At 42.4% G+C, this 101,192-nt stretch overlaps 1 protein-coding gene across 2 annotated transcripts; it reads right to left on the bottom strand.

Annotated features, from left to right (window-relative positions):
* Nucleotides 1–3,671: 3,671 nt before the first annotated feature.
* On the bottom strand, nucleotides 3,672–76,620 carry zgc:162698 (Transmembrane protein 87A-like). 2 transcript variants are annotated; one of them, XM_063059868.1, is made up of 21 exons: nucleotides 76,474–76,620; nucleotides 71,933–71,999; nucleotides 69,724–69,815; nucleotides 66,897–67,016; nucleotides 65,390–65,440; nucleotides 62,452–62,517; nucleotides 61,214–61,282; nucleotides 54,279–54,390; nucleotides 52,405–52,466; nucleotides 49,925–50,108; nucleotides 48,931–49,030; nucleotides 43,523–43,616; nucleotides 39,196–39,266; nucleotides 30,377–30,483; nucleotides 27,122–27,180; nucleotides 23,942–24,045; nucleotides 17,072–17,145; nucleotides 14,325–14,386; nucleotides 10,970–11,022; nucleotides 7,479–7,509; nucleotides 3,672–5,704 (listed from the first exon to the last, which is right to left on the bottom strand). In XM_063059868.1, the coding sequence occupies exons 1-21, from the start codon at nucleotides 76,600–76,602 to the stop codon at nucleotides 5,663–5,665; spliced, it is 1,749 nt and encodes a 582-aa protein (XP_062915938.1). In that variant the 5' UTR covers nucleotides 76,603–76,620; the 3' UTR covers nucleotides 3,672–5,662. The 2 variants fall into 2 exon arrangements, with proteins under 2 accessions (XP_062915938.1, XP_062915937.1); XM_063059867.1 differs by lacking the exon at nucleotides 39,196–39,266 and adding an exon at nucleotides 42,802–42,875.
* Between the last annotated feature and the right edge of the window lie 24,572 nt (nucleotides 76,621–101,192).

Below are 101,192 nucleotides of genomic sequence, written 5' to 3' on the forward strand. Positions count from 1 at the left end.
GCCCTTTATTAGGACCCGAAATGTCGACTTGTTTATTCATTTCCACAGATGCTTCCTGACCTGCTGAGTTCCTCCAGTATTTGGGAAGTGTCACTCTGGATTTCCAGTATCTACAGAATCTCATGTTTGTGGAAACCAGGCTCCCTTCCCAGGAAAAACAAATATTCTTCTCCCAAATGTAGTACAGCAAATAAACACACACACATTCCCTGTTGATAAAAAATAAAGCATGCCTGCACTGGAACGTGACACATGTCCAGATTTCACCAAAATGTTCGATTCCACTCCTGTTCCATCTCTAACTATGCAGCACAGAAACAGGCCCTTCTTGGTCATCTGTGTTGACCAAGTTGCCTGAGCTGGTCCTGTACCTCTCAAAACACCCCGAAGTTCCTCTAAAGCTTAGCATCACACTTCTCTGTACTGCATTTTTACTAGTAATACACTAACTTACTGTTAGTGACAACCCCAAATCATCAATCTGCATTGTCAATTCAATGGAGCTGATTGAGGTGGACAAGAAGACAACAGAATACTGACAGGTAACATTTAGTGCAATTAACTAACCAAAGACAAATTTTGAATATAAAAGAACCACAGGAGTTTAAAATACACAGGGGAGAGAACAACAATTTTTAAAAATGTTTTTGTATTTAGAGATACAGCACAGTAGTAGGCCCTTCCTGCCCAGCGAACGTGTGCTGCTCAGTTACACCCATGTGGCTAATTAACCTATGAACCTGCCTATCTGTGGACTGTGGGAGGAACGCCACGTGGTCATCGGGAGAAAGTACAAACTCTTTACAGACAGTGGTGGGAAATGAACTTGGGTCACTGATGCTGTAAAGTGTTACCCTAACCACCATGGTACCACGCCACCCAATAAATAATGTAAATTAATGCTTCCTGCAAACTTCACAGTGCTTGTTACAAATGATCTAACAGCTCTCTGTTCTGGCACGATAGATAAGAGCCCTAACTATCTAGATTTATTTAAATATTCCCCCAGCTCTGGCTCAACGCAAACAAAACGAGTTTAAGATCAAGCCTCATACCCCGCAGACAAACCTAAGCAGTGTAGGATGCAGTGGTATTAAAAACGAGCTAGGCTTAAAGGAGTTCATTTTGTAATAAAACAAAATCTGCAGTAATAGTTTAAAATATTTAAAGTCAGATACTCAAATGGAACCATTGAGGTTTTAAGGTCTGTATGTTGTAAATATCGGCAATGAAAATAATTTCCCTTACCTGAAGGAAGGAATCAAAATCAACACACTATCAAATCCCAAAACTGCCTTTGCAGAATGTACAGTGCTGACCTATTCATTATTTCTGCTCTCAATCAAGTCCGAGAAACCAACAACATGGAGACAGGCCATTCAGCCTACTGGACCTGTGCTGGCACCCTATTTACAGTAATTCTACATTAATCCCGTTCTTATTCTTCCCACACTCATAAAAACCATCTAACACCTACACAACAGGAGTAGTTTATAGCAGTTAATTAATCTACCACCACAAGATATAGGAGCAGAATTAGTCATCAAGTATGCTCCATCATTCCAGGCTGATTTATTTTCCCTCTCAGCCTCATTCTCCTCCCTTCTATCGTAACCTTTGACAACCTGATAATCAAGAACCTACCAACCCCTACCTTTAAATATACTCAATGACTTGGCCTCCAAAAATGCCTGTGGCAATGAATTCCACAGATTCGCCACCATTCCTCCTCTATTCTAAAGGGACATCCTTCTATTCCTAGACTCTCCAAATACTTGAAACATTCTCTCCACGTTCACTCTATCCATGCCTTTCAATATTTGATAGACTTCAATGAGTCTTCCCCACCCCCCCACCAATTCTTCTAAATGTCAGCGAGTTCAGGCCCAGAGTGTTGAAATGCTCCTCATATATTAACTCCTCCATTCCTGGGATCATTCTCGTAGACCTCCTCTGGACCCTCTCCAATGCCAGCACATCACCCTTTGACTATTCATAACCGGCATACATTTGGGATGTGGAAGGAGATGAAAGAACCCCAAGGACACCGTGACATTACAAGGCGAATGCGCAAACTTTATACAGAGAGCATCCCTGGACAACGATTACACCCAGGTTGCTGGTGGTTGCTCAACTAGCTGTACCGTTGAAAATCCTATAGTTCAAACTGGTTTAACGGAGCAGGGATCTGTCGTGATATTGTTTAGCAAATAAGCATAGTGTAGTACGAATCAAAAGGGACATCTAAAGGTGCTCAAGCATTTCACCCAGCAGTTCAGATAGTAACACTCACCTTGCTGAATTATTTTACACTGGACAGCAAGTAGGTCAGCTGCTTGGTTACAGTCCCTACCTAGAGTGACACTGGGTGAAGAGAAACCAGAGGGGCATACAAAAAATATCATGAAACTGAAGCTGTTATTATTCACAAACCTGAACAGCACACACAGATAATGAGATGAAGATAAAATCTTTATACAGATGACTGCATGTAACAGAAATAATTAAACTATCAACGGTAAGCAATTTGCTCCCATATAACAATTACAGCACGGAAACAGGCCATCTCGGCCCTTCTAGCCAGTGCCGAACTCTTACTCTCACCTAGTCCCACCGACCTGCACTCGGTCCATAACCCTCCATTTCTTTCCTGTCCATATATCTATCCAATTTAACTTTAAACGACAACATCAAACCTGCCTCAACCACTTCTGCTGGAAGCTCGTTCCACACAGCTACCACTCTCTGAGTAAAGAAGTTCCCCCTCATGTTACCCCTAAACTTTTACCCTTTAACTCTCAACTCATGTCCTCTTGTTTGAATCTCCCCCACTCTCAATGGAAAAAGCCTATCCACGTCAACTCTATCTATCCCCCTCATAATTTTAAATACCTCTATCAAGTCCCTCCTCAACCTTCTACGCTCCAAAGAATAAAGACCCAACTTGTTCAACCTTCTTCTGTAACTTAGGAGATGAAACCCAGGCATCCCAACTCCTATACTCAATGCTCTGATTAATAAAGGCCAGCATACCAAAAGCTTTCTTCACCACCCTATCCACATGAGATTCCACCTTCAGGGAACTATGCACCATTATTCCTAGATCCCTCTGTTCTACAGCATTCTTCAATGCCCTACCATTTACCAAGTATGCCCTATTTTGATTAGTCCTACCAAAATGTAGCACCTCACATTTTTCAGCATTAAACTCTGTCTGCCATCTTTCAGCCCACTCTTCTAACTGGCCTAAATCTCTCTGTAAGCTTTGAAAACCTACTTCATTATCCACAACGCCACCTGTCTTAGTATCATCTGCATACTTACTAATCCAATTTACCACACAATCATCCAGATCATTAATATATATGACAAACAACATTGGACCCAGTACAGATCCCTGAGGCACACCGCTACACACCGTCCTCCAATCTGACACACAGTTATCCACCACCACTCTCTGGCATCTCCCATCCAGCCACTGCTGAATCCATTTTACTACTTCAATATTAGTGCTTAATGATTGAACCTTCCTAACTAACCTTCCGTGTGGAACCCTGTCAAAGGCCTTATTGAAGTCCACATAGACAACATCCATCGCTTTACCCTCATCAACTTTCCTAGTAACCTCTTCAAAAAATTCAATAAGGTTTGTCAAACATATCAATGCCAAATATTTGCAGATTCTTTAATTTTTTTTTTAACAAATATGATTTATTGATATTCACAGATGCAGTTCATATATGCTTATAATACCGTAACAAAGAAGAATCAAAGCTATTTAAGAATGTACCACAAATCTTAATGTAAACATTTGGGAATCTGTATATACAAAGAGTTATAAAGTTAGGATCATGGTAATAACTGGAGAACCACGTCAACTTTCATAATGGTTGCACCAATCTCAGTCCAATCTTGACAAAGATCAGGCTTTAGAACTCAAAAATTCAAGCAGAATAAACCTTCAGGTTGGTACAAATAGATATGTGAGAGTTGTACCATCACTCTATTGACAAGTGCCCACAGCATCTAGCTAAACAACAAGCATCTTGACAAATCTTATTAGGGACAAACTACACAGGCTGTTTGGAAGGAACCAGATTAAACTACATCAATTAACCAAGCTAAACTACAGATCCCTATAAGGGACACGTTTACAAGTCAAAGTTCAAAGCATCAGAATTTGAACCAATCCCAATCAGAACTGCTTATTGACAACTATACAGTTCCTCAAACTCTTGAGTAATATAAAAAGCCTTCTAAGATAATTTAAAGTCTGTTTTAAACAAAGCAGTGAATAACTTTGGCAAGGTTATCATGACCTTTGTTGTAGGGAACCTCAATTTAAAAACTAAAAGAGAAATAGAATGATTCAAATGGAATATTTGAGGCTTATCTTAACGTCCTAAACTTAAGAGTGTGTGGCCAGCTATTCAACCAGAAATCCATGGTCAATGCAGCAAGCATGTTCCTGGATTTGACAACAGAAATCTGTGGTCAGAATCCCTGTGAGTTGTCACCCTTCTCACTCAGAGCTGGGTTGGAAAATCAAAGCACCACAGCAACCCACACTCAGATTTCTAGAGCAGGCTAGGAAAAAACTTCACATCTATAATGGTTTCCCTTAAATGTCCAGGAGTGCTTGTAGTAAGGCGAGCAAATAAAATACAAGCTGCACTGTGCTGTTAAAACCAACAGCACGATCTTAAATATTACATGTGGTGCCTGCTGCATATGTATTGGCTGTCCACCGCAAACCCGCTTGGGGAAAACTTCAACATGTGAAGGATTGAATTACGGGTAGTTTGAGGCACTACAGACCTTCAATGTGGTCTGAGGATGAGCAATAACTACCTTGCAATCTATTGTACATGTCATCATCTGCTCCACCCTTGTTCACAGTAAACCTGATGACGGGCTATTTTACAAGGATGGCATAAACCTTGAAGCCAAAGGTGCAGCAGGGCTGTATTAAAGTCACAAAGTATAACCTAAATTGAGGAAAAAACTTGTCAATTAATCTCAGCTTTTGGTTTGGACAAGATATTAACTGAAAGTGCACATATTTAAAATTACATTAGGAATACGCAACAATTCCTAATTGAGTCTGCTTTTTTATGTGGGGTTAAATCAGAAGAAAGATACCTCTTGGAAGCTTGCAGATGAAAATGGCTGCCTTTCTTCTTATTAATATATACTTTAAATTGTTTAAGTTATTTTCATATAGGCAGACATGTGAGTATCATGTTACAAATATTCAGCCTAACAACCCTTCTTTGTAAGTGCGGTTGATTTTGTATCACCAAAATGGTGCTGAAATGTCAACATGACTGATTTGCTTGGTTTGATTTTGAATTTTGTCCATTCCCAACAAAAATAAACCCCTCCTCCTTTCCACTCTGCTTGTGGCACCTCATAGAATTCAGACCACCTTACAACTGGAGGGGGAAAAGGTAGGTTAAAAAAAAAATCATTCAATAGTGCGACTGGGTGAAGCATTTGAAATTTTAAAAAAAGTTGCAAAAGGTCACCTCACAGAGAATGTTTTGCACATTCTTTCCTTTTTATCTGCATTTTATGAAAAAAATGTCCGAATTGTTTATCCACTCCATCAGTGTTTTCGTATTGCTAAGTAACAGTTTGCCTGTAAGTGTGCTTCATGCAGTTATTCCATTTTGGAGATTTCAAACTTGGTCGTCATTATTTCCTGAAACAAGACAGAAAAAGAATAACTTTTAAATTAGGTACAAATAAAACTGTAAATGCTGTGAAATCCAAACAAAAACTGCACACTCAGCAGGCCAGGCAGCACTCATTGAAAATTCTGTGAGATAAATCCATTTTAAGCCATATTAACCAAATTGCTTTGAATTACCTGATAATTTAAATCCAAGGAACATTTGGCAGAAAAATTACAGAAAACTTTTAAAATATCGCACTGATGACAGCAAATTCTGAAACTGGTAAAGGAACATAGAAAAACATGAACAGTTCAAGATCAAATTTGTGACTTTGCTAAATGAGGGAACAGTATTGGTGTCTTCTACATTTCAAACTTTTTCTTTTGTTTTGTGAAACTTCAACCACCCACTGCACCCAAAGGATTAATTAAAGCAGTGCTCAAATCTTCCACTGCAGAGTCATTTCCCACACAAAAGAAAGATTTGACTGCTTTAGTAGCGTACTTAACTGCAAATCCAAGTACACAATAAATTGAACAGAAATTCAGCGGGAACCCCAAATTTGCCCCGCTATTAATATGATAATGACTGAGCGCTATAATCCAACATTAATCCTATTACGAGAGGTCTGGGCCCTGTATCCACAAGTGCTTCACAGATACTTTGTAAAAGCAGGAAATGGGAGTGATGTTGATGCTTTGTTAAGACAATAGATTGAATTGAATTGATAGACAAAAAAGAGAATATTATGCAAACAGCATACACAAAATGCTGGAGGAACTCAGCAGGCCAGGCAGCATCTAGGAAAAGAGTAGTTGATGTTTTGGGAGTCCTTCTGAAGGGTTTTGGCACGAAACGTTGACTGTACTCTTTTCCTAGATGCTGCCTGGCCTGCTGAGTTCCTCCAGTATTTTGTGTGTGTTACTCGAATTTTCAGCATCTACAGATTTTCTCGTTTGATAGTTATGCAGATGTACTTATGGCATATTGTAAATAAAGGTTTCAGTGCAAATAAATTCAATGACTGTAGATACCATAGTGGAGTTTAAGGAACACTTACATAGGCATATGACTGTGCAGAGAAGGGAGACACACAGTCCGTGTGCGTATGATTGTGCAGAGGAGGAGGAAACACAGACCGCGTGTGTATGATTGTGCAGAGAAAGGAGGGACATGGACCGCCTGCATATGACTGTGCAGAGAAGGGAGACGCACAGTCCGCGTGCGTATGACTGTGCAGAGAAGGGAGACACACAGACCGCGTGTGTATGATTGTGCAGAGGAGGGAGGGACATGGATCGTGTGCATATGATTGTGCAGAGAATGGAGAGACACAGACCGCCTGCGTATGATTGTGCAGAGAATGGAGAGACACAGACCGCCTGCATATGACTGTGCAGAGAAGGGAGAGACACGGACCGCGTGCATAAGAATTCACAGAGAAGGGAGAGACATGGACTGTGTGTAGAGTACAGAGGGATGTGGACCATGTGCTAATGTGCTTTAGTTTAACATTGTGAAATGAAGGGCCTATTCCCATGCTGTTGTAGTGTTCTATGTTCGAAGTATCCCCTCACTATCCAGTGTGTGCCATTTTGTCATCACTCGGACTTGGTTAAGGTCACTAATTTAGAACACAGTAAAGAGCAAGCTTTAGCCCTTTCTGCTTGCAGGACTGACTAGACGCGTGGTGCCTTTTTCAAACATATTCAATCTGGCACAAAGTCATTGGGCAAAACTCAACTGGGGACAGATACTCTAACAGCCTACAAGACCAGCTATAAAGTGTAATTATATTACCTCATCTGAATCCAATAGGGTTGGTAGTGTACTGGAAAATAAAATGAATTTGTAAATGAAGATTAATCTCTTGCATATCAAACAAGGAAAAGCTGTTTGGTTAAAGACTACATTATTGTAAAGCACTGTACAATCATTTCCAAAAACACTGCAGTAAACTTTTACAACTTTCAGCTTCTTCTGAAGACACACACACACACACACACCCACCCACCCACCCACACACACACACAGTGCAATCTCAGAGTCAGGTTTAATATCACTGTCATGAAATTTGTTGTTTTATGCCAGTAGTATAATGCAATACATAAAAACTATAAATTACAATGAGAAATAATGTTTAAAAAAGTAAATAAGTGAAAAAAAAATAAGGTAGTGTTCATGGGTTGGTTCATTATTCAGAAATCTTGACAGCAGAGGGAAGAAGCTGTTCCTAGAATATTGTGTGACTTCAGGCTCCTGTACCACCTCCTCGATAGAAGAGAGCATGTACTGGGTGGTGTGGGTCCGTAATGATGGACACTGCCTTTTGAAGATAAGTGTTGAGGGGCCAGTGCCCATGGTGGAGCTGCCTGAGCTTGCAACCTCCTGCAGCTTTTTCCAGCCTTGTGCAGTGGCCCCTCCGTACCTGACGGTGATGCAACCTGTTAGAACGCTCTCCTCAGTATATCTGTAGAAATTTATAGCACATAGAACATAGAATAGTACAGTACAGGCTCTTCGGCCCACAATGTTGTGCCAACCCTCAAACTCTGCCTCCCATATAACCCCCAACTTAAATTCTCCATATACCTGTCCAGTAGTCTTTTAAACTTCACTAGTGTATCTGCCTCCACCACTGACTCAGGCAGTGCATTCCACGCACCAACCACTCTCTGAGTAAAAAACCTTCCTCTAATATCCCCCTTGAACTTCCCACCCCTTACCTTGAAGCCATGTCCCCTTGCATTGGGCAGTGGTGCCCTGGGGAAGAGGCGCTGGCTATCCACTCTATCTATTCCTTATTAGTTTGTACACCTCTATCATGTCTCCTCTCATCCTCCTTCTCTCCAAAGAGTAAAGCCCTAGCTCCCTTAATCTCTGATCATAATCCATACCCTCTAAACCAGGCAGCATCCTGGTAAATCTCCTCTGTATCCTTTCCAGTGCTTCTACATCCTTCCTATAGTGAGGCGACCAGAACTGGACACAGCACTCCAAGTGTGGCCTAACCAGAGTTTTATAGAGCTGCATCATTACCTCGCGACTCTTAAACTCTATCCCTCTACTTATGAAAGCTAACACCCCATAAGCTTTCTTAACTACCCGATCTACCTGTGAGGCAACTTTCAGGGATCTGTGGACATGTACCCCCAGATCCCTCTGCTCCTCCACACTACCAAGTATCCTGCCATTTACTTTATACTTTATTATCGCCAAACATTTGATACTAGAATGTACAATCATCACAGCGATATTTGATTCTGCGCTTCCTGCTCCCTGGATTACAAATATTAAATATTAGAAATAGTAAAAATTAGTAAATACTAAACATTTAAATTATAAATCATAAATAGAAAATAGAAAAATGGAAAGTAAGGTAGTGCAAAAAAACCGAGAGGCAGGTCCGGATATTTGGAGGGTATGGCCCAGATCTGGGTCAGGATCCGTTCAGCAGTCTTATCACAGCTGGAAAGAAGCTGTTACCAAATCTGGCCGTATGAGTCTTCAAGCTCCTGAGCCTTCTCCCGGAGGGAAGAGGGACGAAAAGTGTATTTGTACTTTTCCTTGGAGTTTGTCCTTCCAAAGTGTACCACCTCACACTTCTCTGGGTTGAACTCCATCTGCCACTTCTCAGCCCACTTCTGAATCCCATCAATATCTCTCTGCAATCTTTGACAACCCTCTACACTATCTACAACACCACCAATGTTTGTGTCGTCTGCAAACTTGCCAACTCACCCTTCTACCCCCACATCCAGGTCGTTAATAAAAATCACGAAAAGTAGAGGTCCTAGAACCGATCCTTGTGGGACACCACTAGTCACAACCCTCCAATCCGAACGTACTCCATCTAGAATGACCCTCTGTCTTCCGCAGGCAAGCCGATTCTGAATCCATCTGTCCAAACTTCCCTAGATCCCATGCCTTCTGACTTTCTGAATAAGCCTACCGTATGGAACCTTGTCAAATGACTTACTAAAATCCATGTAGGTCACATCTACTACACTACCTTCATCTATATGACTGGTACCTCTTCAAAGAACTCTATCAGGCTTGTTAGACACGATCTACCCTTCACAAAGCCATGCTGACTGTCCCTGATCAGACCATAATTCTCTAAATGCCCACAGATCCTATCTCTAAGAATCTTTTCCAACAGCTTTCCCACCACTGACGTAAGGCTCACTGGTCTATAATTACCCGGACTATCCCTACTACCTTTTTTGAACAAGGGGACAACATTCGCCTCCCTCCAATCCTCCGGTACCATTCCCATGGACAATGAGGACCTAAAGATCCTAGCCAGAGGCTCAGCATTCTCTAGTCTTTCGTGACATACTAAATTTCCTCAAATTCTTAATGAAATAGAGCCTCTGTCGTGCCTTCGTTGCAATTGCATCAATATGATGGGCCCAGGACAGATCTTCAGAGATGTTGATGTCCAGGAACTTGAAACTGCTCACCTTTTTCACTGCTGATCCCTTAAAAACTAGTGTGTGTGCTCCCTCAACTTCCCCTTCCTGAACTTACTTACTGTCCATTACACCACTGGTGTTTAGGGCAGCAATGAAGTTCCTCCATCTCGGACGTGCTCAGGGTTTCCTTCATCATGCCAGGAGCTTCCTCTTGGTTTTCACTACCTTTGTGTTGGGGGGGGGGGGGTGGAGACTCAGGAATACCATTGCTCTCAGATGTAGAAAGATTCTTCATTGCTATTTCTATAACAGTTTTTGGTTTACTAGTCAGGGTTGTTAGCTTAATACAACATTCTGCATTGCTACTGATTTTTGATATTGATAGAGGAATTTTCGACTGAACTGCATTAGTGAAATTCTTTAGCTTTATACCATTTTACACTGTAACTCTACACATTGAGTTCTATTGTTAGTTACCTGGCTTAAAAACACTTATGTATAAAGTTATTGTGACATTCCACAGGGTCTTATAATCAGTCTATAGTGACGCAGGAAGTGTGCAATAAATTCCCTCTTGCTATCACATAAGTAGTTGGTTAGATTGTGCCGCAGATGTTGCTACATGGTTAAATATCTACCTCAACTCCTTTGTTCTCAGTTCTATCGTACACCAGTCCTCTTAACAGTACAATGTTACTGCACTGGCACATCAGCCCCGACAAGCTGAGGTTATCTGAAGTGGATTTTGAAGTTACCATCTGCCCCAGAATTGAGAGTTCAGACACCTGCAAGTCATAACCCCTCAAATTATGATTATTAAAATGGGAAATGCTCCAAAGGAGGATGCTGATACTTGAACTATGAACAACTTACACATCAGTTAGTGAGGATGGGATATTTTCTTCAACCCATTTGAGGTCTTCATCCTGTAGAACAGGAAGCATTTATATTACAGCACATTTCAGTAATCAATAGTCAACAATTATAACTTCATTTGAATTAAAAGTAAAATAGGCTTCAATTATGCAGATAATTTCTTAACTGTAAATTTTATCCATGTTAAGGGAAGGCAGTAAATCTCTGTGAGAAATCACTACCAGTATTGAGTGTACAAGAAGTCTGGTCTCGTGTGATTAGTTTTGCCTTTTAAGACGATATCATCGAGAAAAAAATGACAGTTCAGTTTTACTGTGGCTTGAGATCTTTCCTTTAATTTTGGATTACTGTTGTGCTATGGTTTTACAGTTATTCAAAATCAGCCAAAACATTCCATTTTTCCACCAACACATTCGGTTTCATTGTACTTTTTTTACTAGCTGGAGCAATTGTGAACTTGTCGTTAGAAAATGGCCAGGCTTGTTACGATACAAATTGTCTCATCAAATCAATACATTGTGAAAACATTTACACTGGAAATCCATCGCAGAGCTTTGTAGACACACTGAATGAACTCCTGGCCCAAACAAATGTGACACTTTTGACTTTGCCAAAACCAGCTTTAAGACAGTCTACAAGCTTGTGAAGAACAGGAGGATGACTGGAATGATGGTAGAACTGCTCAGGGATAAACTAATGCTTGCTTCCATATCCATTGGCAGAATAAGTGAACCTATATCAGTATCACTACAATGTCAACACCCTTAAGTTTGACGCATCCCAGTCTATCACAGGCATGGCCCTCCTCAACTCTGTAGACAGCATTTACAGAAGGTGTAGCCTCAAGAAGGCAGCAAGTCATCAAGGATTTACACTATCCAGGACATGTCCTCATCTCACTGCTACTGTCAGAAGCCTGAAGTTTCACACCACCAGGATCAGAAACAAGTTTCTTAAATCCAATAGATTATTGAACCAACCTGCATAACCCTAACGGTATACCTCAGCAATGGAAAACAATAGATGTGTCTCTGACCATGTCTTCTATTTTTACTGATGTCTCGTTTACCCCCAGTCTTTCCCACTATCTCTTCATTGTAGTGAGTAGTTTGTATCTGTGTTGTCTGTACTTGCATGCGTGTGATGCTGCTGAAAGTTTTTCATTGTACTTGTACCTAACCATACTTGTGAATGTGGCAATATATAAATACACTTAAACAACAGGAATTCTGCAGATGCTGGAAATTCAAGCAACATACATCAAAGTTGCTGGTGAACGCAGCAGGCCAAGCAGCATCTATAGGAAGAGGCGCAGTCGACGTTTCCTGACGAAGGGTCTCGGCCTGAAACGTCGACTGCGCCTCTTCCTATAGATGCTGCTTGGCCTGCTGCGTTCACCAGCAACTTTGATATAAATACACTTAGTTGGCTCCAACAGGCTCCAACGTTCTTTGCATATCTGACACAAGACCTTTGGAACAGATGTAATATTTTGACCTGAACAAAGGCAAGGGGTTTCCAGGACAGGAAGCAATTTAATGGTAATTAATAGAACACTATAGGAGTAGTCAAGAACCTCAAGTTCATTTGTTGGGGGTGCACAGAAATCTATCCTCCCACACCACCCCGCTACCCTACCCAATTACCTCCTGCCACACCTGTGGCAGAGCAGACGAGTCCTACACTGACCATCTCAGAAACGGAATAGCAGCAAATCATCCTTAACCACGATGACTGTCTAAATTGACAAAAACTTGACAGTCTGAACCAAGGAGGTTGAAATACATTTCTGCGCATTATGAAAACATCAACAGGTACCTTGAAGTGATTACTTTGTGACGGAACATTGCAAAGGTGGGAAGATTTTTTTCAGAAGCTTACAATGAATCAGAAATATCAGCCTGTTAGCTGCTAAAAGATGTGCAATCTCTAATGTAACAGAAAATACTTTCTTCCTAAACTGCCCATGTAGAACACAAGGTCTACTCATTTAATTATAAACTGAGGTTGTTCAACATCATTTTGTCTAGTCTAATTAAAACACTGAGTGCCCTTGTGATACTGAGCGTTTGTTTATCTAATATACTGTAGAACTCTCCAATTCATTCCAATCCATTGATAACAAATGAATTAAACAGGGGACTGCTTGTATTAAATGGGAAAAGAGTGCCTTCTTCCCAAGATACAAGTCAAACAGCATTTAGAGCCAAAGTTAATTTTATCAGTCATTCTACTGAAAACCGGCAGAAGGCAATGGCAAACCACCGCTGTAACTTGCCTCGTACGCGGTTCCCCACTACGTCAGAGAGGCGTGGAGGGAAATCGTCTGCTAACCGGAGAAACTCCGGATGCGACTTACCTTTCCCTACTGAAAACACTTGGTTAGCACCCAGATAAAAAAGAATACTAAACAAAGTAATCAGGCATGTGCCAAGTTGCATCTCCAACTGGTAAGGAAGCCGCTGAGCATCAGACCAGAAGTCCATACAAGGGACAGTGAGAACAGCTGAGATATCATAGGGGTCATCCATCCAGCAACGTTTATCAGAAGCGCTGGGTATGCAGGATCCTTAGTATTATTAAGGATCCCACTCATCCATCCAGCATCCTCCGACTTTCTACCATCAGGCAGCAGACTCCAATGCATAAAAGCAAGAACTGTCAGGATGGGAAACAGCTTTCCCCCGCCCCAGGGCCATTAGGCTTCTGAACTCCCTGTCACATTGCACTCGAAGTGTCACTGGTTAATCTGTTCCATACCTTATAATATTTAATTTACGCACTTTAGTTTGTTATTTATGTGTGATCCATCTGTAGATTTTATCCTTACCTTCATAAGTTATTGTGTATTATATGCGTTATGTGTACTACTGTGTTTTACACCCTGGTTTGTAGAAACATTGTCTCATTTCTATATACTGTACATTATATGGTTATATACGTTATGTACATGTACATATTTAAATGACAAACTTGACTTGACCTGAATTCAGGACTTTAGTCGTGCGAGTTGAACACAGGTTTGCATTTACTGGATGTTATTGCTATTTATATAATTAGACATTTTTAAATTTACTTTTTGTAAAGTTGTTATGCAGTATTATAACTTTACATTTGCCAGTGATGCAGAGGTTTAAGGGAAGTACAGGAAATGGGACTGGTTAGTTAAATCAGGGAAGCTTGGGAACTGGGATCCCAGAATGGGAATGTGGCAACATCACCTGAAGAGCCAGATGCTAAACGACAGGGGTTCCTGAATAACTGGCAAGTGAACTTCGGAATTTTACTGCGAATAGCGGTAACAACATGCATGATAATCATTAAAACTAAAGATGAACAGGTGCTCACTCACCATTCTGTTGGATTTGACTGTACCATTAGACTCTGATTTCACTGTTCTTATCTTTATTCCCTCTGCAGAAGACAGTGATTAACATCAATGCTTAAAAGACAATTCGAGACATATACTCAGTGGCCACTTTATTAGGTACACCTGCTCATTAATGCAAATACTTAATCAGCCAATCACTTGGTAGTAATGCATGAAAGCATGCAGGCATGGTCAAGACATTTAGTTGTTGTTCAGAACAAACATCAGAAGGGGAAAAACTGATCTAAGTGACTTGGACTGTGGAATGACTGTTGGCTTGAATATCTCAGAAACTGCTGATCTTTTGGGATTTTCATGCACAACAGTCTCTAGAGCTAACAGAGAATGGTGTGAAAAACAAAAAAAAAACATTCGGTGAGGGGCAGCTTTGTGGGCAAAATGCCTTATTGATGAGAGAGGTCAGAAGAATGGCCAGACTGGTTCAAGCTGACAGGAAGATGACAGTAACTCTGATAACCATGCATTAAATCAGTGGTGTGCAGAACAGCAGCTCTGAACACACATGTCGAACCTTGAAGTGGATGGACTACAGTAGTAGACAACTGCACTGGGTTCCACTCCTGTACCTAATAATGTGGCCACTAAGTGTACTGCACATGTACTATCCATGTAATTTAATTCTCTCAGCAGTGATTGACAATTTTTTTTTAAAAAGCTTCCTGGTTCGAATAGTCCTCCAGTAATAATTGTCTAACAATTCCAAGTATATAACGCAATACTATTAGTTAACAATGCTAACGGCAAGGCCATTTTTAGCACAGTAATTGTTCCATGGAAATAACATTCTTGATCTTCCACTTTCACAAAAGCAGGACTTCTACTACTACTACATCGACTCAGGCCTAGGGGGCCGGCATCGGGCAAAAAGCATAAGGCACGAGGACTTCAGAAATGTAATATCATTGCAATATTAAAAAATACCTGGCAGCCAGTTAGCAGTGAGAAGGTATAAAAGACAGCAAGCTGAATGAAGTACCAGGTAACTATGGTTGAGGAATAAATACCAGCTCTGGTAACCACTAGTTATTATTCCTTTCTAATAATGCGACCAGTGTTAATACAGTAACCATGACAACTCAGCAGTATCAAGTGATCTTGCAGGGCCAGAAATACAAACCGCTTAGAACAGTTACTTAACATAGGCTGCACAAGAGAGTCAACAATGAAGTAACAGTAATGGTAACCAAACTTCAAATAAAGATACTGTCAGGAAAATCAGATTCCTCGCCTTTAGGTTCAGTAATAAACAACAATTTTAGACTATTATTAAGAGAGCAGGGAGAGGCATTACAAGCACAGAGAGCCTGACGAGAAGAGACAGAGAGGCATAGCGTTATACAGACATGCAGGGCTGTAGTTAAACTTTAAAAGAAATGAAGAAGTCCTTTTATATAAGAAACGGGTTATAGTGAGAAGAGAAATAAAATAATACAAAAGGTGGCTTGCAAAGGATTACAAAGATAACAGAATATCCCAGTACAGTGCTTTCAGTCTGAACAAACCACACACAAGGGTAATTAACGATCCGTAAAGTTATCTGAAATGATAACAACCTAACTGTAAAAGTAATCTCCAGAATTGACCGATTAATCACAGAATTATGAATTAGGAACAATTTGAGAAGCCACTGGAGTCAATTAAATCATGCAGGACAGACTAAAACTCGAGCTTCATGAGATAAAAAAGAAAGATGAGAAGTAACATTCTCTGAGTCTCGGTATTTTCATTTGGACACGCAGGACTGAAACCTTTGACCTAATAAATTGGAAATAAGACAGCAGTTATCTAATTGTTTGGAGAGGAAATACATCTTCCTTGGCATCCAAGGCCTCAACTGGACTGAAGACTAGATGTTACTATGGTGGTAAGAGGTAACTAGAAACAGTTTAAAGTCATGAAGCGTCTATAGAAAGATTTGGCCAAGAGATCTATGTCATAACAATCAATTGCACACTCCTCTATATCTGATTGACTCATTGAGGTTCACCCAGACCCAACAATTTGAATGGTAGGTGCAAAACCACCGAGTACACTGGCAGAGACTACCGCAGGAGAAGGATTGAACTTGGGACACTTTGGAATGAGCCCAGACATTTGATCTTTGGTGGGTTATATCTGAGGTCAAGTCATGAGTTTTATTTAATAGCTAGGAAAATGAGTTAAGTGTAAAGCCACTGACAGTTACGCGAGTTAATGGAAGGCCTGTATACTTTAAGTAATCAAGAATTAATAAAGCTAGAGCGATAGTAAATTTTACTTTTTGAGTATTTTGGGGTGCTATGGTAGTGTAGCAGTGAGTGCAATACTTTACAGCACCCACTGATCAGGGTTCAATTCCTGCCGCTGTCTATAAGGAGTTTGTACATTCTTCCTCAAGACCAGGTGCGTTTCCTCCCACAGTCCCAAAGTAGTACAGGTTAGTAGGTTAATCGGTCACATGGGTGTAATTGGGAAGCTTGGACTTGTTGGGCCAGTAGGACCTGTTATTGTGTTGTATTTCTAAATAAGTCTCCCTCATCACTTAACCCTTTATATAAATGAGCAACACACCTTATTGCTGACTTTGGGACCTCTGACAGTGCTTTAACATAGTTAAAATTACTATATTTCAAAGTTATTGCATTTTCTGTGAAGTGCTTTGGGATTCTACAAGCTCACTAAATAAGCAAACAATTTTATGTATTGTTACATAGTTTAACCAAGCTCACCAAAAGCCTCACTGATCAATTGTTCTTCTTCCTCCTCCTCATCAACATCGTCTACCAAGGGAGAGTAAGCGTATCTGAAAAGTAAAGACAGGATAGTGATATTTGACACTGAGCAGCATTTAATAGTGTCAAGCATGTTCCCTGTAACACTCACTGAAAAACAAATGTAACAGTCAGAAAGCATAGAACAGGATCAATATAAATGATTGTGTCTGTTCCAGCTCATTAAAAACCTGCTCAGTTGTTTCTCAAGGAACTGTAAACTATTCTTTCTGAAGTGTTCAAATCCCTTTTGCAAGATTTTACTAAATTTAATTCCGCACATCTTCATAGAAAAGACGAGCACAGAAACAGGCCCTTCCGCCCATCTAGTCCATGTCGTAATCACTTATACTGCTTACTCCCATCGACCTGCACTGGGACCATAGCCTTCTATACCCTTACCATCCACGTAACTATCCAAACTTCTCTTAAATATTGAAATTGAACTCACATGGACCGCTTGTGCTGGCAGCTCATTCCACACTCGCACAATCCTCTGAGTGAAGAAATTTCACTTCATATTCTTTTTAAACTTGTCACTTTTCACCCATAAGCCTTGATCTCTGGTTGTAGTCCCACCCAACCTCAGCGGAAAAGCCTGCTTGCATTTACCCTACCTATACCCCTCAAAATTTTGTATACCTCTATCAAATCTCCTTTCAATCTTCTATGCTCTAAAGAACAAATGGACCGAGGCACGACTGCGCAGGCTTGTGGACATCAGTTAGACCGGCGGGAAGCATTTAAAAAGTAGACAGTTTCATACAGCGGGCATCAGAGGAGCGGGTGATGGGAGTAGAGGGAGACAGAGTAGGAGGGCTTTGGTGATAATGGGTCAAGGCGAGGTAAGTTACTTGTGGAGAATAGAAATAGAAAGTATGTCTGTGAGGCTGGTGTTCTGTACTGGATGTCAGATATGGGATGTCCTGGAGACTCCCAGCCCCCTGGATGGCCACATCTGTGGCAGGTATGTTCAGCTGCAGCTCCTTAGGGGCCAGGTTAGGGAACTGGAGATGCAGCTCGATGACCTTCGTCTGTTCAGGGAAAGTGAGGAGGTGATACAGAGGAGCAAGTAGTCACACCGGGGCCTCAGGAGACAGATAAGTGGGTAACAGTCAGGAGAGGGAAGGGCACCCCAATGGGTGTCCCCCTGAACAATAAGTAGTCCTGTTTGAGTACTTACCTGGGGGAAGCAACAGTGGCCGCGCCTCTGGCACAGAGTCTGGCACTGTGACTCAGAAGGGTAAGAAAAGGAAGAGGACGGCGGCAGTGACAGGGGACTCTTATAGTTACGTGGGCAAACAATTCTGTGGAGGCAGGAAAGAAACACGGATGGTAGTTTGCCTCCCAGGTTCCAGGGTCCGTGATGTTACTCACTGCGTCCAAGATATCCTGAAGTGGGAAGGTGAACACCCAGAGGTTGTGGTACATATTGGTACCAACGGCATAGGTAGGAAAAAGGAGGAGGACTACAGGGAGTTAGAAAAGAAGCTGAGAAGCAGGACCTCAAAAGTAGTAATCTCAGGATTATTGCCTGTGCCACATGACAGTGAGTACTGGAATAGAGTGAAGTGGGGATAAATGCGTGGCTGAGGGATTGGAGCATGGGGCAGGGATTCAAATTACTGGATCACTGAGACCTCTTTTAGGGCAGGTGTGACCTGTACAAGAAGGACAGGTTGCACTTGAATCCAAGGGAGACCAATATCCTGGCAGGAAGTTTTGCTAAGGCTATTGGGGAAGAGTTTAAATTAGAATTGTTGGGGGATGGGAACCGAACTGAAGAGAAGGAGGAAGGGGCAGTTGGCTCACAAATAGAGAAAGCTTGTAGGCAGTGTGAGAGGGAGGGTAGGCAGGTGATAGAAAAGGGATGCGGTCAGACTGATGGTTTGAGATACGTCTATTTTAATGCAAGGAGTATCATGAACAAAGTGGATGAGCCTAGAGCATGGATCAGGACTTGGAGCTATGATGTTGTGGCCATTACAGAAACTTGGATGGCTCAGGGGCAGGAATGGTTACTTCGAGTGTCAGGCATTAGAAATTTCAGAAAGGACAGAGGGGGAGGCAAAAGAGGCGAGGGCATGATACTGCTGATCAGAGATAGTGCCACGGCTGCAGAAAAGGAGGAAGTCATGGAGGGATTGTCTACTGAGTCTCTGTGGGTGGAAGTTAGGAACAGAAAGGGTTCAATAGTTCTACTGGGTGTTTTTTTTTTATATAGACCACCCAATAGTAACAGGGACATCGAGGAGCAGATAGAAAAACAGATTCTGGAACTGGCAGTAATAACAGGGTTATCGTGATGGGAGATTTTAATTTCCACAACATTGATTTGCATCTCCCTGGAGCAAGGGGTTTAGATGGGGTGGAGTTTGTTAGGTGTGTTCAGGAAGGTTTCTTGACACAATATGTAGATAAGCCTACAAGAGGAGAGGTTGTACTCTATCTGGTATTGGGAAATGAACCTGGTCAGGTGTCAGGTCTCTAAGTGGGAGAGCATTTTGGAGATAGTGACTACGATTCTATCTCCTTTACCATAGCATTGGAGAGGGATAGGAAGACAAATTAGGATAGCGTTTAATTGGAGTAAGGGGAAATATGAAGCCATCAGGCAGGAACTTGGAAACATAAATTGGGAACAGATGTTCTCAGGGAAATGTACAGCAGAAATGTGGCAAATGTTCAGGGAATATTTCCACAGCATTGGGCACAGGTACATTCCAATGAGACAGGGAAAGGATGGTAGGGTACAGGAACTGTGGTGTACAAAGGCAGTTGAAAATTTAGTCACGAAGAAAAGAAAAGCTTACAAAAGGTTCAAAAAACTAGATAATGATAGAGATCTAGAAGATTATAAGGCTAGCAGGAAGGAGCTTAAGAATGAAATTAGGAGAGCCAGAAGGGACTATGAGAAGGCCTTGGCGAGCAAGATTAAAGAAAACCCCAAGGTATTCAACAAGTATGTGAAGTGCAAGAGGATAAGGCGTGAGAGAATAGCACCAATCAAGTGTGACAGTGGAAAAGTGTGAATGGAACTGGAGGAGGTAGCGGAGGTACTTAATGAATGCTTTGCGTCAGTATTCACTACGGAAAAGGACCTTGGCGATTGTCGAGATGACTTACAGTGGATTGAAAAGCTTGAGCATATAGAGATTAAGAAACAGGATGTGCCAGAGCTTTTGGAAAGCATCAAATTGGATAACTCACTGGGACCGGATGAGATATACCCCAGGCTACTGTGGGAAGTGAGGGAGGAGATTGCTGAGCCTCTGGCAATGATCTTTGCATCATCAATGGGGACGGGAGAGGTTCCGACAGATTGGAGGGTTGCAGATGTTGTTCCCTTATTCAAGAAAGGGAGTAGAGATATCCGAGGAAATTATAGACCAGTGAGTCCTATTTCAGTGGTTGGTAAGCTAATGGAAAAGATCCTGAGAGGCAGGATTTATGAACATTTGGAGAGGCATAATATGATTAGCAACAGTCAGCATGGTTTTGTCAAAGGCAGGTTGTGCCTTATATTATATTCCGTCTAGGCAGCCTCCAACCTGATGGCATGAACATTGACTTCTTTAACTTCCGCTAATGCCCCATCTCCCCCTCATACCCCATCCGTTATTTATTTATATACACACATATTCTCTCTCTCCTTTTTCTCCCTCTGACCCTCTGACTATACCCCTTACCCATCCTCTGGGTTTTCCCCCCCTCCCCCTTTTCCTTCTCCCTGGGCCTCCTGTCCCATGATCCTCTCATATCCCTTTTGCCAATCACCTGTCCAGGTCTTGTCTCCATCCCTCCCCCTCCTGTCTTCTCCTATCATTTTGGATCTCCCCCTCCCACTTTCAAATCTCTTACTAGCTCTTCCTTCCGTTAGTCCTGACGAAGGGTCTCGGCCTGAAACGTCGACTGTACCTCTTCTTAGAGATGCTGCCTGGCCTGCTGTGTTCACCAGCAAATTTGATGTGTGTTGTGCCTTACGAGCCTGATTGAATTTTTTGAGGATGTGACTAAACACATTGATGAAGGTAGAGCAGTAGATGTAGCGTTTATGGATTTCAGCAAGGTATTTCATAACATACCCCATGCAAGGCTTATTGAGAAAGTAAGGAGGCATGGGATCCAAGGGGACCTTGCTTTGTGGATCCAGAACTGGGTTGCATACTGAAGGCAAAGAATGGTTGTAGATGGGTCATATTCTGCATGGAGTTTAGGAGGGATGACAGCACCTAACAGCGACTCCTCTGCTTGCATCTTCGGAAACAGCTCTACTTCTATCCTTAATATCTTTATTTTTCCCTTTCAGGGTTTTTTTGAAGACCCTGACCTGGAGTTACACGCAGGTTTCGGTTCTTTGCGGGAATGGGACCCGTTCTCGGGGTTCCATGACTGGCTGCTATTCGACATGCAAAGGGTTTGGTCTGAGAATCTCAATCATGTCTGTAAGCCTAAGATCTTGGGGCTCTGGAAACGGGCCGATCGAGGGTTGGTGTCACGGCAGGAGACTTGTGTATCTTTGGGAAGGGTGGAATATCTTTAACCGTGGGCCCAAAGACCTGAGGTCTTTGCAATCTTCACACACAGACTTCAAAAAAAGCGAAGAAACGGACTTTTAAGATCGTAAACCAGCGGGTTGTTGTTATGTCTCCCGCTCGCTGTGCAAATGGGGGGGACACTTCCCTCTCCCTCGTTAGGGAGAGAGAGAACCTGTGGTTTGTCGAATTTCGGATGAAATGCAAAACTTTTGGGGTAACTTTGGTCTGTGTCTTTGCTATTGCTAAGCACATGCTTCGTCTTGGTGATGGTACCAGTGCGCGGTTTTTTTCGGCTGGTGGGGGGAGGGGGGATTGTTGCTTGCTGCCGCTTATGTGTGGGAGGGAGGAGCTGGGGGGGGGACTTTGGAGTTCTCACATTTAACTGTCTGCACTTCTCAGTTTGCAGTGTGGATGTTTGCAAAGAAAAAGCATACATTGTATACATTTCTCTGACATTAAATTTGACCTTTGAACCTTTGAATTTGGTGACCAGTGGTGTGCCTCAGGAATCTGTTCTGGGACCCCTTCTCTTCATGATTTGAGGAAGTGGAGGGGTGGGTTAGTAAATTTGCTGATGACACAAAAGTTGGGGGTGTTGTGGATAGTGTGGAGGGCTGTCAAGAGATTACAGCAGGGCATTGATAGGATGCAAAACTGGGCTGAGAAGCGGCAGATGGAGTTCAACCCAGATAAGTGTGAGGTGGTTCATTTTGGTAGGTCAGATATGATGGCAGAATATAGTATTAACGGTAAGACTCTTGGTAGTGTGGAGGATCAGAGGGATCATGGGGTCTGAGTCCACAGGACACTCAAAGCTGCTGTGCACGTTGACCGTGTGGTTAAGAAGGCATACAGTGCATTGGCCTTCTTCAACTGTGGGATTGAGTTTAAAGAGCTGAGAGGTAAAGTTGTAGCTCTATAGGACCCTGGTCAGACCCCACTTGGAGTACTGTGCTCAGTTCTGGTCACCTCACTACAGGAAGGATGTGGAAACTATAAAAAGGGTGCAGAGGAGATTTACAAGGATGTTGCCTGGATTGGGGAGCATGCCTTATGAGAATAGGTTGAGTGAACTTGGCCTTTTCTCCTTGGAGCAACAGAGGATGAGAGGTGACCTGATACAGGTGTATAATATGATGAGATGCATTGACCGTGTGGATAGTCAGAGGCTTTTTCCCAGGGTTGATATGACTAACATGAGAGGACACAGTTTTAAGGTGCTTGGAATTAGGTACAGAGAAGATGTCGGGGCAAGTCTTTTTCAAACACAGAGTAGTGAGTGCGTGGAATGGGCTGCCGGCAACAATGGTAAATGTGGATACAATAGGGTCTTTTTCGAGACTCCTGGATATGAGCATGGAGCTTAGAAAAATAGAGGGCTATGGGTAACCTGAGGTAATTTCTAAAGTAAGTACATGTTCGGCACAGTATTGTGGGCTGAAAGGCCTGTATTGTGTTGTAGGCTTCTCTATGTTTCTAATAAAGTCCTAACCTATTCAATCTTTCCTTCTAACTCAGGTCCTCCAGTCCCGGCAGCATCCTTGTAAATTTTCTCTGTACTCTTTCAACCTCTGAACATTTTCATTGAGTACCTTCCTCAGGCTACCACTTCAAATCGTGATAGACGTTTTCAATAAGCATACATTTGAGCAGAGGCTCTATATCTCTGCAGAGTTATGTGGAACTTGGCTGTAGGACTGGTGAACCACTGGAAACAAATTTGAGGAAAGAACTTGAAGCCACACAGGATTCTGACTGCACAGTTAATTGTGCTGGAATGAGATCCTCAACCCCTCCAACACCCTACCATTAGTTCACTGATTGACAAGAAACCACAGAGTCAGAGAGTAGTGGATCCAGCTCAACACATCACAGGCACATTCCACCCCACTATCAAACGCATCTTCACGAGGTGCTGCCTCAAAAAGGCAAGATCTAAAGATCCCCACCAGCGAGGCTATGTTAACTTGGGGCAGGTGGTACAGAGTCCCATGTCATAACTATCTTCTGACCACTTGCTTCCTTAACTAACTGACACAACCCTAATCACTACCTCAGCATAGTAACACTATGACTACTGCACTACAATGGACTTTTAAGATTCTAATTGCATTCTTTCTTGTATAGTTTATGCAGAATTTATGTTTTCCTTGAGAATGTTGTGCCTCCAATGCCATGTGCTTTGCATCTGGACGTGTACTTTTGTATGTGACAATAAAATGAACTCTTTGACATTGGTACTCAATATGCCAATGTCAATACTAAACTGTACTAACACCACAAAACTTACCTCTGGTTATTTGCAGATGGTCTCCACAAGAACATTATTACAAGCAGCAAAACCGAGAAAAGAAAATGCCAAAATGCATCCTCTATCCACCGTTCCCGCCAATCCTGGGGCAAAAAAGAGACAGGCATTTATATAGCGAAAAGTCTTAAAACATTAGAAGCACTTAGCAAATGTAAGAGAACTACTCTGCACACAATAAGCACCATAGGTACCACAGAGATGAATAACCAGCTAGCTTATATCTTTGATGGTACTGCTTAAGAGGAATGACAGTCACAATGAAAGAACACCTTCTCTTCCAATGGCTCTGCTTTTTCTAACATCAGGCAGAGTTAATATCAGGAAGCATTTCTTCACATAAAGGCATCTGGAAAACACATCCCGAAGTGGGCAGAGAGACTAGCAGATTCAAAGTTCAAAGTAAATTTATTACCCAAGTACGTATATGTCTCCATTTTGAGATTCATTTTCTGGGGATTTACAGGAAAATAAATAAAATAGAAGTTATGAAAAACTATACATAAAAGGCTGACAAACAACCAATGTGAAAGACACATTGGACAAATAATGAAAAATAAACAAATAATATCAAGAGTACGAGTTTATATAAGCTATGGAATCAGTTCAGTGTTGAAGAGAGTGAAATTATCCACACTGGTTCAGGAAACTGATGGTCATAGGGTAGTAATGGTGGGAATAGCAGATAGAGAGATTTGAGGTGAGTGAAGATAGCCACACTGGTTCAGGAGCCTGATGGTTGTTGGGTAGTAATGGTGGGTATAGCAGATAGGGAGATTTGAGGTGAGTGAAGATAGCCACACTGGTTCAGGAGCCTGATGGCTGTTGGGTAGTATTGGTAAGAACAGCAGATGGTGAGAGGTTTGTTGATTAACTATAAACATTTAAGCTGAGATGGAAGAATTCTGAGGCAAGGCATTGAGGAATGTAGTTTCAGGTAACCCAAGATCTAAATGAAGAAACAGGCCGTGGAGCTACCTTGTTCCGAGGAATGCCACCTCAAAGGATGATGCCCTCTGTTTCACACTGCTCACGTTGGAAGCTAGCACTTTCCACACGGGACGTGAGACTTGAGCACAAAAACTCAGTCTGACACATGGAAGGAGTATAACACTACTGAAGATGCTGTCCCTGAAATGATTCGTTACAACTACTATCTTACTGCATCTCTTGGTTTACGTGAAATATCATGCTAAATTTGAATGGAAGCCATATCAGTGTTGTCTTGCCAATATTACTTCAACACTACTTGTTGAAATGTGCTGTGTGGACTGATAACCTCAGTGACTCATCATCATTATGTGCTCTGTCATATGATGTGGAAGATCATGGTCTATGACCATAATTGTTCTTGGCAATGTTTTCCACAGAAGTGGTTTGCCATTGCCTTCATCTGGGCAGTGTTTTTACAAGACAGGTGACTCCAGCCATTATCAATACTTTTCCGAGATTGTCTACCTGGCATTAGTGGTCACATAACCAGGACTTGTGATATGCACCAGCTGGTCATACAACCATCCATCACCTGTTCCCATGGCTTCATGTGACCCTATGTTTCAGAAATACACCACTGGTTGTAATGTTTTGGAAAGGATGTGTAAGGTGTTGTGTTCATGCCCTTTTTATGTACTCAGTTCCAAACTTGAGTTTGAACCCATACACCTCAGAAAACGTGATTTACTTGTATTTGGAAAAACATGGACTAAGGGGAAATCGGCATGGATGTGCACAGGAGGACATAGCTCACGAATATGATTGAGTTTTTTTTATATAAAGAAAGTGAAGATGTTAAGACAGTGGATGCTATTGCCATGGACTTCAGTAAGGCATTTGACATGGTAGGCTGGTCCAGAAGATTTATGTCACAGGGTTCCACAGTAACTGGAAACAACTGATTTAGTCATAGAAGATAGAGTGTAGTGGTGGAGGGGCATTTCTGATGGAGGTCTGTGACATATGGTGTTTCACAAGGAGCTATATATTAAAATAGTTTTGAACTAAAGCTCCTACATCATTCAGAATCAGGTTTATTATCACCAGCATGTGACGTGAAATTTGTTAATGTAGCAGCAGCAGTTCAATGCAATACATAATCTAGCAGAGAGAAAAAAAATAACGAGTAAATCAATTACACAAACACAAGGAATTTCAAGCAACACACATAAAAGTTGCTGGTGAACGCAGCAGGCCAGGCAGCATCTATAGGAAGAGGTACAGCTGACGTTTCAGGCCGAGGCCCTTCGTCAGGACTAACTGAAAGAAGAGTAGTAAGAGATTTTAAAGTGGGAAGGGGAGGGGGAGATCTGAAATGATAGGAGAAGACAGGAGGGGGAGGGATGGAGCCAAGAGCTGGACAGTTGATTGGCAAAAGGGATATGAGAGGATCATGGGACAGGAGGCCTAGGGAGTTTACAGAGATCAGTGATTGTGGTTCAATTCCTATCGCTGCCTGTAAGGAGTTTGTACCATCCCGTGACTGCGTATGTTTCCACCGTGTGCTCAGGTTTCCTCCCACATTCTAAAGACTGAGTTAGGGTTAGTGATATACTGGTGCCAGAGCTTGGTGACACTTGTGGCCTGTCCAGTATGATTTGATGTGATGCAAACAATGTATTTCATTATGTTTTTATTTTACGTGTGACAATTACCACCAATTTTTTAAATCTTTAGAAGCAGATGATGCAATGTTTAAGAAGCATTGAGAGTCACATGAACAGACAGGGAATAGAAAGATACCAACTCTGTGCAGGCTGATGGCGTTAGATTGGCATCATGGTGGGCTGAAGTACCTGTTCTTATAATGTACTGTTCTATTTTCTCTATTCCATAGCTTTATCAACTAAAGGGGACCAGCACATAAATAAGCTCTCTCAAGCTTGAAATTCTCCAGAGAATTAAGTTCAGTTATGTGTAAGGAGAGAGGTGGTGGGGCCAGGGACAGCGTGACTGAAAAACAGAAGTATTACATAACCAGTCATGGCTTATACAAGCCTTTCAGAAACAAATTCTTTTATGAAGTTGGGTGCAACAGTTTGAATTCCAGCTGTTTGGGCGTGTCACAACAGAAAAATTTACTTTGCATAAGTGATTTGGTGTTCCTTCCTCTGCCAAATAATTGGAAGCATTGGAGAAACAGAGTATCAGATTGCAATTTTCACTCACCGACTGACAGGCTGCAAGTCTGAATGTCATCGTCACCCAGATGACAAAAATCACTGAAGCTGAGGAAGAAACACAAACACTTTTGTCAAGAAAATTCATTCTGCAATAAGCAAGACATCAAAAACTGACACTGAAAACACTAAATCAACCTTGGAGTGAAAGTTAATATTAAAAGCAGATGCTCTGTCCCTTCACCTACCCCAATTCTGAACTTCACCTTTCAAAGCACTACCTTGATCACGTATCAAGTGGTCATACGGGCTACCCACAACCAACCTTCTAATAACTTATCTTGCCCTTCAGGACACTGGGATCTTGCAAGGGTCAAAGTCTAGTCTCTCTCTCAGAGGCAGTTAACAATCAGGATGTTAACACCAACAAAGGAGTGAGAAGTACATTTTAACCTCTGGCCAATCCAAGGATAATCCACAGAAGTGTGGCCTTTAGCACAACGCTATTACAGCTCGGGGCATTGGAGTTCAGAGTTCAATTCTGGTATCATCTGTAAGGAGTCCGTACGTCCTCCCCGTGGAATGCATTGGTTACTTGTGAGTGCTCTGGTTTCTTCCCACAGCCCAAAGCTCATTGTAAATCATTTTATTAGTAGGCTGGGGATAAATCTAGATGGTAGGGCTCAAAAGGCCGGAAGGGTCTATTCAGCATTGTATCTCAATAAATAAATAACTAGTTAGATCAGAATAATCATTTATTGTCAAGGCAGATCCAAACATTAACTAAGGGACTGGGTGACATGTCTGTGACTATCCTAAATAAGACCATAATGGATCTGTGAACCTGGCCACAAAGGGTATACTAATGCAAGAGCATGAGACAACACAGTATGACGGTGTGTTCATTGCTAGGAAAGTAACTACTCCCCTGCTCCCAACTAGGAGGGATTACTTGATGCTTGAAGTGCCTCTTCAACACGAGAAAAAACGAACAAACTGCACAATACCTAATTCATGAGATCTGATGCACGCAGTGGCCACTTTATTTGGCACAGGAGAGAAACCTGCTGTGGTCTTTTGCTGCTGCAGCCCAATATTTCAAGGTTCTATGTGTTGTGCGTTCAGAGATGCTCTTCTGAACACCCCTGTTGCAACGTGTGGCTGTTTGAGTTACTGTCGCCTTCCTGTCACTGCTTGACCCAGCCTGGCCATTCTCTTCTGACTTCTCTCATTAACAAGGCATTTTTACCTATGGAACTGCTGCTCACTAGATTTTTTTTTGTTTTTCAGACCACTCTCTGTAAACTCTAGAGACTGCTGTGCGTGAAAATCCCAATACTCAAACCACCCCACCTGGCACCAACAATTATTCCATGGTTAAAGTCACTTGGATCACATTTCTTCCCCATTCTGATGTTTGGTCTAAACAACAACTGAACCTCTTGACTATGTCTGCATGCTTTTATGCATTGAGTTGCTGGCCTGTGATTAGCTAATTAATATCTGCATTAACGAACATGTATACGTTACCGAATAAAGTGGCTACTGTATTAAGGACTCGTACCTTCGTTAAACAGAACCATTAGAAACATAGAAAACCTACAGCACAATACAGGCCCTTCCACCCACAAAGCTGTGCCAAACATGTCCTTACCTTAGAACTACCTAGGCTTACCCATAGCCCTCTATTTTTCTAAGCTCCATGTACCTATCCAGGAGTCCCTTAAAAGACCCTACCGTATCCACCACCACCACTGCCGCTGCCAGCCCATTCCACACGCTCACCACTCTGCGTAAAAAACTTACCCGACATCTCCTCTGTACCTGCTTCCAAGCACCTTTAAACTATGCCCTCTCGTGCTTGCCATTTCAGCCCTGGGAAAAAGCCTCTGACTATCCACATGATCAATGTCTCTCATTATTTTGTATACCTCTATCAGGTAACCTCTCATCCTTCGTCTCTCCAAGGAGAAAAGGCTGAGTTCACTCAACCTATTTTCACAAGGCATGCTCCCCAATCCAGGCAACATCCTTGTAAGTCTCCTCTGCACCCTTTCTATGGTTTCCACGTCCTTCCTGTAGTGAGGCGACCAGAATTAAGCACAGTACTCCAAGTGGGGTCTGATCAGTGTCCTATACAGCTGCAACATTACCTCTTGGCTCTTAAACTCAATCCCACGGTTGATGAAGGCCAATGCACTGTATACCTTCTTAACCACAGTCAACCTGCATCATATTTGATCTACCAAAATGAACCACTTCACACTTATCTGGGTTGAACTCCACCTGCCACTTCTAAGCCCAGTTTTGCATCCTATCAATATCCTGCTCTAACCTCTGACAACCCTCCACACTATCTGTAACATCCTCAACCTTTTGCTCATCAGCAAACTTACTAAACCATCCCTCCACTTCCTCAGCCAGGTCATTTATAAAAATCACAAAGAGTAGGGGTCCCAGAACAGATCCCTGAGGCACACCACTGGTCACCAACCTCCATGCAGAATATGACCTGTCTACAACTACTCTTTGCCTTCTGTGGCAAGCCAGTTCTGGATCCACAACGCAATGTCCCCTTGGATCCCATGCCTCCTTAAATTTCTCAATAAGCCTTGCATGGGGTACCTTATCAAATGCCTTGCTAAAATCCATACACACTACATCTACTGCTCTACCTCCATCAATGTGTTTAGCCAGTAAAAACCTAAATTGCTGATATTAAATGCTGTACCAACTAAAGTAGCATTGGTCAAGATTTCTAAATCTCTGGTGAAAAGAATGGTCACTTTTCCCAGTGCGAGGAAAGTTCCTTACGTAAAGTCTGAAGAAACCATTGCAAGAAGTCAGTGGCACCATTTGACAGGAAGGGGTTGATCTAAGGCAGCTGCTATTCTATGGATTCTAAAGCTCTCATTTAACACACACTGTTTTGAGTGATTCATTGTGGTTTGACTTTCACTGCACAGATTGTCAATGTTCAATAATTCCAGTTGGAGCTACTGGATTTTGATCAGGAGGGGAACCCCTGGCTTGCTTTCACCTCTTCCAAATTTTAGCTAGAAGACAGCAATAAGGTCACTCTGCCAGATACCGTCATTTCAGAATCCTTATTACATCTTAAATACAAATCTTACCTTTTCAATTAAAATAACAAACAGCATGATCCAAAATTAACACCAACCATTGGACTGATGCCAGCAAGAGAAAGAATGCTGGAACCGCAAACACAAATAAGGCATTGCTGAAATTTAATGCGCATCAATAAACATTGTTTTTATTCCCCACTGAACAATGTTGGACTCACCAAAAACAGCAAATATTAACGTATTTGTGAAGTGCCGGTACAGCGAGACTTTCACCAGAGTTCTTCGGAGTTTCAGCTGCTTCATTGTCTGAGACAGACTGACGAAGATGTGCAAGGGGTCAAGGAAATGACTTGTTTCAAAAAGCAATTAACATTCTCTGGCTAGGGTGCCCCTCATGCACACAGGAACAGGTTAATATACCAAATTATAATCAGCTCTTAACCAAACATAGTACACATAGCAAGTAGTAAAAAAAATATACATTGGGGTGCAGAGAGAACTGCAAAATACAGAATGGAAAATCGATCTGCTGAGGATTTGCGTAAGAGCCCCAGAGGTTTAGCTTCACTTTTCTCTCCTTAAGCAGTTTCCTGGTTCTGTGTGTTCTGAAATTTCTGGTGAAGCCAACACAGTACCCTCAAACTCTTCAACAGTGGCTGTTTGACTGCTTGAACAGGTGGGTAATTTGGTATGTGATATATTTACCCTCCCTCATTTACACCTGGCTTCTGCTCAGCCCAGTGAAGAGACTCAAAATTTTCAGTCTACTTCTCCGTTTTGGGAATTCTCGCCTTACAAGATGGTGGCAATGTTACCTTTCTCCTTTGTGCTCCTGGTGATCAATACTGTATTTGGGATCAGAGTACCATTGGTTTAGGAATCTGGTGTGAAGTGCAAGAATGACATGATCTCACTATCACAGTTGACTGTAGTTAGGGGCTCACAGATGTAGATGTTAATCTAGGAAAGGAGGAAAGGTTGGTCGGGATATTGGAGCCTGCCGGGATGTCAGAGGAGCTGACCCGGCTGCAGACCGTGTTGCTGCCTGCTACCCAGAACCATTGGAGTTGGTGCAGTATAACCGTGAGAGATTTGTCTCGGACATTTCACTTGCGATCTCAAGGCCCGGTTGGACAGTGATAATGTACAGTATGTTGCTGCAGGCCTGTCACCCTTGTCTGGTGGAGGGACAGATGACATGGCAGCTGTGTAGCCTCAGTTGAAGCGAGCACTGGGCCTCAAGCCTCTGCTTACCTGCTGCTGCAGACCAGGTAGAAAGATGCAGAAGTGTCTGTGCTCAGCTGGCCTCTAGCCTCTCCTGGTGCTGCCCTCCCGTGTTCAAGTGTGGAGTGACAGGCTAGATTGTGTGTGTTTGTACACTGTAAGGAGACTGTACCATTGATTGCCAGACATTGTCGCTCAGGGGCTTGGGGACTATACACGTTTTTTTTTGAGTGAATATGCTTCTTTGCTCGCTATTTTGAATGGTTTGCATCTTGGCCCCAGAGGAACGTTGTCCCGTTCAGTTGTATCCATGAATGGGCGAATGATAATTAAACGATTTGATTTGATATATACATCTGTTTATCCTGCCAGTGGATCAGGAGGATTCCACACAGCTGCAAAGTTACTAGAGCCACTGCCTCTGGTCCTGTCTGTGTGGAGTTTGTGTATTCTCCCTGTGACCACATGGAGATCTTCCAGGTAGCTCTGTATTCCTCCCATGTCCCTAATACGTGCAAGCTAGAATGTTATTTGCCCATTGAATTGCTCCTGATGAATTGGCTTCTGGTAGAATTGAGTTAAAGGAAGAATAAAAACAGAGGGAGTGTAGGATTGGTAGAAATGGGTAGTTAATGGTTGGAATGGAATGGAAGTGCTGTATGATAATGCTGGTGAACCTTGCTAGTGATATAAAGTCCCTGCAGAAAGCACCACTTTCACACCAGAAGTTAGAATCAGAAATGGAGAGAGGTAAGTCCACTACAAGATTACTGATGACCAGTTTTAAGAATAGGAGACGAGTCAGAAGTACAGCACAAACAGGCCCTTCGGCCCATCCAGTCCATGCTGACAACCATTTAAATTGCCTACTCTGATCGACCTGCACCAGGACCATAGCCCTTGGCATCCCTACTATCAACATACCTAGCCAAACTTCTCTATCGAGCTTGCACGGACCACCCATGCTGGCAGCACATTCCACATACTCACGAACCTCTGAGTGAATAAGTTTCCCCTCATATTCCCCTTAAACTTCTCACCTTTAAGCCATGACCTCTGATTGTAGATCCACTCAACCTCAGTGGAAAAAGCCTGCTTGCATTTACCCTGTTGAAACCCCTCAATTTTGTACACTTCTATCAAATCTCTCAATCTTCTACATTCTAAAGAATACAGTCCTAATCTATTCATTCTTTGTTTATAACTCAGGTTCTCCAGACCCAGCAAATCCTTGTAAATTTTCTCTGTACTTTTTCAACCTTATTCATATCTTTCCTGTAGGTAGATGTCCAAAACTGCACACAATACACATCCCAACTTCTGTACTCAATATATTGATTTATGAAAGGCAATGTGCCAAAAGTTTTCTTTACGACCTTATCTACCTGTGACACCACTGACAATGAATTATGGACCTGTATTCCTAGATCCCTTTGTTCTACCGCACTCCTCAGTGCCCTAACGCTCACTGTGTAAGACCTACCGAAGAGCAAACCTTGCACTTGTCTTAAATTCCATCTGCCATCTTCATCTCATTTTTCTAGCTGATGTAGATCCCTTTGCAAGCCACGATGGCTTTCCTCACTGTCCACTACACCCCCAATATTGGTGTCATCTGTAAGTCTGCTGATCCAGTTAACCACGTTATTATCCAGATTATTGATTATAGATTACAAACAACAACTGACTCAGCACCCCTCCCTGCGGCACGCCACTAGTCACAGGTCTCCTGTCAGAGGCAACCCTCTATGACCACTCTCTGGTTTCTCCCACAAAGCCAATGTCTAATTCAATTTACTACCTCATATCCTGAATACCCAGTGACTGAACCTTCTTGACCAGCCTCCCATGTGGGACTTCGTTAAATGCCTTGCTGGAGTCTATGTAGACAACATCCACTGCTTTGCCTTCATCCACTTTCCTGGTAACTTCCGCAAAACTCTTTAAGATTGGTTAGACATGACCTCCCATGCACAAAGCCATGCTGACTAGGCTTAATCAGTCCAAGTCTATCTAAACACTTATACATCTGGTCCCTCAGAATACCTTCCAATAACTTACCAACAACTGGTGTCAGACTCACCAGCCTATAGTTTCCTGGTTTCTGTTTAGAGCCTTTTTAAAAAACGCAACATCGGCTATCCTCCAATCCTCTGGTACCTTTCCTGTCGCTAAGGATGTTTTAAATATCTCTGCTAGGGCCCTGGCAATTTCTGCTCTTGCCTCCCGTAAAGTCTGATGGAACACCTTGTCAGGCCCTGGGGATTTAACCACCCTGATCTGTCTCAGTGTAGCAAGCACCACCTCTAATCTGTAGAGGGTTCATGAAGCTGATGTTGCTTTGCCTCACTTCTATAGACTTTGTATCTTTCTCCCGAGTAAGTACAGATGCAAAGAGTGTATTTAAGATCTCCCCCATCTGTTTTGGCTACAAACAGATTGCCACTTTGGTCTCCTAGCAATTCTTTTGCTCTTAACATACTTGCAGAATTCTTTTGGATTCTCCTTCACCTGGTCTGCTAGAGCAACTTCATGCCTTCTTTTAGCCTCCTTTAAGCCTTTAAGTGGCTGGTAAGTTGATGGAGAAGATCCTGAGAGGCAGGATTTATGAACATTTGGAGAGGCATAATATGATTAGGAATAGTCAGCATGACTTTGTCAAAGGGAGGTTGTGCCTTATGAGACTGATTGAATTTTTTGAGGATATGACTAAACACACTGATGAAGGTAGAACCGTAGATGTAGTGTATATGGATTTCAGCAAGGCATTTGATAAGGTACCCCATGCAAGGCTTATTGAGAAGGTAAGGAGACATGGGATCCAAGGGGACATTGCTTTGTGGATCCAGAACTGGCTTGCCCACAGAAGGCAAAGAGTGTTTGTAGATGGGTCATATTCTATATGGAGGTCGGTGACCAGTGGTGTGCCTCAGGAATCTGTTCTGGGACCCTTACTCTGTGATTTTTATAAATGACCTGGATGAGGAAGTGGAGGGATGGGTTAGTACATCTGCTGATGGCACAAAGGTTGGGGGTGTTGTGGATAGTGTGGAGGGTTGTCAGAGGTTAGAGCGGGACATTGATAGGATGTAAAAGTGGGTTGAGAAGTGGCAGATGGAGTTCAACCCAGGTAAGTGTGAGGTGGTTCATTTTGGTATGACAGAGGAATATAGCATTAATGGTAAGACTCTTGGCAGTATGAAGGATCAGAGGGATCTTGGGGTCTGAGTCCATAGGACACTCAAAGCTGCTATGCAGGTTGACTCTGTGGCTAAGAAGGCATACAGTGCATTGGCGTTCTTCAACCGTGGGATTGAGTTTAAGAGTTGCAGCTATATAGGACCCTGACCAGACCTCACTTGGAGTACTGTGCTCAGTTCTGGTCGTCTCACTACAGGAAGGATGTGGAAACCATAGAAGGGGTGCAGAGGAGATTTGCAAGGATGTTTTCTGGATTGGGGGGGGCATACCTTATGAGAATAGGTTGAGTGAACTTGGACTTCTCTCCTTGGAGTGAAAGAGGATGAGAAGTGACCTGATAGAGGTATACAAGATAATGAGAGGCATTGATCATGTGGATAGTCAGAAGCTTTTTCCCAGGGCTGAAATGGCAAGCACGAGAGGGCATAGTTTAAAGGTGCTTGGAAGCAGGTACAGAGGAGATGTCGGGTAAGTTTTTTACGCAGAGTGGTGAGCGTTTTTTTTTTTTGCATCTCCCCCTCCCCCTCCAGCTTTCAAATCCCTTACTCACTCTTCCTTCAGTTAGTCCTGACGAAGGGTCTTGGCCTGAAACTGTCGACTGCGCCTCTTCCTATAGATGCTGCCTGGCCTGCTGCGTTCACCAGCAACTTTGATGTATGTTGCTTTTAATTCCTGACTCTGTCTGAGGTCTTACCAACATCTGCCTCCACAACCTCTCCACTTACTGTTCTGGCACTCTAGTTCCTATTCCCCTGCAACTCTAGTTTGAACCCCACCGTAAAGCATGAACAAACCTTCCCACTAGGATATTAGTCCCTCTCCAGTTCAGGTGCAAACTGCCCCTTTTGTACAGGTCCCACCTTCCCTGGAAGAGAGTTCAGTGATCCAAAAGTCTCATGCCCTCCCTCCTACACTAAACTCTTAGCCATGTACTAAATTGGATAACCTTCTTAGTTCTGACCTCACTAGCACATGTAGCAATCCTAAAATCACAATCCTGGTGGCCATGCCCTATAACTTACCACTTAACTCCCTGAACTCCCTGTGCAGAACCCTGTCACTCATTCTACCCATGTCGTTGAACTATGACCATGGCCTCTGGCTGTTCACCTTCCCACTTAAAAATGCTGAGGACACTATCCTGGTACCTGGGAGGCAACATACCATGAGGGTAAAGCCTACATCATTTTGGCCACCAAATAGTTCTTTGGGTTACACTTTACAACAAACAAGTTTTGTTACAAATTACAAGATTTAAGAGAATTAGATTGACAGAATACAAGAAAATATTAAAAGATACAGGTATTGACATAAAGACAGATGGATTTGGAGGAAAATCATGTATGATTTCATCATGATAGCAGCAATTTGTTTGAAAATGATTTCCATTTATTAGCTTTACATGAGATTAGTATTTCTGAAACATGCAGACATCTCACCATTACATGGAGAGCACTTATCAGAAAAGCCATAGGCATTACATACAATAGTAAGCAATACTTTGACTAAACTCTCGTAAAGATTAAACCTAGAGGAAAAAAATTGAGAACCTGATGAGGGGCACATGACAACTGCTTGGATGATGTATAAATTTGATTCTTAAATGGGAAGTGTCACTAATACTTGATTTACTTAATAATATTCCACATCTGTCTTGGCTTTAGTAGTTGCTTTAAAACAAACACAACTAATCAGTCTTACTTCAGTGGTTGGTAAGTTGATGGAGAAGATACTGAGAGGCAGGATTTATGAACATTTGGAGAGGCATAATATGATTAAGAATAGTCAGCATGGCTTTGTCAAAGGCAGGTCATGCCTTACGAGCCTGACTGAATTTTTTGAGGATGTGACTAAACACATTGACGAAGGAAGAGCAGTAGATGTAGTGTATATGGATTTCAGCAAGGCATTTAATAAAGTACCCCATGCAAGGCTTATTGAGAAAGTAAGGAGGCATCGGATCCAAGGGGACATTGCTTTGTGGATCCAGAACTGGCTTGCCCACAGAAGGCAAAAAGTGGTTGTAGACGGGTCATATTCTGCAAGGAGGTCGGTGACAAGTGGTGTGCCTCAGGAATCTGTTCTGGGACCGTTACTCTTCGTGATTTTTATAAATGACCTGGATGAGGAAGTGGAGGGATGGGTTAGTAAGTTTGCTGATGACACAAAGGTTGGAGGTGTTGTGGATAGTGTGGAGGGCTGTCAGAGGTTACAGCGGGACATTGATAGGATGCAAAACTGGGCTGAGAAGTGGCATATGGAGTTCAACCCAGATAAGTGTGAGGTGGTTCATTTTGGTAAGTCAAATATGATGGCAGAATATAGTATTAATGGTAAGACTCTTGACAGTGTGGAGGATCAGAGGGATCTTGGGGTCCGAGTCCATAGGACGATCAATTATTGGCCTTCACTAATCGTGGACTTGAATTTAGGAGCCGAGAGGTAATGTTGCAGCTATATAGGACCCTGGTCAGACCCCACTTGGAGTACTGTGCTCAGTTCTGGTCGCCTCACTACAGTAAGGATGTGGAAGCCGTAGAAAGGGTGCAGAGGAGATCTACAATGATGTTGCCCAGATTGGGGAGCATACCTTATGAAAACAGGTTGAGTGAACTCAGCCTTTTCTCCTTGGAGCGATGGAGGACGAGAGGTGACCTGACAGAGGTGTATAAGATGATGAGAGGCATTGATCGTGTGAATAGTCAGAGGCTTTTTCCCAGGGCTGAAATGGTTGCCACAGCAGGACAAAGGTTTAAGGTGCTGGGGAGTAGGTACAGAGGAGATATCAGGGGTAAGTTTTTTTACGCAGAGAGTGGTGAGTGCGTGGAATGGGCTGCCAGCAACGGTGGTGGAAGCGGATACAATAGGATCTTTAAAGAGACTTTTGGATAGGCAAATGGAGTTCAGAAAAATAGAGGGTTATGGGTAAGCCTAGTAATTTCAAAGATGAGGACATTTTCAGCACAATTTTGTGGGCCGAAGGGCCAGTATTGTGCAGTAGGTTTTCTATGTTTCTATGCTTCTATGTAATCACCCATGAAATCCAGGTGCATCAAAAGAGCCTCAGAAAATAGCATCTGATGCAAGAGTCAAAAAGCAATATTACGACAGACAGGCAATCAAAATTTGTTCAAAGGGACAGTTTTTACATAGCATCTCCAAAAAAAGGTGAAGGGAAGCAAGATTTACAAGATACAATTCATGCTTAAAAATATGGTCTACTTCTCCCATATTATCTTAATCAAATGGTGAACCAAAAGTTGAGATATATCGCAAAATACCTATACACACCATTTGAGTCTATGATGAATTACCTAACTTCTTCACCACAGTCAGATTGAGACTTATTTGTACGAATGTGGAGTTAATACCATAAGATATGGAGCAGGATTAGGCCATTTGGCTTATTGAGTCTGCTCTGCCAATCAATCATGGCTGATGCTTTTTTCCCTCTCCTCAGCCCCATTCCCTGGCCTTCTCCCTGTAATCTTTCGATGCCGTGTCCAATTAAGAATCTATTAATCTCTCTCTTAAATTCACCCTATGACCTGGCCTCTCCAGCTGCATGTGGTAACAAATTCCACAAATTCACCACCCTTTGGCTACAGATTTCTCCGCATCTGTTTTAAATGGATGCCCCTCTCTCCTGAGGCTGTGCCCTCTTATCCTACACTCCCCCACCATTGGAGTGTACCGTCTAGGCCTTTCAACATTCAAAAGGATTCAATGAGCTCCCCACTCACCCTTCTAAATTTCGACGACTACAGACCCTGAGCCATCAAACATTCCTCGTACATATGGTAACTCTTTCATTCCCAGAAGTAGAACCTTCTCCATTTTCAAAGTATCTTAACACCACAGAGCCCATCTCTGAACAGCTTATGCAATGTGGGATGCAAGAACTAGACTACCATGACAAAAATCAGGTTGCTTTAAAAGGTCATTTTTTATTTTGAGACTGTTTCTATGATTAATGTCCCTGTAATGTGTAGCTCAGCACCACCTGTATGAATTCCAGAGATTTACCACCCTCTGGCTAAAGAGGGTCCTCCTCATCTGTTCTAAAGGAATATCCTTGTATTCTTGAGGAGCATCTGACTGCGCTAAACTGGAATCAGGAATAAAACTTCCAACACCGAGTTCAAATACAAGGCAGAATTAAAGGCAGGGTTAAAAGCTTTTATTTTAACACTTTGCCGTGGTCTGGCAGCTCACTATTGTTGGCCAACTTGGGTTTTCAATCTGATCAGAATGGAGTATTGTGAAGTATCATATTTATTTACTGAGACTTGCCACAATTACAATGGAGTACTGCTTCAGTTGTATCCGGAAGATAGAAACAAAAAAGGAAGTGAGTATTCTAACAGAATACTGAATAACTGATGCTCCTTGACAAGATTTTAAGGAGGACGAGTTTGAAATAACCCATAAAACTGCCCAAAAAACATACTTTGTGTTTGGGTCTGTCATCGTGCAGACAGGCTTTCCCATTACAAAAGAAATATTTTTAACAATTTAAACATAGCACATTTGAAATTTGCAAATGATATGTGACGGTGTTTAAGGCTTTTCCACGCACAGTGAATACAAACTAGTCAAGCGTCGGTAGGATATCCACCAGCAGAGTGAAGAATCGAGTATAGCAAGAGGAATGGCAGCCAGCAGGACTACATCATCCTGATTCTAAGAGACAGAAAGACAGGAGAGAATACACAAGAGCAGGCAGCCGAATGGCATCACATATAATACAAAAGCACACACGTTGAGTAGGAATTTCATCGCAACCATTTAGATATCAACAAGATATCATTATTTCATTGTACTCAAGCAGTGCTTTGAGAAATGCCAGGATCTTTGATGAAACTGTCCCAGCAGTCATCCACTTTGCTGTGTTTGGAAGTAAACCATTTAATTAATTATTACTGGCTATTAACAGAATGCTCATAATAAAGCTTATTAAAGGCCACACATTGGTGGCTATGCTGTGTAATCAATCACTAAGATTCCCAAATGAGGCAGAGGGATATGGCTTTGCTTATTTCTGTCCATCTGTCTGAAAAACCTAGAAAGACAGGATCTAGTTTATAGACATAGACATAGAAAATAGGTGCAGGAGTAGGCCATTCGGCCCTTCGAGCCTGCACCGCCATTTATTATGATCATGGCTGATCATCCAACTCAGAACCCAGCCTTCCCTCCATACCCCCTGACCCCTGTAGCCACAAGGGCCATATCTAACTTCCTTTTAAACATAGCTAATGAACTGGCCTCAACAGTTTGCTGTGGCAGAGAATTCCACAGATTCACCACTCTCTGTGTGAAGAAGTTTTTCCTAACCTCGGTCCTAAAAGGCTTCCCCTCTATCCTCAAACTGTGACCCCTCGTTCTAGACCTCCCCAACATCGGGAACAATCTTCCCGCATCTAGCCTGTCCAATCCCTTTAGGATCTTATACGTTTCAATCAGATCCCCCCCTCAATCTTCTAAATTCCAACGAGTACAAGCCCAGTTCATCCAGTCTTTCTTCATATGAAAGACCTGCCATCCCAGGAATCAATCTGGTGAACCTTCTTTGTACTCCCTCTATGGCAAAGATGTCTTTCCTCAGATTAGGGGACCAAAACTGCACACAATACTCCAGGTGTGGTCTCACCAAGGCCTTGTACAACTGCAGTAGTACCTCCCTGCTCCTGTACTCGAATCCTCTCGCTATAAATGCCAGCATACCGTTCGCCTTTTTCACCGCCTGCTGTACCTGCATGCCCACTTTCAATGACTGGTGTATAATGACACCCAGGTCTCGTTGCACCTCCCCTTTTCCTAATCGGCCACCATTCAGATAATAATCTGTTTTCCTATTTTTGCCACCAAAGTGGATAACTTCACATTTATCCACATTAAATTGCATCTGCCATGAGTTTGCCCACTCACCCAACCTATCCAAGTCACCCTGCATCCTCTTAGCATCCTCCTCACTGCTAACACTGCCACCCAGCTTTGTGTCATCCGCAAACTTGGAGATGCTGCATTTAATTCCCTCATCCAAGTCATTAACATATATTGTAAACAACTGGGGTCCCAGCACTGAGCCTTGCGGTACCCCACTAGTCACTGCCTGCCATTCTGAAAAGGTCCCGTTTATTCCCACTCTTTGCTTCCTGTCTGCTAACCAATTCTCCACCCACACCAATACCTTACCCCCAATACCGTGTGCTTTAAGTTTGCACACTAATCTCCTGTGTGGGACCTTGTCAAAAGCCTTTTGAAAATCCAAATATACCACATCCACTGGTTCTCCCCTATTCACTCTACTAGTTACATCCTCAAAAAATTCTATGAGATTCGTCAGACATGATTTTCCTTTCACAAATCCATGCTGACTTTGTCCGATCATTTCACCGCTTTCCAAATGTGCTGTTATCACATCCTTGATAACTGACTCCAGCAGTTTCCCCACCACCGACGTTAGGCTAACCGGCCTATAATTCCCCGGTTTCTCTCTCCCTCCTTTTTTAAAAAGTGGGGTTACATTAGCCACCCTCCAATCCTCAGGAACTAGTCCAGAATCTAACGAGTTTTGAAAAATTATCACTAATGCATCCACTATTTCTTGGGCCACTTCCTTAAGCACTCTGGGATGCAGACCATCTGGCCCTGGGGATTTATCTGCCTTCAATCCCTTCAATTTACCTAACACCACTTCCCTACTAACATGTATTTCGCTCAGTTCCCCCATCTCACTGGACCCTCTGTCCCTTACTATTTCTGGAAGATTATTTATGTCCTCCTTAGTGAAAACAGAACCAAAGTAATTATTCAATTGGTCTGCCATGTCCTTGCTCCCCATAATCAATTCACCTGTTTCTGTTTGCAGGGGACCTACATTTGTCTTTATCAGTCTTTTCCTTTTTACATATCTATAAAAGCTTTTACAGTCCGTTTTTATGTTCTCTGCCAGTTTTCTCTCATAATCTTTTTTCCCCTTCCTAATTAAGCCCTTTGTCCTCCTCTGCTGAACTCTGAATTTCTCCCATAAATTGTACTTTCAAGAAAGTACTGCACATTTGCCTTCACCCTTCTTCCTAGAATTAAATATAATGCATTGAAAATCCAAATACAGACTCACGTTTCTCAGCAATGGCAAACACCAAGAATTCATGGATGGGGTAACAAGTCCTGTGCTGCAGCTTTCCCAGAAGTCAACTTTGACCATGTGCCTGTGGCATGGAAAATTGGTCTTTTCTAACTACAGCCACTTACTCACACTTCCATAACTGCTTCTCACAATTACCCCATTAATGCATCAAGATGCTTCATTTGTTTATGGGACGCAATATAACTGGCAAGGCTAACATTATCCATCACTAATTGCTTCAAGAATCTTCTGTCTTGTGAGGCTTTATCAGTGGATAGTTAGCAGTTAAGCCTAAAACTACACAGACCAGAATGATCTGTTATCCTTCCTGAAGCACAAAGTGAATCTGAAGAACTTTTACGAGTCTGGCAGCTTCAAAGTGTCATGCTAAAAGCTGGTGGCAGACCTGTTATCCAAGCTCCCAAGTATGAATTGTGCAAAGCTGTACAAAGATATAAATCCACCCCCTATTTTTTTTTCAAACTTGGCTTGTCAATGTAGCTCAGAGCAAGACAGGTTTTGTCTGATTGAAGGTGCTTAATAAATGCAGTATTTTCTGCATTTACTCATATCCACATGAATAATAAAAACATTTTTCAGCAAGATGCCAAGACCTTAAAGTTATGCCCCTTTGTATTTGCCCTGGGAGAAAAAGTATTTGGCTATCCACTGCATCCATGCCTCTTATCATCTTGTACACCTCTATCAAATCACCTCCCATCCTCCTTTACTCCAAAGAGAAAAACCCTAACTTGCTTATCCTTTCCTCCTTAGACCTGCTCTCCAATCCAGGCAGCACCCTAGTACATCTCCACTTCCAGTTAATAGTTTACTATCCTGTATAAGATTCCTATCTGTTCCACCTAAACTTGGCTGAAAATTTCAAACCCAAATGGTAGTTCATTTTTAAGCAGACAGAATTTAGAGGATCTAACTTTGCATGATAAAATGTTGGAGAAATTTCATCACGAGCCATACAAACTATATTGTGAACCGTAAATGATTCAGAGCAAACAAGAAACTTCTCAAAATTCTCCAGTTAAATGAAAGGAATTCAGGGAGGGGAGGTGAAAACAAAAGGATATCCACCAAACAATACAGGAGTCTATTAATGCAAGAGAAATCTCACAGATGGTCATGGCTGCCGAAGATTGCTCCTAAAGAAGGACAAAGTTAGTTTAGGTTACTATACAGTTAGCCAAAAGGAACAGTACTGTGCTTTCATTAATATTCAGTTCTCTGGGTGGGTCTTGGGATCTCCGTTGTTCGATTCTAGATGTGGCAGATAACCTTTCAAATTGTAGCTGCATGAGGAGAAAGCAGAACAGAGAAGGGGAACCTATTGGGATGTACTGGGATTAGATAGTTTATAAATGATCCAGTATTCTTCCTGGTAGATCAAATGAGACTGCATACTCCCATTCACTGTGGGCAGTTAATAATCACACTACGGCTTGACCAAAATACTTTGACAAAACTGTTGACTTTCTTATGATATGCTATCCTGAAATTGCAATATTGTATAAAGTGTTGAATTCAACCAACATAGTCAAATTAGAGAAATATTGATTTATGGGTGGAAGGAATTGCCTGCTTCGGGTTATGCAGGCACAGCTGTGTGAATTCAAATTTATGCAAATTAGAGAAATGGATTACAAAATGAGTGAAGTTTAATTTAAAAATCTTAGTCAAACAAAAAGTCTTAACTAACAAGTACACACACACACACACACACATTATAATTACTGTCCTCTTCCCAATGCCTATTAAAAATTCCAGTCAGTTTATCTCGATAATTTCTTACCACAGTTACTCTCAGGACGCCCTCTACTGATGAAAACAGCAAGTAGAGCAGGCCGATGCCAACGACTTGATTTGAAGTGGCTCCTAACCGAGGCCTGTTTAAATGGGAAATTATATTTAATTAGCCAGAAAGTGCACAAATTAATTCAGTGTCTGAGAGAAGCTGAATGCAGGTTATCTTTCTCTAAGAGACAGAAAGATGTCAGAACTTGGGAACACATTGTTTCTTTATTTTCCCTGCACAAGCCCAGACTTAAAATGGGCGCCAAGGTAGCATAACGGTTAGCACGACACTATTACAGCTCAGGGAGTTCCGGAGCTCAATTCCAGTGTCTATACATCCTCCCTGTGGAATGCTAGGGTTACCCAAGGTGCTCCGGTTTCTTCCCACAGTCTAAAGTAGGATAATTGATCATTGTAAATTGTCCCACAATTAGGTTAGGGTTAATTGAGGTTGCTGGGGGTAGGAGGGTAGTGGGCATGCTCGAAGGGCTTACTCGATAAATAAAAACAATAAAATAAACAAAAATCAATAAGCAGCAGGAGGCTGCTGGAGGAATATTTATGTTTTTCACCATGTGCAAAACAGCACTACATCCAAAAAAGATCCAAAATAAACTCAAAGTTCCTGTGTAAAATAAAATATACTGGTAAAGTAATCCACAAAAATTCCACAATTAGCAACAAGGTTACGACCGGATAACAGGTTTCTTACTGAGAGAGAGGAGACTGCAGAATGCTGGAATCCGGACCAACAACGAACTTGCTGGAAGAATTCAGCGACTCAAGCAGCATTGTGGAAGGAAAGGAACCGTAAATACTTTGGTTCAAAATTAATTATGACTCAGAATATCGATGATCTCCTTCCTCCCACAGATCCACAAAGTTCAAGGTAATTTTATTATCAAGCCTCATACATGTCACTATATACAAACATGAGATTCATTTTCAATAAATCCATAATAGAATAACCATAAGAGAATCAATGAAAGTCCGTACCAACTTGGGTGTTCAACCAGCATGAAAAAGACAAATGTGCAGATACAAAAGGGAAGAAATAATAATAATAATAACAACAATAAACAAATAAGCAATAAATTTCAAGAACATGAGATGAAGAGTCCTTGAACTGAGTCCATAGATTGTGGAAACAGTTCAGTAATGAAGTTATGGTTTAAGAGCCTGATGTTTGTTCTTGAACCTGGTGGTGTGAGTCCTGAGGCTTTTATACTTTCTTCTCACTGGAAGAGAGGATGACCTGGGTGGCGGGGACTCCTGATGATGGATGCTGCTTTCCCGCAACAACGCGGGCAATGATGTGACTTATGGTGGGGAGGGATTTACCCATAATGGACTAGGCCTTATCCACTACTTTTTGTACTATTTTCTTTTCAAGGGCATTGGTGTTTCCATATCAGGCTGTGATGTAATCAGTCAATATACTCTCCACCATATATCTACAGAAATTTGTCGAAGTTTTAGATATCATGCCCAATCTTTGCAAACTCCTAAGGAAGCAGAGGTGCTACCGTGCTTTCTTCGTAATTGTACTTACGTGCTGGACCCAGGTCTTTCAAAATGATAATACTGAGGAATTTAAAGATGCTGACCCTCTTCACCTCTGATTCCACCCCACTCCCCCCCATGAAGACTGGCTCATCGACCCCTGGTCTGGTTTCCTCCTCCTGAAGTCAATAATCAGCTCCTTAGTCTTGTTGACATTAAGAGGTTGTTGTTGTGGCACAGATTTTCAATCTCCCTCCTATGTGCTGAATCGTCATCACCCTTGATTTAGCTACGACAGTGGTATCATCAGAAAATTTGAGTATGGCATCGGAGACATGCTTAGCCAGAGTCATAAGTGTAAAGCGAGTAGAGCGGGGGCAAAGCACACAGCCCTGTGCTGATGGAGATTGTGAAGGTGATGTTCTTACCAATCCGAAAAGACTGGACTCTGCAAGTGAAGAAATCGAGGATCCAACTGCACAAGGAGGTATTGAGGCTAAAGTCTTGAAGTTTATTGATTAGTTTTGAGGGGATGATGGTATCAAATGCTGAGCTGTATATGATAAGGAGCAACCTGATGTATGCAGCTTTGCTGTCCAGATACTCCAGGGTTGAGTGAAGAGCTAATGAGATGGCATCTTCTGTGGAGCTATTGCTCCAATAGGCAAATTGGAGCAGATCCAACTTGCTTCTCAGGCAGGAGTTAAAATGCTTCAGTACCAATTTCTCGACACATTTAATCACTGCGGATGTAAGTACTAGTGGACGATACTCTGAGGCTGGTTACCAGGTGCTTCTTGGGCATCGGTACAGGTCTGCTTGATGCGGGGGGATACCTCAGACTGCTGAAGTGAGAGGTTAAAGATCTCAGTGAACACTCCAGCCAGTTGATCTGCATAGTCTTTAGTACGTGGCCAGCTACTTTGTCTGGTCCGGATGCTTTTCATGGGCTCACCCTCCTGAAGGCTGCTTGCATGTTGGCCTCAGAGACTGAAATTACAGAACTATTGGGAGTTCGTGATGGTTCCTCCATGTTTTGATAGTCAAATTGAGCACAGAAGGTATTGAGCTCATCTGGAAGTGAAGCCCTGTTGCTGCTTATGTTGCTTGATTTTACTTTACAAGGGGTGATAGTATTCAAGCCCTGCCACAGCTGTCAAGCATCCTCCATTGGTTCAAATTTAGTCCCGAATTGCCACTTCGCCTGTGCGATTCTGGAGATCGTACCTGGACCTCGTGTAACTTCTTGGTCACTGGACTTGAATGCCTCTGACCAGGCTCTCAGCAGAATGCGGATCTCATGGTTTATCCTGGGCTTCTGGTTGGGGAAGCCTCTGAATGATTTTGTGGGGACACAATCATCTACAACTGTTTTAATAAAGTCCACTGCAACCATGGCATATTCATTCAGATCTACAGATGAGTCCTTGAACATTGCCCAGCCCACCAACTCAAAGCAATCCTGTAGCCACTCCTCTGCCTCCTGCAACTACTTCTTTGTTGTCCCAATCTCTGGAGATTTGCTCATTAGCCTCTGCCTGTATTGTCCATATGCAGGTAGGAGGACAGCCAAGTGATCCGATTTACCATAATGCAGTCCTGGAATGGAACAGTTGGCATTCCTTAGCTTCCTAAAACAGTGGTCTAGTGTGTTGGGACCACTGGGGCTCCAGGTTATATACAGATGGTAATTGGCAAGGTTTTCTTTAAACAAGCCTGGTTGAATTCCCCGACTATGATTTGAAATGCTTTGGGATGGACTGTTTCTTGTTTGGAGACGGCATCATGCAGTATTGCGAGTGCTTGATTATAATCGACCGCTAGCGGTACATAAACTGCGGTCAGAATGATGGAGAACTTCCTAGGTAAATAGAATGGATGGTGTTTGACCATTAGGTGTCATGAGCTTGACAAACTGCCGCATTGGAGCACCACCGAGAGTTTATCATGAACCTTTTGCCTTTTGCCAATCAGCAGTTTGGTCTATCCTGTGAATCCAGAAGCCTTTGGACCTGAGTGCTGTATCTGGCGTGCTGGTAGTAAGCCACATCTCGGTCAAACATAGAACACAACGATGTTTCATTTCCCTCCGATATAGTAATCTTGCCCTCAGGTCCTCAGTTTTGTTCTCCAGTAACTACACATTTGCCAACAAAATACTGGGTATAAGGGACTCTTCCCTCTGTGTTTCGACCCAGCTTGGAGTCGTTTCCCCCCAGCCCCCCCCCCCCGTCTCACTTCCAGCCATGGCAATGAACATTCATCGGCTTAAAGGTTCCATATCTGCTTGGTCCACTGAGTCTTTCAGAAGATGGTGAAATCTGTAGTTTATTAAGCTAATTTAGACGTGCATGGCTTTAAGGGAAATTACATGCTGTAGATCACAGTGAGAGTAATTCAAAGCAAGTATATTTACTGTACTATAATATACAAGTACTGTACGTAGCCAGCAGAACGTCACTGTGGTTCACCAGCACCACACCACTAAAATCCTGCTTGACCAGTTGAGTTTTTCCAGCAGAATTCTTCTTACTGATGCTGACTGAGGTGAAACTTTATTCAAAATGTTTTACTTTTACTGAACAGGTCAGACATCTGATCGGCATTTGGTTTAACGTCTTCAGTTAAATACCAACAGCACTGGGCATCTTCAGTATGACAGTGACCTGTCAGATTAGATTGTGCTCTTCAGTCTCTGGCCTTAAACCTGCAACGTTGTGAGTCAGAGGGTCAAGGCCTCTAAGCAGTTATTGAAAGCTTCCCAAACTGGGAAACCTACTTGATTTTCCACCCCTATCATTTCCAGTCACAAGGTACTAAAGCCAATTTTATCACTGAAGGATAAATGTTTCATAAAACCATGTGGGGCACAGATACGGTGAAAGGTCACAGTATTTATTGACAGGGTGGGGGGGGCAATGTTTCCGTTAAGTTGTGCACATGTACACAAAGGAATTTAAACTGCGCTCAAAAGATTGTCACTTTACTTTGGTGGCATGTTAAGTATAATTTCATGATCGTACATAATCACATTTCTTTTTCCAGTTTCTGATACGGACTGTGCTTATTATTATTACATGCAGCTTGCAATGATTTGTTGAAGAAATTATTCAGTGCATACATTTGTTATCACTGGGCAAAAAATTGCACAGCAGGTTTTTGTGCACACTGGTCATGACAAGTTAGAGGGAATACTGTGGGGGAGGAAGATTATGAAATTAGAATTTAAAGAGGAACGATTTAAAGGGGACTTGAGGGGCCAGGGGACAAGCTTTTCTACAGAAGGTGGTGAGGATATTGAACAGGCTCTTGCAGGAACAATTACAATTTAAGAAACATTTCAACAGATACATGGATGGGAAAGGTTTGAAGGGATATGGGCCAAATGATGGGAAATGGGACTAGCTCACATAGATGACATGGTGGATATGGATGGATCTGGCCAAAGGATCTGTTTCTGTATGTTTTAAGTCTATAGCACCTCTCTTGCCCTGAAAGACAACAAATTGACAAAAATAGAGATCAAAAGTCTTAGTATTACAGACTCACATTTCCTTGTGGCATAGAGATAGCCAAATGGCCACTGAGTCTATTCTGAACCTCAGTCCAATCCCAGAGTCACCTATTCTCTCCCATGTCTATCAACTTCTCCGTGATTCTACTAAGACCCATCTACACCAAAGGTAATTTAACTTTACCACCTAGTGGTACTTGGGATGTGGGAGGAGACCAAAACCCAGGCCAAACTGAGGCAGTCACCATGCAAACTCCATACAGACAGCACCACACCTGAATTGCTGGAGTTATGAGGCAGTTGTACCCACAGCTGTCCCTAGGTTTTGTTTTGCACTGTACATTTAAGGCAAACTAAAAGGAACTGAATTGACACGGAAAATATCTTACTTGACAATTCCATAACCAAGTGCAGCGATAATGACCAGGATCCGAGCAAGAGTACGCTTCACAGCTGACAGCAACTCTGCAAAGACCACTGCCCCGTGAACTGCAAAGAAAAAGCAACATTTAATTTGTAGCTGAAGAGCACAGTACTTATAAAACAGCTCTCTCCCACCATATGACTATAAGACATGGGAGCAGAATTAAGCCATTTGGCCCATCAAGTCTGCTCTGCCATTTCATCACGGCTGACCTATTTCCCTCTCAACCTCATTCTCCTGCCTTCTCTCTGTAACATTTCAGGCCCTAACTAATCAAGAATCTATCAACCTCTGCCTTAAATATACCCAATGACCTGGCCTCCACAGCCACCTTGGCAACAAATTCTACAGATTCACCACCCTCTGGCTAAAGAAATTCCTGCTCATCTCCGTTCTAAATGGACATCCCTCTATTCTGAGGCAGTGCCCTCTGGTCCTGAGTATTACAGAAATTTTGTTTAAAATATAGTATTAATAAAGGAATGAGGAGGGCCTAGACACAAAGGTACATTTAGAAGTGTTTTGTACATCCTTTGCTTCTGTGTCATTATGGACTTGAATAATGGATACACCACCAACAAATTCCCTGGAACAGTTGGTTCAACCAATAATCTTCTAACTTGTCTACTGAAACAGGACTCAATTCATTTAGCTTCTAGAATTCAAAGCACCCAAGGATGGCTGGTCACCTCATTCCTCTTTCTTTGGCCACTACAATTTCAGTCAGGAAGTTGGGATATAGTGGGGATTACAGAGGTCTTTATGAGAATTGACATTGTGCCAAAAGCCACAGATGTTCCATAGTTATAGTCAAATCTAATCTTCCCCTCACCTAACACCCACCATCTGGTAGTCAAAGCATGAGCAGGAGGCCTGGCTGCTTAAAATCCATCCAACTCTATTTCTGAATCCTACCAAAATTCAACAAGACTACACAGGTCTGTTCATACAACACGTACCTGATACACCCTGACGTGAGATGCTTTGGTATTCTGCATAGAAGACTGCTTTTTCCAACATTCCGAGCAGGATGACCCCTCCAATCCAGAACTGAATCCGGAGCAAATCCTTCCAGTAGCAGGCTAAAAGGAGCAGCCAAACCAGACTGTAGAGCACGTAGATGATACACATCACCATGTAAAACTGCAGAAAGAAAGGCAGCCAGTCAGACTGAATAATTCTGCCAATGCACATATTAAATACTTAGGACAATTAACACTGCGTCTACAACAGAGGCTGCACCAAAACATATCAGTGGAAAAGCAAAACATTTGTGACTGTGCTTCAGTGTGCATTACATTATGTATAAATAATTGATCCTGTGGTTCATATGTTATCTGTAACTTATGGAGGGCCACTGTGCCTTATGTTCTGTATGAACCATAACCAACTTTAAAATCTTCCTAGTAAATATTCATCTATTCCTTTCTTCTCAATCTTGTTATTTTTGGAGATGAACATGGTTCGCCTCAGCTTTGCAAATAGCAATTGCATAATCCCGTCACCCTGGGAAAGAATTTCTTTTGAATTCCTTATTGTATTTATAAGTGGTCATCTTGTATTTATGGCCTCTATTTTACACACACAGCTTGCAAATCATCGTTCTCAGCTGAATAAAAATTTGCCTTGGAAAACAAACAAAATCTCTGTCATTTCCTTGCTGCTTGTGGGTACTGAGCAGATAGAAAACTGCTTGTATAATTTCCATATACAGTCAAGGATTTCCATCAGCATGATCCATTGAGTCAGACAGTGGAAGAGGGAGAGTGTGTTAATGTGCTGGGTGGCACTGTGAATTGTGAGGAAGGTGCAAAGAGGTGTCGAATGATATCAACAGATCGCATGCTTGGCCAAAAGTGTGGCAGATGCTATATGACATGGATAAATATGAAGCTATCCAGTCCTGTAAATAAAATACAACGATGTTATTTAGAGGCTGTTTGGACTCTGCAGCAAGAGATAAATAGTTTGAAGGTGTGGTTGAAAACTTTGTATATAGAGTTTAAAGTGGGTATCCATGACTGATATACTTCAGTGACAGGATTCATCTAAATCAGGGGTTCCCAACCTGGGACCTATGGACCTCTTGTTTCATGGTATTTGTCCATGGCATAAAAAGAAAACCCTGATCTAGAGGGAGAAAGATTGCAGATGGGTTAAGTACAGAGGCATTGAAGTATTTTTGTGTACACATTATAAAGCATTAGCGGATAGGTGTAGTAAGTGGTTAGGAAGGCAAATGGCACATTGGCCTTGATAACAGTAGGGAATTTTCAATACAAGTGTTACAATGGAACAGGTTTCTGGCGAGGCTGCAACTTAAATATGTGTATGGGTTTTGGCTCTTTTAAGGATATACTGACATTGGAGGCAGTCCAAAAGTTCCTAAGATGTCTATCATTAAAAGCTAAAGAATAGGATTATCTTACTGCTGTCAGGATACTGATCAACTTTTTCCAGAGTCTAGTGGACCTCAAATGAGGGGGCACAGATACAAGATTAGGAAAAAGCCATTTAAAAACTGAGACGTGTATGAACTTCTCAGAAGAGTGTTGAATCCTTGGAATTCCCTTCTCCAGTATTGTGGAGTCTAGACAATTAAGAGGAAGTAGAAGTAGAAGTATTTTGGAAAATCAAGGACATAATGGTTCTGGAGAAGTGACACAGATGTATCCCAGGATTGATCAGCGTATAGTGAGGATCATCTGGGGGCTGGTTTTGAAGGTTGTTCTTTCACAATGAAAACTGGGTGGAAAATAAATTTTGATTTTAAAAAGAATGTCTGATTTTGCTCACTGAATATTCGCAAATATGTAACAGATTAAATTCTTGCAAGTGGATCTTCCGTAAGCTGTTCAGTTTAGTGAATTTTCCAATTCAATTTTCATTGAGTTCACAGAGATAAACAGATGGAATCGTCTTTCAAGATCATTAAAATAGAAAACTGTTCACCATGAGCTTTGTACAATCATTAGTATCCATCATCAGAGATCCGCACCACCTAGACCATGTTCTTTCCTCATTGCTGCCATCAAGTAGAAGGAACAAGTGCTTCAAGACTCATACCACCAGGTTCAGGAACAGTTACTACCCCTCAACCATCAGGCTCTTGAACAAAAGGGGATAACTACAGTCATTCTATTTCCAGTGTTCCCACAACCAGTGGTCTCACTTTAAGGACTCTTTATCTTGTTATTTCATACTCATTATTTATTGCTATTTATTTATATTTGCATTTGCATAGTTTGTTGTTCATTGATCCTGTTTAGAGTTACTGTTCTGTAGATTTGCTAAGTATGCCCACAGGAAAAAGTATCTTGGGGTTCTATGTGGTGACATATTTATACTTTGTTAATAAATTTTACTTCCAACTTTGTTAACCACAAGCTTTATACAACTTACAATCATTAGTGTTAGCCACGAGCCTTGTACTACTTACAATCATTAGGGGCCATTGTGTGGCAGAAATGTATCCATAGGGTCCTACCATTTCCACTTCTACTGCAAAGAGACATAGGACAGCAATCAATACGCAAGCCAAGCTATGATATATGCTGAAAGAACTTGTAGATAAACTGCGACCGGATACAAATGAGTGAATGGTTATCAGATCCTGAGGTGGCATGACACTTGCATTACTTGTGCTGCGAACTTTTATGTATTAGCCAAGGCAGCACATCACCCCATACCCAGTAACTGTATCAACAAGAAGAATTAAGGATAGCACTGCTGCTGCTAATTCTGCATGAAGAAATGTGTCACTTACATCAAATCAAATCCGTCAGGATGTGCTGGGCACAACCTGCAAATGTCCACCACCCTTCCCATCCAGTGCCAACACTATTGTTTCTTTTCATACCTTGTAGCGCATTGGGTGGCATTTTGCTGTTTCCACAGCATTTGACTTTTTCTTAAAAAACGAGACCGAGTTGCTAGCTCGACTCTCAACCCAGCATGGATGGAAAACATGCAAGGAGCTGCCCGGATTCGAACTCAAAACTATTTGCCTTGATGTCCAGTGTTGATGCCACTATACCACTAGCACCAATACAGGATATCCACAACTCAATAACCTCAGCCGGTACATCTTTGGAACATGGGAGGAAACCAGAGCACCAGAAGAAACTCACGTAGTCACAGGGTGAACACACAAACTCCTTACAGACAGTGGCAGAAATTGAACCCCGAAATAGCAGCTAGACCGTACAGTGATGCACTAACCTCTACGTTGTCGTGCCACCCAAGGGTCATCCATAAGCAAAAGCTTTCACTTTATAAGTGTCAGACCATAAGACATAGGAGCAGAATTAGGCCATTCAAACCACCGAGTGTGCACTGCTATTCCATCATAGCTGATTTATTATCCCTCTCAATCCCATTCTCCTGCATTCTCCCCATAACCTTTGATGCCCGTACTAATCATAGTCATACTTTATTGATCATGAACCCATCAACCAACTCTTTAAGTATACCAATGACTTGGCCTCCACAGCCATCTGTAGCAACGAATTTCACAGATTCACCACCCTCTGGCTAAAGAAATTCCTCATTTCCCTTCTAAAGGGATGTCCTGAGGCTGTGCCCTCTGGTCCTAGACTCCCCCACTATAGGAAACATCCTCCCAACATTCGTTCTATCTAGGCCTTTTAAGATTCAATAGGTTTCCAATGAAACTGCACCCCCCCCCCCATCCCCATTCTTCTTTAACCAGTGAGTACAGGCTCAGAGCCATCAAATGCTCTTCATATGTTAAATCCCATCATTCCAGAGATGATTCTCATAAACCTCCTCTGGAACCTCTCCAATGCCAGCACATCCTTTCTTAGGTAATGGGCTGAGATCTGCTCAAAATACTCCATAGATGTAGCACGATCACTCGAGTTGAGTATGATGTTCTCCTAAGGGTTGTCTTTTGGTGGGTCCTCAGGTGGCTGTAGTGGCCAATTCTGGTAGAATGTGAGCATAGCTGTGTCTGACCAATGCCTTTTAGAGTAATTAAAAGTAGTCTAGAGAGAATGGCATTGAAAACTTGTCATCGTCTTAATATTACATCACAGCTTGCCTCATTCACCACCTGATCTAATCCAAACCACTATGAGCAAATAAAACAGACAATTATGTCCTATTTTGCTTTGCCAGTTTTTAGCTCCATAAAAGGAAAAACAATGAGGTCTAGCCACTACTTCTGCTGTTGGTTACAAGAGACTTTTGAGGTTATGAACCTGCACACAATTGCTGCCAACTGTAGCCCACTGCTGCCTTAATGGAAATAAGGATGAAGTGTATTACTTTACTGTTGTACTGAGAACCTACAAATTAGATTCCAATTTCTGTTTTCAGGAGAGTTAACCACTGGTTTTTTGACCTCAACGATGAAAAGGTATGGTGCATCTTCCCAGGTCTTTGCTACCGAATCCTTTAAAACCTGTCAACAGAAAGGAATTTAACACTAATTTGCTGCCTGAAAATGTTTTACAATTTTAGTATTCATCTGTTTAATATGCTCACTAACTTAACCAACATTATGGAATCTTGCCTGTAAAGCAAAAGTGAAAATGAGTCACAAAAGGGGAAAGCAGTGCAGATGCTGGAATCTGAAGCAACTGGCAAAATGTTGGAGGCAGCATTTGTGGGGGTGGTGAAAGGAAGGGTTGACATTATGGACAGACCAAAGGATAGAGAGGGGAGATAGCCAAAGGTAATGTTTTGCAGACAGCTCACAAAACAAGATAACACTGGTAGATATACTTCCGAACTGCAATTGCTGCAGTCTATAGCCTGTAATTTCACTTTTAAGGAAGTACTTTTGAATTGGCGGAATGATTTGGTGCTTTTGTAAGCTCCTGGGTGATTCGGCACTGCGTCGAGTCCTGATAGTGGAAAGAGTCGTGGTCAGCTCCATGACTCTGTGCGTATTAAAGTGTCGAGGACAAGAGCAGAAAAACAAACAGGTGGACAGCAACATCTGTGTGTGTTTAACCAGACTCTCTTTCTTCTCGCTACTACTGTTGGGTGGGAGATGGAGGAATCTTGGGTCTCACTCTGCCAGGTTAAGGAGCCATCAGACTCCTGAACTTGCTTCAGCGTTGAATGTGCTTCGCAGGTGTAGACTCACTTTTGGGGACTCTGCAGTTCATGTTCCATGTGGTTTCATTTACTTTTTCTTCACTATTTGTGCAACTTGTCCTCATTTGCACATTGGATTTCTGGTGGTCCTGTTGTGTGTGCTTTTTAAAATGAATTTTATTGTGTTTCCTTGTTTTGTGAATGCCTGAAAGAAGATGAATCTTACAGTTGTTTATGATATACATCGATAATAAATTTCAACTCTGGAAAAGGTGGAGCAAGAGTTAGCAAACAATTGGTGGATCCTGATGAGGAAGTGAGATAACCAGATGGAGAAGGAAACAGCGCAAATAAAGACGGAGCTGGTAACAGGTGGGGGTGACAGAGTTTCAGATTATGGAATCTGAAAGGAGAGGAGAGTGAAGCACAGAATCAAGTAAGGGAGATGGTGAGGGCAGGCGGAAACAGTGGGGGCAAGGGTGTGTGGGTAATGGACAGATGGAGTTGGTGAAGGAGGAGAAAGAAACAGGGTTTTGGGGAACACATACAGAATGCTGGAGGAAGAACTCAGCAAGCCAGGCAGCATCAAAGAAAAAGAGTACAGTTGATGTTTCAGACCGGGACCCTTCAGCAGGACTGGAGGGAAAAAAAAGCAGAGGAGAAGATTTAAAAGATGGGGGGGAGGGGAGAGAGAAACACAAGGTGATAGGTAAAACTGGGAGGGGGAAGGGACAAAACAAAGAGCTGGGAAGTTGATTGGTGAAATCAATATTAGTTTTAATATAATTATGGAGAAGGATAGGACTGGACCCAGGATTGAGATTTTTGATTGGAGAAAGGCTAACTTTGAGGAGATGCGAAAGGATTTAGAAGGAGTGGATTGGGACAGTTTGTTTTATGGGAAGGATGTAATAGAGAAATGGAGGTCATTTAAAGGTGAAATTTTGAGGGTACAGGATCTTTATGTTCCTATTAGGTTGAAAGGAAAGGTTAAAAGTTTGAGAGAGCCATGGTTTTCAAGTGATATACGAAACTTGGTTCGGAAAAAGAGAGGGATTTACAATAAATATAGGCAGCTTGGAGTTAATGAGGTGCTCGAGGAATATAAAGAATGCAAAAAGAATCTTAAGAAAGAAATTAGAAAAACTAAGATATGAGGCAGCTTTAGCAAGTAAGGTGAAAATATCTCCAAAGGGTTTCTACAGTTATATAAATGGCAAAAGGATAGTGAGGGATAGAATTGGTCCCTTAGAGAATCAGAGTTGATGGCTATGTGCGGAGCCAAAAGAGATGGGGGAGATTTTGAACAATTTCTTTTCTTCGGTATTCACTAAGGAGAAGGATATTAAACATAGAAACATAGAAAATAGGTGCAGGAGTAGGCCATTCGGCCCTTCGAGCCTGCAGCGCCTTTCAGTATGATCATGGCTGATCATCCAACTCAGAACCCTGTACCAGCCTTCCCTCCATACCCCCTGATCCCTTTAGCCACAAGGGCCATATCTAACTCCCTTTTAAATATAGCCAATGAACTGGCCTCAACTGTTTCCTGTGGCAGAGAATTCCACAGATTCACCACTCTCTGTGTGAAGAAGTTTTTCCTAATCTCAGTCCTAAAAGGCTTCCCCTCTATCCTCAAACTGTGACCCCTCGTTCTGGACTTCCCCAACATCGGGAACAATCTTCCTGCATCTAGTCTGTCCAATCCCTTTAGGATTTTATACATTTCAATCAGATCCCCCCCTCAATCTTCTAAATTCCAATGAGTATAAGCCTAGTTCATCCAGTCTTTCATCATATGAAAGTCCTGCCATCCCAGGAATCAATCTGGTGAACCTTCTTTGTACTCCCTCTATGGCAAGGATGTCTTTCCTCAGATTAGGGGACCAAAACTGCACACAATACTCCAGGTGTGGTCTCACCAAGGCCTTGTACAACTGCAGTAGTACCTCCTTGCTCCTGTACTCAAATCCTCTTGCTATAAATGCCAGCATACCATTAGCCTTCTTTTCACTGTCTGCTGTACCTGCATGCCCACTTTCAATGACTGGTGTATAATGACACCCAGGTCTCGTTGCACCTCCCCTTTTCCTAATCGGCCACCATTCAGATAATAATCTGTTTTCCTATTTTTGCCACCAAAGTGGATAACTTCACATTTATCCACATTAAGTTGCATCTGCCATGAATTTGCCCGCTGACCTAACCTATCCAAGTCACCCTGCATCCTCTTAGCATCCTCCTCACAGCTAACACTGCCGCCCAGCTTCGTGTCATCCGCAAACTTGGAGATGCTGCATTTAATTCCCTCATCCAAGTCATTAATATATTGTAAACAACTGGGGTCCCAGCACTGAGCCTTGCGGTACCCCACTAGTCACTGCCTGCCAATCTGAAAAGGTCCCGTATATTCCCACTCTTTGCTTCCTGTCTGCCAACCAATTCTCTATCCACATCAATACCTTACCCCCAATACCGTGTGCTTTAAGTTTGCACACTAATCTCCTGTGTGGGACCTTGTCAAAAGCCTTTTGAAAATCCAAATATACCACATCCACTGGTTCTCCCCTATCCACTCTACTAGTTACATCCTCAAAAAATTCTGAGATTCGTCAGACATGATTTTCCTTTCACAAATCCATGCTGACTTTGTCCGATGATTTCACCGCTTTCCAAATGTGCTGTTATCACATCTTTGATAACTGACTCTAGCAGTTTCCCCACCACCGACGTTAGGCTAACCGGTCTATAATTCTCTGGTTTCTCTCTCTCCCTCCTTTTTTAAAAAGTGGGGTTACATTGGCCACCCTCCAATCCTCAGGAACTAGTCCGGAATCTAAAGTGTTTTGAAAAATTATCACTAGTGCATCCACTATTTCTTGGGCTACTTCCTTAAGCACTCTGGCCCTGGCAGACCATCTGGCCCTGGGGATTTATCTGCCTTTAATCCCTTCAATTTACTTAACACCACTTCCCTAACATGCATTTCCCTCAGTTCCTCCATCTCACTGGATCCTCTGTCCCCTACTATTTCCGGAAGATAATTTATGTCCTCCTTAGTGAAAACAGAACCAAAGTAATTATTCAATTGGTCTGCCATGTCCTTGCTCCCCATAATCAATTCACCTGTTTCTGTCTGTAGGGGACCTACATTTGTCTTAACCAATCTTTTTCTTTTCACATATCTATAAAAGCTTTTACAGTCAGTTTTTATGTTCCCTGCCAGTTTTCTCTCATAATCTTTTTTCCCCTTCCTAATTAAGCCCTTTGTCCTCTTCTGCTGAACTCTGAATTTCTTCCAGTCCTCAGGTGAGCCATCTTTTCTGGCTAATTTGTATGCTTCTTCTTTGGAATTGATACTATCCCTAATTTCCCTTGTCAGCCACGGGCGCACTATCTTCCTTGATTTATTCTTTTGCCAAACTGGGATGAACAATTGTTGTAGTTCATCCATGTGATCTTTAAATGCTTGCCATTGCATATCCACCGTCAACCCAATATTGAATTGTGTAAGGTAAAGGAAACAAGAAGGGTAGTTATGGAAAGTATGACGATTAAAGAAGAGGAAGTATTGGCGCTTTTAAGGAATATAAAAGTGGATAAGTCTCCGGGTCCGGACAAGATATTCCCTAGGACCTTGAGGGAAGTTAGTGTGGAAATAGCAGGGGCTCTGACAGAAATATTTCAAATGTCATTAGAAACGGGAATGGAAACGGGAGGATTGGCGTATTGCTCATGTTGTTTCATTGTTTAAAAAGGGTTCTCAGAGTAAACCTAGCAATTATCGGCCTGTGAGTTTGACGTCAGTGGTGGGTAAATTGATGGAAAGTATTCTTAGAGATGGTATATATAATTATCTGGATAGACAGGGTCTGATTAGGAACAGTCAACATGGATTTGTGTGTGGAAGGTCATGTTTGACAAATCTTATTGAATTTTTTGATGAGGTTACTAGGAAAGTTGACGAGGGTAAAGTGGTGAATGTTGTCTGTATGGACTTCAGTAAGGCCTTTGACAAGGTTCCACACGGAAGGTTGGTTAGGAAGGTTCAATCGCTAGGCATTAATATCGAAGTAGTAACATGGATTCAGCAGTGGCTGGATGGGAGACGCCAGAGAGTAGTGATGGATAACTGTGTGTCAGATTGGAGGACGGTGTGTAGCGGTGTGCCTCAGGGATCTGTACTGGGTCCAATGTTGTTTGTCATATATACTAATGATCTGGATGATGGGGTGGTAAATTGGATTAGTAAGTATGCAGATGATACTAAGATAGGTGGCATTGTGGATAATAAAGTAGGTTTTCAAAGCTTGCAGAGAGATTTAGGCCAGTTAGAAGAGTGGGCTGAAAGATGGCAGATGGAGTTTAATGCTGAAAAATGTGAGGTGCTACATTTTGGTAGGACTAATCAAAATAGGACATACATGGTAAATGGTAGGGCATTGAAGAATGCTATAGAACAGAGGGATCTAAGAATAATGGTGCATAGTTCCCTGAAGGTGGAATCTCATGTGGATAGGGTGGTGAAGAAAGCTTTTGGTATGCTGGCCTTTATTAATCAGAGCATTGAGTATAGGAGTTGGGATGTAATGTTGAAATTGTATAAGGCATTGGTAAGGCCAAATTTGGAGTATTGTGTACAGTTCTGGTCACCGAATTATAGGAAAGGTGTCAATAAAATTGAGAGTACAGAGGAGGTTTACTAAAATGTTGCCTGGGTTTCATCTCCTAAGTTACAGAGAAAGGTTGAACAAGTTGGGTCTTTATTCTTTGGAGTGTAGAAGGTTGAGAGGGTACTTGATAGAGGTATTTAAAATTATGAGGAGGATTGATAGAGTTGACGTGGATAGGCTTTTTCCATTGAAAGTGGGGGAAGATTCAAACAAGAGGACATGAGTTGAGAGTTAAAGGGCAAAAGTTTAGGGGTAACATGAGGGGGAACTTCTTTACTCAGAGAGTGGTGACTGTGTGGAACAAGCTTCCAGCAGAAGTGGTTGACGCAGGTTCAATGTTGTCGTTTAAAGTTAATTTGGAAAGATATATGGACAGGAAGGGAATGGAGGGTTATGGACCGAGTGCAGGTCGGTGGGACTAGGTGAGAGTAGGAGTTTGGCAAGGACTAGAAGGGCCGAGATGGCCTGTTTCCATGCTGTAATTGTTATATGGTTATGGTTATATGAAGAAGGGCTGGAGAAGGGGGAATCTGATCTGAGAGAACAGAAGGTCATGGAGGAAAAAAAGGGGGAAGGAGCACCAGAGGGAGGCGATGAGCAGGCAAGAAGATAAGGTGAGAGAGGGAAAAGTGGATGGGGAATGGTGAAGGGGGGGGCACAGGTGGGGCATTACCAAAAGTTTGAGAAATCTATGTTCATGCCACCAGGTTGGAGGCACAGATTAACATATTGGAATGGGAATGGGAAGTGGAATTAAAATGGGTGACCACTAGGAGATTCCGCTTCTTCTGGCAGAAAGAGCATAGGTGCTTGAAGAAGCAGTCTCCCAATCTACGTTGGGTCTCACTGATATACAGGAGGCCACAACAGGAGCACTGGACACAGCATATGGCCCCAGTAGATTCACAGGTGAATGACACCTCACCTGGGAGGACTGTTTGGGGCTCTGAACAGTGGTGAGGGAGGAGCTAAAGGGACCAGTGTAGCACTCATTCCACTTGCAAGGACAAGTGCCAGGAGGGAGACCAGTGGGGAGGAACAAATGGACGAGGCAGTCATGTAGGGAGCGATCCCTGCAAAAAGCAGAAAGTGTTTTTTTTGGTACATGGAGAAGTGGGGTTTAATGAGGGAGAACAGCATTAATATTAACGTTTTTCTGAAATTTTAAAAGATTGAAACTAAGGCACAATATAATGGTCTGTGAGATTGAAGGCAAATACTGACATTAGCAGAACGAACAGTGAAAGGACAGGACAAACAATGTGGCATTAAAGTGGTGAGGTTGGCAGACTCTTACAAGTGGGATGCCACGGGATTAGTCCTACATCCTTTTCTATTATCTATTCATATATATTTTTTATGAATGAACTGGTTGAAGAAAAAAAGTTCTCTCTCCACAGATGCTGCATGCCCATTAAAGGATTTACTACGTGTCTGTTTAAATTTCACATCAGGTAATGACTGGCTTACCAAAGACTTAAAAACAAGGAAGAAGAAAAGGAAACATACCGGATCTTTATTTACTCTGGTGGTCTTATTTATTTTTCCATTTTCATTCACAGGCTTCCTGTTTTCTTTCTGGAAAAAACAACACAGATTTTTGTTTGCTACAATATGCTAATTTTTCTTGACAGCCTGAAAGGCCGTAGCGCACCTTGAAGATTTCTCATCTCAACCACCCTTACAGGAAATGGCATGCCAAATCTTTCCTTGAATATTTTGAGGAACCACTGAGTACTACAATGGTCTATGACAGTGGATCTGCAATTCAATGACCAAATAGCTCCCAGGTCCTAGAAGGAGACACAGAGAAGTGTCAATTCCAACTAACTCAAGACATCGGAGGAGAAAAAGGGTTTCAGACAGTGACAAGGACACAAGAGAGGCAAAATGATATAGTAATAAATATATATAGTATATGATATAGTAATAAATATGATATCAATCACCCATCAGCCATAGAGATGAAATGAAAGAAAGGATAAAGAGATAGGGCTGAACTTCCTCCAGATTGGGTCAACTCCTCAGCGCCCAGTGGTAAACCATTCTTCACAGGAGGTTAGCTTCCAACACGGAATGCAAGCCTGATACAATCCTCACAGTTCTACATATGATTTGCCTCATTTAAATATTTTCCCTATTTCGTGAAATGGTGCATCAGAGGATCTACTATGGACCAAAGTCCTGATGCTCAGAACAACTTTTTGTATTTCTGTGACCTTCTTATGGTCATCACAGGCATCTTAAGGCTGCACCAAAAATACTCAAATCACACAATCAGTTCAAAATGGACATTCAAAATATTGAGGTAAATATATTGTATAACGTCAACAAATGTTAAAACAGTCAGCAGAAAATGAAAGTGATTTGTTAAGATTCTGACTCTCTCCTGCAAGTCTAACTCATTCCCCCCAAAAGGTATTTGAACATTTTCAAAAATAAAACCTCAACCACCTTTGTCATTTTTAAAGTTATTGAAAATATGACTAATAAATTTGTACTGGTGGTCAATGCACTGAAAATAATTTGCTTAAAGATTCTTCATTAAAAATGATTTTACCAAAATAATATCTTAAACATCCATGATGGCTTTTTTTTTTAAAAAACTGCTCAAAACCTGGAAGTGATAGGTAGATTGTCTCAGAAAATGTATCCCAGAAGAACTCTCCATGTAGTATCTGTTCTAGTCTGTGTTTTGTAATGCATTATAATGACAATGTCTAATACATTATGATTACAAGTCATACCTTCTCATTGCCTGTATTTCTTTTAGAAACTGGCTTAGGATTAGGCTCAGGTTGGGCTTCAATGTCCTGTAAAGAGTCATTTACAACAATATTTACTGGAAAATCACTATACACAAAATGTCACCTCGCACAAACACAAATTCTTCAGCCTTTTAAAGCAGAGACCTTGGTTCGATTTCTGGTCGATATTGATGTCAACTAGCACAGCGAGTAAAATAAACAGTCACTCAATTAAGTTGGACACATACAACTTTGAGACATTCACAATGATCATAGAGTCTAAAAAGGTTTGTTGGCATTGACATTTTTTTTTATAAGCGACACAGTGTGAAACAAACCCTTCTCGCCCTTTGAGCTACGCTGCCCAGCAATCTCCTGATGTAATTCTAGCCTAATCATGGACAGTTAGCAATGACCAATTAACCCACCAACCAGTATGTCTTTGGAAAATGGGAGGAAACTGGGGCACCTGGAGGAAATCTGTGCAGTTATGGGGAGAACCTACAAACTCCTTACATACAGTAACGGACATCTAGCTCAGCATCTCACAGGCTCTTGCAGGTAATCCATAAAAGGATACTGATATCCCATTAAACAACAGCGATTTTCAGAACTACATAAAAGAATACAAGATACTTCAGTCCCTTCCTACCTACATTCGTGACACTTCACATGCTCTGGATCTTTTCAATGATTTTAAGTCCCCTGGTCTCCATCATTTTATTTTCACTACGGATGTCCAGTCCCTATACACCTCCATCCCCCACCAGGAAGGCCTCAAAGCTCTCTGTCTCTTTCTACACACCAGACCAACTAGTTCCCCTCCACCTCCGCTCTCCTCCGTCTAGCGGAACTTGTTCTTGCTCTTAATTATTTCTCCTTTGGTTCCTCCTACTTCCTTCAAACAAAAGGTGTAGCCATGGGCACTCGCATAGGTCCCAGCTATGCCTGCCTGCTGTTGACTACGTCGAACAGTCTATGCTCCAAGCCTATACTGATGTCCGTCCTCCCCTTTTCCTACGCTACATTGACGACTGCATCGCACCCAGGCAGAACTTGTCAACTTCATCGCACGCAAGCGGAACTCATCAACTTTGACTCCAACTTTCACTCTGCCCTCAAATTTACCTGGTCCATTCCTGACATTTCCCTCCCTTTTCTCGCTCTCTCTGTCTCTATCTCTGGAGATAGCTTATCGACTGATGTCTATAACGGTCTCTCACAGCTACTTGGACTATACCTCTTCCTGTCGTGTTATTTGTAAAAAAAAATAACCCCATCCCCTTCTCTCAATTCTTCCGTCTCCACTGCATCTGCCTGCAGGATGAGGCTTTTCATTCCAGAACGAAGGAGATATCCTGCTTTTTCAAAGAAAGGGGCTTCCCTTCCTCCACCATCAATGCCGCCCTCAACCACCTCTTCCATTTCGTGCACGTCTGCTCTTACCCCATCCTCCCACCACACTACCAGGGATAGGGTTTCCCTTGTCCTCACCTACTACCCCACCAGCCTCTGCGTCCAGCACGTAATTCTGTGGAACTTCCACCATCTCCAGCAGGATCTACCACCAAGCACACATTTCACTACCACGTGCACCCCCCCCCACCACTTTCTGCTTTCTGCAGGGATCTCTCCCTACGTGATTCCCTTGTCTATTTGTTCCTTCCCACTGATTACCCTCCTGGCACTTATCCTTGCAAGCAGAACAAGTGCTACACTTGCCCCCACACCTCCTCCTTCATGATCATTCAGTGCCACAAACAGTCCTTTCAGGTGAGGCGACACTTCACTCGTAAGTCTGTTGGGGTCACATCTTGTGTCTGGTGCTTCTGGTGTGGCCTCCTGTATTTCGGCGAGACCTGACACAGATTAGGAAACCGCTTTGCAGATCACAAACTGCAGTTCGCCAGAAGCGGTATCTCCCAGTGGCCACCCATTTTAATTCCACTTCCCATTCCCATATGTCAAACCATGGCATCTCCTCCTCTACTGTCACAATGAGGCCACATTCTAGCTGGAGGAAGAACATCTGGGTAGCCTCCAACCCAATGGTATGAACATCGATTTCTCGAACTTCCAGCAATGCTCCCCACTCCCCCGCCCACCTTCACCATTCCCCAACCCCTTTTGCCTCTCTCACCTCATCTCCTTGCCTGCCTATTGCCTTCCTCTGGTGCTCCTCCCCACTTTTCTTTCTCCCATGGTCTTGTCTTCTCCTATTGTTTCCCCCTTCTCCAGCCCTGTATCTCTTTCACCAATCAACTTCCCAGCTCTTTGTTTCATCCCTTCCCCCTCCCCTCCCAATTTTACCTATCACCTTGTGTTTCTCTCTCCCCTCCCCCATCTTTTAAATCTATTCCTCAGCTTTTTTTCTCCAATCCTGCCGAAGGGTCCCGGCCCAAAACGTCAACTGTACTCTTTTTCATAGATGCTGCCTGGTCTGCTGAGTTCCTCCAGCATTTTGAGTGGGTTGCTTGGATTCCCAGCACCTGCAGATTTTCTCTTGTTTTTGATTCAAAAAAATAATGTTCTCTTTTTGTGTTACTTTTAAAAAATATATATATTTCTTATTGTAACATAGTATTTTTTATGCAAACACGAGATTCTGCAGAATCTGAAAATTCATAACAACAGACAAAATGATGGAGGAACTCAGATCAGGCGGCATCTATGAAGAATGAAGAAAAAGTCTACGTTTCTGGGTGGGACTCTCCACCAGAGTCCTTCCCGAAGAATGGTCAGGCCCAAAACAATGACTGTTTATTTATTTCCACAGATTCTGCCTGATCTGCCAAGTTCCTTTACTGAGTGTGTTTTTTTATATATACATATATTGCACTGTATTACAGCCGCAATTTTTTTGTCGGTGACAATAAACCTGATTCTAACTACAATATTATAGCAAAGGGTTTATTAGTAACATATTGAAATATCTTACTGGTGTCGCTTTTTTCAATGGTTCTGGTTGGTCATAGTGATTTACTTGCAGCTGCAAAAGAATTCAAACAGAAGTATGTACTCAGAGTTGTATAAAATGTGAGTATATACATAGGGTATGAACATGTGTGTGTATATTTTATATACACACACACATATATGCACATACTATATATACATACATATAAATATCACACATAGAGTATAATACATGTAATACTGAAGTAGATTAAGAAATCTGCTTAGTTTGTTTAAACTATGGCAGCGCAGCTGTCACAAAAGACAGCTTCAATCTACAGTAAACATTTACAATGAGTGAATACTCCCCCACTGTCAAAACTAAGCATAGCTCTCCAACACTTTGACATTGACACCAGAAGGCTAGAGACTAAGTACACTATCACCAATAGAAATGAAAGCTGAATAATCTACTACCATCAATATTAAACAAAAGTAGGAGAAGGTTGTTATGGAGAAGCAGGTTTGCTGATTCATTAAGTGGGACAGAAGACGCTAACTAAGAGTAAGGACATTAACCTTTTAGTTACAGATTAACAGTCAAAAATTTAAACTAACATCTAAGTCACACAAGTACTCATCTAAGTCACCCTAAGATGCAAAAACTACGACACTAAACATTCAGTAACACTTCAAACTCAAGAGGTACCTCATTACGTCTGCCTAAGTTACACAACTACAAACCTAAACATTCAACAACCAGGTACTTAGCTAATTGAGTGTGTGGGCCCTCCTATACCTGCAGCACACATTCCCAAGTGTCCTTCAGCACTGGTTGTAGCCTCAGCCTGAAGTGAAACAGCACCAAAACAGACAGTCTTTCACATCAGCTATTCTCAAACCCCTAGGGTGCCCGGAACCACAGGCTGGTGTCACGGCGTGAAAGCCAACCAATGGGAACGAGTTGCTATATCCTTTGAACATGCCAATCGACAACTGGCATGGTAGAAATGGCTTTCGTCTGGCGAGTAAGCTAACCCTTCACACTACAAACTGTATGTATCTGGCCTTTACTCGAGGGTGGGCACAAGGAAAGACAACAGGAGGGAAATAAATGATGCCAGAATGGAAATTTTTTTTGTAAAGCAATGAGAGAACAATGAGTTGAGTGGGCAACTCATCTTACTTATCAGTTCCAATGTCAATGGCTTGTAACCTATTGTATGTAGTACACTCGTGATGCCCATCCTAACCTCTTCCCTGAAGCGCTGTAATATAGCACTGCACCTGGGTGCCAGCACAAACAATGTGCTGTTTGAACTGAGCCAAGATCATGTAAATCAATGCTGAAGTGGTTCACAAGGGTATTCCTCTGACCATTATTTGACCATGGAGGGTGCAGAGGTTTTGTTGAGGACAGAATAAGCATTTTGCATGTATACAGCTTCAATCAAATACCAGATGAGAAATGGCACATTTCTGGGCAAGGGGTTAGGGGTGAATTTGCACAGCATATCAAATATTAACACACTATTGATAATATTACTCACCTGTCTAAAAGTTTTGTTCTTTTGACACTCAATGGAGTTGTACTGGTACAGTATGTAATTACCACTTCCACCTTTCTCCTGCTCATTTAAAGAGCCAAAATATTTTGCTGCCATGTCATCCTGCAGGAAAACACATGGATTATTACAGAGTACCAAAGTAGTACATTAGGACTAAGCTTAAAAAAAACATGCAAAACAAAAAAATATTTCTGGCCCCACTCAGATCCCAATAATCAATAAAATTGTACAATTTTTCTCCTTTTTAGTTTTCATATGGCTCAAAGTTGGAAGTAAATTTATTATCAAAGTACATGCACGTCACCATTTACAACTCTAAGATTCATTTTCTTGTGGGCATACGGAGACGTAACGTAAGATTTTTACTCCTCATGAATATAAAGGATGCAAGTAATCGTCGATTCAATTCAATAAATCCAATCACCATAATAGAATCAATGAAAGACCCCACCAACAGGGTGGACAACCAATGAGCAAAAGATAACAAACTAAGCAAATTCAGAAAGAAAGAGAAAAAAAAAGAAATATTGAGAAATTAAGACAAAGAGTTCTTGAAAGTGAGTCCATAGGCCGTGAGAACAGTTCAGTGATGGGGCAATTTCACTTTGAAACTGAATTAATTTCACATTTGCTGAGACAGATCATTTCAAGTTGGTGAGTTTGCACAACCTCTCCCACCCACCCCCCCACCCCCCAACCAGGCAGAACTTGTGATTTTTTTTTAAGGTGAGGGAAAAACAGTCAGTGTTTTAGACAGAGTCCTGATTAAAGGTCTCAGCCTGAAAACGACTCTTTATGCTTCTCTGTAGATGCTGCCTGACTTGCTGAGTTCCTCCAGCATTTTGTGTATGTTCCTTTGGATTTCCAGCATTTGCAGAATCTCGTGTTTTTGTTAGTTGCTTACTTAAAATGGAATGCTGGAAAAATACTGTCCATCCATTCCCTAAAATACAAAGGTTTATGTCATTCGGCATTATGTACTTCTAACCACAAAGTGGCACTCTGCAGCATTAAGAAAACACCGTCTGCCGCTTTGGAATAAAAAGCAGCTTGGCAAATGAAACTTCAATTTGTACACTTACCTTAAAGGTTATGTTTGTGATGCTGATAAATATACATTCCACTGCCCGTGGAAAGCACTTTTACATCAAGGTTATTGACTCATTATATGCAGTCATTGCTGCATTAGTCAGTGTTAACAAAAAATGGAAATAGTTTTAATTATTTCATTATTATTGAGAAGCTGCTGAATTGTTTTTCTGTTTCTGTGGTTATAGCTTTTCTTTCCTGTGAAAATGTTAGAAAGTGCCTTTTTGCAGGAGCCAGTGCAATAGGTGTCCACATAACTGGACATTTAAAGAAAAAAATGAAATTAAATAAGATTTAAAAAAAGCATAGTACAGTCCACTAGATTATAACTTTTACTCAATAGCAATAGGAACTGATTTCGCAGTGGACAATGGCTCAGTCAAATTAATGGTTAGAGAACATTCGCATCTTTACTTAAACGTTATGTAAATAAAGGAATAAATCGATTTTAAAATAAATATTGGCTGATGATCTTCAACATATTGTAGCTCCAATGGAACTTTTAAAGTTATATTCAAAGAAAAGCCTCAATTTCACAGCAGAAGTGAAAAGGAGCATCTCGGAGTCAGATTACTCTGGACTAGCTGTAAGACAGGACAAACAAGGCACTGATTCAAACTTTCAACTGGAGTACTTAGGAGTAACATCAGGGAGTTCAACATGGAAAAGGGGAGGGGCAAATCTTGGAAAGATGGACAAAACATTTCACCCATTAATAATATGTATTAATTACATCGAATCGCATAGCTTCACTTGTAGCAAGAACTAGCCCTTAAGCCTCGGGCTTGCATTCTGCTGCAGACCAGGTGAGAGACGCAGAAGCACCACAGCATGGTCGAGCTCAGCTGGGGATGACCTCACCTGTCGGTGCTCTCCTCCCATGTTCGAGTGCTGGAATGACAGGCTGGATGGCATGCGTCTATACACTGCCAGGAGACTGCACCATCAACTGCTCGGGGTCTTTGACTACATATGCTTTTTTTCCCTCAAGTGAATATGCTTCTTTGCTCGATATTTTGAATAATGTTACTCACTATTTTTAAATGTTTGTTTGCTATTTTGAATGTTTTGCACATTGGCCCCAAAGGAACACTGGCTTGTTCAGCTGTATCTATGAATGGTTTGAATGATAATTAAACTTGATTTGATTTGATAGAAATAAGTTTCCTTCTAAACTGCAAGACCACAGATACAGGTCACAAATACAGTACTGAAGTGAAAAGGTTAATATGATATGTGCAGGTTGCATTTCAATGACTTGAAATGCTATAGCCTTTCAATATTTTCACTTTAAAAAACCTTTACTGCCCATCAGAAAATAGTTGTTGGATCAGAGTGTAAAACTGTTATTTTCTGGTAGTTCAACATTTCTTATGCTTGCTTGTATTTTGATATACTTACCTGTGCAGATAATTGTAGTATAGCTGATTTGGTACTTTTTTCTCTGCAGTGAGTGTAACATCACTGAATCTGGCCATTTCATAGGATATTTGTATCACAGGCATGTCTTGTGATCTGCCTAGTCTGAGCTAGTTTTATCACAATTTCTTTGAGCTTGGATCTTTCTTTTGTCTTTGTTCATTCTTCATTTTTAACACTTAATAAACACAACAAGTTTTATGACTCAGTCTTGACTTCCGAAGAACCTTTGGGATCTCAACATCACGAAATCCAACACAGTTGACAATCTTGTTTTAAATCACAGTCAAACATCACTTACGTTCACTGACATGAATTCGTCATAACAGCGGGAACTCCTCAAATACCATGCGATGCTCAGGTTGACTGGAGTGTCGCAGCTCACTTTCGTCCCTGAGAAGCGAGAGGACAGCAACTGTTAGTTACTTCCAGGTGGCTCCGATAGTGAAATATTGAATCAGAGCTACCATTCACATTACCAATGAAAGGGAGCACCTCAGGACTATGTTACCCTGCAAGATAGGACAGACAGACACTGATTCAAACTCAGCGTCGTCATTATATGCCGGAAGTATGATGTGGCCAATCATGGTCTGTCCACGACCATGATTGTTCTTGGCAGATTTTTCTACAGAAGTGGCTTGCCATTGCTTTCTTCTGGGCAGTGTCTTTACAAGATAGGAGTCCCCAGCCGTTATCAATACTCTTCAGAGATTGCCTGCCTGGCCTTGGTGGTCGCATAACCAGGACGTGATTTGCACCAGCTGCTCACACAACCAACCTCCACTCGCTCCCATGGCTTCACGTGATGCAGATCCGGGGGCTAAGCAGGTGCCACTCCTTGCCCAAGGGTGACCTGCAGGCTAGCAGAGGGAAGGAATGCTTTTGGTAGAGACGCAACTCCACCCTGCCACCCAGATTCGAACCAGCAACTGATAATTAAGGAAAAGTAACATTAGCAAATTTACCGATGACACAAAACTGGGAGGCAGAGTGAAATGTGAGGAGGATGCTATGAGAATGCAAGGTGACTTGGACCGGCTGGGTGAGTGGACAGATGCATGGCAGATGCAGTTTAATGTGGATAAATGTGAGGTTATCCACTTTGGTGGTAAGAACAGGAAGGCAGCTTATTATCTAAATGGAGTCAAGTTAGGAAAAGGGGAAGCACAACGAGATCTAGGTGTTCTTGTACATCAGTCACTGAAAGCAAGCATGCAAGTACAGCAGGCAGTGAAAAAAGCTAATGGCATGCTGGCCTTCATAACAATGGGAATTGAGTATTAGAGCAAAGAGGTCCTTCTGCAGCTGTACAGGGCCCTGGTGAGACCACACCTGGAGTACTGTGCGCAGTTTTGGTTTCCAAATTTGAGGAAGGACATTCTTGCTATTGAGGGAGTGCAGCGTAGGTTCACAAGGTTAATTCCCGGGATGGCAGGACTGTCATATGTCAAAAGGTTGGAGCGACTGGGCTTGTATACTCTGGAATTTAGAAGGTTGAGAGGGGATCTTACTGAAACATATAAGATTATTAAGGGATTGGACACACTGCAGGCATGAAGCATGTTCCTGCTGCTGGGTGAGTCCAGAACCAGAGGCCACAGTTTAAGAATTAGGGGTAGGCCATTTAGAACGGAGTTGAGGAAAAACTTTTTCATCCAGAGAGTGGTGGATATATGGAATGCTCTGCCCAGAAGGCTGTGGAGGCCAAGTCTCTAGATGCTTTCAAAAAAGAGATAGATAGTGCTCTTAAAGATAGTGGAATCAAAGTTTATGGGGATAAAGCAGGAACTGGATACTGATTGTGGATGATCAGCCATGATCACAGCTCGAAGGGCCAAATGGCCTACTCCTGCACCTATTGTCTATTGTCTATTGAATAACATCAGGGAGTTCAACATGGAAAAGGCGTATCACTCTCCTGATCTTGTTATTGATGGCAGTTAAAGAGCAGGAGGCAAGCCAAGGCACATGTCTGCACCTTCAAACAGCTGTGAAATAAGCTTCAGAGAAAGCAGCAGGGTACAATAGGCTAGGTTCTAAACACCACATCTCAACAAGAAATTGATAAAATAAGCAATGGGAACGGTTCTGTAGTGTTCAGTGGCTCAGTCAAATTAATGACAAGCTAACAGAGGCATGATTACTTAAACCAAGCATGTTAATGAAGGAAGAAGATGCTTTTGCACTTGAAATGAATGCTAGAGTATTCTGAGCAAGGTAACTCCCTTCTAGAAATCAGAGTTTTACTAAGATACTACTTTTTTAAAAATTAAACACTTTAATTAACTGTATGAAACCCCAGCGAGACAGTAAGTCCTGTGTACTGCCATAAGGCTCGAGTTCTGTAAACAATGGTTAGAGATACAAAAGGCCAATGCAAATTATCTTCCTGTTCACCATTCTCAATAGCAGCAGCTTAGTTTCAGCCATCACCAATGATTAAACAAATGAACCCCAAACAATTCCACTCTCAATAACGAGGTAGTGTGAAACCTCCAGCTACTCACATTTCAGCTTAATGTAAGAATGATTGAACAACGTCTTTCGAAATGGAAATCTTGTCTGAGATTGATTCTGTAAACAGGTCAAAACAAGAGAATGTTATTTTTGCCTAGTGATATCATCTTACATCTTGGTATAACTGGTAGCCTGTTAAAATAGTATTGGTAACTTTTCCATGACCATCCTTTAGATAGTTATAGTCATACTTTATTGATCCCGAGGGAAATTGGTTTTCGTTGCAGTTGCACCATAAATAATCAAATAGTACTAAAACCATAAATAATTAAATAGTAATATGTAAATTATGCCAGGAAATAAGTCCAGGACCAGCCTATTGGCTCAGGGTGTCTGACCCTCCAAGGGAGAAGTTGTAAAGTTTGATGGCCACAGGCAGGAATGACTTCCTATGATGGGGTCTCACATCTTATTAGCAAATATTTAAACACTGAGGTGGATGGGGTTGGTCACATAATCATGTCCAATTCCGACCCACCCTTACGTTGCACACTGAAGTCCTAATAATGCTTTCAAAGGTAATAAATTATATGTCGATCTATGGCCTCCTCTTGTGCCAAGATGAGGCCGCCCTCAGGGTGGAGGAGCAACACCTTATATTCTGTCTGGGTAGGCTCCAGCCTGATGGCATGAATCTCACTTTTTCCTTCCAGTAAAAAATTCCCCACTCTGGCCTCCTGCTCCACCTGGGTCCCCTCCTCCTTACTTCCATTGTCCACTCTCCTCTCCTATCAGATTCCTCCCTCTCCAGCCATTTACCTTCCCCACTCACCTGGCTTCACCTACCACCTTCTAGTTATCCTCCTTCCCCTCCACCCACCTTTTAAATTCTGCCGTCTCTCCCCTTCCCATGGTTCTTGGCCCAAAATATCAACTGTATATTCTTTTCCATAGATGCTGCCTGACCTGCTGAGTCTCTCCAGCATTTTGTGCGAGTTGGTCTGGATTTCCAGCATCTGCAGACTTTGTCGTGTTAAGATTATAAACGGAAGCCCTGATTGAGTTTTGTGCTTCTTTGCCATAGCATCTTCACAATGCTATGTGCTTCTAACGTTGCTGCAAGTGCAGTTTTTTATTGCATCTGTGCATGCATTTGAGAATAAAGTCAACTTTGATCTTATTGAAACATGAGATTGTGAGGGGGCTGAACACTAAATGCTGAGAAGCAGTTTAATCTCACAGGAGCTTGTTTACAGAGAAAGAGGATGGGTATTCATGATCCAGATAAGGAGAAATTTCTTCTCTGAGGGTTGTGTGCCTTTGGAACTCCACGCCACGAGAGCTTTGGCATCAGAGCTTTTGGGTATATTTTAGTCAGAGATCAATTGCATCGGCAACAAATACTTTGCTTCATGAATACTTTTAGGTGTATCTTATGGATTTTGGGCTGGTTATCCTGAAAATCATGAAATTTTTCTATCACGCACCCCCTTTTTTTTGAAATCGCCTATATTTGTTACTTCAATTTATAATTCTAGTCAGAATAACTGATGCCAAGATTAAGGAAAGCATCTCTATTGGTTCACAAATCAAACAGGTCATCAATGACAGGCAATTTGAAGAACTTCTAGTGAGACCAGAGAAAAATCGCACACAAGGTATTCAAGAATGTTGTTGAAAATTTTCTTAGCAACGAAAGAGCACCAAACTACTTGCAGCTGGTTGACAACGTGCTTCACGCATACAAAATCATGAAGTGCAACATGTCACTAAAGATTCACTTTCTGCACTCCACTCCCATTTAGGCTTCTCCCCTGCAAACCTTGGCACTGTCAGTGACGAGCACAGTGAAAGATTTCACCAGGACATTGCAGTGATGGAGAAACAGCATCAAGGCAACTGGTATCCAACAATGCTGGCTGATTATCGCTGGACACAAATGATAAGCCTCAAATACTGAGTTACAAATGAAAATCATCAACTAAACATTTTTAGCTGAGTTGAACTATTGAGAAGTGCATTATAACCATATAACATATCACCATATAACAATTACAGCACGGACACAGGCCATCTCGGCCCTTCTAGTCCATGCCGAACGCTTACTCTCACCTAGTCCCACCGACCTGCACTCAGCCCGTAACCCTCCATTCCTTTCCTGTCCACATATCTACCCAATTTAACTTTAAACGACAACATCGAACCTGCCTCAACCACTTCTGCTGGAAGCTCATTCCACACAGCTCCACTCTCTGAGTAAAAAAGTTCCCCCTCATGTTACCCCTAAACTTTTGCCCTTTAACTCTCACCTCATGTCCTCTTGGTTGAATCTCTCGCATTCTCAATGGAAAAAAGCCTATCCACGTAAACTCTATCAATCCCCCCCCATAATTTTAAACACCTCTATCAAGTCCCCCCTCAACCTTCCACGCTCCAAAGAATAAAGACCTATATCTATTCAATAAAAGTTAATTTCTTATTTCGCCAAATTCCTACGTGATACTAGTCTGAAATTATATTTGTGTTCAGTTTCAAGTGGTCTATCATAAACAAATAAAATTTCTGAGGAAGCAACACTTTTGAAAAAGTTTGTTGTCCAGTGTTAAAGATAACTTCTTTTGGTGCTGGCATAATGCCAAGAGTCCCCAAATGAACATCCAGAGAGCAAGTTAGATGATTTACTGCCTGTGGACATAACATAATTTCTACAGGTATGAAACTCAGAGTGTTGCAGTGCTACATTCATTCCACACTAACATATGGAAGCGAATTTTGGACAATACCAGGGCAAAATGAGGGAAGACGCAAAGCTGCAGAAATGTGTTTTTTGAGAAAAATGATGAACATATTGTGGAAGGACAGGGTAACAAATGAGGAAGTGTTGCGAAAAGCTGGAATAAGAAGAGAGCTGATACCATCAATCAGGAAAAAGACATGTACTGAGGAAAGAGAAGCTCAAACATCTTGTAACAGGAAAAATTCAGAATCAGGTTTATTATCACCAGCATGTGACGTGAAATTTGTTAATTTAGCAGCAGCAGTTCAATGCAATACATAATCTAGCAGAGAGAGAAAAAAAACATAATAATAAATAAACAAGTAAATCAATTACGTATATTGAAAGATTATTTTAAAATGTGCAAAAACAAATACTGTACATTGAATCCTTTTCAATGTCCATTTAGGAATCAAATGGCAGAGGGGAAGAAGCTGTTCCTGAATCGCTGAGTATGTGCCTTCAGGCTTCTGTATCTCCTACCTGATGGTAACAGTGAGAAAAGGGCATGCCCTGGGTGCGCCAAGTCTTTAATAATGGACGCTGCTTTCTGAGACACTGCTCCTTAAAGATGTCCTGGGTACTTTGTAGGCTAGTGCCCAAGATGGAGCTGACTAGATTTACAGCCTTCTGCAGCTTCTTTCGGTGCTGTGCAGTAGCCCCTCCATACCAGACAGTGATGCAGCCCGTCAGAATGCTCTCCACAGCACATCTATAGACGCTTTCGATTGGATTTGCTGACATGCCAAATCACTTCAAACTCCTAATAAAGTATAGCCGCTGTCTTGCCTTCTTTATGACTGCATCAATATGTTGGGACCAGGTTAGATCCTCAGAGATCCTGACACCCAGGAACTTGAAGCTGCTCACTCTCTCCACTTCTGATCCCTCTGAGGATTGGAATGTGTTCCTTCATCTTACCCTTCCTGAAGTCTACAATCAGCTCTTTCATCTTACTGATATTGAGTGCCAGGTTGTTGCTGTGGCACCATTCCACTAGTTGGCATATCTCACTCCTGTATGCCCTCTTGTCACTACCTGAGATTCTACCAACAATGATTGTATTGTCAGCAAATTTGTAGATGGTACTTGAGCTATGCATAGCCACACAGATGGAAGGGATGGGCTAGTAAAAGTTTTGAAGATCTTATTAGAACTTCTCAGATTAAAAACAGATGGAAGACCATGATCGCCACGTCTTACAACACAGCACATAATGAAGATGATGAACGTACTGTGCAGAAACTTCCTGTTATAGTCATTTACATATACAATATATATGATGTAATGCATCAGAAGGAGTGATAGAACACAATCCAAGTAATTTCTTCTGTAGTACATCCCGCAGGTAGATTTGAGAATCAAAAGGTGTTGGTTGGTGTGCTGTGTCCTCACGGGACGACTTTTGTTTGGTAGATGGGACTAACTTCCCTCTTTCTGACAGACCCGGCGATTCCAGGTGTTAGAACCTGGAGCAACTGGCAATCTGCTGGAGAAACTCTGCTGATGCCGGCTTTCGACCATTCTTTCGCGCTTCACCATCCTCACAGGTGCTGCTCGACCTGCTTTGTGTCTCCAGCTTTCTGCTGCTCCAGTCAGAGAGCGCTGGGTCCCTCAGCCCAGAGCTCCATTGAAAGATTCAAAGTACATTTATTATCAATAGATGTATGCAGTATACATACATCTTTCCACAGACCTTCCCAGTGATAAGTTCCTCATGACACCCCTTCAGACCTCAATCCCCTCCCCACTCCCTCCTCGGCTCACGTGAACAAGCCGGCCACACTCGTCTCTAGGGTCAAAGCTACTACCTACCCCGGCTATGTTGAGGGTCCATTTGCCCGGCTCCGACAGAGCCCCAGCGGCCTCTAACCCGAACAATGACAACGCCGCGAACGAGCAGAGACAGGCCCAGCTCCACCCCCGCCACCTCCTCGCCGCCATCTTGTTTACACTCGCACCTGAAGCCGCCGCTCACTGTAGCTATGACGTCAGCGCGCAACCCCTCCCCCGTCCGTTTGTGACTCCCCGGCGGGACCGGCAGAGAGGCCACTGCGCAGACTCGGGGCCGGCGCACGGCCACGCAAGGTCAATAGGCAAAGATGGCAATCGCACGGAAATCCCCGCCCTTTCAGCCGGCCCGTTAATGTACAGGGGCAGAAATAGGCCGTTCAATCCATTAGAGAATGTGACTATAAAACACAGGACAGGATTAGGCCATTTACTCCAAAATATCGACTAATGTCAAGGGTTTATTATACATATACATAGAATAATACAGCACAGTACAGGCCCTTCGGCCCACAATGTTGTGCCGACCCTCAGACCCTGCCTCCCATATAAGCCCCCACCCTAACTTCCTCCATACACCTGTCTAGTAGTCTCTTAAACTTCACTAGTGTATTTGCCTCCACCACTGACTCAGGCAGTGCATTCCACACAGTATTCCTGTCCATAGATGCTACACCTCCAGCATTTTGTGTGTGTTGCTCAAGCTTTCCAGCATCCGCAGAACCTCTTGCGTTTATGAATTTATCTATCCTTGCCTTAAATACATCCAATGACTTTGCCACTGTGTCAACACATTCCCCAGATTCACTAACGAGAAAATTAGCAGGTGCCAGAAATCCGAGCGACACACACAAACTGCTGGAGGTATGGCATCTGTGGAGAGGGATAAACAGTCAACATTTTGGATGGTGACTGTACTTTTTTCCATATACGCTTCCTGGCCTGCTGAGTTCCTCCAGCATTTTGTGTGTGTTCCCCAGACTCACCATTCTCTGGCTGAAGAAATTCCTCTTCATCGCTGTTCTTTAAACAGGCCATGACCACTTTGAATGGCGGTGCTGGCTCAAAAGGCCGAATGGCCTACTCCTGCACCTATTGTCTATTTATTCTGAGGCTGTGTCCTTAGATTCAGGACTCTCGTACTAAGGAAACATCTTCTCTACATCCTCTCTGCCCATCTCGTTCAGTATTCAGCAGCTTTCAGTGAGGTCCCTCCTGAACTCTTCTGAGTACAGACCCAGAGCCATTCTGAGGTGAACTTATTGGTGGGACCATTCTTATTATACTTTATACTTTATTGTCACCAAACAATTGATACTAGAACCTACAATCATCACAGTGATATTTGATTCTGCGCTTCCCGCTCCCTGGATTACAAATCGATAGTAAATACTAAAAATTTAAATTATAAATCATAAATAGAAAATAGAAAAATGGAAAGTAAGGTAGTGCAAAAAAACTGAGAGGCAGGTCCGGATATTTGGAGGGTACGGCCCAGATCCGGGTCAGGATCTGTTCAGCAGTCTTATCACAGTTGGAAAGAAGCTGTTCCCAATTTTGGCCATATGAGTCTTCAAGCTCCTGAGCCTTCTCTCGGAGGGAAGAGGGACGAAAAGTGTGTTGGCTGGGTGGGTCGTGTCCTTGATTATCCTGGCAGCACTGCTCCGACAGCGTGCGGTGTAAAGTGAGTCCAAGGACGGAAGATTGGTTTGTGTGATGTGCCGCGCCGTGTTCACGATCTTCTGCAGCTTCTTTCGGTCTTGGACAGGACAACTTCCATACCAGGTTGTGATGCACCCTAGAAGAATGCTTTCTACGGTGCATCTATAAAAATTAGTGAGGGTTTTAGGGGACAGAACAAATTTCTTTAGTTTTCTCAGGAAGTAAAGGCGCTGGTGGGCCTTCTTGGCAGTGGACTCTGCTTGGTTGGACCAAGTCAGGTCATTTGTAATATTGACCCGAGGAACTTAAACTTTTGACCTGTTCCACTTGCGCACCATCGATGTAAATTGGGTCGTGTGGTCCGCTACTCCTTCTGAAGTCAACAACCAATTCCTTCATCTCGCTGATATTGAGGGATAGGTTATTGTCTTCGCACCATGCCACCATTTTCTTAATTTCCTCTCTGTACTCAAGCTCATCGTTACCCGAGATACGGCCTACAATTGTGGTGTCATCAGCAAACTTATATACTGAGCTTGGTGGAAACTTGGCTACACAATCATGGGTGTACAGTGAGTACAGCAGGGGGCTGAGTACACAGCCTTGTGGGGCCCCGGTGCTCAGTGATTGTAGAGGAGGGTACAGACCCTGAGCCATTCTGAGGTTAATTTATTGGTGGAACCATTCTTATTATACTTTATACTTTATTGTCACCAAACAATTGATACTAGAGCATACAATAATCACAGCGATATTTGATTCTGCGCTTCGCGCTTCTTGGAATACAATAAAGTATATAACGAACCTCCTCTGGAATTTCTAGAGGGTTAGCACATACTTGCTTAGAAACAGGGCCCAAAACTGCACACAATGCAGTTTGATTAATGTCTTACAAAGCCAAAATGGGAAACACTTTGGATATGAACAGGGAACTGCTTGGTGAAGTATAAAATGTCAGGAACCAACACTACACAACAACAATTTTCTGAAACAACACTACAGAGGAGGGGTGGTGGGGAGGAGTCACCTGTACTTGTATTGAAACATTCAATTGTTCTCTCAAAATATAAACAAAAGGATTAGGAGCAGGAGACGACCATTTGGCCCATTGAGCCTGCTCCACCATTCAATAAGAACACAAGGACGAGAGTGAGGTTTGGCCATCTGCCCCACCAGGCTGCTCCACCATTCAAAAAAATCATAGCTGATCTAATTTGGTTCTCAAATTGGCTGCAGCTCTATGTTTGGGTTGAAGAAACCAATGTACTATGACTAAGTAATTCAGAGTCGAGAGGTGGGAGGACATCGCAAGCGATTGCTCTCACTGGAGGCTGGAACTACGCAGAGGTCTAAAAAGAGGAGAAGAGAAGCTGAGGCTTGTTGCTGAAGAAAAGCGCACTCATCGGAAAAACAGCACCAAGACAACACTGGAGGACAGTGCCTTCAAGTGCAGTCGCTGCAGCCGAGACTGTCACTCCGGTGTGGGACTTTACAGCCACAACAGACGCTACTCTAACACAGACTGAAGCAAGACAGTCCAAGCACAGATCCATGGTCTCGCAAGACTAACGGATGCCACCAATGAAGTAACTCAGACAACAGACTCATTTAATTGTCCAGGATTGAAAATAAAATTAGGTCTGCATTTGGAACAGTAGTGAGTCTCATTCTGGTTTCAACGAGTCATTGTTGGCTTCGTAGTTCATGTCCCAGAATTTGAAGCACATGCCCAATATAAACAAGTACAATGCATTTCACAGACAGAGATACAAACTCTAGCTGCAGTGTGCATAACTGCTCCCATTAAGCCCTTTGGACTCACTCTGTCACAGATAATCACTCATTCACTTTCTCTCCTAATAACTAACTTGCCTGTTTCCTTTTCCCAGATCTGACATCGGGACCCACATATGAAATATCAACTGTTTCCCTTTCCACGTTTGTGCTTTATCAAACATTCACTGACCAGGTGTTAAATTTACGTCATCTGCACTTTAAAATTTGAATTTACTCAAACATGCTATCCAGGGTCTCTCACTCATCCTCCCCAGAACAATACTGATGGTATCTTGTGCTTATGAAGTTGGTGAAAATCTAGGCTGGTGTAAGTAAACACTGCCTGTTTTGTATGTCAGTGAACAAAAACTCCATTTGTCAGTAAATGTAGTGGAAAAGTTTTCTGATTAATAACTGGGTGTAGTACTGCCATTGACAGTATGATTGTGTTTGTGGGAGTTTGATGTTGGAGTATGGGCGAGTGAATATGAACTTTTCACTGAAGAACGGGAAGATAATGTTACCAATGTCTTCATTGGCAGTGTCCATTATTAAAGACCTCCAGCACCCAGGACATGCTCTTTTCTCACTGTTACCATCAGGATGGAGGTATAGAAGTCTGAAGGCACACACTCAGCGATTCAGAAACAGCTTCTTCCCCTCTGTCATCCGATTCCTAAATGAACATTGAACTATGAACACTACCTCATTTTTTAAATACATATTTCTGTTTTTGCACGATTTTAATCTATTCAATATATTTACACTGTAATTGATTGATTGATTTATTATTTCTTTCTTCTATATTATGTATTGCATTGAACTGCTGCTGCTAAGTTAACGAATTTCACGACACATGCCTGTGATAATAAACCTGATTCTGATTCTAATTCAGCAGTTCTCAACCTGTTTCTGCTCATGACCCACTTTCATTTACCTCTGTGGGTCCCACCCTCCATGGTCTCTGTTAGTTGCTAAAGTTTGTTTTCGGTCAACTGTACTAATTATTGTAATAGCAGACAATATTTATGTTTTAACAGGTAACGGATTAAAGAAAGAAGTGTAATAGTCACAGAGAAAGCACCATTGTAAGGAAAGAGTTAAATTTGATTCCTCCATGGTATACTAAAATGTGTAACACCAAATGGAAGTTGGTAAGACAAAATGGTGTTAATCTAGAATGTGAGAAAGTTTTGATAAAGTACAGAGGAATCTATTTTGAGAACTTTTAGTGTGAATTCTAGTCTATAGCCTGAAGATGTGCATGGACAAACATCCCTGAGACGAGATACTGGCGAAGAATCTTTTCCTCCTTACAGACCTGTTGTCTCTGTTTCTAAGTTACGTGTCCAAGCAGAACACTGCAAGAGATAAGGTAGAACAGAAGGTTGTAACACTAAGGGATGGAAAAGGACTGGGGTAAAAGCTTTAAAGTTAGATGCTTGAAGAGATGTTGAAGCATATAAAAAGGGGAAATTTCTTTCTGCAAGAGGGAATCTTCTCTAAGGCTAGGTCGTAACTAGTGCTGAGAGTTGGAGATTAGAGTCAAGGAAAGAGAGGGGGAGAGAAAGAGAGTGAAAGAAAGAGAGAGAGAGAGAGAACTGCTTTGAATCAGTGGACTGGAATGGATTCTGGGAGTCATCTTCCAGTCTGGATGAGCATGTCACAGCTGTCACTGACTTCATTAAAACCTGTGTGGATGAGTGTGTGCCTATGAGAACTTACTGTACATACCTGAATCAAAAGCCATGGACTTGCATAGTCTGCTGAAGGCCAGATATGTGGCATTCAGCTTTAGTGATCCAGGATGATAGAAGAAAGCCAAGTATGACTTACGGAGGGCTAACTCAAGAGTAAAGGAACAATTCAGAATGAGGTTGGAGGTAGGATTGGATGTATGTCAACTCTGGCAGGGTTTGCAGGCCATTACTTCCTACAAAACATAGCCTAACATCATGAATGGCAGTTGATGCTTCACCACTAGACAAACTCAACGCCTTTAATGCTCGCTTTGAAAGGGAGAATAAAACCACAGCTATGAAGATCCCTGCAGCATCTGGTGACCCTGTGATCTCTGTCTTAGAGGACAACGTCAGGTTGTCTTTCAGGAGGGTGAATTCTTGCAAGGCAACAGGCCCTGAAGGAGTACCTGGCAGGGCTCTGAAAACATGTGCCAACCAACTGGCGGGGATGTTCAAAGACATCTTCAATCTCTCATTGCTACAGTCAGAAGTTCCCACCTGCTTCAAAAGAGCAACAATTATAGCAGTGCCCAAGAAGAACAGGATGAGTTGCCTTAAGGATGAAAATCCAACAGTACTCACATCTATGGTGACGAGTTGCTCTGAGAGGTTGTTTATGCAACTGCAACTGGATCCTCGACTTCCTAACTGAAAGACCACAATCTGTGTGGAAATAAAACATCTCCACGTCGCTGACAATCAACATTTTAGTAAAGGAAAAAGTTATCCACCCTCTTACTTTCAAATCTCTTACTAACTCTTCCTTCAGTTAGTCCTGACGAAGGGTCTTGGCCCAAAACGTCGACTGTACCTCTTCCTAGAGATGCTGCCTGGCCTGCTGCGTTCACCAGCAACTTTGATGTGTGTTGCTTGAATTTCCAGCATCTGCAGAATTCCTGTTGTTTGAGTTATCCTCCCTAGTTCAGGAGACTGATGTGCGGAATCAGTTCAGAGTTGGGGTGAGTGAAGTTATCCACACTGGTTCAGGAGCCTGATGTGTTGAGGGTAATAAGGATTCGGGTTGGAACAGAAAAGGTTTGACATATTGCAAAGGGCCAGTCACAATCTCAGATGTCACAAATCAAATTAAATAGTCCTGGTATAGTTTATGACAGAATGTAGGAAACCAATTTGCACACTGCTGGCTCCCAAAGGCAGCAATGTGGTAACAGCCAGAATAAGCTATTTGTAGTGATGTTGTCTGAAGCACAAATATGGATCTCATCAGCCGTGAACACCATCACGGCAGGTCACTCATCCCATCTGGCAGCTTGTACTTACTCACTAACCAACATACTTAAGAGCACTTATAGTTGGACACACTAATGGACTAGATTAAGCATTATAAAATAGCAGAGGTACACTTTGAGGTCTTGATTCATCAGGGATTTCTGTTGAAGGGTTATCACTTCAGTTGATGGAGTCATGGTGCGATCACTCGAGTCCTTTCTGTTGATCAGTGCCAAAAAATCCAAATAAAATCCACTGTGATTCAAAGTTGTAAAACAATAAAATATGAAAACTTCCAAGGTGGGGGGTGTGAATACTTTGTATATTTGCATTTGACAGTTTGTTGTCTTCTGTACTTCAGTTGCTCTTTCATTGATTATATTATAGTTATTACTCTGTAGACATGGTGAGTATGCCCGCAGGAACATGAATCTCAGGGTTGTATATGGTGACTTTGATAATAAAATTTACTTTGGCTGTTGATCTTACTTGCATTGTTTGCATGATTTGTTTAGTTTTTGCACATTGAGTGTTTGACACTCTTTTTTAAAAAAGTATTTTTAGTAAATTTATTATCAAAGTTATATGTCATTATATACAACCCCGAGATTCACTTTCATGTGAGCATACTCAATAAATCCATAATAGAATAATAACCATAATAGAATCAATGAAATACTCCACCGACTTGGGCATTCAACCATTGTGCAAAAGACAAACTGCAAATACAAAAAGAAAGAAATAATAAAAAATAAACGTAAGCAATAAGTATCGAGAACTGAGATGAAGCACCCTTGAAAGTGAGTACATAGGTTATGGGGACAGTTCAGTGGTGGGCTGTATGAAATTGAGTGAAGTTATCCTTCAGGAGACTGATGGTTGAGGGGTGATAAGTGTTCCTGAACCTGGTGGTGTGGGTTCCATTGCTCCTGTACCACCTTCCACATGGCAGCAGTGAGAAGACAGCATGTTCTACATGGTGGGGGCCATTGCTGATAGATGCTGCTTTCCCATGACAGTGTTTCTTGTAAATGTGCTCAAGGGGTTCTATTGGGTTCTTTGTTTTGTGTCTGCCTGTAAAGACACACATCTCAAGGTTGTATATAGTATATACACTGTAACATAAAATGTGCTTGGAACTTTGCAAGTAAGTTTTTCGTTGTTCCTGTGTACACATTGTTATGTACCACTAGGGTTCCTTTTTGCTGTGCTGTGGACTGTCACTTTAAGGCACAATAGAGAACTGAGACTAACTTTTGGATTTTGCTGAGAGAGAGAGAGAGACAGAATCTGCCTTTTAGCTCGTGTTTATACTTTTACTAGGACACTGACTACTGTTGTCAGCTTCTGGGTTGCCATGGAGGGAGGGAGAGGAGCAGCTTGTGAGTCGTCATGGTGACCGAGGGTGGCGTTATGCGATGGACAGCTGGTGCTCAGCATGCTGAGATAAATACAGGGTCAGCTGCTTGTTAGACACACACATGGTTTTAGACACTGGATGAGCTTTGTTGTGCCCACAGAAAGATTTTTGGAGGATCGATCAGCAGAATCGATCAGTGGCTCTCGCAGTTTGGAAAAGGGTGACCGGTGGGAAGTTATGAGTGTGACCAACCTTTGCCTGGGTTGATAACTTAACCACAGAAGATGCTTTCCTTTTTTGTGGTCACATTCGGGGAATTCTAAAGGACTTCGGAGGACAACGGAGGATCGATGGCATCAGCTTACCCGAAGAACTAAACCCCCCCCTCTCTCTCTCTCTCCCCAGCATTATTCAACTCAATACTATGAACTGAACTGATTTCATTTACCCATCAGCGTAAGACTGTATTCATTTACCTCCTAAGCTTGAAGAAGCTTGGCTTTTATATATTTCCACACTTATATATGCATGAACTTTGCTAACCTGTCTGATTTATCTGGTTATATATTACTGTATTGCGTAGTTACTAATAAAAGTAGAATTAGTTAACACCAAAACCAGATGGCCAGGTGTGTTCGGTTTCTGCTGGTTCTATAACCCGTTATGGGGTACGTAACATGTACTGGGGCATGTTGACAATGTACTCAACTTTGTATTTGGAAGATTGAAATCCATAATAAAAAGATTTTAAAATGAAATGAAATGGAATCCATTAAGGACAAAATGGGAACTTGAATATGGATGCTGTTGGCAGTGTTATGGGACTAAATGACTAGTTGGCATCTGATTGAGAATTGAAGAGTACTGAAAAGAGTCACAGGGAACAAAAACATGTCCTTCAACCTACATACATCAAAGTTGCTGGTGAACGCAGCAGGCCAAGCAGCATCTATAGGAAGAGGCGCAGTCGACGTTTCAGGCCGAGACCCTTCGTCAGGACTAACTGAAAGAAGAGTGAGTAAGGGATTTGAAAGCTGGAGGGGGAGGGGGAGATGCAAAATGATAGGAGAAGACAGGAGGGGGAGGGATGGAGCCGAGAGCTGGACAGGTGATAGGCAGAAGGGGATACGAGAGGATCATGGGACAGGAGGTCCGGGAAGAAAGACGGGGGGGGTGACCCAGAGGATGGGCAAGAGGTATATTCAGAGGGACAGAGGGAGAAAAAGGAGAGTGAGAGAAAGAATGTGTGCATTAAAAAGAGTAACAGATGGGGTACGAGGGGGAGGTGGGGCCTAGCGGAAGTTAGAGAAGTCAATGTTCATGCCATCAGGTTGGAGGCTACCCAGACGGAATATAAGGTGTTGTTCCTCCAACCTGAGTGTGGCTTCATCTTTACAGTAGAGGAGGCCGTGGATAGACATGTCAGAATGGGAATGGGATGTGGAATTAAAATGTGTGGCCACTGGGAGATCCTGCTTTCTCTGGCGGACAGAGCGTAGATGTTCAGCAAAGCGGTCTCCCAGTCTGCGTCGGGTCTCACCAATATATAAAAGGCCACATCGGGAGCACCGGACGCAGTATATCACCCCAGTCGACTCACAGGTGAAGTGATGCCTCACCTGGAAGGACTGTTTGGGGCCCTGAATGGTGGTAAGGGAGGAAGTGTAAGGGCATGTGTAGCACTTGTTCCGCTTACACGGATAAGTGCCAGGAGGGAGATCAGTGGGGAGGGATGGGTGTGATGAGTCTACGCCAATCAGCAACCATACATCTACAGGTGGCCCCCATTTTCCGAACGTTCGCTTTGCGACAGCTCACTGTTACGAAAGACCTACATTAGGTACCTGTTTTTGCTAACAGAAGGTGTTTTCACTGTTACAAGAAAAGGCAGCGCACGCCCTGAGCAGCCAAGCTCCTCCCCTGGAACTGCATTCTGACCGCCATAGCTTAAACATGTGTCTGTGAGCATCTGTGCTTTATCTCAATTTATTTTGTGCATCCGTTAGCAAGATGAGTTCTAAGGTATCCGAAAAGCCTAAGAGAGCTTGTAAGGGTGTTACGCTTAGCGTAAAACTGGACGTGATTAAGCGTTTTGAACGTGGTCAACAAAGTAAGGACATTGTCTGCACGTTGAACTTGCCTGCGTCCACCATTTGCACTATTTACACACAGAGAGAAAGAAGCTTGAAAGCTGCCAAAGTTACTATTGGTTCTGCTCGTAGCAAAGTGGTCTCTCTTAGTCGGCATCCAGTAGTGGATAAAATGGAAAGTCTATTGCTTGAGTGGATTGATGGGTGTACAAAACGTGGTGTTCCGTTAAGTTTTCTTATAGTTAAGGAGAAATCAGTCAGTCTTTTTAATAAGCTGAAACAGAAAGCACTGGCCGATGGTGATGAAAGTTGCGAAAGTGGAATTTAAAGGTGGTCACGGGTGGTTTGATCGGTTTCTGAGGCGAGGGCAGCTTCATAGTTTAACGTTTACCGGAGAGAGTGCTTCGGCTGATACTGAAGCTGCTGAAAGGTTTCCAGCAGAACTGAAGAAAATAATTACAGAAGGTGATTATTCATATAAGCAAGTGTTTAACTGTGACGAAACTGCAATTTATTGAAAAAAATTGCTGAGTAAGACATTTATTTTGAAAGAAGAAAAGCAGGCTAAGGGTCACAAGGCATCGAGGGACAGGTTTACCCTAATGTCTATTATTAACGCCACTGGTGATGCTGTCCTTAAGCCTCCACTAGTGTACCATTCAGAAAATCTGAAGGCACTTAAAGGCGTCGATAATAATACACCTCCTGTTGTGTTCTGTTCACAGCCAAACGGTTGGAATACCCAAGTGATTTTTTCTGAGTACATGAGTGGATACGTTAGTCCTTTTGTTGAAAAATACTGTAGAGAACCTAACCTCGATAATAGGTATCTTGTGATTGTTGATAATTGTGCTGCTCATCCGCCTGACATTACCGAGTATGACGGTAACATTCATGTTGCGTTCTTACCGCCGAATACCACATCGTTGCTCAGCCATGCGTCCAAGGCCTAATAGCCACAAGGCTTACTATATGCAAAATGTGATGCGTTTTATTGTAAGTACCATTGACAGAGAGGGCAATCCCAAAGCGTCTTTGCGAGAGATCTGGAAAGACTACAATATAAAATTGGCAATCGCCAACCTTGGAGATGCTCTTGATAGGCTAACAGTCTCGATGAGAAATGGCATTCAGAGGAAACTGTGTCCCGAAGCAGTGAATGATTTTAAAGGCTTCAAACCAACAACAATAAATATGGCAATAGTGACTTTGGCTAAGGAGGCGGGGTTTGTGGAAGTTGACGAAGATGATGTTGAAGAGGTTTTGGTATCCCATGACCAAGAACTGACAGATGAAGAGCTGACGCAATTGCAAGAGGAAAGGATACGAAATGAAACTGAACACAGTAGTGAACAGCTCGAAAGTGAAGTCGTCCTAGAACTGAACGTGAAGCACTTGTGTGTGATTTTTGCGGCGATTGATAGTGCTGCAATGATTGCAGAAAAGTATGACTTTAATTTTGAAAGAGCACGTAGGTTTAGGGCATATTTGCAAGATGGTTTGAGTGCTTACAAAGAACTGTATGATAGAAAAATGCTGTGCATTTTTATGTGTTATTTGGTATGATTTGGTAGGTTATTTTTCGGATCTGGGAACACGCAAAGATTTTTCCAATATAAGTGAAAGACATTTTTGTGAAAGTGGAATTTAGATGTAGTCATGGGTGGTTTAATCGGTTTTTGAGGCGACGGCAGCTTCATAGCTTAAAGGTTACTGGAGAGAGTGCTTCCGCCAAAAGCGCTTCCATGAGATTTTCGCTACGCTTGACAGTGCTGCAATGATTGCAGAAAAGTATTTCTACTTTATATAGGCTGTGTATTATCATATCATTCCTGCTTTTACTATATGTTAGTGTTATTTTAGGTTTTATGTGCTACTTGGTGTGATTTGGTAGGTTTTTTTTGGGTCTGGGAACGCTCAAAAATTTTTCCCATAAAAATTAATGGTAATTGCTTCTTTGCCATTTCGGCTTACGAACAGTTTCATAGGAACGCTCTACCCTCGGATAGTGGGGGAAACCTGTACACTAATCTTCCTATTAAAAAAGAGGGGATTAAAGATAAGGGCAGAAAATACAGGCCTGTCAGTTTCAAGAAACATTGATCTGAGACATTTTAATGGTTACCTGGAGTGAAATAGATTAGTTTATTCAAACCAGCCCTAGATTTATTAAGGGCATATGATATCTAACCAATTTTACAGAACTTTCTGATGAGTTAGAAGGGTTGCAGAGGGTATATGGTTAATGAGGCTTATATGAACACCAAGAAAGCTTTTGATAAGGTGCAACATAACAGGCTTATCAGCAAAGTGGAAGCAAACAGCAGAAATGTGACATTTAAAGCACCGATAAGTAAGTGACAACAAATACCATAAGGTAGAGGAGCAGAATTAGCCATTCAGTCCATTGAATCTGATTTATTATCCCACTCAACCCCTTTCTGCTACCTTCGCCCCGTAACCTTTGACACCATGACTAACCAAGAACCTATCAACCAAAGGAGTGTTGATGAAAGGTTGTTTCTCTGATTGCAGGAAGATGAATATTCATGTTCCCATGGTTTTGGTGTTGGGAAAATACAAAATACAAAAACTATTTGAAAGAAAAAGATGGGAGCCCAAGGGATATGACTCTTAGTTCATGTTTACCTTAAATGAGTTGAGGTGAGTACTTATTGTGTGACAGCATCATGAAGTATGCAACTTATGTATCTATAGATATAACTCTTAATGAATTATTTAAATAATCAGTAAAGCTTAACCAAACAATATAATCATAGTCATAGTCATACTTTATTGATCCCAGGGGAAATTGGTTTTCGTTACAGTTGCACCATAAATAATAAATAGTAATAAAACCATAAATAGTTAATAGTAATATGTAAATTATGCCAGGAAATAAGTCCAGGACCAGCCTATTGGCTCAGTTTACAATGTGTTTACAATAGTACTCAAATAATACTGAAATATTAAATACACAACAGAGGCCAAACTGGATCGACATAAGACATAGGAGCAGAATTTGGCCATCTGGCCCATCAGGTCTGCCCTGCCATTCAATCATGGCTGATCCTTTTTCCTTCTCCTCAGCCCCACTCAGCAGCCTTCTCCCCGTAACCTTTGATGCCATGTTCAATCAAAAACCTATCAAGCTCTGCCTCAAATATACGCATCGATCTGGAGGCTGTGCCCTCTTGTCCCAGAGTCCCCACCATGGGAAACATCCTTTCCACATCTACTCTGTCTAGGTCTTTCAACATCTGAAAGGTTTCAATGAGATTCCACCCACCCGTCCTTCTAAATTCCAATGGGTACAGACCCAGAGCCATCAAACGTTCCTCATGTGATAACACTTTCATTCCCATTATCATCCTTGTGAACCTCCTCTGAACCCTCTCCAATGCCAGCTCATCTTTTCTTCGATGAAGAGCCCAAAACTGTTCACAATACTCAAGGTGCCGTATAAAGCCTCAGCATTACATCCCTGCTCTTGTATTCTTGTCCTCTTGAAATGAATGCTCACATTGCATTTGCCTTCCTCACCACCGACTCTACCTGCAAGTTAACCTTCCGGGAGTTCTGCACAAGGACTCCCAAGTCCCTTTGCATCTCAGATTTTTGGATTTTCTCCCCATTTAGAAAAGAGCCTACACAATTGTTTCTACTACCAAAGTGCATTATCACACATTTTCCAACATTGTGTTTCATTTGCCACTTTCTTGCCCATTCTCCTAATCTTTCCAAGTCCTTCTGAAGCCTAGCTGTTCCCTCAATACTATGTCCTTCTTAGTATCGTCTGCAACCTTGGCAACAAAGCCATCCATTCCATCATCTAAATCATTGATATACAGCATAAAAAGAAGCGGAACACCACTAGTCACTGGCAGCCAACCAGAAAAGGCTCCTTTTATTCCCACTCACTGTTTCCTACCAATCAGCCAATGCTCTACCATGCCTGTAAATTTCCTGTAATACCATGGGCTCTTAACTTGGATAACCAGCCTCATGTGTAGCACCTTGTTAAAGGCCTTCCGAAAGTCCAAATAAACAAGATCCACTGCATCTCCTTTATCTATCCTACTTGTAATCTCCTCAAAGAATTTCAACAGGCTCGTCGGGCAAGATTTTCCCTTAAAGACACCATGCTGAATTTGTCCTACCTTGTCCTGTGTAACCAAGCACAGTACTCCATAACTTCATCCTTAACAATTGACTCCAACATCTTCCCAACCACTGAGGTCAGGCTAACTGGTCTATAATTTCCTTTCTGCTACCTTCCTCCTTTCTTAAAGAGTGGAGTGACATTTGGAATTTTTTAGTCCTCTGGCACCATGCCAAAGTCCAATGACTTTTGAAGGATCATTACTAATGCCTCCACAGTCTCTACTGCTACCTCCTTCAGAACCCTAGGGTACAGTTCATCTGGTCCAGGAGACTTATGTACCCTTGTGTCATTCAGCTTTTTGAGCACCTTCAATAGCAGCTGCACCCACTTCTCTTCCTTCACACCCTACAACATCTGGCACACTGCTCATGTCTTTAACAGTGAAGAGTGATGCAAGACATCCATCTACTTCACCTGTCATCTCCATGTCTCCTGTTATTATTTCTCCGACCTCATTTTCTAGCGGTCCTATATCCACTCTCATCTGTTATTTTTTACACGCCTGCAAAAGCTTTTACACTCCACTTTGATATTGTTTGCTAGCTTGCTTTCATATTTCATCTATTCCCTCTTAATAATTTTAGTTGCTGTCTGTAAGGTTTTAAAAGCTTCCCAATCCTTTATCTTCTCACTAATTTTTGCTTTGTTGTATGCCCTTTCTTTTGCTTTTATACTAGCTTTGACTTCCTTTGTCAGCCACGGTTGTACTATTTTGCTATTTGAGTATTTATTTGGTTTTGAAATATATCTATTCTGTGCCTTCCTCATTTATCCCAGAAACTCAAGCCATTACTGCTCTGCTGTCATCCCTGCCAGCATCTTCTTCCAATTTACTTTGGCCAATTCTTCTCTCATACCACTCTAATTTCCTTTACTCCACTGAAATACTGCTATGTCAGACATTACTTTCTCGCTATCAGATTTCAAGTTAAGCTCCATCATATTGTGATCACTGTCTCCTAAGGGTTCCTTTATCTTAAGCTCCCTAATCACCTCCAGCTCATTACATAACACCCAATCCAGTATAGCTGATCCCTTAGTAGGCTCAACGACAAACTGCTCTAAAAAGCTATCTCATAGGCATTCAACAAATTCACTCTCTTGAGGTCCATTACCGACCTGATTTTCCCAATCAACCTGCGTGTTGAAATTTCCCATGACAATCATAACATTGCCTTTTTGACATGCCTTTTCTATTTCCCCTGGTAATCTGTGGTCCATATCCCAGCTACTGTTGGGAGACCTGTATATAATAGCCATCAGGGTCCTTTTATCCTTACAGTTTCTTTACTCTACTCACAAGGATTCAACATCGTCCATGTCACATCTTCCTACTGATTGGATGACATTCTTTACCAGCTTGGCCACGCCACCCCCTCTGCCTACCTTCCTATTCCTCTGATACAACGTCTAACCTTGGACATTCAGCTCCCGAATACAGCAACGATTCAGTGATGGTTACAACATCATACCTGGCAATCGGTAAAAGTGCAACAAAGTCATACAGCTTATTTCTTATACTCTGTGCATTGAGATTTAACACTTTGAGCCCTGTATTTGCTACCCCTTTTGATTCTGCATCCCTAATGCACTGATACTCACCCCGTTGGTTGCAATTTTGTCCTTGACTTCAATAACCTTGACTTTGTGGCACGATTTCTCAAGGTGCAGATGGCCAAAACTGTGTGGTATTGTGAACTGTGAGGAGAATGGTGAGAAATCACAGTAGGACAGGAGCAGGATGGTAGGACGGGCAGGTATGTGTCAGATGAAGTTCAATAAGGAGAGATATGGAGTGAGACATTTCAATCTGAAGAATGAGGAGAGGCAATACCAAAGTTCAAATTTATTATCAGTACATATGTGTCACCATGCACACTGATGAGATTCATTTTCTTGCGGGCATTCACAATAAGTACGAAAAATCACAATAGAATCAATGAAAAACCACACACAACTACCAATGTACATAAGAAGACAATTAGTACAAATACAAAAAAACTATAATAATAAATTAATTACTGTAATTAATAATATTGCAAAGAGTCCTGGAATAATGGATTTTGTTCTCAATGGGATACAGGAACAGAAAGCCTGGAAAGGTAATTGACGGGCAGGCAATTGAGAAAGTAGTTAAAAGTGCCGAGGTGTTTGGCCTTTATCAACGAGGATCAAAGTACAAAAGCTGGGAATTCATGATGAACCTTCATAAAGCATTGGACCTCAACTGATGCATTGTGCTCAATTCTGGTTTCCTGAATATAGGAAGGATATGGAGGCACCGGAGAAAACTTTTGATAGAGAGTCCAGAACTCTCTTTTTTCAAAAAGGGAAAATTGGGGAAAATTTTGATAAAAATACAGTTGGAACAGAATGGAAAGAGGAGTTGGTGGAGAAATTGACGATTCTGACCACCTCCATCACCCAGGACAATCCCTCTTCTCATTGCTACCATCAGGGAGGAGGTACAGGAGCCTGAAGACACACACTCAACGATGCAGGAACAGCTCCTTCCCCTCTGCCATCAGATTTCCAAATGGACAATCAACAATGTACTTAGAGCATACTGTTTTTAAATAGCCTCATTTACGGGTGTTTGTGTTCAAAAACACGTGATTTTTATCACTGATAGTTGGAAAGAAATAAACAGTAAGGCAATTCAAAACAGTTTCATTCACTGTGGTTTCAAACATTCTGGCTTGGAGGTGCCAGAAACAGACAGGAAGGATAATAGAATGATTTCACTACTTCAAGTTAGGAATTATGAAGAATTTAAAGGTGTCAACAATCATCTTGAATGTTACAAGGAACTAATACAGTTTTATAGTACTGTAGTACCATTGGTAGTAATCCAATTTGTTCTGTATTTCATTTAAATACATAATTTGTTACTTGGTTAAACAGTAGATAGATAGATTATTGATCCCAAAAGAAATTACAGTGTCACAGTGGCATTATAACTGCACAGATATACAAATATTAGGAAAGAAGTAAGAAAGAATAAAACAATAAGTTACCTCAAACAGGTCAAACAGGAGGGGGTCATCACTTCCCTGGCTACAGGTTGACTCGTTATAGAGCCTAATGGCCGAGGGTAAGAATGACCTCATATAGCGCTCTTTGGAGCAGCACAGTTGTCTTAGTCTATTACAAAAAGTGCTCCTCTGTTCAGCCAAGGTGGCATGCAGAGGATGAGAAACATGGTTCAGAATTGCCAGGATTTTCCGCGGGGTCCTTTGTTCTATTACAGCCCCCAGTGTATCCAGTTTGACTCCTATAACAGAGCCAGACTTTCTAAGCAGTTTATTGAGCCCGTTGGCATCACCCGTATTGAGGCCATTGCCCCAGCACATCACCACATAGAAGATTGTACTGGTGACAACAGACTGGTAGAACATATGAAGGAGAGGCTTGCATTCTCCAAAGGACCTCAGTCTCCTCAGGAAGTAGAGGCGATTCTGGTCCTTCTTGTACACAGCCTCTGTGTTGGTGCTCCACTCAAGTCTGTCATCCAGGTGCACCCCCGGGTACTCGTAGGTCCTCACCATCAATAGTAACAGGGAGCAGGGCAGGCTTAGTCTTCCTAAAGTCCATCACCATTCCTTTGTCTTACTGATGTAGAGCTGCAGATGATTCAGCTTACACCATCTGACAAAGTCCTCCACCAGGGCCTTGTCTGCAGATGACGTGACTCAGCGTTGTACCTAAAGTCTGAAGAATAGAGGGTAAACAGGAGGGGAGCCCGTGGGGACCCATTGCTGCATGTAGCCCTGTCTGACACACAGCTCTGAAGCTGCACAAACTGTGGTCTGCCAGTCACATAGTTCATTATTCAGGATGCAGTGGAAATGCCAAACTGCATTGAACGGAGCTTTCCCCCAGCAATTAGGTTGTCTTTTTTTTAAACCTTTTTAACCCTTTCCATGAAACTTCAGCTAATTGAGGCAGCCACTTAATTGGGCCAAAATGTGCTGGTCCCATGTGTCCCAATTAATGGGAATCCACATACATATATTTTCCTATTGTAATTTACAGTATTATTATATTTTGCAACGTACTGCTGCAAAACAACAAATTTCACGTCATATACACACAAAACGCTGGAGGAATTCAGCAGGCCGGGCAGCATCTAGGAAAAGAGTACAGTCGACATTTCGGGGAGAAACCCTTTGGCATTCCTGCCGAAAGGATTCGGCCCGAAATGTCGATTGTACACTTTTCCATAGATGCTGCCTGGCCTGCTGAGTTCCTCCAGCGTTTTGTGTGTGTTACTCGGATCTCCAGCATCTGCAGATTTTTTCTTATTTGTGATTGAATTTCACGACGTATCAATATTAAACCAGCTTCAGTTTGATGTTTAACCACTTGAGGGAACGGGAATTAAGAATAAGATGATAAAATATTTAAATATAATGTGTAATTTGGAATCTGGCCTGCACTGACTGTAGATGTGGTTGGGACAGGGCTGTTTGTGGCTCGCGAAATGAAATCAGATAAAAATACAGTGAAGAAAAAAATGCACAGAAGGGGTTGAGAGTGGAAATAGAGAGCGGCTCTGATGGATGGCTGGCAGAAGGTAATGGGCTGAATGGCCTCTTTCTGTTGTGTAACTTGCATGATAAATGCTGTTGTTGCTGAAACTGTTGAAACACAGGGAGCTGGAAGAGAGGGAGAGCGATACATAGAAAGTGAACAAGAGTGGAGAGAGCGAAAAGCAGGAACAGTTGCACGGGGGGGGGCAGAGAGAGAGAGAGAGAGAGGTAGACGGAGAGAAGGAGACAGAGAAGTATAGTGGGGTTGAGGAGAGATACGTAGCAAGAGGGACAGAGAGAGGGCAGCCATACTGGGGGAGTTTGAGAGAGATTGGGAGATGCCCTGGGAGATGGAGAAAGTGGGGGGCATACTGGGGGAGTTTGAGAGAGATGGTGATGTACTCTGTGACAGGGAGAGAGAGAGGGTGGCATTCTGAAGGAGTTTGAGAGAGATGGAGATGTACTGGGAGAGGGGGAGAGAGGGTGGCATACTGGGGGAGACAGACTGGGAGATGCACTGGGAGAGGGAGAGGGCGTGGAAATATACTGGGGGAGTTTGAGAGAGATGGAGATGCACTGGGAGAGGGAGAGGGCGTGGGGACATACTGGGGGAGTTTGAGAGAGATTGGGAGATGCTCTGGGAGAGAAAGAGGGCATGGGCCATATTGGGGGAGACAGACTAGGAGATGTACTCTGGGAGACGGAGAGAGTGGGGGGCATACTGGGGGAGTTTGAGAGAGATGGCGATGTACTTTGGGAGGGGGGAGAGAGAGAGGGTGGCATTCTGAAGGAGTTTGAGAGAGATGGCGATGTACTCTGGGAGAGGGGGAGAGAGGGTGGCATACTGGGGGAGATGGACTGGGAGAGGGAGAGGGTGTGGGGGCATACTGGGGGAGTTTGAGAGAGATTGGGAGATGCACTGGGAAAGGAAGAGGGCATGGGGCATACTGGGGGAGACAGACTGGGAGATGCACTGGGAGACAGGTGGAGAGAGGGGGGCATACTGGGGGAGACTGACACGACCAGTTTCTGTGCAGTACACACCTCATGTAACACCAGATCTGAGAAAATTAAATTTCTGGTTGTGCGACCAATCTGGTAGCTGCATTAGAATGGAATTAGAAGCTCTTTACATGAGGAGAACAGTCTGGATTTGTGAAATTCAACAGGGCAGTCACTCTGAGAACCCGGACAAGGCTCCACAACGTGTAATCACTGTACAGGTGTGCTTGTTCACTGGCTCATACCACAGAGGTAACTCATTGCAAATAAAGGGCTCCTCCCCAGCCCATTAAATACAAATGTTGTGTAATCACAGAAGAGCATGAGATGAGGCTGTTGTGCCCTTCCTTCCATACCAGAGCAAACCAACTTTCATTCCCTGAGCTCTCTCTATACGTAGAAAGGATTACTTAGACCCTGTTCCTTGTGCAGAAATTATGCCCTGAAATGGTGCACAAAAATGAGCAACTATCCTGCTACGAATTCCATCCAAAGTTCGAAAGCAGTGTATTGCTAATGGGTTAGTCAAAGTCAAAGTCTGTCCCGAGCCTTTGTCAAAGTCTGTCCCGAGCCTTTGTGGCCCATCAGGCCAGTGCTTATGACGGTTTCTGTGGTGTGAAGTGACTGAGAGTGCCAGACTCCCCCCCGCCCTCCCCCGGATAGGACGCCAGTCTATCGCGAGGTTAACCCCCAGCATTTGCCAGTACCCATTTTCAGCTGGGTGGACTGGAGTAGTGTGTGGTTAAGTACCTTGCTCAAAGACACAACACGCTGCCCTGGCTGAGACTCGAACCCACGACCTTCAGATCGTGAGCCCAACGCCCTAACCACTTGGTCACGCGCCACACTAATGGGTTAGTACTTGCATGAATACTGTGGGTCAGGAATTTACTGGAGGGCCCCACTGAGTTTAAAAGAAATGTGGGAAAGGAGTTATTAAGATTAGCTTTATTTATAAAGATTAACTTTACTTGTCACATCTACATTGAAACAGACAGTGAAATGTGTTGTTTGTATCACATCAAACCAGTGAGGATTGGGCAAGTGTTGCTATGCTTCTGTTGCCGATATAGCATAAACAAGAGAAAAAGGAGGGGGAAAAAACCTATTTAGAGCAAATTGTGCTCCAAATGGGTTTTTTTCTCTCTTTTTTTTGTTTTAGTTAGTAGGGGTTCTTTTTTCCTTCTTTCTTTTTAAAAAAAAATAGCTTTAACATTTTTTAAAATTATTATTGTTTAGCTTGGTTAATAGTTTGACTCTTATTATACATATTGATATATTGACTTGATTATTTTAATGTATTTTTTGTTGTCAATTTTTAATAATAATTAATAAAAAGATTTAAAAATGAAATGAAATGAACAAGAGGAAATCTACAGATGCTGGAAATCCAGAGCAACAAACACAAAATGCTGGAGGAAATCAGCAGGCCAGGCAGCATCTATGTACAAAAAAGAGTAAACAGTCGATGTTTCAGGCTGAGACCCCTTGTCAAGACCACATAGCATGTTCACGACTCCCTAACCCGCATGTCTTTGGAATGTGGGAGGCAACTGGAGCACCAGGAAGCCCAGCAAACCCTAGTGCAGTCCTAACCTAATCACAGGACAGTTTACAATGACCAATTAACCTGCAGACCAGTATGCTTTCGAACTCTGGGAGGAAACGAGGTGACCCAGAGGGAACCCACACGGTCACGGGTAGAACGTACAAACTCCTTACAGGCACTGGCGGGAACTGAACCCTATTCTCCTCATCTCCTCACACTGGATCAGCTGCAGACGAAAGTAATCCAGTTTATTTTCAGGAGAGTGAACATTGGAGAACAGTATTGACGGGAGAGCTGGCCTGTAGCATCTAGACTTTCAACCAAGAACATATTCCAGTGCACTCACTCACACAAAGTTGTAATCAGTTATACTGAGGTACATTGAAAAACTCGTGGAGAAAAACATAATCAGTGTTGAGAACTACTTCCAATGTTTTCACTAGTTTCAAGGCGAGGTGAAGGTCTGTCTCTACCAGAGGAGGTGCATTCGTTCTCTCTGCTAGCCTGTAGGTCAGCCTTGGGCACCAATATCCACCTGCTTAGCCCCCTGATTATAGGCGTCCATTAGTCTCATGAGACCATGGATTTGCGCCTTGGAAGGTTTCCAGGGCGCAGGCCTGGGCAAGGTTGTATGGAAGACCAGCAATTGCCCATGCTGCAAGTCTCCCCTCTCCACGCCACTGATATTTGTCCAAGGGAAGGGTATTAGGACCCATACAGCTTGGCACCGATGTTGTCGCAGAGCAATGCGTGGTTAAGTGCCTTGCTCAAGGACACAACACGTTGCCTCGGCTGCGGCTCGAACTAGCGACCTTCAACTCACTAGACGAACGCCTTAACCACTTGGCCACACGCCAACACCCTGATTAGGGTCACGTGAAGCCATGGGAGCAGGTGGCAGATTGTTGTTTGAGCAGCCGGTGCAGATCTCAAGACCACTGATGCCACTGAAGAATATTGATAATGGCTGGGAGGGGGTCACCCATTTTGTAAAGACACTGCCCAGAAGAAGGAAAAGCTAAACCACTTCTGCAGAAAAATTTGCCAAAACAATCATGGTCATAGATCATGATCGCTCATGTCATACGACATGACACACCACAAATCAATGTTTGTGCTCCCAAGTGGGGGGCAAGTGCAGAAATTGCTGGGGCCCCACCAGAGATATTTAAATCATCCTTAGACAGGTGAGGTGCTGGAGGATTGGAGGATAGCTAATGTTGTTCCACTGTTTAAGAAAGGCTGTAAAAATAAACCAAGAAAATACAGGCCAGCGAGCCTGACATCAGTTGTGAGAAAGCTATTGGAAGGTATTTTAAGGGACCAGATATATAAGTATTTGGATAGATGTTGACTGATTAAGGATAGTCAACGTGGCTTCGTGTGTGTTAGGTCATGTCTAACCAATCTCATAGAGCTTTTTGAGGAAATTGCCAGGAAAGCTGATGAAGTCAAGGCAATGGGTGTTGCCTACGTGGACTTTAGTAAGGCACTTAACAAGGTCCTGCATGGGAGGCTGGTCAAGAAAGTTCAGTTGCTTGGCATTCAAGATGAGGTAGTAAACTGGATTAGACCCCTGTTTCCATCCAGGAGGTCAGCATGGACATGGTGGAGGATTACAAATATCTGGGGATACAAATTGACAATAAACTGGACTGGTCAAAGAACACTGAGGCTGTCTATAAGAAGGGTCAGAGCCGTCTCTATTTCCTGAGGAGATTGAGGTCCTTTAACATCTGCCGGACGATGCTGAAGATGTTCTACGAGTCTGTGGTGGCCAGTGCTATCATGTTTGCTGTTGTGTGCTGGGGCAGCAGGCTGAGGGTAGCAGACACCAACAGAATCAACAAACTCATCCGTAAGGCCAGTGATGTTGTGGGGATGGAACTGGACTCTCTCACAGTGGTGTCTGAAAAGAGGATGCTGTCTAAGTTGCATGCCATCTTGGACAATGTCTCCCATCCACTACATAATGTACTGGGTGGGCACAGGAGTACATTCAGCCAGAGACTCATTCCACCGAGATGCAACACAGAGCGTCATAGGAAGTCATTCCTGCCTGTGGCCATCAAACTTTACAACTCCTCCCTTGGAGGGTCAGACACCCTGAGCCAATAGGCTGGTCCTGGACTTATTTCATAATTTACTGGCATAATTTACATATTACTATTAACTATTTATTACTATTTTCTATTACTATTCTATTACCATTTATTATTTCCATGACCATTACTATTTACTAATAGTAGTATTACTATTACTATTTATTATTTATGGTGCAACTGTAATGAAAACCAATTTCCCCCGGGATCAATAAAGTATGACTATGACTATGACTAGACATTGGCTTTGTGGAAGAAGCCAGAGAGTGGTTGTAGATAGCTGCCTCTCTGACTGGAGGCCTGTGACTAGTGGTGTGCAGCAGGGATTAGTGCAAGATCCATTGATGTTTGTCATCTGGCTGATAAAATGGTCAACTGGATCAGCAAATCTGCAGATGACTCCGAGACTGGGGGTGTAATGGACAGCGAGGAAGACTATCAAAGGTTGTTACAGGATCTAGACCAGCTGGAAAAACTGGCTAAAAAAGTGGCAGATGGAATTTGATGCAGACAAGTGGGAGGTCTTGCACTTTGGTAGGACCAGCCAGGGTAGGTCTTACACAGTGAACGGTAGGGAACTGACGAGTGTGGCAGAACAAAGGGATCTGGGAACACAGGCACATAATTTGTTGAAAATGACATCACAGGTAGCCAGGGTCGTAGAGCAAGTTTTTGACACATTGGCCTGCATAAATCAAAACACTGAGTACAGGAGATGGGACATTATGTTGAAGTTGTACAAGGTGCTGGAGAGGCCCAATTTGGAGTAATGTGTGTGTAGTTTTAGTCACTTACCTGCAGGAAAGATGTAAATAAGTTCGAAAGAGTACAGAGAAAATTTACAAGAACATTGCTGGATCTGGAGGGCCTGAGCTGCAGGAAAAGATTGAATAGGTTAGGACTTTATTCCTTTGATCGTAGAAGATGGAGGGGAGATTTGACAGAGATATACAAAATTATGAGATGCGTAGATAGGCCAAATGCAAGCAGGCTCTTCCCACTGAGGTTGGGTGGGACTACAACCAGAGGTCAGGGGTTAAAGGTGGAAGATGAAAGGTTTAAGGGGAACATGAGGGGAAACTTCTTGACTCAGAGGGTTGTGAGAGTGTGGAATGAACTGCCAGCACAACTGGTGCATGTAAGCTCGATTTCAACGTTTAAGAGAGGTTTGGACAGGTACGTGGTTGGGAGGGGTATGAAAAGCAATAGTCCCGGCGCCAATCTATGGGAGTAGGCAGTTTAAATGGTTCAGCGTTGTCTAAATGGGCTGATGAGTCAAAGCAAATGAACCTACATATTTATGATTCATGGAATGATATACCTTCATGAAACACAATCTCAAAATGAAACTTGCCTTTCAGTAGTACACAGGAAATCCAGTACAGAACACTAACTCACTCACCACAGGGAAATCCTATTATCCATAGGGACGAGACCCTTCATCGGGACTGAACAGGAAGGGGGATGATCCCAGAATAAAAAGGTGGGGTGTGTGTGCGGGTAAGAGAACAAACTGACGGGTGATAGGTGAAA

This window comes from Mobula hypostoma, chromosome 10, assembly GCF_963921235.1.
Source record: "Mobula hypostoma chromosome 10, sMobHyp1.1, whole genome shotgun sequence".
Lineage (NCBI taxonomy): Eukaryota > Metazoa > Chordata > Chondrichthyes > Myliobatiformes > Myliobatidae > Mobula > Mobula hypostoma.

Bases quoted from the DNA above. Each gene is read 5' to 3' on its own strand.
- zgc:162698 (XM_063059867.1), bottom strand. From the start codon at position 76,602: ATGGCGGCGAGGAGGTGGCGGGGGTGGAGCTGGGCCTGTCTCTGCTCG. The intron at 72,000-76,473 runs GTAGGTAGTAGC...ACCTGTTTACAG, and splicing joins GGACCCTCAACATAGCCGGG to AATCAATCTCAGACAAGATT. The intron at 52,467-54,278 runs GTAGGTTCTCAG...GTCTCTTTGCAG, and splicing joins CAGAAATTGGAATCTAATTT to TAGAAGTGGAAATGGTAGGA.